This window comes from Heterocephalus glaber, unplaced genomic scaffold, assembly GCF_053883595.1.
Source record: "Heterocephalus glaber isolate CG9 unplaced genomic scaffold, H.glaber_assembly_v1.0 deba00000943, whole genome shotgun sequence".
Lineage (NCBI taxonomy): Eukaryota > Metazoa > Chordata > Mammalia > Rodentia > Bathyergidae > Heterocephalus > Heterocephalus glaber.
In genome coordinates this window covers 12,085,630-12,216,355 of record NW_028258175.1, presented here as the reverse complement: position 1 = coordinate 12,216,355, position 130,726 = coordinate 12,085,630, and the positions used below count along the sequence as shown (strand labels likewise).

Genomic DNA, 130,726 nt, shown 5'->3' with positions numbered 1-130,726 from the left:
TTGTCCTTTCGTCCAATATTTCTTGCAATTCTGCCTGACACAGTTCAAATGTCACCACTTCTGTAAAGCCTTCTTTGAATGTCCAAATTCTAAAATAGTTCGCAATGACCTTTCCTATAAGAGCTATCGTTTGTTGAGAACTTACTATGTAGCGGGCACTGGGCTGAGGACTTAACCTAAATTATACCATTTGATGTCTCAAGCACAACACCATGGCATAGGAATCACTATCCTCATCCTGCAGAGGGAAAACTGAGGCCCAGAGAGGTAAAAGGCCTCCCCAAACTCACTCAGCCAGAATTTAAAGCCAGGGTTGTCAGGCTCCACAGCCCATGTTTTTAATGCCTGGTCCCTTGCTAGTCAAAGAGGGCTCCTTGGTGCAGCAACATTAGCATTGCCTATAACCTTGTGAGAGGTACAGAATCTCAGGGCTTTTTTTCAGTTTTTATTTTGTATTAGTCCATGTTTGCAGTACATAATGATTATATTCCTTGGGTTGAGTTGCTATATGTACATAGTACATCTTTTTTATTTATTTATTTATTTTTTTGGTACCAGGGATCGAACTCGGGTCCTTGCGCTTGCGCAGCAGGCGGCAAAACCACTGAGCTAAATCCCTGGCCCTGTAGCACATCTTAATTTCTTTTTCATCTCCTTCCTCTCCCCCGTGCCCTCCCCTCTCCCTCCACCTCTTGGTCCTCTTCCCTTTTGCAAAACATCTATCTCCCCATTTCCTATTATCTATCTTTCATTTTTCTCTTTATGTTTTAGGTTTCTTATATAAATTAAGTCATGCAATGTTTAAGCTTGCACGACTGATTTATTTCACTTAACACTGTGGTCTTAAGGTGCATCCATTTTCCTACAAATGACTCAATTTTATCCTTCTGTATGTCAGAGTAGTACTCCATTGTATATAAATATTACTTTTTTTTATCCATTCATCTGTTGATGGAAATATAGGATGCTTTCAACATGTAAATATTATGAATTGTGCTGCTAAAAACATGGATATGCATGTGATACGATGTCTTTAACTCTTTCAGGAAGATACCTAAAAGGAGACTAGATGGGTTAAATAAATGGAATTTCTATTTTAAGTTTTTTGAGGAATCTCCATGTGATTTTACAGTGGTTATACTGGCTTATATTCCCACTAACAGTGTATAAGGGTTCCTTTTTCCCCACAGCCTTGTCAGCATTTATCATTGTTTGGTTTCTTGATAGAGTCATTTTTCCTTCAAAATCGAGCCAATGCTATGAAACAATGAAATGAACCTGTGTCATGGGATCTCCTGGAAATGAAAGCAACCCTCTCATTGGCCAAAGTGGAATCACATGACAAGCCCTTGCTACAAAGAAATCTGGGAAAGCAGGGAATGGAATCCTGCTATTCACTGGCTTTGTGACCAGGTATATGATTCATAGTCTAGGTAAGCCCACTCCTACCTGGAGCAAATTCAGAGTAGAAAAAGAAGTACAGAGGATAGGTAATTTGTAGGTAACATTATCCAACCCCGTGATTATGTCATGTTCATTTCACTAATGAAGAGCCTCCTATTAGAGAGCTAAAGTGATTTGCCTAAGGTCACAGTTAATTAACGATCAAATCACAAATTTGTTTGATTCCAGAGTCTGAGCTTTTAGCTGCAGTGGAATACCAATTTTCAGAGAGAAAACAAGTGTGGAACTTTTCAAGAATTTGAGGGGCTGGCAGTGTAGCTAAATTGTGAAGTGCCTGCCTAGCATGTGTGGGGCCCTGGATTCTATTCCCAGCACCACACATGTGCACACCCGCACACACACACACACTCACTCCAAATCATCAGAGTTACATGATACTTGAAATTTACACACATTTTTTATTCCAAGCAACAAAAGTCATTTTTTAATGTAACCGTGTAAGATCTTTCTTTCTCTACAACAGGAGCATATAGAACCAGCAAGTTGTAAACTTTCAGGAGGAACTGTTGGTATAGCAGCTTCCCCTTGAGTTGTGCAGTGTGCAACCTGCTCAGCCATAGACTTTCATTCATGTGAAGTTAAACCTGCTTGGTCTTCACTTTCCTTACCTCCAAATTGAGTTCACTGTTGTAGAGTGATTTTAAAGTCCCTGTGAGACCCTATTCGACACTGTCATACACCATGTGTATTCACACAGGATAATAATAAATAATCAAGAACGTTGAAGTATTTTATCCCTTCCAGGAAATCTTGTTGCTTTTTAGGGTACAAAGCAGAGATGGTTCTGGAATATGCCCTATTTTTCAAATTTTTTGGTTGTAAAATACCTTTGTCAATAATTCAGAACACTCTGCAGCTTGATTTCATCAAGAACAAATTTGTCCTTATAGTAGCACAAAAGTGTCCCCTCTGCCTCATCAGATTAATTACAAATAGGGTGCTGGTCCTTGAAGGACACTCTTTATGGGCAACATGCCTGCTGGGAGTTGGAATGACCTCCCCTATGTCCACTGGGTCCCTAGAGGGACAGGCCCTCTTATTACATTTTCCCAGCCTGGAGTCTTGCTCCACAGGCAACCTTCTGTCATTTGTTCCTCTGATGGCTATTATTTCTTCTAAGAATCTAATTAGGATCTTTTAAAGAGTTCAGCCTGGGAGCAAGGGAATTAACTATGACTCAGAGTGTGTGCTGACCAAAGCCAGGCGAAAAGTGAGAAGATCATTCATTGATTTATTCATCCATTTATTCAATACACAAGCCCTGACAATATTTCCTCCTTGTGCCAACCTGTGCTGGGAGAAGAAACAAATAGAAATGGAAGATCTCTCTGTATACTGGGGGAGCTCAGCCACACAGCACCCATAGGCTCCACTTAGTTAAGTATTTGGTACACAATGCCATGGCCACCAAGTCCCCTTTCATTTTCTTCTTTTTGGGTTCAAAGGAAGATTATATCCACAGCTCCTTTGCAACAAGGTGAGACCACATAACTAGTTCTAACCAATAGGCTGTAGCAGAAGTGGCCAGCATTAAAAACAGGATGCTCCCTTCACCTCCCTCTGGCCCTGCCATGGGGGTGAAGAAGGCAGAGGCTGGGGTACAGGAACATCTGTCCCCTGGTCCCTGACAGCGTGTAGAGCAGAGCCCCTCTACCCAACTCCTTACTGTCCTCAGACAAACAGAAAAAAGAAAAATACACCTATATTTTCCTAAATCCCTGAGATTCAGGGATTCATTCATTATCATATGTAATTTTTAGCCTTGTGTGACTAATTTAAAATCTTAACCTTCAAACCACTTAAATTGATGGCAGTAAACTAAAAGAGACCAATTATATACTTCATTTGTTTGGTAAAGGTTTGCAGAGCACAGGCTGAATGTCCATCATTGAGATGAGGTCTCAAAAATGAATATAGTCTCTGCCCTCAAGAGTGTATGACGTGACAGTAGTAACAACACGATGCTGGCACATGGTAACTGCTCAATAAACAATACTATACTAATTGTGCATGCCAGGAGACATGCACATGGACCATCTGCTGTCATCAACACATCTGGCTTGCAACAAAACCAAAACATGTAAGGAAGTAAAGTGGTCAGTGACTCAGACTGTGTTCTTCTTTTGGTTGTGCTTCTCCTATGAAAGTTTACTAGCGTGTGAAGACTTACAACAAACGTTAATGAAAGCTCAGACAGTTGCCCTTTTATAAGGAAAGGGAAAGAGACATGTCCAGAGTCACTTCCAAAAATATTGACCTTTAAAAGAAAGTCAAGGTCATTAAATGCAATGTGGGAACCTGGATCGGCTTCTGGAAAAGGAAAAGGACATCAGTGGAAAACGCAGCGAAAGCTAAATAAACTCTGGAGTTTAGTGAGGCAATCATATTGTACCACTGTGAATTTCTTAGTTTTGACAAATCACCGTGGCTTTGTAAAATGTTCACATCAAGATAACTGTGTGAAAGGTGTATTGGCATTTTTTGTACTTACTTTACAACTTTTCTGTAAATCTAAAATTATTGCAAAATAAAAAGTTGTTTAGAAGTCAGTGTTGGGATGGGGAATAGCTCAGAGGCAGAGCGTGCGCTTAGTGTGAGTGAACCCCTGCATTTCATCCTCAGCTCCAAACACAAACAACAAAATCTGTGTTGTTTTCCAGGTGTCTGCTCCTCAGGTATATAGTAAGGTGAGCCTGTGAATAGAATTGCCAGAAAAAAATACAGGACGCCTATTTAAATTTGAATGTCAAAAATCAATTTTTAAAGTATAAATCAGTTCCAAATATTTTATGGAATATACTGAAAAAATTTAAAAAGGCTAGGAATGTAGCTCAGTGGTAGGTAGCCTTGAGTTTGATATTCAGCACCACAACAATTGGAAAAAAAATAATTCATTGTTCATCTGAAACTCAAATGTACCTGACTGTTCCATATTTGTGTGTGCTAAGTTTGGCAAGGCCATGCTATCAGGTACCCCATTGACAAATTAGCATAAATAAACCTTATTTTATTACTTAAAATGATACTATATGTCAAATAGACTGTAGATTTTACCATGTTATGATTAATACGAAACATTGCTTATTTCACTTACCGGATATTAACTAATTATAATGATGAGGTGTCCTCTATGAGTGAGTGATTTAAAGAGTTAGTGAAAGAAGGAATGGATGAAAAAAAGAAAGGAAGGAAGGGAAACAAGAAAGAAGTGAGTGAATAAGTGAGTAATAAGTGAGTGAGGGAGAGGGTGATTGAATAGTATGTGTTCCCAAATGCCAAGCAAGAAAAGCATTAATACCTATAACCCACATCATAACTGGAGATACAATATGTGCTTTGCTTATGCTTATCCTACAATATTTTATTGCAACAGTATCTAAACATTCCAAAAAATTGAAAGAATGTTCATTGTTGACAAATACTCTGCTGTTAATACCTCAATCCATGTGCTTTGTCATGCATCTCTCCAACCCAGTTACCATCTGTGACGCCATCTTGGTTTCTGATACAATTCAGAAGTTGTTCACATGGGTTCACTCCATGCTGCACACCTCAGCAAGACTCCCCTTCCCTTAAGATCAATGTTTGCCTATAGACAGCAAGAAATCTATAGTGATCTGCACAGACCTGCAGTTCCCACCCTGTGCGTTCTCACTGAGCACCCAGCGTTGTAACCCAGACCTTACCAGTGCCCCGAAAGTGCCTTCACACTGAAGCTTTTTCACCGTGGGGAAAAGGAATGGCAAGTGCATATAATTCTAAAGAAGTAACTCAAAGTGCACCAGCTGTGGTGACCAGCCAGCAGGGGGAGGCGTGGCATGGATCCCATGGGTCCCAGAAGTTCTGAGGCTTAGGGAGTGCTCTGTGCTTCAAAAGCATCACATTCTCTTTTTCTCACGTTTAGGAGGGGATAGTAAACCTTTCCAGAGGACTGGGTGAATCCTGATTTGCAACAACATGAATGGAGCTGGAGCTCATTATGCGAAGTGAAGTAAGTCAGGCTCAGAAAGACAAGTACCCGTGATCTCACTTGTGTGGAAGCTAAGGAAATTGCTCTCAGAGGAGTTAAGAGTAGGATGGTGGTTATCAGACGCTGGAGACAGCAGAGGAGGAGGAACGGGGACAGACTGATCAGTGAATACTACACTACAGCTAGATAGGAGCAAGAAGCTCTGGTGAGCTATGGCACAGCAGGGTGACCACAGGTAGCAATAATGTATCATGGATTTCAAAAAGCTCATAGAAAGGCTTATGAATGCTTTCACCATCAGGCAATGAGAAATGTTTGAAGGGATAGATGTGTTTACCTTGATTTGAACATTACACAACAGACAACTTATAAATGTGAACACTTTTTATGTGTGACTTGAAAATAAAAAATTTTTCAAATTAAAAAAGGGGAGGAGAAAATTTCCTCTCCCCCTGTGTTCTAAGACGTGGCTACTTTGCTGTGAGTAAGTAACAAATGGCTCACAACTTTGTATCCCCCCGCAAGACCCTGTAACTCTCATATCCAAAGTGTCAGACTGTCAGCTCCCTTCTCCCAATAGTCATTAGTTGGCATCCCCTCCGGGCCAAAATTGGATAGACAAGGAGGCTGCAGCTGTGAATATGATGCCATCCTTGACACTTTATATGACTCAGATACTGGTGTCTCCAGTGACATCCCAGCCCCAACACTGTCTGAGCTCAGTTACTCTGTTGGTTAGATGTGGGGGTGCACAACCTCACTCATTCAAGATACACTTAGGAAGCACCGAGGGTGTGCAAGGCCCTGTTCTAGGCCCCTCAGGTGCAGAGCAGCAGTGAACAAAACAAAGATCCCTGCTCTTATTGTGCGTATACACTGGCTGGAGGGACAGGATAACAAACACAGAATTTAACAAATCCCTGGATTTCCAGGTATTCTGAGAAGTGCTACGGAGAAAAAAGAGGCAGAGAAGGGAACTCGGGGCTATCAGGCAAGCAGCATGGGGCTGCAGAGCTCAAGAGGGTGATCCGGGAAGCTTTGCTGGGCCACAGTGAAGCAAAGGCCTGCAGGAGGCAAGATACGTACAAATGTGTGCAGGGTGGAGCGAGTGTATTCATATCACAGCCTGGGTGGCTGCACCAACAGAAATCTACATCTCAGAGTTCCGGAGGCTGGAAGTTCCTGAGCAAGGTGTAGGCAGGTTTGACTTCTCCCCAGTGTCTTCTGGGATTGCAGATGGCTGCTGCCTTCCTGTGTCCTCACATGGTCACTCTCCTGTGTCATCCATGTCCTCGTCTCTTCTTCTGAGGACACGAGTCACAGCTGGTGTCACAGTCATTTCCTCTTAAAGTCCCCGTGTCTGAGTATACCCTGAGACACTGGAGGTTAAGGCTGCAACCTATGAATTCGGGAGGCCACGATACAGTCCATAGTGATGAAAGAATGCATGAAGAGTGAACAAATAAACTGGTCTACTGCTTTGCTTCTGGAAGAGCGTGCAAGGCAGTCAGCGAAACACAGGACTGGAGGAGCAGGGCACAAAGGATAAGTAGTCACATCAGGAGAAAAGCCAAGGGTGTGACATGTTTTGTTTTTCAATTCCCTCTCGGCCAATTCAAAATGTTTTCCCCAAATCTGGCCCTTAACTATTTCTGGAAACAGTTTTATTAACTGTTGGCCTGTGGCAGGATGCAGAAGAGAAAGCCCTCAGCTTGGAGCCAGAAGATCAGCCAAGTGATCTTGGGGAAGTCACAAACCCCTCGGAACCTCCTTTCCGTCATCTATAAAATAGGAAGGAGAATTTGTAGGCCATCACAGATCTGGCAGAGAAAATCAGTGTGGTCATTGGTGGCAGAAAAGAGCTTTGTACATAGAGAAACATCAGTAAAATATGGATATTATTGTGACGCTTACTGTGAAAACCACTGCAGACGATTCCACAGGTGAGGTCTTCCGGCCATTACCTAGGGAGCTTATTCATGAAACTCAGGGAAGCCAGGCATGGTGGTGCACACCTGTATTTCCAGCACTTTAGGAAGCTGAGGCAAGAGGATTGGAAATTTGACCAGGCCTCGGCGATTTTGCCAGACCTTGTCTCAAAACAAAAAATAAAAAGGGTTGGCCAAGTAGCTGAGTGTGAAGGCCCTGAGTTCAGTTCCTCAGTGGGGGTTTGGGTGGAACACACATGAAACCCTCAGTCCTGGCCTGACGGATTCCTTTCAGCCCCAGGGCAATCAGAGAGCTGCGGAGTGCAGGGCTGAGGAGAACAGCTTAAGGGGAGAAAGGAGAAAGGACAAAGATTCCGCCTAAGGCGCTACCGTTGCTGCCTCACCAAGGGTTCTTGAAGACTTTGACATTGCTGGGAACTTACTTCCCAGACGCCGTAAGCCCTCCCTAGACATCGGTTCACGGAATTCCCTCAACATCTTTTGAAATTGGGGCTCTCATTTCCCCATTTGCAGGTGAAGAAACTCAGAAGAGTTAAGTAATTGCCCAGAGTCATTTGACTACCAAAAGGCACCATGGAAGCTGGGGGTGTAGCTTAGTGGTAGAGCACTTTTCTGGCATGTGGGGGGAGGCCCTGAGTTTGATTTGTAGCATTGAAAAAACAACAGGCAGAATAGGGCCCTAATCTGACAGTGAATCTATTAAGCTTAACCCTTTATAACCCTAAAGTACTGCAGCACAGTGGCCGGGTGTGGTGGCACAGGCCTATAACGCCAGCACTGGGGGAGGCTAAGGCAAGAGATTTGCAAGTTCAAACCTGGTTTGGACACCTTACTGATCTACTGAAACCCTGTCTTATTATTTTTAAGACGTATTGGGGATGTAGCTGGGTACAAAGGCCCGGGTTCAATTGCCAGTGCTGCCAAAAAAATAAGTGTCCTAGTGTTTGCTTAGCACTTATGTTCTAAAAATATTTAACGTCTCTACATTCTCTAGTTTTAATTTCAGTTCTGGAACTTCCCAGCTCTTAGAATTCATTTGCCTTCTCAGAGAACAATAACCCCTGCCCTACCTGCTTATCAACTCCTCTGTCTGCCAAGTGTGAGTTAGGGTTTGTTACCCCGGTTCCTTTATCTGTAATAGGAGGGTGCAGTCCATAGTTAGGACACAGCCAGTACCGGCAGATAGTAAGTAGCCGGCAAGGTGTGTGTCACTCTGAGAGCCATATGTCACCCACACTCCAGCCAGGGCTGGCAAGAAGGCTGCAGACAGAAAAATGCAGACACTTAAACCTTTTCACATTCTGCTCCTATCAGATTTTAAGATCTAGGAAATAATGATCTCAGATAAGATACGCAGTTTCCCTTTGATTAGAAAACAAGAAATTGTGTGATGCATTATATTTCCCTTACTGCTCTGCCAGAAAGCTCAGAGCCAAATCTAATTCTTATTCACAATAATTGAATCTGAGTTTAGTCTTCCTTGATGGGATATGTATTTTTAACTTTCTGTTCTATTGACTTTATTGTTCTGATAACATGTAGAGTTAGCTTTAAAGAAATTGTTCATCCAACCACCAGAAAAATCAGCCAGATGAAAATGATCGATGCATACATACCATGCAGTTACCACATAAAGTAGTACACTTGGAGTCAAAGCATTACCTCAACTTGAATTTGAAACAAAGTCAAAAGGAACCAGAAATTTCAAAATGAAAGTCGTGCACATGAAACATTTAGGGAAAAAAAACCCTGCAAACGTTCCTCCTATTTGCAGGCAGGGGAGTTCAGGCCAGGTCCTCAGGGGCTCTCCCCAGGGACACTGCGCTTCTCCAAGTTCCAGCTCTCCAAGAAACAAGCTGGCCTTGCTTTCCCAGGCCAGGAGGCATTTCCTGTTTATCTTTCTAGCTCTTGCTCAGGCAGAAGCCAAAATGACAAGAACTACTTTTTCAAGCCAGTTCCATGTGAGACATGCAGGGAATGAAGGAAATTTACATTTAAATTACAGCTCCATCCTGTTCTCACTGTCTGCAGTCTCCAGAAAGAGTAACTCTGTGTGCATCTGTATCCCAATACGCTATCCTCTCCAAATAGACTGTTACCTGGTTTCTTTTGGTTGCTGGTGTAATGGCCAAAAGATCAGAACCGGTTAATCAATAGAGAGCACCCTGTGGCAGGAAAGGAAGCAGAAATGAACAAGGAACAAGGGCCTGGCCCTTTGGGGAAGTTGCTTGGCAGTAAAGCTGCACACACTCTTGGCTGGAGTCTCTCCACTACTCTTAGACTAAGCTCCGACTCCTTAGCCTGGACTCCAGCAGGGACTGTAAACCTCGACACTATTGATGTTGGGGGCTAGGCTGTCCTTTATTGGGGGCGCTGTCCTGTGCATTGTAGGGCGCTGAGCATCATCCCAGGCCTCCACTCACTGGACACCAGCAGCACACCGCTCCTAAAGTTGTGACAACCCCAAATGTCTCTACCCGTTACCAACATGTTACTGCATCCAACAGCTTGGACAAACTCACAAATAGAACGCTTAGCTAAAGAACACACACACTCACACACACACATTCACACACACACACACAATTCACCCCACAATGAGGACATTTTTTTTCCCTCAGTACCGGGGGACCAAACTCAAGGCCTTGTGCTAGTGAAGCAGACACGGCGCCACTGAGCTAAATCCCGGAGCCCTCGTGCAAATTATTTACATATTATTTGGTTGGGGGAAAGCGTCGAGGAGGAGCAGGGGCTTCTGGGGTGAGGATAATGGTCTGTCTCTGGATTAAGCAGTATTGTTCGAGAGTTTTTCACTCCGTGCTGTGCACTTTTCTATAATTTGTTGTAATTCAATAAAATGGTTAAAAATAAGGCATATCTAGATGGGTGGATATGGCAAGAGCTCTGCTACCTGTGGGTAAGTTGGAGAATATGCATAGTGTAAATATTCCGTTTGTGTTTATAAAGCACGTACAGCAGGGCCACACACTGCTTACCGTTGGGTTGGAAGGTAAGTTGTCCATCACTACAGAACACCCTCGGCCCTTATGAAAGACACTGGAGTTGGGCAGATCCGCTGACCCAGTGCCTCCAGGTCCTTAAGGATGCCCCCGAGGGAAGAGCCTCCCATTGCCTCGGGAGACACACAGGTGTGCTCCCTGCAGTGCTGCTGGAATAGCCTCTTGAGTGCTGATGTATAGTAAATGTTCCACCAACATGATTTTAGTCGCTCCGGGGACAGGTTCTGGACATAAGCTGACATGCTTCCTCCTAGAAATCCCAGTCAGGGACAAGTCCAGGCTCTGGGCCAAGTCTTCTCCAACAAGGCTGATGTCAGATCACTAAATTGGGAGTCCACATCCTGCCATTGTCCCCAGTACCACAGTCTTAAGGCAGAAAGAGCTGATGTCATGGAAATTGATGTTTTTGTCCTAAGGAGATGGACAAGGGTGGAGGGAGGGGCCTCACAGGCCAGCCCTTCCTCCCCACTCCTGGTTGCCAAATGGGGAAGTCTTGGCCTGAGGTTTTGAGGGGGTGTCCGAAGATCTTCATTTCCTGACCCTACACTTCTGCTTTATCTGAACTTGTTACAGTGAGCATATTACTTCTCTGATCACAAACAAACAAGATATTTCCATTTTGAAAAGCCCATCCAGGGCTGGCTCACATCTTCCTAGATTCCTGGAATCAGTTTCTGGCCCAACTGGGTCCGTGTCCCCTGGCCCGGCTCTCTGGAAACCATTTAACACAACCAGGAAGCTCGACTTCAGTTCCTTTATCTGCAGACTCTCTGACACTAAGGAGGAAATAACACTGGCTCCTCCTAGGCTCAAAGTAGCCACAGACTGTAAAGTACTTAGCATGGCGCTGAATACATAAGAAGCCCTCTAAGATGGCCCTTTCTTATTTATTAATTTTTAAATTTATTGCAGTACCGAGGGTTGAACCCATGGCCTTTGCACGGAGCTACCTCCCAAACCCCACCCCTCCCTCTTTATTTTGAGACAGGAACTCACTAAATTGATAATTGTGCAGGCTGTGCTCAGACTTGCCTGCCTCACCCTCCTAGAGTGCGGGGTTACAATTGTGTGACACCCTGTCTGGCTTCCTTCATTATGATGCGTGCTCATTATGTTCTGGGCCAGATACCTTACAAACTGTATTTAGTCCACACAACAACCCAAGAGAGAGAGATTCCATTCCCATTCCCATTTTACAGACGAGGAAACTGAGGCTGAGAAACAAAGGGATTTCCCAAGGTTCTCAAGTCAAACCAAATGGCATCTTCTGCCCGGCATGTTCTTTCTTTTCCAAATTCAGTTTTAAGTCACCAGCTTCATCTATCCACTCCTCCCCTGAGCCATTTCTTCCCCTCTTTTGCTCACTCTCTCTTCCCTGCTAAAAGCTCTTGGCCCTTGGCTGCACATTTGAATCCTCTGAGGAGCTTTAAGAATGCCTAGTGCCCCAGGTGCACCCCCAATCAATAACATTAGAATCTCTGGCACGTCATAGAACTTTGTGGGTGTGCCAAGGGTATATAATGCTGAGGATTCAGTAGTAGTGTTTATGAATGCTCCCTGGGTGCTTCCAGTGTGCAGCCCAGGTGGAGAACAGGTATGTTGTAGAGATGTTGTTGGTCTGTCATAGCTTTTTACAAGAGGGGCTGAAGTGGGGTGACCATCTGTCTGGTTTGAGGAAATGAGGGCTTCTAAGAATGTGGGACTTTCGGAGTTAAAACTTGGAACATTCCAGAAATCTTCACCACATCCTTACCTCCAGTCCAACAGTCATCTTGCTATACAGTAGGGTCACCTTAGCCCAGTGATCCTGGAGCCCAGATGCACATTAGAGCCAACTGAGACCTTTAACAAATCCTGATCCTCAGGCTTAGCCCAGACCAATCAAATCCTACCCTGATCCAGGCATCGGCATTTTTAGAAAGTCTTCCAGAGTGTCTTAGCCTGTGTCTTCACTGTACAAAACAAAAAACAAACAAACAATTAAAAAAAACTACCCAAGACAGGATGATTCATAAGGAACACCAAGTTACTCAGTTCCCTAGAGGCTGGGAAGTCCAAGAACATGGCACTAGCATCTGGTGAGGGCCTTCTTGCTGCATCATGGCATGGAAGACATCATGTGGTAACATAGTGCCAGCTCAGATCTCTCCTTTTATTTATTTATTTTTTGTGGTACTAGAGATTGAACCCAGGGCCTTTTGCACTTGGAGCTACATCTTCAGCCCTTTTTAAAATTTTTAAGACAGGTCTCACTAGGTTGCTAAGCTGCCCAGGCTGAGCTCAAACTTATAATCCTCCTGCCCCAGCCTCTCAAAGTGCTGGGATTACAGATGTGCTCCACCATGCCTGCCTTCTCTTCTTTTTCTAATCAAGCTGCCAGTGTCATCAGGACCCCACCTTTATGACTTCATCTAACCCTAATGGTCTCCCAAAGGCCCCACCTTTCCTTATGACTTCCAGGACTCAGTTTTCAACACATGGGCTTTGGGGGACACATTCAAGCTCTAGCACCAGGTCACTGTAGTGTCCCACTGAGGCTGAAAACAGCTGTAGCAGATGATGGGGAATGCTGGTGTCTCTTCTCTATATCTTGTGTGTGTCTCTGAGACCCTGGTGTTGACTCATCAGCTTTGGAGAACATTTTTATTCTTCCTATTTTCTAGATCCTCTAATAAACATTCATGTTGACTTGGTGCCTCCAGCTCCTTCAGTCACTGGGCCCCATGACCTCCTTGTGCCCAGCCCCTCAATGCTAGGAGGTTGGTGGACACCACCAAAGCAATGGCTGCTCTGCTATGTGACTTAGGCAATGTTCTCAACGTGGCTGGTACTCAGGGATTTCCTCCACATTTAACATCAATAAGGAAGCAAACATGGAGGCACCTGGGTGTCAAGTTCAACATCACGAGGAGCAGGACTGCCTGCCAAGCTTGGCCGATACACCACCGTGAGGTGGTGGTAGGCTTTAAACTGGTAAGTTTGGGGCATCTGATAAGGGCCTTCATTGTGCAGGAACAGGTAACTGATACCATGTAGAGCTTATAAGCACTTATAGCAGGGGTCAAGCAAGAACAGTATTCATCTTTTCTATAAAGACCCATATGGTAAATAAGTTTTGTGGGTCACAAGATCACAGTCACACTACTAACTCTGTCCTATCGTGCAAAAGCAGGCACATAAGGTTAAAGAATGAGCAGGATGCCATTCCAATAAAGCTTTGTTGACACAAGCAAGTAGCAAGATGGATCTGACCTCCCAGGCCACAGTCTTTCCTAGTCTCCAATGCTGCCTAGACCTTCTGTATGTGACCTCACTACAGTGAACATTCAGGATTCATAAATGTGTATGTCTCACACATGTGTGTGCACATATGTGTCTCCACGGGAAGCAGGTGTCTGGATGTGCACTGATGTGTCTGTGTATGGGTTCTGTTGGATCCTTCTGTAAAGACAAAGTAACAAGCCCATTCTAGCACCATTTCAACGCAGCTACCCCAGGACTTTTGGCTTCTATTCTGGGAGAAAGCATAGGACCAGAGGAAGCCCAGGGAAGAAAGTGTTAGTGTGTCCTTGTCTTTTGCAGCTTCAGTAAGTCTGGAGGGAAGCAGTCCTCAATGGCTGGACCACTGCGGGGCCAGCTGCCCACACCTCCTCCTCTGCAGGAAGGAAGATGAAGTCACTCTCTGGGTAGGGGTGGAGGCAGGACACTGTAAAAGTGAAAGAGGAACCCTACAGCTTTTAAGGAGGATCTGAGGGTAAGGAGAGAGCTGTGCCTCCCTCCTCCTGGGGCGGGTGCTTTCCCCTGCAACTTGCAAATGTCTTCCTGCTTGGTTCATTTTGATCTTCCCTCAGGGATTCATGAGGGCTACTTCCTGTGTGACTGGGAGCCTTGGCTGGATCTGTAAGGGCCAGAAATGCAGTGAGAGCAGAGTGTTCCTTTTAGAGCTGGCATCTGTGGGTTCAAATTCCTATTTACACTTCCTTTCTAAATGGCCTGGAAGCACATGACCCCACCCCAGTGAGCCTCATTTCTTCATCTGCAAAAGGAGCTCATATTAGTTCTGCCTCCTGGGACCATTACAATAATGAGAATGATGTGTGTCCAGCATTTGGACACAGAGCTTTGCGCTCAGGAAATACTCCCCAAGGCGACACTCTCAAACAGACCTCCACCAGCCAGTATTCTGGGCTTCCTCATTCTAGGGAGGCCCTTCCTAATCCTCAAGGCTGTGCTATGTCCCTTTCATTTACAGTGTCATAGAAGTCAGTTTCTTTGCCTCCCAGCATTCCCCTTTGGACATTCCTCAAACTCACAGGCATGCTTGTTTGATAAGATTGTCACCACAGGGCCAGAGACACATGGTTGACACTCAGTGATTATTTACTGGCTCCCCAAGGGGGGCATTATGAAAGGGGTCCTCTTCAGCATTAGGCTAGGCTATGCTGCATAACAGAGAACCCCGATGTCATCCTTCAGGGGGCAAATTCACAAATGTTAACTTCTTACAAATTCCAGAATGAATCAGGTGATGTGTGTGTGTGTGTGTGTGTGTGTGTGTGTGTGTGATGTATGTGTGTGTGGTACTGGGAATTGAACCCAGAGCCTTCTCACTGAGCTATATCCCTGGCTCCTTTTTTATTTTTTATTTTGAGACAAGGTATTGTAAGTCGCTAAGTTGCCCAGGCTGGCTTGAAGTTTTGGTCTTCCTGCCTCAGCCTCCCAGAGTGCTGGGATTACAGGATCCATGACCACATCTGGCTGAATCAGGTGACTCTTAAGACCACCCTTCTCGTTACAGTGACTTAATTGCATCTTATTATGCTGCCATTGTAACATGTGACCTTTATTGCCTCTGCAAAATCATGTGCACGTCCCTTCTGCTCCCTGCCCATGGAGCAGAGCCAGTCACTTGGCCCTACCTAAGTGAAGGGCAGCTGGAAGACAGAGGGTTACTCATGATATTCAGCCAGTAGGTGTCTGCCAGGTGTGGGAAGGGCTCAGACTCCATGGCTGATCTCATGTGTCTGGGTTTCAGGAGAGGAACCCTAAATGCACTTTAATGACTTAGAAAGTGGAGATTCCTACTAATTAGATCACTTTTGAAAATCAGGTATACTCACTCCTCAGTCTGCATGGGACACTGGCTTCAGGGACCTCCACGTATTCCAAAAATGTGGTTGCTCAATTCCTTTATATAAAATGGCATAGTATTTGTAGGTAACCTATGCACATCCTCACATATGCTTTGAATCATCTCTAGATTACTTAAAATACCTAATACAGTGTAAATGTTATATTAAATAGTTGTTAGACTATATTGTTTAGGGAATGATGACAAGAAAAAATCTGTACATGTTTGGTACAGTTTTTCTTACTGTTCTCCATCTGGAGTTGGTTGAACCCACAGATGCAAAATCCACGGATGTGGAAGGTTGACTGTATTAGTAAGAGAAAAAATAATAATCACACCTCCTTTGATTAAAATATAGGGCAGTGTTTTCAGTCTGTAGCTTCTTGCCTTGCAAGATCCTGAAGGTTGCTCATCAAATGCCACAGCCATTTGTCTCCATGGTTGAAATGTTTTAATGGTTTCATTTTGATAAGGATTGACAGTTGTCCATCAGAGGCATAACTCCTAATCGAGGAAACTGATGATTAAGTAAAGCATGAAGACAAAAATCTGTTGAGAGATAAGGTCCTTAAGAGCTTTTAGTTTCTGCCTGGCAGGCAGTGGGACTCCTAAGGCTTTTATTCCTGGCCTCATTGGAAGGTTTCAGGATGAACTTGAATTTTTCTTTAGTGCCTGCTCAGAGTCGCTACACCTACAGATGAGGGCGGGGAGGGAAACTGAGACAAAATGTGGGTGAAGCCATTGAATATTCATGAAAACCACCAGCATTTGGGGAAGGCAGGTTATACCTGCTGTTGTTTGAATCTTGACTATTCCTCCAAAAGCCATGTATTGAAGGTGTGGTCCCTAGCCTGTGCCACACTTGGGAGGTGATGGAACCTTTAGGAGGTGGGACCTACTGGGAGGAAGTTAGGTCATTGGGTGTGTGTCCTTGGAGGGGATATTGGGACCCTCCCCTCCTCTTTGTCTCTTTTTGCTTCCTGGCCACCATGAGGCCACCAGTTTTGTTCCACCATGTGCTTCCTGCCATGATGTTTTGCTTTGTAACAGGCCCCAAACAATTGGACCAACCATAGACTAAATCATTTAAAACCATGTACCTTAAAAGTTGATCACCTCAAGTATTTTGTCACAGTGATGAAAAGCTGACACAGTAGCTGGTGGATGTTCTCTCCAGGCACTGTCCCTGCAAATCTAGAGGAATTTTTTTTTTTTTCCTGTGGAAAAGTTTTAGGAAGACTCTGATGTCCTTTTTTTTGGTACTGGGGATAGAACTCGGGTCCTTGCGCTTGCACAGCAGGCAGTGAACCACTGAGCTAAATCTCCAGCCTGATGTCCTTTTTTCATTCTGGGGTTGGAGAAAGGGGACCTTCCAGCAGAATTAAACCCTGCTTAGCGATGATATTTTGCCTATGTCTTTCAGCTGATGAGTTCTATCCTAGAATTTTCTTCAGTCACCACCACCACGGCTGTCCCTTCACCTGTGTTTCTACCATGAAGCAAATGTCACACACATCAGATGGTGTCACAGCACCTGGTGCAGAGATCACAGGGACTATACTGGAAGTTTCTGGAAGGGCCATCTGACCTAAGTTGAGTTAGTTACAACCCCAGCTTCACTCTAAAATCATCCATAGAGTTGTTAAAAGTGCCCATGCTTGGCTTTCACCATCAAAAGTTCCTATCTCACTGGTGTAGTTTGGGGTCCAGAACTCAAATGTTTTACAAGCCCCCTCATGTCTTGTTATAAAGCCAGGACTGGAAACTACTAGTCTAAGATTTCTGCAGGGAACTCAGGCAATGAAAACAACTTGGAAACATCTCATAAAAAGATGCTACACTTTGGGAGAAAGAAAGGGGAGTGGCTGGTCCTCTCACTGAGTGGCCTCCCTTCTGGGGACATTTACAACAAAAAATCACGATGGCACTCATTCCTGAAACCATGAGGAAGGAAGCATGGTGGTAGGGAGACAGTGGCCAAGGTGCCTAACACCTCTTAAATGGGTTTCCTTTCCTCTTGTTCCCAAGATGCTGGTACACCCCTTTTAAGAAAGCATGGCTAACATTTATATAGCACGTGTCAATTTCACATGTGTTATTTTTGAATTTTTCCCAATGAACCTATAAAAGAAGGAATTACCACTCCCTTTTTATAAATGAAGGGACTGATGTTCAGATAAATTAACTGATTTAACCAAAAGAATATACCCAGTGAACAGTGGACATGAGACTTTCAAAACTAACATTTCTGGAGCATTTATTATATGTGCAAACTTTGACAAGTATCAACTTTATAATTATGAAATGATAAATTCCCTAATTCTCATTTCATTCGAGCAATCTTCTACCATTTGTTCCTAGCATTTCTGTGGCAGAAAGTGTGGCACACTTATTTATTAATTTATTCTTCACATTTTGTTTAGGGTTACTATAATCCACAAGCCATGCTCTTTTTCCTAGCAACTTTGAGCGGTCATGTGATGCCATTTCTGGCTAACAAAATATTTTGAAAAATCCATTGGTTTCCCTAAGCCACTTTCTTTCCTCTTTTTTTCAATTAAAATTTTATTTATATTGGTATGTGTTTGAAGTACATAATAATTACATTCCTCATGGACAGTTGGCACATGTACATAGCACAACTTAGTTTTTCACCCCCTTCCCTTTCTCTCTTTATACCCTTCCTCCATGTCTTGTTTGCCTTCCTTTTACAAAATATCCATCTATTTCCTATTATCTACCTTTTATTTTGCTCTTCATTTATATCTTAGATTTCTCATATGGAGAAACCATGAGCTATTTGAGCTTGTGTGTCTGATTTATTTCATTTAACATTATGGTCTCAAGGCACATCTGTTTTCTTTCTTTTTTTTTTTTTTTTGGTACCGGGAATCAAACTCGTATCCTTGCACTTGTGAGGCAGGCGCTGGAACCACTGAGCTAAATCCTGGGCCCCCTTGCATCTATTTTCTTACAAATGACTCAAGTTTATACTTATTTATGGCAGAGTAGTACTCCATTGCGTATAAATACCACATTTTCTTTTTCCATTCATCTGTTGGTGAACATAGGGTGTTTCTAACACTTAGAGACTATAAACATGAGTGTGAATGTATCACTGTGTTATAACTTGTATCCAGATGCCTTGTGTGCTCATAGGTAGGGCTTTTCAGAGGTGGCTGGTTCTAGGGTGTGTGATGGTGGAATTAAATTATGCAATACTGACATTAAGGGTATGTGACTACTAAATTAGTCCAGTGATTGGTTAAGCATAGTTCTGGGTGCTGATAATGGGAAGGGTCACCTTAGGTGTTGGAGGCACCACCAAAAAGGCAAGTATCCTAGAAGGGGTGAAAGGGAGAGGCTTCTGCCTTGCTGCTTGCTGCCTTCTGCCTGTCATGAACTGTTTCTCCTCTGTGATGGCCCTCTGCCGTGCCACCCTGCCTTGGAGTCAGCCAATTATGGACTGAAACCTCTACAAATTGTGAGCTACAATATATCTTTCCTCCTTTAACTTTGGGTGTCGAGTATTTTGGCTCAGCAATGAGAAAAGTAACTAAGACACACTGCAATACGATGCTTTTAATTTGGGGTGGAGAGATACCCAGAATGGGAATAAGTGGATCAAATGAAATTTTTATTTTTAGTTTTTGAGGAATCTCCATAGCACTTTCCATAGTGGTTGTATTAGTTTACATCCCCATCAACAGTGTAGAAGAGTTCAGTACAGCCACTCCAGCATTTGTTAGTATTTGATTTCTTGACAGTAGCCATTCTTTCTGGAGTAAGATGGAATCTCAGTGTTGTTTTAATTTGCATTTCCTTAATAGATAGAGATGTTGAACATTGTTAATGTAATTATTGACCATTTGTACTTATTCTTCTGAGAAGTGCCTATTCATTTCAGTTGACTGCTTTTTGGTTAGGTCTTTTATTTGGGGGTATTCTAATTTTTTTAGTTCTCTATATATTCTAGATATTAGCCCTCTGTACAAGATTTTTTCTCATTCTATAGGTTGTCTCTTCACTCTGTTAGTTTTCATTGCTGTGCAGAAACTTTTGATTTGGTGTGATCCCATTATTTGTCCTTGATGTTATTTCTTGTGCCACTGGGGTTCTGTTCAGAAAATCCTTGACTATGCCTATGTCTTCAAGAGTTTAACCTTTTCATCTACCAAGAGATTGTTTCTGTTTTAACATTTAGAACTTTTATTGATTTTAATTAGTTTAGTACATGGTAAGAGATATGGGTGCAGGTTCAATCTTCTGCATGTCGACAACTAGTTTTCCCATTTGTTAAGGAGGCTATCTTTCCTCCAGCCTATGTTTTTGGCCTCTTTGTAAAGATCAGATGGCTGAATGTATCTGGGTTTTTTTCATTGACCCACATATTTGTTTTTGTGCAAATATCATGCTTTTTAAAATTACTGTAGCTTTGTAAGGTAACTTGAAATCTAGGATTCTGATGCCTCCTGCTTTGCTCTTATTGCCCAGGATTGCTTTTGCTATTCTGGGTCTCTTCTGGTTCCATATGAATTTCAGGATTGTTTTCCCTAGTTCTGTGAGGAATGCTATTGGTATTTTGATTAGGATTGCATTAAATCTGTGTATCAGTTTTGAAAGTATGGCCATTTTGACAATATTAGTTCTGCCTATCCAGAAACAGGGGTATCTTGCCAGTTTTGTGTGTTTATTTTGTATCTTGCTACAAATCAGTAATTCTAGAAGTCTTTTGGTGAAATTTTTTGGGTCTTCTGTGCAGAGAATCATGTCATCTGCAAATAATAATAATTTGACTTCTTTCATTTCTTTTTCTTGCCTAATAGCTCTTGCTAATATTTCTAGTACTATGTTGAACAGGAGTGGTGATAGTGGACACCTTTCTTTTATACTTGATTTTAGAGGGAAAGTGTTTAGTTCAATATGATGTTGACAGTAGGTTTGTCATAAATAGCTTGAAACAGATTGAGATAAAGTCTTTCCATATCTATTTTCTTCAGAGTTTTTATCATGAATGGATGCTGGATTTTGTCAAAGGCTTTTTCTGGATCTATTGAGATAATCATGTTATTTTCATCCTTCCTTCTGTTTATGTGATATATTACATTTATTGACTTGCATATGTTGAACCATCCTTGCATTCATGGGAGGAAGTTTATTTAATCATTATGTATGAGCTTTTTGAAGATTTGTTACATTCTACTTGTCGATATCTGGTTGAGGATTTTTGTATCTATGTTCATTACAGAAATTGGTCTGTATTTTTTTTTTTTGGTTCAGTCCTTGGCTGGCTTTAGAAGCAGGGTAAAGCTGGATTCTAGGAATGACTTTTGGAGTTCTTCTTCCCTTTAAATTTCATTAAAGAGTTTCAGGAGTATTGGCTTTAGATCTTCCTTGAAATTCTTATGGAACTTAGCAGTGAATCCATCAGATCCTGGGCTTTTCTTAGTTGATAGGTTTTTCTCTTTTAATATTGCTTCAATTTCATTGCCTGTTATTGTATTATTCAGGGTTTTTATATCTTCTTGGTTCAGTTTTGGTAATTCATATGTATCTAGAAATCTACCCATCTCTTCTGAATTCTCCAATTTATAGTATTCCAGGTTCACAAAGTAGTTACTAATAATCTTCTGGATGTCAGTGATGTCCTCCTGATTTCACCTTTTTCATTTCTAATTGCATTGATTTGTGTCTTTCGCTTTTTGGTAAGATTGGATAAGAGTTTGCCTCTTTTGTTTATTTTTTAATAAATAACAGATTCATTGATTTTTAAAATAATTTTTCGGTCTCAATTTTATTAATTTCTTCTTGGATCATTATAATTTCCTTCCTTGTACTAGCTTTGGATTTGGACTGTTCTCATTTTTCTAGGACCTTGAGGTGCATCTTTTGGTTATCTGGATTCACTCTGTTTTCCTAATGTGGGTATCCAAAGTTATAAACTTCCTTCTTAGGACTCCTTTCATCACGTCACATAAATTCTGGTATGTTTTGCTAGCATTATCACTTGATTCTAGGATTAGTTCATTGATTTCTCCTGTGACCCATTGATTATTCAAGAGTGTATTGTTTAATTTCCACATTTTTGCATAATTTCTGTGATTTCTTTTGCCATTGATTTCTAGTTTCATTGTGCTATGATTAGGTGACATGCATGGGACAATTTCAATTCTTTTGCATTTACTTAAGCATGCTTTACTGTACTTTACTGGTTAGTATGTGATCTATTTTAAAGAAAGTCCCCATGTACTACTGAGAAGAATGTGTGCTCTGGTGTTGTTGGATGGAACTCTCTGAAGAAGTCTATTAATTTTATTTGATCAAAGGTTTGGCTCAGCTCTGATATTTCTTTCTTGTTTGGGTTTTGTTTGTTTTGTTTTGTCTAGCTGATCCATGTGTGACAGTGAGATATCGAGACACCTCAGTATAATTATGTTGATGTTTATGTGATCTTTCATGTTCAGTAGTGTTTGCTTTACAAATTTGGGTGCACCATTGTTTGGTGCATATATGTTTGTAATTATCTCTTCCTGTAGAATTCTTCCCTTAATCAACATGTCATGATCCTCTTTGCTTCTTTTGATCAATTTTGGCCTGAAGTACATTTTGTCTGAAAATACAATAGCTACTCCTGTTCATTTTCAGGTTCTCATTGTATGGAATATTGTTTTCTAGCCTTTGGATTTTTAGTCTATGAATTTCTTTTTGGATTGTATTTCTTGTATAAAGTATACCATTGGATTTTGTTTCTTGATCCATTCTATCAATTTGTCCCTTTTAATTGGGGCACTGAGACCATTCACATTGAGAGTTATTACTGAATGGTATTGACTTATTTCTGTTATTGCATTATTTTCTTATTGCTGATTACTTTTTTCCTTCTGACTAACTATTCACCCTGCCTGGCATATTCATTCCACTAGACTTTTTGGCATTTGTGGGTTCACTGTCCCTTTCTAGGATAACCTTGAGAATTTTTTGGAGTGCTAGTTTGGTGGTCATGAATTTCTTAAGGTGCTCTTTGTTATGGAAAGATCTTTCTCCATCGATTTTTGAAAGACAGTTTTCCAGGATATATAAGTCTGAGCTGGAAATTGTTTCCTTTTAGGGCCTGAAACACTTCACTCCAAGCTCTCCTGGCATTTAAGGTTTGTGTTGAGAAGTCTGCTATAATTCTAATGGGTTTACCTTTATGAGTGATTTGTTGCTTTTTTTAAGCTTTTAAGATTCTGTTCTTGTATTGGACTTCCGATTTTGACTATGATGCATCTTGAGGTTCTTTTCTGATTATGGCTATTTTGGGTTCCATATGCCTCACTTATCTGTATGTTAAATTCTTCCTCTATATTTGGAAAGTTTTCTGATATTATTTCTGTAATGAGAGTTTTTATGCCATCTGTGCTGTCTTCAGGTTTTTCACTAATCCAATTAATCTTAGATTAGTCTCCTTAGAGTTATCTAGCAACTGTTGGATCCATTTTTCATGTTCGCTTGTTTTTAAGGTATCTCCGAGTAACTGGTCACTGACATCAGCCCTGTCTTCTAGTAGTTCTGACACTCTGTCCTCACATTGGTCACTTCTGCTGCCCATAATTTCAGTAGATTTTTTAATTCCTGGATTTCTGCTTTGTACCTTTTCATGGCAATTGTCTAAACTGAGGCATGTCCTTGCTCACATTGGTAGGTGGGGAAAGCAACCAAACCACTGATCTCTATACTGGATATAGGGAGCAGGGTAGGAGTTCAGATGACTGCTAGACTTCATGCCAGACCTATCTGCCTCTGAAAGCCACACACACTGGGCCTGCATTCTCACCATGGAGGACAGGGTCCTGTATCCTTCCTTGCCTGAGCTTCAACTCCTAAGGTGGTCTATGTCTAGCCCATACTTTCTCTATGGCTGCGTCTCTTGGTTGACTCGAACCCAGTCACCATGGTAGGGTAACACCAAAAATCCTGAAGTGACATTGTTCTATGGTTCAGTCTTAAACAACTCGTTCCCCAAATGGCTCCTGATTAAACCCTCTTAAATATGGTGGATTCCTTTTCCAACTCAAGCCTGCTATGCAGAAGGAGTCACTTTCAGTGTAAAGCCCCAGGCTGTTTCTGCAGTCTACAATAGCTGTGGCCTTTGCCTGGGGCTAGCACTGCTGGCCTGGTTTGTTGTTTCTCCTTGGAGCTGCTGATCCCATCTCCTTCCCAATTCCCAGATATCTTCTTCTTCTTTCTCTCTTTACCAAGTTGTTTTTTCCCAGGTGTCTCAATTCCAGGTCCCAGAGAGGTTGTATTTTGCTGCTGATTGCTATTACATCATTTTTCTCTTCCTTTATAGATATAGTTTAAAAGTAGAATGAAAAATAATTGGAATGATTTCACGATAGGGGAGAATTGGCTTATTCCAAGATCTTTTGCTTGAACTAAACCTTTCCTTCTTTTTAAAAAAGTAGCAATGCGTACAACTATGGTAGCCACTGTGGGATTTTAACGTGTGACAAGCATGAAGATAAAAGCAAAAATACCTGCAACACAAACCAAAAAGATGCCTGAACCCTGATTCATCCCTGAATTGTTGGCCACTTAACCTCCATCAGTACAGTTTAGATCTTAAATGTCCCCCAAAGGCCTACATGCTAAAGGATTGGTCAGCCCATAGTACTATGGGGCAGTGGTGGAAACTTTAGGAGGTGGGGCCTCATAGAAGGAAGTTAGGTCATTGTGGGGCTCTCATTAGGTGAACAGTCTTCCTCTACCATGTGCTCCCCACTGCCACAGGTGCAAAGCAACTGAGCTAGTGACCCTGGACTGAAGCCTCTAAAACCATGAACTAAAATAAACCTTTCCCCCTTTAAAGGAGTAAATACCTGATTTTCTCAGGTATTTTGTCACAGCAATGGAAATCTCACACACCTTCTGCTTAACACCAGTGAGCATGTGAGTGAGGCCGCAGCTCGGCCACTTTGGACACACCGAATCACTGTCTCCACTGTGTTGAGAGCTGTGGCATCTGTCACCAAATCAGCACTCTTATTTTCCCAGATTCCATCTCTTCTTATGAGATAAGGGTAAATGCAGGAACATACTACACAGCTGTGTAAATAAACTTTGCACAGAGATGGTGGCAGTGCCGTGACTCAAGCATGAAATGGCAGACCCAGCACCCTAAGGCCTCTCAGCTGGTGCAGAACCTTTGCTCACCATGGGGAAGGTGACTGGGGCATCACTCAACTGCCTGTATGAAAGTCTGGCTGTTTGAAAGTCAAATGTACAGAAATGGAGGTCTACCTTTATCCATCCTGGTGGCAGCCTTTGTATGTCAGATTTTACTAAAAATCCTGTCTAGCCTATTTTATGCTGCTATAATGGAATACTTGAGAAAGAGCATATTTAGTTCTTATAGTTCTGGAGGCTGGGAAGTTCAAGCCTAAGAGACCCACATCTGGCAAGGGCTTTCCTGCTATATCATGTAGTGGAAGAAGACAGAAGGGCAAGAGGGCATTCAAGAGAGAGATGAAGGGAGCTGAACTCATCATTTAATCAGGAACCCACTCCCATGATAAGAGTATCAGTCCATTCTGGAGGGCAGAGCCCTCGTGATCACCTTGTAAGGTCTTATCTGTTATGGTTTAGATCTAAAAATGTCCCCTACAAGTCTCATGTGTTCAGAGGTGGAGCTTTTAGAAGGTGATTGGATCATGGGGGCACTTTACTCATCAGTGGATTCATCTACTCATGAGTTCATAGCTGAATGTGTTGTTAGGAAGTGGGGCCTGGTCAGCACAAGCGGTCACTTTTCTTGTTTCCAGCTTCCTGGCTGCCTCCCCCTTCTACCGTGCTGTTTTTGCTTTGTAGTCAATCATCCATGGCCTAAATCCTCTGAAACTGTGAACCAAAATAAAGCTCTCCTCCTGTTGGTTGTATGTGTCAGGTATTTTGCCTCAGTGACAGGAAAGTGACAGAGATACCATCTCTCAACTGTATTGCATTGAGGATTGAGTTTCCAACACGTGAACTTTGTGGGACACATCCAAATGAGTTAGTTATTGTTGAATGACAAGCCACCACAAATTCAGTGGCCTAACAAAAAGTTCCTGTCTCATTGCTCAGAGTCTGTGGTCAGCTGAAGGTCTCTGCTGATCCTGGCCAGGGTCAGCTGATCTTGGCTGGGGGTTTCCTTCAGTCGACTGTTAGGGCATTGTGGATGGCAGGGGCTGGTGAGCTGGTCTAGGGTGGCCTAACTCACACATCTCACAGTTAGCTGGCTGCCAGGTCCAGTAACAGGGTTGATTTAGCCATGTGGTGGCACATCCTCCCGCAGGCTGGTTGTTCACAGGGCGGCAGCAGCTTTCCAAGACAACAGCAGTGCACAGACAAGGCCTCTTAAGGCCTAGGCCTAGACCAGCACTGTGTCCCTTCTGCCACATTCTAGAGACTGAAAAAAGTCTCCGAGCAATTCCAGATTCAAGAGGTAGGTGAAATCTTGATAGAAAGACGCAAAGTCACTTTGTAAAGGGAATAGGTATAGGAAGGGTTGGGGACCAGGACCTAGAGAGCTGAAAAAAAGCTGAGTAGCAGGGAGATGGCTGGGGGTGGACAGGACAGTAGTGAAACAGACCCTGTAATGGGGAGGGAATGAGCAGCAAAAGGGGAAAAGGAAGAGACTGGCTACATGAAAACTCCACTGCAATAACTACTTCTGCAGTGAATTGTACTCGGTGCTTATTAATGTGCCAAGCAATATGCACACAGAATCTCATGTAACCCTCAATTGTGCCTGTGAGCAAGCTTCCATTACCAATCCCGTTTTACAGATGAGGCAATCGAGGCTCAGAGAGAATTAGGTAACGTGCAAAGAGACATACGATGGGAAGTACAGGATGCAAGATCTGAAGACAGGTTTTGGCATTAGAACATGCCACTGTTCCGTCACTGACTTGTCTCTCTGTCCCCATCACAGGCCTCCTGCCCAGGCTTGAACCACTGCAACAGCTGATTATTTCCAGTCTTGCTCCAGCAGTTGGCCATCTTTTAATATAAAGTGCCAGAAAGTAAATATTTTCAACTTTGTGCTCCATTTGATCTCTCTGTCAGTTACTCCACTCTGCTCATATAGCGCAGGAGCAGTAGTTATTGCAGTGCAGGCAGAGTCCCAGGTCCTGCTGAGTTCCTCCAGATGTACTGAGTTAGAACTTGCCTTCTCCCCAGCCAGCCAGGGGGGTCTGGAAGCCAGAGCTGTCTGTCCTGGTACCTTCTTCCCCCTCCCACCTCATCCTTTGCTGTTGAAGTCCCCTCTTTCCTGTCCACCACCACTTCAAGCAAAACCAGAGAATTTCTTTCACCTCAGTGTTAGAATCCTTCTTCCCCAGCCCAGCTTTTGCTTGGCTAATTCCTGTCACTGGAATGGATCTCAACTTGGGTGCTTCCTCCAAGCAGCCCTTCTGGGATGCCTGTGCCACACAGGTGTGTCTCTCCTGTTTTCATTACCTTCTCCTACCCAGGGCTGCCCACCCTATAGGGACCCCCCTCCCCCAAACACCTTTATCCGATACTGGGGATTGAACCCAGGGCCTTCTCACTGAGCTACATGCCAGCCTTTTTAAAACATTCCTTCCTTTGAGACAGGGTCTCACCAAGTTGCCCAGGCTGGGCTCAAACTTGAAATCTTTCTGCCTCAGCCTCCCAGAGTGCTGGCTTACAAGTGTAACACCAAGTTACCTCCCTCAGTTTGTGATCTCATGAAAGGGCGAGGCCAAGTCTGTTCCAGGCACCCGTGTCTGCCCTTAATGCCCAGGGACAGTATCACACATCAGAAACTTTGAACCCATCCACCAACTTCCCTACCAGGGATATATTCCACACAACTACTGTTTAATCAGCACGTGAAAGCAGGATTTCCTCAAGCTCTGCTTGGCTCTGAGCCTTCCTACCTGATCTCCAAGATTCCATCTCCAGCTAACCCTTGTTTTTCATATTAGCACATGTTTATCATTCCCAGAGTGCCCCAGGGCCTAAGACAGTTCTGGGCAAAATTAAGCTATGAATTAGCCACAGGCCAAGACTTGAATTGTGTCTGTGGAGGGTGTGAGTGTGTCGGGGCGGAGAGGAGAGGCAGCAAAGAACACTTAACAGGGCTGAAAATGAGTGTGTTTCCCCACCCGGGTATGGAGCCAGTTCTGTACCAACCACCACCCCCGCTTCACTCTGTGTGAAAGGACTTGCACAGCCGCCGTGGAGACTTCTGCGGAGAACCACAGGCCGGTGCACGCGCAGGCTACCCTCCAGGAGGATGACAGCCTTCCCCGAGGCTGAGAGTGAGTCCAGAGCTTTCCACAATTTTCTTTATTAATACAGCAAAATGTAAAAGAACAAGGTCCCCAAATGACCCACGAGATTGAAAGTGCAAATTTACTCCGACTTGGCACACAAAACTAACAGCAGACCTTGCTTGACCATTTGGGTCATGGAAATGTGGTGTGATTAAAATGCCTTTTAATCACAAAATCTTAGCAGCTGAACCATATGTGATTAACTCTTTGGTCTCTGTTGTTGGAAAAAACTTTTGACTTCCACTTCCAGATTGCATTACAATACACAATTTGGGGTCAGAAGACACATTACAATGACCATGAAACAGGAGGAGTGTTCTAAGTCAAGTGACTGAATCAAGGCACTTCTTTAAGGTGAAAGGTGCTAAAATATTCCTGAATATCTGATACATTATATAGGGTTTCGCGGCACATTTTCATCTATTTTCTCTGTACACGTGATTGCATATCGTCCGTCCTCTCCCAATTGGCACTTGCACCAGCCCCACCCCATCATCTGTTATGTAGATATAAAAAAACAAACATGTATCTAAGTCACAGACAAGTGATTTCAAAAAAAAATAACAAGCACCACATTGATAACACTGAACTTGTTTCCCTCCTGAGGACCACTGGAAATGTGAATGAGGTTCACTTTCTCTATCAGTGGGGGAAAAAAAATCTTCATAGGAGTAGAGATGAGAAGATTATCGTCGGCCAGGTCAGAGTCACATGCAAAAGAAAAAGGTATCCTACTCCAGGTTACCCGAGATGCCCTGGAAGCATGTTTGGTGGGTGCCTCCTGAGTTGTAGGATGTTCATTTTGGTGGGAGCCATCAAGCCAGAAAGGGATCCAAATCCTGGACAGTGGAATCTGACCAGAACTGGGTTCTCAGCATTAGGAATGGGGCAAATCTAAGCTTAGCCCAGAGCCCCAGCTCTGTTTTTGTAGCCACCAACCATCATCAGAAAGGCACGGGCTGGGATAGCATGAGCAAAAAAATAATTTTAATAAATACAAAAAACCAAGTTATTCTGCAATCCTTCCTGATTACTCATCTGCAGACTCCAATGGAGCGAAGGAGTTTAGCCCAAATTGCCAGGAAGGAAATGACAAGAACAGGCCCTGGGTAGGTTGATGGAGGATCTGACTCAAAAGAACGGCTCCAGAATTGAGGTTTTTCTGGCAGCTGTGAGTTTAGTGTTATCCGTGGCCGTGTTAATTTTTTTATGGGGGGGGTCCTACAATAAAACTTCAGTCTGAGAGATAAAGAATTGAAGTATCACACCCTCAACTATGTATAACACCATCATCTCTACTGCAAAGAATATAACGTCATACGTAGTTGGGGGTGTTAACTGTGTAAGGCAGTTGTCGCAAGTTGGTAGTCCCCAGGCTCAGCCAAATGTTTTGTCTGGCCTACTCAATGTTTTGGCCATTTTAAACGTATTTGTTTAAAAATCAGTTAATTTCACCTTTAAAAAAAAAAAAAAAAGTCCTGATTTCCAGCCCCTCCTTCCCTTTTCCTGCATGGAGCTGAGTAATTTTTATTCCCTTTTTTGGGCTCAGCTCCCACCACCTTCTCACCCCTTCCCTCCCCCTCCCTAGTTCCTGCAGGCTACTGAGTTTTTGACTCTTGGCACATACCTAAAAAATGTGTTTTCTAAACCCAAACCTCGCTCACATCCTCATAGGATTTCACCTAATCTCCCTTCTACCTTCTCTTCCTTCCACTTCCATCATAAGCCTTCCTTCCTGAATTCCTCCAATTTCTCTTAGCTCCCATGCATTCTTTCTTTCAGCTATAGTTCCATTTTGCAATACCCATCTCCTCTCAAGAGCATTCCAAGAAGGCTCCAAGCCCGGTCAGTGGGAGTTCCTGCCGGGTGTCTCACCCCAAAATGCCTGAGTCATCTTCCCCAGAACATTTTCTTTGGCCACTGGCTAAGCAATTAAAAACATTTTGGTATCACCTTCTTATATGAGAATATTTGCATACATGAATCTCCAGTACCAAGCATACACCAAAAATGTGTACATTTCAGATGAAGGATGTGATGAAGCCCCAATAAAATACAGAATTGAGCTTAACTTAAATGCCCCAGGCAAGGATCACACCTGGCTAAAATGCCATATTATTTCATTTGTACACAGTACATGTTTTGGATTACTAAACATTGATCAAAATTGATCGAAATCTCTAAGTTTTGGCTACCATGTACGGAGAACAATTGCTCGGCATGGCATTTAAATAAAACATTAATATTTTAAAACTACACAAATACAATGCTCATTAATTTAAAAAAATAAAATTTAAAAACCTTGAGGATGGATGAGGCACTAATTAACCTGAAAGCAATCATACCAGAATAAACTATAAGAATAGTATGTTACCAGATTTATACTTTAAAATATTATTACAATTTTTAAAAAGGAACCCATTATCTCAGCTAGACCTATTTGGAAAATTTAACTTTTAAAGCTTTATAATCCAAAAAATAAAAAAATAAAGCTTTATAATCCATCCAATAGCCCCCCCACCCCGAGTAGATTTAATGACTACTGGGGAAGTCAGGCTGAGTATGGAAATATTATATAATCTACTCTTGGCACTTAAAAGTAATTTTTAAAAACACTGTGCAGTTCATATCTTTGCAGGAAGCTGGTGGACTAATCCTTTTGCTCAATGCAGTACCGTATGATATAACATTAGCCTCCAAAGCTAAGAATGAACTTCGGAGCGTCAAGGGGAATGGTCCCCAGAACAACCTCACAACATCTGCAGCTGTTTCTCCTTCAGCCCACGGTTGCCAAGGATACAAGAAGCCCAGGCAGCTCTGATGACAAAGATTCCCTGTAAATCATTTATTCACAATGATTTCCCACAGCGGCCAAGCGGTCCCCTAAAGAAAAGAGGTTTATAGAAGTTCCTCAAAATAGCTCAGAAATGAAACAAAGGGTCTATTCGTGTAACTACTTCTGTCTTCCAAGTTTTGCTTTTGAGAATCTAAGGAAGCACATGTCTTTGTTGTTGTTTTTTAAAAAAAAAAAAAAATCTCCAAGTACCTTCAATGCTGAGACTGGCTGCACTTTTAGCCAGGCAAGCAGGTGATGGGCCATTTTAACCTTGAATTGTGAGCAAACGGGCTCCTCCGGGCTGCACAACAACATCCAACCCTGGGGTACTTCTCCCCCACCCCCAAAAAGAGATGACTTCTCTCAAAGACTGTTTCCTTTGCTCTTCCTCTAACTTAGTTCCTCTACCCTCTACCTCCTCTGCCCACTGCTTGGAAGTAAGTGACATCCAAGCACAGATCCTAAGATACTGAACTCTGTCTTTTGCAAGACACAGGCTAAATCAAGAGCCCCTCAAAGCTGGCCCCTTGGGACCACGGGCTGCCTGGACAAGTGAGAAGTCCCTTCCAACCACGAACCATCACTGTGCACTGGGAGCCATAACATGTCAGCCACCAAGAAGACCGTTCATTTCCTCTCCATTCTCTCCTTAAACTCAGAAAGAAACCTTTGCAGAGGAGTCTGCTAAAAACCCGTAAAGTCAGAAAAGGTTTCTGTGTCCAGCCAGCAGCAAACCCTTGCCAGACATTTTAATAGGCAAAGACCAAACTGTATCTTTTTCAAGACACAACACGTTTGATGGCTTCGCCAGCATGGTCTTAATTACGGATTTTGTTGCTCAGGCACTCGATGAACTGGTGCTGTGTGACTGGGACACAGCTCAGCTTGTGGCTGCTGGGTGGTAAGAGATCACGTCGGCTGCTTTTCGAAACTGCACATGACTTCATAACACATGTTCCTGGCCCCCTTTCAGATGCAACATAACAATCACCACAAAACAAGAAAACCAATCAATATAAAGTGCTATTTGCTCTGGAAACCTCTCCAACCAACTCTCAATTGCCTCTCAAGACACGTGACTTACTGACAATCCTATCAGGCACCTGTGATTACACCATTGAAGTACATTAATATTAATCTGAATGAAGGAATGATGTTCCACAGAATATTAACTGTGGAACATAACTTCGATTCCAGTTGTGGATTCAGAAAAAAAAAAAAATAAAAGGAATTGGCAACCCAGTACCTAGCAAATAGGTATGTCAGAAATACTCATGTTTAAAAACTTTAGGGCAGAGAGATCTATGTCTGAAAACCAGCAAAGGGACCTTTCTCTGCAATTGGTCCCGCCTCCTTTGCTAGCCTTCCCTACAAGCTGGATCTTTCTACCAGGCTGTGCACGGACATCAAGGGGACAAACTCTCAGTAGCTGCAGTCAGGGGTCATTCCCTGGTCTACCCAGGACACTCTAGCGGGTGTAAAGAAGATGCAGTAACTACACTGGGTTGTGGAGCCAGGGTGTGAAACATCTAAGCCACCGGAGCCTGTGGCATTCCCCAAGTTGGCCAACATCTCCCTCGGCCCACTGAGAGTGTAATCCCTCTCTCCATACCCCAGCCCCCACCCGTGGGAAAGGCTCTAGGAGCATTCAGCAGATGAGGGGGCTGTCAGTGTCTATGGTTCCTGTTCAGGGAACCCCTGAGTGCGCTGACTCCAAGAAGGGGGGCACCTGGCAAGATATCGAGGACCACCATAGGCCCGGAGAAGCTGAGGCAGCCTTCGCCAAGTGGACAGCAACCTCGCTGCTGCTAGCTCCCGGGTGTGCAGGTCGAAAGCGGCCAGGAGGTCCACGGGGGCAGCTTCTCGAAGTACCTTGGGCAGAGGCCCCACTTCTGCGGCCGCCCCACCCGGGCCCAGGACGCAGTGGAAGAGAGTCTGGCGTCCCAGCAGGCAGGCCTTGAGGAACTGCACCAGCTCCTCCAAGCATTCGCTCAGGTGTGCCTCATCCCAGCCTGGCCCTGCAGTCCCCTCGTGCAGCAACACCGTCAGCACCACGGTCTTGAGCACATATGAGGATAGCATGTGTCCCCACTGGGTGGCAGCCGTCGGGTCCAGCCCGCGGGCACCCAGATCTCGCAGAGCTTTCAGCAACTGCAGGCACTTGAGGTAGCAGGCGCCTGGAGCGGCCCGTTCCTGAAGCCAGCCCAGCAGCTTCTGCTCCTGGCGCGCTGTGTTCACACCCCACAGTGCCTCGGAGCGCAGGCCTCCCGGGAGCTCGGAGAGGGGCCCGATAGGGGAGGGCGGCGGAGGTGGTGCCACCAGGAAGACGCAGTCCCCGAGATGGACCGCAGGGATGAGACGTACGGCCATGGAAAGGCGGCAGCAGCCATAATCCGTGCGGCACGGCAGGATGTGTAGGGTAGGAGGCTGCTCCAGGCCACCAGGGGTCAGGCTGACCCGACAGCACTCTTCCAGTTTGTAGCGCACGGTGGCCAGGGAGCGCTGCAGGTGAGACTGGAACCAGCGCAGCACCAAAGTGGCAGAGAGGTGGCGCTGGCCATGGACATCCACGCAGAAGCTGTCTGCGAAGGGCTTGCAGTTCCGGAGCCAGTGGCCCCCTGAGGTTCCAGACGGCGAGGGCGGTGCCTTGAGGGCGCACACGAAGCAGCTGTGGAAGGCGGGGGCCAGAGCAGGCTCTGCGCCCAGGCTCCGCGGCTCCAGCGCCACCAGCGGCGGCAGGCGCAGGGGCACCAGCACGTCGAAGCTGTCCGGCCGGCGGATCTTGTGCTGCTCGTAGGCACTGCCCACCTGGATGAAGTCCCCGCGGAAGGCCAAAGCCAACGATCCCCCGGAGATTGGGCCTGGGGACCCCCGGATTCGGCCAGCCCGAACCAGCTCGCCCACGATCCGGCTCACGTGCGCCTTGCTGTGGCCCAGCACGTGAGGCGACAGGCGCACCTCGTGCTCGTAGTAACTCTCCAACAAGATGCCAAGGCCGGGCTCCGAGAGGTGTCTGGGGGAGAAGGCAGAGTGGCCCACCAGGCGGGAAGAGACTGGCAGGAAGCGCTGCCGGACAGCGTGGCGACAGCGCAGGAGGACATAGCCGAGCAGGAGCAGGATGGCCACCTTGAGCAGCGGGAAGCCACTGTCCGCGCCGTCGGGGGGCTCGGTCCTGGCCGCCCCGTCCCCCCGCAGGACATGGTAGAGGCACACGAGGGCGGTGCACAGGCCGGTCACCAGGGGCCAGAAGAGGCGCAGGTTGAGGGTGTAGTGCACCGACATGCCGGGCGCCCGGGGCTGCGGTGGCCGGGGAGCCCAGGGCGCGAGCCCGGGCGGCGCCCCCGGTCCCGCATGCGCGCAGCGCCCGGGCGGCCCCGCGGCCTCCGTCACCTCGGCCTCCGCGACGGCGCCCCCCTCGCAGGCCCCGGGGCAGCCGCCCTGCAGCCCGGCCTCCTCCTCCCGCGGCTCAAGTTCTCCTTCCAGCTGCGGCCTGCTCCGCGCGGGCCGCGCCCTGCGCCCGCCCCGCCGCGCTGCCCTCGGCCCGCTCCCGCCCAGCCCGGCTGTCCGCCTACCCCGCGCGGCCCTCGGAGCTCAGCCCGTTACTCGGCCCGCAGCTTCCTCTTCGGGGGAGAGGCGACGCCGCGCCAGCCCGCGGGAGGAAATGCCGAAGCCGGAGTCTGCGGCGAGCGAGCGCCAGACCGGCGGCGGGCGGGGTCGGCCCCTCCCCGGCCTGCGCCTCACGGCGACGCCAGGCGGGCGGGCGGGACTTTCTTCTCCGGCCGGCCGCCCGGTCCCGGGCAGAAGTGGAAGGCCGCAGCCCGGCGCAGGCTCCGTTCCTCCAGGAGGCTCTCCTGAAGTTACGCTGGGAAGTTGAAAAGGAGGAGGAAAGCGCTTCCAGCCGGACTGCCCAGCCCTCGCTCCACCCCAGCCCCACCCCCAGCCAGTCCTGGTGGCGGCGTGGCAGTCCCCGGACAGAAGGGGCCCCTGCCCTGTGCTGCTACTGAACTGATTGAGCACCTACTATGTGCCCGGCAGAAATGAGGTGCTGGGGAAATTAGCAGTTGGCCAAATAGAGTAGACTTCTGCCCTGCCTGAAGCATATAGCCTTGTAAATGGAGAGTATTTTTTTTTAAAAAAAGATCTAGCCAGAACCAGGTGGCTCACAGCTGTAATCCCAGCACTCTGGGAGGCTGAGGCAGGAGGATCCCAAGTTCCAGCTCAGCCTGGGCGACATAATGAGACCCTGTCTCAAAATAAAAATTAAAAAAGAGCTGGGGGATGTAGGCTTCACTGTGAAGGCCCTGGAATCACTCCCCAATGCTGCAAAAATAAATTAAAAGATCTCGTAGCAAGAAAATTATGAAAGAAACAAAATTATGTTGGAAGTGAGACGCAGGTGACTGGGGTAGCCTTTAGTCTGAGACATGAATAAGGAGGAGCCTAGGAATAATACAGTTTTCACAAAGGATTTATAGTGTGCTCTCGTCACATTGTACTCACTCACTGGCTGCTCACTTTAATGCTAAGAAATGTTATGATTTTCCCCATATATCAGAGGTGGAAACTGAGTCCCAGACAGGTCCAGCTTCTTCCTCAAAGTCACACATCCCTGGCAGAGCTGTTCCTTGAACTCAGGCATCCAGAAAAGCCAGGGGCCAGGATCCCCAGGGAAAGGGTCCAGAGGGTGCCCCTGCCCTGTCTGCTGGGACTTATCTGAGTCCTTTGTGAGGAGCTACACTGAAACCTCCATTCTGACAAACTTCTGTTTCATAACGGCAGGCACTCCCAGAAATAATCTGAATTTATTTGAACAATCATCTTTATTCACACTCATTGTACCTTTCTTACTCCTGTTGCTATCTAAGGAGAGCAAGGGTACATGCATTAAAGAATATGAGAACCCAGCTGCCATCTGGACCCAGAACTCAGAGGGTGGCTCTGGAATTACTCCCAGGAAACCCTGAATTGAGCTATTTAATGGTAAGCAAATTTACCTTCAGATCCCGTCTCCACTACTGTTAGTCTGTTCATCAGAATTCTTCAGGTTACAAGCAACAGAAACTCGGGTAGAACTACACTGTCATGTTAACTAAAAAGTCCCTAGGGCATATATTCAGGTACAGCTGGATCTAGGTGCTACAATGCTGTAAGTACCTGTTTGCCCTCCAGTACTTAGCTCTGTTTCCTTCTAAGTTGGTTGTTCTCCCGGACAGTTCCTCAGTATAAGGCCCAGCTTCTCTAGTCTCACATTTAGTGCACAGAAGAGAGCCTTATTCTCCTGAAAGCTGCAGCAAATGCCATGCCTTCGGATAGCTTTGGGTCATATGTGGAAAGTCTGGCAAGAAAATACAAGTCAGACATGATGGTGCATGCCTGTATCACCTCCAGTTTGAGGCTAGCTTGGGCTACATAGTGAGTTCAAGGCCAGTTTGAACTGTACAGTGAGACCCTGTCCCCCACCACCACACACACATACAAGAAAGAAAGAGAATACACTGATCTCCCTTACCTGGGTTATACCCTGCTTCAAATTTCTGTGTTGAAGCCCTAATCCCCAAGATGACTATATTTGGAGACAGAGCTTTCCTGAGTTAATTAAGGTTAATGTCATAAGGATGGGGTCCTTAGTGATAGGATTGGTGGTCTTATAAGGACAGACAGACAGCTCTCTCTGCACATGCACTCACTAGGGAAAGGCATGTGAGGACACAGCAAGAAAGTGGCCACCTAGTAGCCAGGAAGAGAGCCCTCACCAGAAGCCAAACCCTGCCAGGCCTTCATCTTAGGCTTTCCAGCCTCCAGACCCAGGAGATACAGTTTGCTGTTTAGGCCACTAAGCCTGTGGTGTCTGTCACAGCAACTCAAGCTGACTGGTACAGTTGAGTACCTGACCCTGGAACCAGAACACAGAGTCAGCGTCAACTGTGAGGATTGTACAGAGAGGTGCCCCTGCCCCCTCCAGCCTCCAAGGAAAGTAATGGTGTTGTGAGTAGAAGAATAGGGATGGGATATTTTGTCATGTGCAAAGGACAGATGGCCACCTCCTCTAATTAAGTCGTAACCTTGTTTTGATTCAATCTCCCAATCTGTACTGCTCAGCTTTTCTGTTGCTGGGACCATACACCTGATACCTGCAACTTACAGGAGGGTAGGTTTATTTTTGCCTCACAGGTTCAGAGGTTTCAGTACATGGTTAGCTGACTCCAAGGTAGAAATATAGTAGAAAGGTATGGCTGGGGAAAGCTGCTCAACTCATGGCATCCAGGAAGTAGAGAGAACAGGAAGAGCAGAGCAAAAGAAGCTAAAGTCATGCCTGCAGGGCCCACTTCCTCCAAGAAGGCCTCACCTCCTGATAGCCCATTCGGCTATGAGGTTAGTGCCCTCATGGTCCAATAATCTCTCCAGCAGTCTTTTAATTCAGCCAATTTGCCAATCATGATTAAGCAACATAGCATCTATAAAATGAGGGCAATGCTAACAGGTGGGTAGTTTTTTTCTTTTGTAGATGTCTTAGCATGCTACCTCCTGCCATACAAACTAAGCCAATACTCTAGATCAGAGGTAAAGAGCCACAGAGAAAATACTGTAGGCTTGTGGGCCATACAATGTCTACAATTACTCAGGTTTGCTCATGAGGCACCAAAGCAGTCCTATCTGGTTTCTTGGACCACCATAACAAAGTACTGCAAGCTGGGTGGCTCAAAACAACAGAAATGCTCTTTCTCACAGTTCTGGAGCCTGGAAGGCCAAAACCAAATTGTCAGCAGGGCCGTGCTCCCTCTGAAGGCCCCAGATCAGAGCCACACCTTGCTTCATCTTGGGTCCTGTGATTGCTGGCAATCCTTGGGCTTCCTTGTCTTGTGGATGTGACATTCTGAGCTCTATGCCATCTTTTCACGGTCTTCCCTGTGAGTGTACTGGGGCCTCTGTATTCCAATCTCCCTGTCCACCTTTTATGATGACACCAATCATTGATTGTAAGGCCTACTCTAACCAACATGACTTCATTTTAACTTGGTTACCTCTACACAGACCCTATTTCCAAACAAGGTCATGTGCACAGAAATCAGGAGTTGGAATTTGAACATGCTTTGCAGGGACATGATTCAACCCTCTTCAGTGGCTACAGATAACATGTCTAAGGATAGATGGGGCAGGACACTGAAGTTTGAATTTCATAAATTTTTCATGTGCCATGAAATAGAATTCTTCTGATTTTTTTGAAACATTCAAAAATGAAAAAAAAGTTCTCAGCTTGAGGGTCGTACAAAAGATGCTATAGTTTGTCTATAGTCCATAGTTTACCAACCCCTGCCCTAGAACATGGCAGAGTAATGGTGTGGTTTAGATCAAGAATGACTCCTACTCATTTAAAAAAAAAACAAACCATTTTCTCCTCCTGACCAAGAATGTAAGCTCCACTCTCAGAGCTGGGATTAGGTCATTGGGGGTGTTATAGCTGAATGTGATATTACAAAGTTGGATCTGGTCAGAAGACGCAGGTCATTGGAGGCATGGCCTGCAAGGGTTTATCTCCCTCCTCAGCTCCTCCCTTCACTCTCTCTGCTTCCTGGACACCATGATATATGCAGCTTTTCTCTACCTCCGGCCCTTCCGCCATGCTGTTTCTGAGTTTGAGCCTGCCAACTCGGACTGAAACTTCTGGAATGTGAGCCAAAATAAACCTCCCTCCTTTCAGAGTGATGAGTGTTGGATATTCTATCTTAGTGATGCACAAGTGACCAAGACAAGCAATAGTGTAGAAGGAACACAGGTCCTCAGGACTGCCAAGCTGGAAAGTTGAAGTGGATGGACCACCTGCCCAACTGTGGATGTGAGAAGTAAACTTCTGTTTTGAGAACCTTGTTTGAAAGTTCTAGAAAGGAAGCAGTATGGGAGGCCGGTCAATCCTCCAACTGCCCAGCAAGGTGGACAGCGAGGGCTAAAGAAAAAAAGACAACAGAGACTTGCGTAATTTAAAAGTATATGGGGGCTGGGAGGTCAGTGCCTCAGAGTGGCACAGACCGAGACTCTACCTACTAGCCATTGTTTATTGGGTACACACAATTATTGGAGGGAGTATCGCGTGACTTAGGGAGGCAGCCCTGATCCTATGTTGATGAAACTCTCATGCCGACGAGGGCCACCATTCCCAGGACAGTAGGAGGAATGCGTTAGGCTGGTAAGGAACTTGTCCCTCCCAGGTGAAACCTTCCTCTTTTGTATTACTACTAGGTTCTCAAGGAACTCTCTTGTCTTCAGCTGATGTAATCTTGCCTTTGAGCGCCACAGCATCACGGATCATTGAGGCCTCAGCTGTGACCAGAGGCAAAATGGAGTTATGTTTCCACAGGCCGTAGCCAGCTTATGGGCAAGGCAACCCTGGGCTTTCGGCTTTAGACAGCTGTAGTCATACTTGAATCATGAAATGATTTTCCCCCAAATTTACGTAGAAATGCTCTCGACACAGCACAGCTACTCATATACTCTTTTTTTTGAGACAAGGTCTCCCTTTGTGTTCAGGCTGGCCCTGAACTCACTTTGTAGCCCGGGCTGGCCTTGGACTCATGTCAGTCCTCCTGCCTCTGCCTCCCGAGTGCTGGGATTACTCGTGTACTCTTGACCGAGGAAACGATCCTTCGCTATGGAGGAAGGTTGGCAGCCAAGCGTCAGGAGGGACGCCCGGCTTCGTCTCGCACCTGGACTATTGTAACAGCCTCCTACCTGTCTCTCTCTTTCCGCTCTTGATCCCCACAGTCTCTTCTTTACCCAGCAACTAGCGTGATCTTTCTGACACTTGTGCCAGGTTGCACAGCCTGTCTGTTCAAAACCCCAGAACACTTCCTGTCAGCACTGAGCAAAGTGCACACTCCTCCCCTTGGCCCACAGGGTCCTCCTCCTGCACTCTGCCCCTCACTCGCCTCGCACCACCTCCCTGCTGCTCCAACAGCCCGAGCACACACCTGCCCTTGCTCCTGCTGCTCCTCTGTCTGAGGCTCTGTCCCCTGCTGCACTCACGGCCCAGCCCCTCTCTCCCTCACATCTCAGTTCAGGGTCACTCTGTCGGTGAGACCTTTCTTACCCCACTCTGCTGCAAGACAGCAGCTCCCATTACTCTCTCTTCCTATACCGATTTTAGTTTTCTTCTAAACATTTTCCAACTGCTGGCACGTTAGGGTTGGGCCTCCATATCCATAGGTTCAATGAACTGGATATTGAAAATATTTGAAAACAATTTCGTGTGCACTGAATATGCACAGAGCTTTTTCCTTGTCTACATTCCCTAAGCAATGCAGTCGAACAACTCTTTGCACTGTGTTTGCAGTGTAGCAGGTATTATAAGTCATCTGGAGATGATTCACAGTATTGTAGGAGGATTTATGGAGGGTCTATGCAAAGTTCATCTCGCACAAGGGACTTGAGCATCCCCAGAATTGGCATCCACAGGAGGGTCCTGAGACCAATCCCCCTTGAATACTGAAGGATGACTATTTGTTTGTTTTCTGTACATTTATCCATTTGTTGTCCTTTTCTAGATATAAATGCCATAAAAGAAAGCAGAGATTTTTTTTGTGTGCCTATTTTCATGTTCTCCAATGAACATCCGGTTCCTAAAACGGTGTCCAGGACAGACAGGGAAATAGACGCGTCCTTTTGCTTAATGACAGGTTTGGTTTCTGAGCCACACCTTGTTAAGCAGTTTCGTTGCATGAGCACCACAGAGTGTACTTCCACAAACCAGGGGCCGTGGCATCACTAGACTGTGGGCTCTCACGGGACCACTGTCGTGTAGGATCCGTGGTTAAGCAAATGTCATGCAGGGAGTGGCTGTGCCCACTGCATATATTAACTATCTGTGTGGGCCGGGGATTTAGCTCAGTGGTTTCGCCGCCTGCTGCGCAAGCGCAAGGACCCGAGTTCGATCCCCAGTACCAAAAACAAAACAAAACAAAACAAAAACTGTGGCTGCCATAACAAGTGACCATGAAGTGGGGGTCTTCAAAAGACAGAAGTGAATCCATTTACAGTTCTCAGGAACAGGAATCTGAAATGAAGGTTCGGGCAGAGCTGTGGCCTCTCTGAAGGCTCTGGGAGAGGATCCTTCCTTTCTTCCTTCTACCTCACTCCAGCCTTGCCTGCATCCTCATGTGGACTTCTCTGGGGCTCTGTCTCCTTTTCTGTTTCTTAGAAAGACTCCTGTCACCAAATTGAGGGTCAGCTTGGGTAATCCTATGATCTCATCTGATGATCCTTAATTTAAGGAGTCTTAACTCAAAGGTCCCTAATCCAATAATGCCTGTAATTCTGTTTCCATATAAGGCCACACTCACAGGTTGTCGGGATTAGGACGTGGACAGATCTTTTCTTTTTTCAGGGACACGCAGTCCATCCCACTTGGCTACATCCCTGACATGTCACTGACTATTGCTGCCTGTAATCAATTTCCATAGCTCGTTTCCTCTAAAGGGGTCAAGGTACAAGCCTGAGAACTTTGCACTTGGAAAATCTCCTATATGTGTCAAAGCACATTCAAGTTCATTTATTCATGCACTTTTTACCCATATTAGTGGGTTCTTCCCAAGTGCCAAGCAGAGGGGAGTGTGAAGGGAAACAGGGTGCTCCAAGCTTACAGAATAAAGAGGTACATAGGGCTGGGGATTTAGCTCAGTGGTTTCGCTGCCTGCTGCACAAGTGCAAGGACCCAAGTTCAATCCCCAGTACCAAAAAAAAAAAAAAAAAAAAAAAAGAAGTACATAGTATGTGGGTGGATTAAGTGTATCTTACAGTGGGTGCCCACTATATCTTAGACTGTTAACAATTACTTTATTGAAAATATCATTTCATGTTTAATATTTGATAGAGGCCACTTCTGTTGTTTTTAATAGTTCTGCAAATATATACACACACCCCTCCCAATGTGTCTGACATCCTGGAAGTGTGTCCCAAGGGAGGAGAATGGGGATACTTATGAAAGGAAAAGAGAAAGGAGTGACCAGCCAGGGATTTAGCTCAGTGGCACCGTGCCTGCCTTACAAGAGCAAGACCCTGTGTTTGATCCCTGGTACCGAAGAGAAAGAAGTGACCCTTTTCCATGGGAGGACAAAGGGGAGCTCATGAGGAGGAGGCTTTACGGACAGGAAAGGACCGTCTATTAGATGTGTGTCACGTGCCTCCCGCAGGCCTTCCCAGGCGGCATCTCGTGGGATGCTCAGAACAGGCCAATGAGGCAGGTGCTGTCGTTGAAACCATTTCAAATTTGGGGAAAGTGAGGCTGGAAGAGTTCATAATCATACTCAAAGTCACACAGCTGGGGCTGGGTCCTGAATCCCTGTGTTCACTTGGCTTCACATTGGCAAGGGTTTTAGAAGAGAAGAGGGGAGCACCTGGGAAGGTAAGAGAATTTCTGTTCGTGTCCATCTCCCTCATTAGGGGATGAGGTTCTTAACGGCAGCAGCTTGGCCACATTCATCTTGGTCTCCTGGGTAACCTGTGCTATGCCTGCTATTTTATAGGGTTATTGAATGAGTGATCGATCAGGAGTTTGGCCAGCAGAAATTTAGGGAAGTCACTGCAGGCAACAGAAACAAAATGTGCAAGAGCTTATGGTCAAGGAGCCAGTGAGTGTCGTGGGGAGTAGGATGTAGGTGCTGCTGTTGTGAAGTCTGAAGTCTATAACTGGACCCTGTGGCTGCACCGGCCAACTGTTCACTCCATCCTTCTCCCAGGAGCATGTCTAGCAGGGGCTAGATGGCACAACGCAGTCATCCACATTCGGGGACACCACCCACCCAGGACACTGCTTTGCTACGCGGGCTGGCAGTGGGGTAAGGGGCAGGGGAGTCCTGACTCCTAGCATGGCTCCAGATGGCCCAGCCCTGTCTCGTGGCTTAGCAGTCCTTTCTGCAAGTTCAACTCAGCTTCCTTTCCTACACTTCCCAGTGTTTTTCTAATGAGCTGTGATAAATGATCTGCTGCTGTTTACTTGTGTTTTTAATTTCCTGTTGCTTCTACTATGCAGGACTATTCTGCAGTTCAGGTCGTGTGCAACTCTCAGACACCCATGCTAGCCTGCTCCCACTCAGGGACATGAGCCCATCAACCACATTTTTATGGATATCTCAGCAACCATAAAACATCCATTAAGTTGATGCAGATATTTCAAACTACTCTCAAGTGACTGGACTCTCAGTACCAAGAGGGCCTGACCCTTAACTTTACCAAGAGTGGCCCAAGTCAGCCTTCTCTCTTGGGAGTCTGAATAGGGCAGAATTTGGAATAAAGCAGAAGTCAGCAGAAGGTATGACATGGCAAAGGCCTCGATGCCATAGAAACCATGGTAGGTCAGGAGAGAGGAGGAAGCAACTAGGAGAGTGTTGTAGTCAGGGTTTGTAAGGGAAATAGAGTTAATACAGGATATATAATTTGTAGGATTATTTTATAATAGTCACCCAAAAAGTCAATTGCAGAGGAGTGTAAGAGATCTAGCCATGCACTAGAGATCCAAAAGAATCCAGCCGAGGTCTGGCTCTCACAGCAGTGTCCCACACATGTCCACCTGAAGGCCTAGAGCCCAAGGCAATGCCCTCCATGGGTCCAGCCAGAGGCCTAGAGCCCACGGCAATGTCTCATGCTTGTCCATATCAAGGATCTACACTGGGAAGGCCTGAAGGCCAGTGGTGGAAGCCAGAAAGCCTGCTCCAGTATGGTGAAGGATTTGTGCCACCAGGCTGAGGGATCTGCACTGGAGCCAGGAAGTGATGCTCACAGTGAAGATCAGAGCTCCCCTGATGAGAATAGCAGCCATTCCCAGCAACAGAAAGGACTGAGCTCCTCCTACAGTGAGAGAACAGCCAAGATCACATCAGGAAAACCAACCACAAGCTTCTCCAAGAAAATCAACAGCCATTGACCTTCCCTTTCAGGTCTCTTAAACCACTGGCATCAATCCTCAGATGGGTCTTCCATGCCTAGACCATGCTGATTCAGTTCAGCTGGGCGTTCCCAAGTTAACTATTAGTTAATCCACCACAGAGAGTGAGAGGTTGACTCCAAAAATGGTGTGGAGACAGGAAAGCTTCTGTGTGACATGATGATCTTTCCATCTCCTTCCAGTTTGAGAGAGCAGCTGGTGCCCACGGCCTTTATAATTACCCGCTGGGTCTGAGGTCATGTGAATGTGTTTCTTCCTCGAAACTTAGTCTTGGGGGCTGGGGTGACGTGAACTGGGGAAATATTTCCAGTTCCCTAGAAAACAGAACCCAAGGTCCAGCTTGCCTGTGAATGTATTTTTGCCTAAAGAAGATTTGCAGTGACCAGGGTGGTTCCTCAGGCTCCAAAGAGGCTGCGCTGAGCCTCTTCCAATCGAAGCAGTCAGGAAGAGAAAGAAAAAACCACTTAACTGATGGCTCTTGCCCATCGCCTGGTCAAATAATTCCCACAGGGCACTGTGGAGAAGCCAGAGTCCCTGCAAGTCCAGCCTAGTCTGTGCACACATGGGCAGATTCTCCTGATCAGCTGGCGCTTTGCAAAGGAAGTCATTGGTCTGTGACAGGGTGGTAGCTGCTGGGTCTTTGCAGCAGGGCTATGGAGCAAGCCATCAACTATGGTGTCCTGGTGGAGAAAAAAGATGAAAAGCCAAGGCCCAGGAGTGCAGATGGGTTCAAATGAATCTGGGGTGGCATCTGAACTGGTCTTGTATCAAAGGTTTCCTGGAGCAGGTGGTGTCGGCTAAGCTGGCCTTGGAGGATGGACTGATATCTGCCAGATAAAAGGCACAGTGAAGGAAAGTGCAGCAGTCCCTTTGTGCATTGCATGTGTAGTCCTGCAGAAATGAGGGAGCATGGTTTGGATTTCAGTAGGTCTGAAGCATGGGAAGAAATGTCAAGGGATGCAACTGGAGAGCTTATGCATGTATCATGCTGCCTGATTAGGACGTGTTTGCCTGGACATGTGACTACCTGACATAGCAGGAGTCTGGGAGTGGGGTCGCTCCAGGCTGGTTTAATTCACTGGCTTCACAATGCTGTCAGAATCCTTCCATCTTTCTGTTCCATCATCTACAAACTTGCTCTCCTCCTGGCTACACATTGGCTGCCATGGTTCCAACATATCCAGGTACTGCAACATCCATCAGAAAATGTCCCTAGCACCATACTTGGTACTATAGAGAGGTGGTTGTGTTTCCCTCCGGCCTGTATTTAAGAAGAAGGAAACCTTTGCAGAAATTCCATAACTGTGTCACATGACTACAAGTAACAGCAAAGGAAGCTGGGAAATAATACGATTACCCTAAATTTCATATAACTTGATAAAATATGTTTTATTATTATGAAAAAGAAGCAGTGTAAATATTGGAGGATAATCATTAGTGTTCACCACACTAGGCAACTAATAGTATCTGCTCCATGGGCTGCTGTTGCATCAGTATAATCCTAGTTGTCATTATTATTATCCAATTACTAATTAAATGTTTGTGTTTCCAAATATATTGTAGGTTTGTTTTGAGAACAGTGACCATGTCTGTCCTATAGGGACTTAATTACTAATCATCAAATGCCTGATTGAATGATAGAATGAATGAATTTTATTTCAGAAGTCCAGCAAAGTAGCCCTACTTTGAGAAAGAACTTTTCCTTAGAAAATGCTCTTTGCTGATCTCCATTTTAGAGGTCACTGTTTTTATGAGTCATGAATAATGAACTCAACATCTGTCAAAGAAAGACTTTGGTCTGGCAGAGATAAAGGAGCAAAAGAAAGCTAATGAGTCTGTAATGAAATCTGGTGTCAATAAAATGGTGTGCTATTAAATTCAAGGCCATGAAATTTCCAGTAGAAACCTCAACACAATTAGACTAAGAACTCGATCCCCCACCTGCTCCAGCTCTCCTAGTTTAAGTCATTTTACAGACACTGACGTCCTGCTGACACTGTCTGGTGATGTCACAGGGAGATTTTTGACAGTCTCTAAATAAATATCTGGCTGGAGGACCAGCAGGGCCAGCAGGGCCAAAGAGACTCAGAAGTGAGTGGAACATAAAATCAGGGGCTCCAGAAAGTCACTGTCTAAGAAGCTAGCACGTGTGTCGGCACAAGGTCCCTCTTCGCTGTCTCCTGGGACAAAGGCGCCTTTGTCTAGGCTACAGCCAAGGAAATCTTGAGCATTTCCTAGGTGACAGGAAATGTTCTCACTAGTCACTTCAAGTGATTTGACACAGAACAATCCTATGAGGTAGGTTCTGGTTTTATCCCTATTTTATAGGTGGGGAAACTGAGGCACAGATAAGCTCTGTTCATTCCCCAAGATTACACAGCCAGAAAATGGCAAAGCTGGGATTCGAACCCATGCCTCCCATGCTGATAGCTTTAATCACCTCAAGTCAGTCGTTTCTCATTTCCTGGGCTCCTCTGGTCTGCAGCAAAAGGGCCAAATAAGTATGAAGAGAATCTTTCATAAAGCTCAATTTACAATGGAGTCTTATCTCACAGGGCAGAAACATTTCAAAGCCAGCACTTAGAAAAAGAGAATTGCATTTAGTTCAGAATACGCTTGCTGTATCAGCGTAGGACTTTGTGTCACACATTCATTAAAACTCACTGAATGCTCTACATCCCAGTTTGTGCATTTCACTGGATCTAAATTTTACCTCAAAAAAACCGTAAACACATATTGGATTCTAGCAAGTTATATGCAGGCTGAGGAATTTAGGCGTGAAGTGTGCTAACCTCAGGAATTGATTTGGAAATGTATCAAAAAGTAAGAGGGACTGGTGAAGGGAGAAAAGGAAGGTCAGAAGGAGAGACAGCAGAGAAAGTCGATCAAATTGAACATTAATGGTAGAATCCAGGTGGTGCGTATATGACTATTCAATGTACAATTCTCTAAATTTCTCTTTGTGTTTGGAGAAAACTAAATATATGGTCAAAAAGGGGAAAAAACCACTTAAATTCTCTTAAGCACTCGCTATGCTCTTAAAGCACTGTGTTTTCTCTCTCACCAACTAGGGCAGTCAGATTTTTCTCCACTATTAAAACCAAAGTATCGGGAGCATCTGAGCTAAGCTGTGTGAACAACATTCACCTGCTATGATGTGCACATGGTGAGAGCGTCCTCGGTGTGGCCATGCTCGGGTGGTAGGACCCTTAAGAGTTGGGGCCTCATGGAAGAGGATTCCATCAGGGCCGTCTGTCACTTTCTCCTTGCTGGGACACAATACCCAGCACCCACCACTTAAAGGAAGAGGGGTTTGTGTTGGCTCACAGTTCTTACAGGATTCAGCCCATACTCAGCTGGCTCCAAGGCAGAAAGCGGACCACAGAGGGTTGTAGAGGAAGAGCACAGTGGAAAGGCCTGGGTGGGGGACAGTTGTTCTCATCATGGCTGCCAGAAAGCAGGGAGAGAAGGGAGAAACCAGGAGGGAAGATGCTGCCGTCCACGTCACACTCCCGGTGACCTGCCTTTACGGCTCACATCGCACCCCTAATATCTCACACGGCTCTGAAATCTTCCGCGGATGAATCCACCGATGAGCAGAGCATCTCCGTGATCCAATCGCCTTCCAAAAGCCCGATTTCTGAACACATGAGCCTTTTGGGGAACATTCTAGGTGCAAACAATAACGGGTTCCAGCCTTGGGAATGGATTACTGTTGGAATGGGGCAGGCTTAGCAGGAAAGGATGAATCCCCTTGAGAGTCGGCCAGCTGGCCCTCCCCAGACTCTTGCTTCCTGTCTTGCCATGTGACCTCTCTCTCCCTCTTCTTCACACACTCCTACCTTATGATGCTGTCCCTCAACAGCCCTCCCTAGAGCAGAACAGATGCTGGTGCCATGCTCTTGGACCTCCAGAATGTTAAGCTAAGTAAACCTCTTTCCTTCATACATTACTCAGCACCAGGTACTTTATTACAATAACATGAAACACTAACACAGTATTTTAAGTGCGCGGTGTAGCAAAAGCCTCACAGTGAGACACAATGTAGAGGGATGCACAAGATGACCCACACCATTTACAGCATTCTTTCTCCATGCCAGTGCATTTATTTGTATGTGGCTGAGTTCTAACCCAGTCACGTGTAACATAACAACATTGTGCTCAACAATGGACTGCAGCCATGACAGTGGTTCATATTGCCTGTTGGCATCACAGCCGCCTCAGGCTGTGTAAGTGTCCTTTGATGGCCACAAAATGACAAAGTCACCTAAAGATGTATTTTTTCAGAACATACTCCCATTGTGAAGCCACGAATAACTAAAGTAAATTTGTGGGGCTGAGGATGAAGCTGCATGGTTGGGTGTTGGGTTAGAGTGTACGAGGCCCTGGGTTTAATTCCAAGCACAGGAAAAGAAAATAATAAATTAATTTGCATATAATGTGGTTTCAATATAAGCATTTAAAATGGGTTCTTTTGGATATGTTGTTCTGAGAGAAGCCAGCTGCCACGTTCCACGGACCTCACAGAGCCCAATGGAGAGCCTCACATGGTGGTGGACTGAGGCTTCCCGCCAACTACCAGCAGGGACTTGTTGCACATATGGCGAGCCACACCGGAAGTGGCTGCTCACACTGGTGGAGCCTGCAGAACACCACGGCCCTCCTTTCTCCTGGGCTCCTTTCTCAGAGCCCCAAAGCATCCCAAAGCCCTGCCACCCAGAAGCCATTCTCCATCATTGGATGTTGTCCTTGGAATGTTACTGAACTCCTAGCCCATCTTGTGTTATCCTCCTACTGAAATCAATGATTTCCCTAGAGATGGGAGATGGGAGTAAGGAGTGGGTAAGTGAAAAAGACAGCTCTGACTCTGGGCTTCACACATAGATGGCCTATGGCTGCCGAGCTTTCAGAATAGACACCAGGAAAGGAGTTACACACTGATTTAATAATGAACAGGTTGGGCTGAGGTGTAGCTCTGGTAGAGCACTTGCCGAGCATGCTTGAGCCCTTGGATTCAATCCCCAGCACCACAAAATAACAACAGCAAGTGGAGTCTTAATCTCTCTATGGGCATGCAACTCTCTACCATTTGCTGTTTTCCCATTAGGATCAAACCTCAATGTTCACAGATTGGCGATTTGTACATATGAACCCTTCCAGAAGATTGGAAGGGTTGCAAATGAAAACAGAGGGCATGGAAATGGATGGAGACTGCTGAGGTCTAGAATACAAATGCTCCTCTACTCACAGTGGGTCACACCCCATAATAAAGCCATCTTAAGTTGAAAATATTGGAAGTCAAATGTACTTATTGCACCTGACCTAAAGAACATCACAGCTTTGACTGGCCTTCATTAAAGATGCTAAGCACTTATGTTGGTCTACACTTGGGCAAAGTCATCTAACACAAAGCCCATTTTATGATAAAGTGCCGAATATCTCTTGTAGTTCATTGAATCTCTTCATGGTACACTGCAGAATCCCAGCTGTCCACCCTCATGATTATGGGACTGGCTGGGAGCTTCAGCTCTCTGCCCAGCATGAGAAAGAATATTCTACTGCTACAGCTTCTACTGAATGCATGTCACTTCTGCACTTGAAGTTGAACAACTGTAGGTTGAACCATTGTAAGTTGCCAATGGTCTGCATAGGACTGTCACTCCAGGAGCACTTTTAATGTATGTGAATCCAAGTACAAGCACAGAGCAGGAAGGAAAAAAGAGAGCTTGAGAGGAGATAAGAGAGTCACAACACAAACATCCCCAGGGAGCCTATCTACCACTGATGCCAGAGAGCACATGCCTCACAGTGAGTGTGACAGGTATTCATGAAGTTCCTAAGGTGCTCTTTGTCATGAAAGTATCTTATTTCTCCATCAATTTTGAAAGATAGTTTTGCAGGGTACATCAATCTGAGTTGGAGGCTGTTTGCCTTTAGGGTTTGGAATACATCACTCCACACTCTTCTTGCCTTGAGGGTTTGGGTTGAGAAGTCTGCTGTGATTCTGATGGGCTTTCCTTTGTATGTGATTTGTTTCTTTTTTCTAACTGCTTGTAGAATTTTGTTCTTCTGTTGGGTTTCTGGAATCTTAACTATTATATGCCTATGTGTAGATATTTTTTGATCAAGGCTAGTTGGAGTCCTATATGGCTCCCTTATCTGTATGTCAAGTTCTTTTCCCCTGCTTGGGAAGTTTTCTGCCATCACTTCTGTGAACATTTTTTTTATGTCATCTGCATTCTCTCCTGTTTCTTCATTGACTCCAATCAGTCTTATGTTATTCTTCTTTGCATCATCTAGCAGCTGCTGGATTTATTTCTCGCGGTCCCTTACAATTTTAAAGAATTTTTTTTCCTGGTCGCTAATTGCAATCTTATTTTCCATATCTGAAATTCTGTCCTCACATTGTTTCATTCTGCTGCATAAACTTTCAATGGAGTTTTTAATCTCCTGGAAATCTGTATCTGTTTTATGGATTCCATTTGTTTCCTATGTTGGGATTCCGTCATGTTCCTCAGCTCCTCTATTTTTTAATCTGTGTCCTCTCTAGATTTATTAATCATGTCTTGCACTATGGGCACAATCTCTGCTGCTATCTGAGAAATTATTTCTGAGTTCATTTTTTCCAGATCCTCTTTTGTTGCCAGTTCAGGGAGTTCAGGTGGTTGAGTATCAGAGTGTTCCATCTTGTTTCCCTTTGGGGTTGTCTTAGGTGATCCAGAAGACTGGTTTTGAGGCTTGTTTGCATGTCTTCTCATTTTGAGGGTGGGTTGCTACTGGCACCCACATGGCTCACCTCCTCTGCGCTGGGGGAGGTGGGTACGGCAGCCGGGAAGCCTCCTCCTGAGTGCTAGAAGCAGCTCACCTCCTCTGTTCTGGGGGGTGGGGGGTGGCACAGTGGCCCAGAAGCCTCCACCTGGGTGGGGGGAGTAGCTCACCTCCTCTGCGTTGCGGGGGCGGGGGGTAAGGCAGCCTGGAAGCCTCCTCCTGGGCCCTGGGAGTGGCTCACCTCCTCCGATTGTGATCAGGAAGCTGGTATTTGCTGATGTCCTCAGTCTATCCCAAATCCCACCTGATGGGTGTCTGACTCCTCTAGTTGAGTCTGCAGTGACCCCCAAAGGTCCATGTGTTAAAGGCTTGGCCCCCAGCTTGGAGCTATTCAGATCTGGCACAAGTTTTAGGAGATGATGGTGGTGGTGGTAATGAGTGTGTGTGTGTGTGTGTGTGTGTGTGTACTTCCCATCTGTGAGGTGAGTGGATTTGCTCTACCACACACCCCTACTGTGATGCCAACACAGGCCCAAAGCAATGGGGCCAACAGGTCCTGGTCTGAAATCTCTAAAAGTGTTAGCCAGCCAGGCCTTGTGGTGCATGCCTGTAATCCCAGCACTCAGGAGGCTGAGGCAGGAGGATAGCTGTGAGTTCAAGGCCAACATGAGCTACATAGTGAGTTGGAGCCCAGCCTAAACTGCCAGACTCTGTCTCAAAAAAACAATAAATAAATTGTTAGCCAAAATAAGCCCTTTCTAAGTTGCTTATCTCAAATATTTGTTACTGACACCATAGCTAATGTTTAAAGATTCTATTTTCCTTCAAAATGGTCCTTGGAAATAACTTTTCACTGAGCTCAACAGGAGAAGCGGTTTGTGTTCCAGCCTGGAGACAAGTAAGCCAGGTGTCTGGGAGGCAGTACGATCTCTTTCTAGGGAAACTAAGGGTTGTTTCAAGGGTACTGTAACAATGCATGCTTTTTGCCGTGCTTGGTGACTGCCAGCCTCCCCCACCCCATCCCTGTGCCGGAAGCCAGGAGGAACAGGTCTCTTACTTTCTCTGAAACCTCTGCCTTCCTTAGGAATGTGTGAGTCAATTGCACTTTCAAACCCTGTCGCTGGACAGTACAGCACCCTTTATCTGTTGGAATCCATCACACATGTAGCTGTGATTTCTAAATCCTCCAGCGCTAACATCAGCTGTGACCCTGGACTCCTCACTCTCAGTGCTCATAACCTTTCGAGACCTCCTCCCAGCTGCCTGATTGCACTGCAGGGCTGGTGTGAACGAGATGTCCCTCTCTGCCCACCCCCACAGCGCCAGGTTCCCGTTGGCCACATAAGGCTGCCCTGAGGCTAATCATGATGGTGCTGGGCCCATCAGCTTGACAAACCGAGCTGCCTTTGTGTACCTTGCACTGAACACAAAGGCCCTTCTTCTTTCCTCCTTTGTCAAGGGGAAGCCACACTGTGAGGAGAGAAGGAGTGAATTCACTGTCTTTTTATAGCCTTCTGTAAAGGTCAGGCTTTCTTTTGCAGCTGGAAGTGGCCCACAACATACTGTGTGCATAAAAGGGATGGATCAGCAGCCCTGCCCTCATGTCAAGACTGTGCTGAGCACATAATCTACCTCTTTTCTCTTGGGCAAAGCCTCCTGGAGTTCAATTTGATATTTTTCATTTGTGACCCTGATTGAAGGACCCAACACCAGCTTCCTTTGGGAGGCACTGTTAGTCCATTTTCCACACTCTTACAAAATACCTGAGGTGAGCAACTCAAAAGGAAAATGGTTTATTTTACCTCACAGGTTTGGAGGTTTCAGTCTATGGTCAGTTGGCCTTGTTGCTTTTAGGTCTGCAGAAGCAGCATATCATGGCACAGAGCACATGGGGAGCAAAACCCCTCGCCTGGTGAGGAAGCAAAGGAGAAGAAGAGGGAGGAGCTAGGATTCCACTGTCCCCTTTGAGGGCACACGCACAATAACCCAAAGACCTCCCGCTAAGCTCTTCCTCTTAAAGGTTCCACCACCTCCCAATGTGCCATAGCCTGGGGACCAAGTCTTCAACACGGGGGCCCTTGGGGGCAAGTGCAAACCTAAACTCTATCAGGGGCTTTGAACAATCCCCACCTTATCATTCCTCTGGGAAGTGGCCATGCCCAGCCTGTACCATGCCCAGTACGAAACATGCAGAAGTAACAACACAAAATCTAAACCAGGCACGGCCGGCTGTAACCACACTGAGGAATAGGGCAGGTGAGCAGGCACCCCTGTGTGTTCAGAGTTGTTTTAACAGAACAATCCTCCTCACACTGTGTGGCTTTTCTTCACCTGGCTGAGGTCGGTGTGTTACAGAAAATTCATGCAACATGCACTGACTCAGCAAATACAGACTGATTGCCCACTGTTCTAGGGGGTTTGAATACACTTGGAATAAACAAAGATCTCTGCTCTTAGTGAGCTGACTTGGGCAGCTTTGTAAACTGTAGTTGAGGAGCCATAAAATGTGTTGTCCAAACTCAGATGCTCAAGAAAGTGGTTGCCAAGAATAATCACATCGGGAAAATAGGCATAGACCAGGACTGTGAGGTGCAAACATGGGTGTGTGTGTGCATGTATTGGTCCAAGATTTGGTGGACAGAGGCCAGTGGGGGCTTGTAAAGCGGAAGGAGCATTTGCTTTGAAGTTGAACAGGGCTGGTTTTGAATTTCAACTCAGACTATTCATTCATCCAATCTCCAGGTTGTCCAGGTGATAAGGATTAAGCAAAGTAACGTCGGAAAACTTTTCTTCCCACACATGGCAAGTAGTAGAGGCCTAACAAATAGCAGTATGATTTCTACCCACTACCCACCCAGGTTTATTAGATTTGAAAGCTACCTTTTACTATTTTTAAATTTTTATTTATTTTTAATGTTGAGACAGGGTTTGCTAAGTCGTAAGTTGCCCGGGCTGGGCTGAAACTTGAGATCCTCCTGCCTCTGCCTCCCAAAGTGCAGAGATTACAGATGTGTCCCCACCACACCTACTTTACTTGGATTTCCAAGAAACTTACATCAGTTGAACAACTACAGGAAAGTCTCCACCGAAGGAAAAGGATAAGATGGATGGAGAAATCCAAATAATTACTATAACTGCCCATAATCCTCACACTCTGTGAATCAAGTTGTGTTCTGTTGACACATTGTAGAGATAAGGCCTAGATCAGGTTGGTAAACAATTTTTTGTATAGGGTCAGAAAATAAATATTTGATGTTTTGTACTCATATGGACTCTGCCACAGCTATTCCACCATTGTAATGGGAAAACAATCATAGACACCTAAATGAATGAGCACAGCTATGTTCCAATAAAACTTTATTTACAAAAGCAAGCCAGCTGTACTTGGCCCATGGCCATAATTTGCTGTTGCCCAGAGATATAAATTCAAACCCTGGCACATCAATGGTGGAGCTGTAGTCTGAGCAACTCTATACACACTGCCCTGCATCTTCATTTCCCCTATTACTATATTTCTTGGAGAAATTTCCCTATTATAACAAAGAGAGCCACTGCAGTCTTCTTAATGGCTGCAGAGCAATCCCTGGTGTGGCCCCATCTTAATTTTTTAACTGGTCTCTTCCTGGCATGTACTGGGGTCCCTTATAATCTTTTGCTATTGCAAAGAATCCTGCAGCAAATATTCCCATGTGTACGCTATTTTGCACATGTTGAGTGATGAATGTCCTAAATACATTTTAGAAGGGGACTCCCTGGGATATCCAGCATGTAAGGAAAGTGGGAGAAAACTAGACTTTCCCGAGGAGGCTGCATGAGGCCATGTGAGGCAAGGACCCTGAAAGCCTCCTTCACCCCACGCTCAGCTCTGGCCACCCATGCACCTGGGTGCTGAACACACACGGCTAAAAGAGGGAACTTGGAGGCAGCGCATGAGCGAGCTGCCACCCTGGACAGCTGTGCTTTCTCAGTTCCGCCCTCTTGATCTCAGAATCATTTCTGCATGTCTAAAGCAGAAATCTGAATTTGGAGCTTCCTGGCACCGGAGGTTGACTTAGTTAACCTGGGTCCGGTCATGGCATCAGCAGGTTTCTAGATATCAAGCACTCACATGTGTCATAAGCTGGGGCTACAGCAATAACCAGGAGAGGCCAGGTCCACTGTCTCAGGAGGCCACAGGCTGGCGAGACCTGGTAATTACCATGCAATATGGTGAAGCCTATGACACGGAATCGGCAAGGAAATTCAGAGGGGAGTGGGACATCACAGAACGTGTCCTAGGGAAAATGGGGTCCACCAGAGACTTGAAGCCATTAGCTAAATGTATACCTTTTGACTTCCAGTAACAAATACCAAAATAACAGCATCTTAAATAAGCCCAGGGTTGGTACAGTGGTGCTATGGATGCCAGGGACCTGGAACCTTTCTATCAGCCTTTATCACCGTCAGCAGAAGCCTCTCGTCTTCAAAGATGCCTCATGGTACATAATGATTTCTGGAGCTCCAGCCATCATATCCCTATCTCAGGCTGGAAGCAACTGTGAGGAGAAGGCAAGAAAGGCCTGTGCCGTGTGCCTGCCCCATTTCTAAAGAGCTGTCCTGGAAGTTCCACCTAGGAACGACCGCTTGTATTTCACTGACCAGAATGGGTCACATGGGCACAACCAGTTTCAGTTGTGAAAGGGACAACACTGGCTGCCTGGACCCCGGCTTGGAGACTGCGGCATCAGGAAAAAGACAGCCGTGGCCAGTACTTGGGTGGCAATGGGACTGCGGAGAAAATGGCAGGGTTCGAGTTTTTTTAACTGGACCAAACTTCAAATGACAAAGTTGTGTGTTGGTTCCCCTTCTCAAAGTACAAAAACAAGGGAATGGGAAGGGAGGGAAAGATTTCCTGTCCCTGGATTCTAGCCCTGGAGAACGGAAGCCTCCCAGGGGTGGGCGAGCAGCCTGCGCCCCTCTCCTGCTCCCGAGGAAACGGCGTGTAAGTACCGTGCTGCGTGGGACTGCGCAGTGCAGGAGGGCCCGAGCTGTTCCTCCCTGGCGTGGGCTCCTCCCAGCCCCTCCGATGAAGATGTTTAAAGAAGGACGCCCGATGCTTTGGCTTGCTTGGGTCACGGAAGATGAAGAGGAATTAACTGTCTTGCTCCACATATAAAATATACAATGTAGTTAATGGGTGGGGTACGGTCAAAAACCACAGTGGATATTTAATTTCTTACAGCTTACTACAATAAAAGGCACATGATGGCGAATCGCCCTCAAAATACCCTCACTTTGAGCACACTCAGCCCATCACGCGTCCCCCTGTCGGAAACAGCTCTGCAAGTCCTCTTTCGTGAGTTCTTTAGTTCTGCACTGTCACGGCTGCCTGGATGTCCTGAATCAATCCAACATGTTTCCCTTTTCGTGGTCCCTTGACGCTGAGGAAGAGCCGGAAGTCGCCCAGTGCCAGAGCTGGTGAAGAAGGTGGGTGAGGACATGGGCATGTTTTACCAGCCTGCTCTTCTGCTGGATGGCCCTCGGCGGCAGCATTCATCATATTTCTGATCACATCCCGTAAAGACACTCACGAAAGAGGACTTCCAGAACTGCTTCCGAAACTCCTGACAACGATGGGATGAGTGTGTTCAAAGTGAGAGGGGGAGGGTTTTGAGGGGGGCTAATGGCATTGTATCTTTTGCTGTAACAAATTTTTAAAATGTAAACATTCACTGTATGTTTTGATCATATCTCATAAGTAACAAAACTTGTGGGTTTTGCGGGGAAACAGTGTTGAGACAGAGTCTCACTATGTAGTTCAGGCTGGCCTTGAACTAGGGGCAATCCTCCTGCTTCAGCCCCCGAGCACTGGGATTACAGGCATGTCCCACCATGCCCAGCCAAAACTTGTTTTTATATATTTTAATTTAAGCTGTTCTGACTTCAGCTTTAATCATTTAACAAGAAAACTCACAAGTCTGCTTAATAACAATAAGCACCTGTCTTCACAGGCACACACACGCTGCTGTGGATCATCACTGCGCTTCACTTGCCAGGTCACTGTGCCAGCACAAGTAACACCTGCTACACACGGTTTCTACTGGGCTTGTGTGGCAGCCCTGGGAGGCAGCCAGCTCTGCACCGTGCCAGCCCTCCTCAGCCCTTCATTGCCACCTATGCAGTCTGGCTCGAGCACCACGAAATGGAGTCATGAAGATCAGACAATAATGTGAAGGGCTCTGATCTGTGGCGCCACACGACCGGCTGTCCTGGGCCTCGGTGTGGCCACAGGCTGCAGGTCAGATGTGCCTGCGAAGCAGAAAGGGACTCCCAGGAGATGGAACCTTTGGCCTTAGCTTCACCCACTTTGGGTATCTTTTCTCTCTGCCTCTTCCTCCACCTCTCATCTTTCCTCTACCCTAGGTCTGGTTTGGCTAACGAGCTTTCATAGAAAAACAGCAGATGGAGCCAGGCGTGGTGGCCCATGCCTGTACTCCCAGCACTCTGGTGGGCTGAGGCAGGAAGATTGCAAGTTCAAGCAACTTATCGAGACCTTGTCTCAAAAACGGGTAGGGACTGGGGATGTAGCTCGGTGTGTAGGCCCTGGATCCAATCTGGAGCACAGCAAAACCAAAAGTCACTGCAGATTGTTTTCCTCTGGACAATGTCTCATCTCCCAACAAACACTTAACACGGTTAGCAGCACCCTTCCTCGCCCCCTGCAGTAACGTGGAGATGTGAACTATATTTGACGTTCATACACTTGGACCAATACCAGTGCAATATAACACCCACCTAATTCAGATATATCTATGAGCCGTCGGATGCGTCAGTTAAGTCATAACAAAATGGCGCACACACGAAAAGGAGGAGGGATGGTGATTTCCATGATCCCTGGATGGTCCTTCAAAGCCCTCTCTCCCTGCCAAGTAAATGTACTTGACAGCAACTTGGGGAAATAAAATTATAAGTTTTAAGATCAATTCACAAGCTAGGTACAGTGATGTACACCTGTAATCCCAGCTACTTGCGAGGCTGAGATAGAAGGAGCTCAAGTTCAAGGCCACCATGGGCAACTTAGCAAAATCCTCTCAAAATGAAAAAAAAAAAAAAAAAGATCTGGTGAGGTATTTCAGGGGTAGAATGCTTGCCCAGCATGTGTGAAGCCCTGGGTTCCTTCCAGTGCTGAAGGAAAGACTAATTCATGTTGAAGGTAAAGCTGAAGAGAGAGTCAAAGATGAATTTGGACTTCACATTTGGGCAAATGGGTGGCTCTTTTAATCCCAAGTGGCTGAAATGCTTTGGGGGTGGGGAATGGAGTCTCCCTATGTTCCCCAGACTGGTCTTGAACTCCCTGAGCTCAGCCAATCCCCCTGCCTCATGTGTGGCTTAGCGGCCAGACTCTCTGGCACAGGGCAGATGTTAAATGCCTGTGTGTCCAGTAAATACATACATACATACATAGAAATATTAGATAAATAGATGACTAGACAGACAGGTTTATTATAAGGAACTGTCTCATGCCATCGTGGAGGACGGGAGGGCCCCAACTCCGAAATCAGCAGGCTGGAGACCCAGGAGAGGCCTCATGGAGATCCAGTCCAAATCCACAGGCCTGGGCAGAGGGAGAGCCCGAGATGTGGCAGCAGAAGCCATACACACTTGTGGGAACTGCACTGGGAACTGTGAATCAGACAGGTGCTACCATCCTCTCCTGTGGAGCTCAGCTCCCAGCCAGCCTCTCAATCACAAAGGGGAGCAACCAGCTCACTGCAGCATGTTGTAGTGCTAAGCCAGGATGCTTGGTAAGTTAGATGGACTAGTGCATTTCAATACGTGATATTTTCAGTTTATAGTGGATTTATCATGACTCATTTCTACTGTATGTCAAAGAGCAGCTGTGGCTCATGTCTGAAAGCCTGTGGTTTGAAACCCAACACAAGCCAATGTTTTACTTTGAGTCCAAAGGCCAGAAAAGACTGTTGTCCCAGCTTACAGGCAGCCAGGCAAGAGGAGCTCCCTTTATTTGGCCTTTTTTTTTTTCCTAATTCAGGTCTTCAACTGATTAGTTGAGGTCCACCACATTAGGAGAGAAAATCTGCTTTAATCTATTCACCAATTCAAAAGTTAAACTTTGTGCAGAAACAACCACCCAGGCATGTGCAGAATGTTTAACCGAATATCTGGGGACCCTGTGGCCCAGTCAAGGTGACACAAATTAATCATTATAATCTTTTCCAATCAGTCAATAAGCTCTGCTCTTTTTTAAAATTTTATTTTATTGGTACATCTTAGGTATACAATATAATGACATTCATCATTGGAAATTTGCACCTTTACATAGTCTTTCTTGGTTCTTATTTTTCACCCTTGCCCAGCCCTCCCTTCAACCCCTCCACCCCTCCCTATTTACAAAGACTTTGCTTCAATTTTTTTCATTTTCTCACATTAATTCCATTCCCTTCTTTCCTTTCCCCTACCCCTCTCACTTTCCCTTTGGCCCTTTTCTTCCTATTTCACATTATCTACTATACCTTTTAGTCCTTATTTACACTTTCAGTTTCTCACACCAGAGAAACTATTTGGTATTTACACATGTGTGTCCTATTTATTTCACTTAAGAGGATCATCTCAATGTGCATCCACTTAGCTATAAATGTCTCTAATTTTCATTTTTATGGCTGAGTAGTACTCCATTTTATTTTTTTAAAAAACCCCACATTTTCTTTATCCAGTCGCCAGCTGATGGGCATTTGGGCTGTTTCCAAGTTTTAGCTATCATAAACTGTGCTGCTATGAACATGGGTGCACGTATATCACTGTGGCATGATTCTTTTAATTCTTTGGGGAAGATACCCAGCAGGGGAATAGCTGGGTCAACTGAGCTCTGCTTTTCTTGAGAATTGTTTTCTTTACAGCCAGGAAAGACAAGCACACGCCAGGATCCCTGAGCACATTTAATGCTGGGACTCTTGAGAAAGGCAGGGGCAGGATGGAGAGACTCAAGTTTAAGGAATGAAGTCCTCAAGCACATTGCTTTCGAGGGTCATCTCTGACAACCAGACGCTGTCATTTTGTAAGTAGGGAAATGAAGGCAGAGGGGGCTCGGTGACATCTGGCATGCTGCCTCCCAGCTGCCACAGTCCCATCCAGTTTTCATCCACTCTGGAGAGAGTGTGGCAATTCCCTAAGGGCTCCTGTCCTTCTATCTCCAGTCCATCCTGACTCACTGCATTTCACATCCAATTTACATTGACTCCTGTGCTGATTCTATCACCTCCTGGACTCAGGGGACATCAAGCCTTTTTACCCATCCTGCCAACATCCGTTCTCCCTCTTCCCGGTGGCAGGACTCTGGGTCATCTTCAGGAATGCCCAACCCCATTATCAGCCCACATGGAAGCAACCACATGACCAGACCTGGCCAATGAGAGCACCACAGTCCCTCTGACCACAGTGATTGGTGAAGGGTTTAGGATTGAAACCTGATTGGAGAAATGAAACTAGAGGTGGGGGAGAGGCGTATTTGGAGGATTCTGGGAAAGCCATGTTTTCTGTCTGCGCCACACTGGAGAAAGAGACCTTCAGCCTCCTTGTGGATGGAAAGGTGTTAGGAGGTCACATATGGAAGTACTATGGCCATTGTGCTGCCATACATGAGGGCCACAGAGAGGGGGTGTTGTGAGCCTAGTACCTACACTGTTGAACAGAGACAAGAGGAGCCAATGTTGGCTTTGAGATCCTGTATCCAGTGAAACCTGAAGAGAGAGACTTCTAAATTCTTCATTTAATAGAGCTAATAACTTTTATCAGAAGCCAAGTTCAATTTTTTGTGTCCCTTCTAAATGATGTAAGCGAGGTGTATGTATTTCATGTTTTAAAATTATTTTATTCCACAGCACTTAGAACAAGTTGTACCCTTAAAGTAGTCAAATGAATATTCTTTTAATGCTCATGTAGGCTTATTTAAACACACACACACACACTCTCTCTCTCTGTCTCTCACACACACACACACACACACACAGCGCATCAGCAAATAAGCACAACAGATGGCATTTCCACACAATTTTTTATTGTTGCAATAAAGTCACTTGGAAGCTAGGCATGGAAAATACCACACAAAAGCTGCTTCTCCGGGAGAAAGGGAGATGGTGTTTGCCATTGTCTCCACTCAGCAAAGACAGCTTGGTCTGGCATGTGTTTCCAGCTGTTGTGGTGCTGAACTGGCTGAGAAAATCGGAAAGGCAGGTCCCATCTTAGCAGAAAACAGTGCTGGGGGAAAAGGGAGACAGGGTGGAAATTCTGAGTCAACACAAGAAGCTAGGATGTAAAGGGGAGGAAATGCATCCATGGGGGTAGATTTAGAACTGAGGCTTTTGTGGAATCAAAGTATTGCTTCGTAACCAGGGCTTCAGCCAGAGCTCCTGGGTGGATTTTTAAAAATATGTTCATGGCTGAGGCCCAGCCTTGTGGCTGCTGGCTCATAGGTGGAGCAGTAGCATCTGTAGATTTTTCTAAATCTCAAGAGCTTATTCCGATCTGCATGCCTAGTTAAAAAACAAAACCCAGGATTAAGCATTTGAAAATTCTATCTAAACTTGGACAAGTAATTAAATTGTTTTAAAGGAAGAGTATCGTGAAGCATTGAGGAATTCTGCAGATCAAAACATAGCAGTAATAAATAAAAAGCATTTGGGGGGAGAAAGGTTGAGCATGGTTAGAGGTTAAATATGAGTGATCAAAATATACAGTGGTTGTTTACATTTTAAAAGTTTATTACACTAAAGATGAATTCCCATGAACCCACCTCAAAATCCTCCCCCTTACTTCAAGCATTCATATCCCATGGTTCTTGCCACTTTCTGAAGCAGTTCTGGAAGTGTTCTTTTGTGTCTTTATGACGTGTGATAAAAGATACACTGAATGCTGCTTCCAAGTGGCATCTAACGGAAAGGCAGCCTTGTGAAAACAGGATGGCGTGTCCTCATCCATCTTATTCACCAGACCTGGCACCATGTGACTGCTGGCTCTTCCCCAAAGTCAAAGTGACCATGAAAGGTAACAGTTTTGAGTCAATTCAGGACATAGAGGCAGCCACAACAGAGCAACTAAAGACACAAGAGTACTTTCAAAATCGCTTCAGAAAGAGGGCGGAACAATCAGATTGGTGTGTTTGAAGAGAGGGGGAGTATTTTGAGGGGAATTAATGGTAATGTGTCTTTTACTGTAATACTTTTTTTTTTTTTAATGTAAACATTCACCATGTTTTCCATCACACCACGTACTGGGCTTGGTCCTGCAGGGCTGGGTTTGGGTCCAGATAGACGAAAAGATCAAGGACCACACAAGGCTGGCCCTTTCCCACCGCACACTCGTGGAGAAGTTGCTAGGCGCGTTGATCCCAGAGCAGAGGGTCCTTTGTTATGACTTGTAACCACTGTGTCATTTTTTTGCTCCACTCTGCCAGTCCGCTTGCTTTTCTTTTTACCTTGGATTCGTTTATCAAACATGGGTTGAGCGCCTGCTGAGCTGCAGGTACCAGGACACCCTTGACGTAGGCAGGCCCACTGCCAGGTCGATGGAGACGGCGGAGAAAGCAAGGGATGATCACACAGGGAGAGAAGGCAATGCCGAGGCGAGAGACCAAGGACTGGGGGTGACAGGGGGCTGGTATGGCAAAGGCTGAGCGGGAGGACGGGGCGGAACATGGACATGAGCAAGACCTGCGGGGGGGGGGGGGACTTGAAAACGTAATTGCCCTGCTGTTCCCAAGGTGTCCGGTCGATCGATGCCCGAAGCTGTGGCTCGGGCGGTGCCCCTAAGCAGACTGACCGGCTTCCCCTGTAGTTCCCCCTCCCCCTCCCCCTCGCCCCAGTCCTTCTATTTCTCTCTCCCCCTTTCCTGAAAAGCAAATGTATCCACCTGGATAAGGACACGGGTGTTGGGCAGCACAGGCTGGAACAGCCCCTGAGCCCGCCGCCTCCGGCCACGCGCACGGTTAACCTTCGCGGTCAAGCGGCCGGACGGCGAGGCGGGGTTACGCAGCGCCCTCTCGCCAGGCGTGGCCGGCTGCTGTGCTGGCCGCGGTCCCGCCTCGGACTCGGCTCGCTGGGCGCGGGCGCCCTCTGGTGGCCACCGGCGTCGCAGTCCCTCCGCAGACTGCCCTCGTCCTCGGAGCGCCCCAGCCCCAGCTCGCCTTCCAAGGCCAAGGGGATCCAAAGGGCGGTCGCACTCAGGCAAGGCTCGCAGTCGGCCAAGCTGGGCGCAGGACGGGGAGGAGGCAGATCCCGGGGGAAGGAGGCGCCTTTCAACTGCGAGCGCGATCTTAGCGGGAAAGGACTCTGCGCCCAGGGACGGACGTTCCTGGGCGCGTCAGAGCTAAAAATGAGCGGGACAGAGGCCAAAGCCCCACTTTGAAAGGTTTCTTTGGCTTCAGGGGTCTTCAGGAAGCCTTTAAGGAAGTCTTGGGATAAAGCCCAGGGTTTTCAGGTCCTCTCAAAGAGGTGTGGGGTCTCCAGAGGGACCAGAGTTCACACATTACCCTGGAGTATTGAGACACATTTCAGGGGTGGGGGCGTACGCCTGTGACCCTAGCACTACGGAAGGGGGAGGCGGGAGGATCCCCCGGTTTGAGCCCATCCCGAGCAACTCGGCGACTTGGCGAGACCCTGTCTCAAAATTAAAAAACAAAAACAGTGTTGAGGATGTAGCTCAGTTTGAAGGCCCTGGATTTGAACCTCCGTACAAAAACAACAAAAACCTCTGGTCTCTCGAAGTATATCAGATACAACTCTCAAGTCCACCAATAGGATGGGAGACCAAATGCAGGTGCAGAGTGACCTCGTCGAGAAGTTTGCAGCCCCTGGCACCAGGTGACCAAGGCTTCCCGCCCGGGGAGCCCCTGCCCCAGAGGGTTAGAGAACTCAGGGAATGAGCCCTTACCGTTAGAACAGTACTGGCCCTGCAGGGTAGGTAGAGGATGGGCCAGTATGCCTGGATGCGGCGGGGGAAAAACAAAGGACAGCGATGGAGCTGTATGTAATTAGGGGAGCACACACTGCCTAAAAAGCACGAATTGCAGGTCAGGACGCATATATGGTTCCAGGTGGGAAATGCAAACCCAAACGTGTAAATATATGTGTAAAAGATTTTTAAACTGAGTCTAGAAAGAAACACATTGAATTATTAATGGTGTACACTGCTAGAGAGTATGTTTGGAAGTGTGGGGTTTTAAAATTTTTGTTGTTTTATTTTTTACTTATATGCAGTTTATATTTGATTCTGAGGCAAATATATACGACTCTTGGAAGTGAAAAAAAAAAAAAAGGAAAAAATGTAACTCCCACGTGGCAGGCTGTTGTAAGCAAATCACAAAGAAAGGAAACCCGCCACAGAGTCTGAATCAAGCAGTCCACAGGGAGATTTTCTCATCCCTGTAAAGAACCTTTAAAACTGCTCGAATATCTTAACCATTTGCCCACATGCATTTTTATTACAAAAAGAGCTTAACAAACTTAAGAACAGGGGAATTTAACTTTGTATTTAGCCCAGCAAAAATGTATTGTGTCAGGCACTGCATTAAACTGTGAAGACTTGAAAATGACCAAGATCTCTGCCCTCTGGGAGTTTGTTACTGGTTAATGCTTTCCAAACTTTCACATCCTTTCAAATTACTTGGAGGCATTGTGCATTGGCTATCTACTGCTGTATAAAAAATTATCCCAAAGAACAAACATTTATTATCTAACGGTTGCCGAGAGCCAGGAATTCAGGAGTAGTAGACTTCGTGGCTCAGGGCCTTTCAGGAAGTTACAGTCCAGATGTTGGAGGCTGCTGTCATCGAAATCCCCACAGAGCTGGAAGACTCACAGGCTGCTGGCTGGAGGCCTCTCTCCTTGGTCATGTGAGCATCTCCACAGATTAACTAACTGCTTGAAGGACTTCGTGACCTGCCAGCTGGCTTCCCCCAGAGCAAGTGACCTTAGGGAGCACAGTGGACTCCAGTGTCTTTCATAACCTTGTGTTGTGCTATGGTTTGGACGTGTTTGTCCCTCGACAGTTCCTGTGCAGGAAGCTGCTGCCCACTACTGAGATGGTAAGAGGTGGTGGAAGTTTTAAGAGGCAGGACCTAGTGGGAAGGGATTAGGGTTGGGTCCCAACTGCCCGATTGGAGGGATTAATGCAGGCCTCTCAGGAGTGGGTCAGTTCCTGCAGAGCAGGTTGTGAGGAGGGAGTGAGCCTGGCCCCCGCTCCCTCTCCTGCTTCCTCTCCCCAGCTGAGAGGTTAAGTGCTCCTGCCACCCGCTGTGCTGTGACCAGCCAGGGGCCTCTCACCGGATGCTGCTACCAAGCTATTTGGACCCTCCACCCAGCAGAAGTTGTGACTCACATAAACCTCTTTTGGTGTGGGGTATCCAGTCTCAGGTACTGTCGTGACCACACAAAACAGACGCAGGCACCTTGGAAGCCGCACTCCCCCAGTTCTGCCATGTTGTTCGCTGGCCAAGAATCACAGAGCACAGCCCATACTCAAGGCAAGGGAAATTAAGCTCCGTCAGATAGAGGGATATCAAGGAATTTGTGGACATAGTCTAAAATGCAGATTCCAACTGAGAAGGTCCAGGGAGGACCTCAAAATTCTGCATTTCTGACATGCTCCCAAGTGACACTACTGCCACTGGGCTGTGGATCACATTTTAAATAGGAGATCGAAGACATGCAGAGAACTACGGCTTAGATTGCCTCTTTGGAACTACACTGTTTGCAAGAATAACATCCTTTGTCACCCTAGCATCATCTTTGGATCATATCCAATTCTAAATCACATTTCACCTGAAAGGTCAGAGCAGTGAAGTAAGAGAAAAACAAGATTACCTTGTTAATACGCAAGGACAAGCTGAAATGGAATTAAAAACAATCAAAAGGGGATTCAGAAAATCTCTCCAGCCTTGTTCTGGAAGCTTTCAGAAGCATAAAAGAGTAGCCATCAATTTTGAAGGGGAGGCTAAACAAACAGCCGCCAATCTGGGCTTTTAATAAAGATTGTACACAATGCCTTCCTATGACTGAGACTCCTGCCTGCAGCAGTTACAAAATTAGCTTTAAAACAGGAAGGCAAGGACTAGCACCAAATCCCTGATCAAGCAAGGCTCCTACATGCTCTGTCCGCCTGAGGATTGGTAAATTAAAAACAGTTTCCCCATTTAACATCCTGGATTGAAATTTGTTTAAATACAGCATAAATCTATACATTCTGTGCCTTGTTTTGTTATAATTCACATCCCAGAAAATCCACAATTTTAAAGGGGGCATCTGCAGGCTTAACTGTGTACCCAAGGTTGTACAAGGACTCTAACTCAAGAACATTTTCATCACTGCATTAGTAGTTACTCCTCATTTCCTCCCAACACCCCAGCCCAACTTAGCAACCACTAATCTCCCTTTGGTCTCTATGGATTGGCCTAGTCTGGACATTTTATATAAGTAGACGATAAGTGGTCTTTTGTATCTGGTTTCTTTCATTTTGTGTTTTTAAAATTGTGGTAAGAAATACACATAATGCAAATGTGCCTTAACCACTTTCAAGTATGCAGTTACGCAATCACTACCATCTATCTCCAGAACTATTTCATCTTCTCAAATTGAAACTCTAGGGCCAGGAATTTAGCTCAGTGGTTCAGGCACCTGCCTGGCAAGCACAAGGTCCCGAGTTCGATCCCCAGTACCAAAAAACAAAACAAAACAAAAACTGAAACTCTACTCCCAAGCATGTTTGTGGGTTCATCCACTTTATAGCATGTGTATAGGTCAGCTTTTCCATAGCTGTGATAAAATGCCCAATACCTCCAACTCAGAATAGATTTATTTTTGCTCAGTTTCAGCAGTTTTAGTCCAGAGCTGGCTGGCTGCAAAGCAGAAACATCATGGTGGACGGGTGTGGTAGTGCAAAGCACACACAGGGGAAGAGGACTAGAGATGCATGCTCCAAGCTACACCTAAAGTGACCACCTCCTTCAACTGGGCTCCACATCCTAATTCAGCTATGGACATCAGCGGGTTAATCCACTGATGAGCACAGCTCCCCCATGATCCAATCTCTTCTCCAGGAGTCTCTTCATCCAGTCAAGTTGACAATCAATACTAATTGGCACATTGTGTATTCATGATTTATTCCTTCTGATGCCTGAATAATATTCCACTGTAAGAACAGACCACATTTTGTTCTTCAGTTCATCAGTTAATGGGGCATTTGTATGCTTTTCACTTTGTGTTGTTATGAATAATATTGCCATGAACATTTGTGTACAGATATTTGTTTGAACATAGTTTCATTTGTTTGGTTTATACCTAGGAGAAGAGCTGTTATATCACCTGAACCCTGTCTAACTGAGGAATTATGAGACGTTTTCCACAGTGGCTGCACCATTTCACATTTCCACTAGAGGACTGCAGCTTCCCCACATCATGGCCAACAACTGTCATTTTCTGTCTTTCCGGTTGCAGCCACCCTACTACCACCCGCTACGTGGCATCTCATTGTTTCGCCTAATGACTTACAATGGTGAGTTTCTTTTTCTATGCTCATTAGCCATTTGTATATGTTCTCTGGAGAAATGACAATCCAAATCCTTGGCCTAGTTTTAAAGGTGGGCTATTTGCCTTTTCGTGGTTAAGTGTTCCTTATATAGTGTAGATACAAGTCCCTTACCAAAAATATGATTTGCAAATATTTTCTCTCATTCCATGGGTTGGGTTGTCTTTTCATTTTGAGTGTTTTTCTAAGTACAAAAGCTTTAACTGTGATGAAGTGCAATGACCTGGTTTTTCTTTTGTTGCTCGTGCTTTTAGGTGCTGATGAAATGTAAGTTGTGGGGGAGTCCGTGGGGGAGCCAGATACCTACAAGACAGTTCTTTACAAGCAATTTACAGTCTATCCTGGGGGCCCTAGCCCTAAACACACTAGAACCAACTGAGCCCTAACCCATTTAAATCAGAATATATGGTCTATGAACTAAAAATTTTTTTTAAGATATAAGGACTCGCTACATTGCCCAGGCTGACCTCCAACTCCTAGACCCGAGTGATCATCCTACCTCAGCCTACCCAGTAACTGGGACGACAGGTGTACACCACTGTGCCTGACCAAACCGAAAGTTCTTAAAAGATCCAAAATCATTCTAACAATGTGTAGCTAGAGAGGAGAATCATTGATCTAGGTTTTTATAAATTAAGATGTGAAAATCAGAAAATGTTTCACCAAAGTTTGAAGAGTTTAGTCAGTTTTGGTTCATTCGAGAAATGAATGTAATTCAACTTTGCAAAATACCATCCCCCCACCTTAGTCTACTCTGGCTGCTATAACAAAATGCCACAGACTAGGTAGCTTATAACCAACAAAAACTGACTGCTCACAGTTCGGAGGCTGTGAAGTCCAAGGCCAAGGTGCTGGCAGATTCGTGTCTGGGGAGGGTTCACGTTCTCAGAGCCAGCAGCCTTCCGTGGCACAGGGTGGAGGGGTGAGGGTCTTCCGCAGGCCTCTTACAAAGGCAGTGATGCCATTCCTGAGAGCTCCACCTCCACGGCCGGTCACTTCCACAGGTCCCACCATCAGCTTTGGTGTGCAGATCTCAACACATGAACTTGGGGGGCACAAACATTCAAGCCACAGCACCTTCTCACCCACGCCACACACAATTCAAACTGGAAACAATGACCACCTGCCTTTACCTGATGGACTTTAGGGTTACTCTGGCTTAGTAAGCTTAAACATCCTCATATTCTAAATTCCCTTTTGTTATCAGTAAACTCAACTTTTTTTCCTCTTAGAGTCCAGCTGCTGGGGGTATGAATGGCACAGTGGTAGAGCACTTGCCTAGCATGTGCAAGGAAAGGTCCTGAGTTCAAACCCCACAACCAAAAAAGAAAAGAAAAGAAAAACCCTGCTGCCAACTTACTAATGATTCATTCTTAATATTTCAGGACAAAATTAACTAGGAGACCAACCAAATAAGAAACAACTTTGAACACAGCTGGTGAACTGTCAGTCTTATGGCATAAGACAACAACAACAAGAACAACAAAACCAACACTGAAGTTTTATTAATGAAAAAAATACTCCTGTAATTAATTAACAAAATGCACACAGTAATAACTGTACAATTCCTTCTCTGTAAATGTCACTTGTTAACTACCATCTTTCACAGACAAGGGCAGGGAAACATACTTCACAGTCTTTCCGATAAATATATTGCAGCGCGGCATCCGGCCTGGATAACACTCTTCAAGATGGCATACGCTGGGGCCTGTTAAAAACAACAAGAGGCTGTGGATGTAGCCCAGGGGGAGAGCGCTTGTCTAGCACGCCGAGGTTCTGGGTTCGATCCTTAGGATTGGGCCAGCGCATGCACACACACATGCACATACTCAGAAGGCAACCAAAGAAACATGCTGTGTGTTCCGTCTTGGTTGTAAATGGAACATACAACTTCTCTGGATAAAAAATGAGATCTGACAAGCAGTTTCTTTTCATTTAGGTGAGAAAGCTATTCAAAAGATCCAAACGTGTCTGCTACTGCCAGAACACCGGGCAACCGGTTTCTCACAGAGAAGGGGAAAGCGGCTCCTGGGAAAAGGATGAGGGATGGAGCAAGAAACAGGACACCCACCTGGTCTGCTTTGCACCATGTGGCCAGTTTGCTTGCTTCTGTCTATCGCTTGACAATTTATGTTTGTGGGAAATTTTACGTTTGGCCCCCAAACGCACCAAATAAGGATCCCCAAGTACCACGCGTCATAGCAGGTCCCTACCAATTCCGCATCATGGGAAAGGCCTGTGTCATGGTGCTCGAGCTCTTCATCTCGAAACTTCTTTATCAGCTGGTTCAATAAAAAGAAATCAAAGCAAGTCATTATCCCGTAGTCTAAGGCCGGGGTAGGCGTGCTACTCCTACTACTCCTGTGCAGGGCCAGAGAGTAAAAACTTCACACACACACACACACACGTACATTTTGATCATATCCATCCCCCTTATCACTCTCCCTTATGTTTTTTTTTTTTGGTACCGGAGATCGAACTCGGGACCTTGTGCTTGCGAGGCAGGCGCCAGAACCACCGAGCTAAATCCCCGCCCTCACTCTCCCTTATTAAAGTCTCTGATTCCCACCCCCCCCTTTCCTCTTGTCTAATAACAGTCAGAGGGGATACACTTCAAGCCCCGCAGGCTATATAATCTCCGAATACCCCTCTTGGCCACTGTACCGGAAAAGCAGCCCAGACTTGCAATGATGGGTGTGGCCAGGTTCCAATATAACTTTATTTACAGAAACAGGTGTGGTTGCAGGCCACAGTTTGCCAACATCTGACTTAGACCTTCAAAATTAAATAGTTCCTTTGGAGCCAGGGGTGTTCTTATATGCCTGGAATCCCAGCTACTCAAGAGGCTGAGGCAGGAGCTTCACGTGAATCCAAGATTTTGAGGCCAGCCTGGGTAACATTATGAGATCCAGTCTCAAAAAACAAAACAAAACTCAACTAAAACTCAACTAAAAATTAAAGCTCCTTATTTGCTGTGAAGACACCCAAGGCTATTACCTCATCCATTTAATCTAAATCATTGTGCTCACAGCATTTGCTCAGAATCCACCAGCAATGCAGAAGTGGAGAGAAACGGGCAGGCCTGGGCTCAGGATGTACAGGTTCTAGTCCTCACTCCCTGAGCTGTGTGACCAGGGCAGACAGCTCCACCTCTGTCTCTGTCCCTTAGTTTGTCCACAAGTGAGTCACTAACCTCGAAGTCTAAGACCCTCTCATCCTCTAAAATTGTATTTTTTCTTTTTAGCAACTGCCCATCTGCCCTTTCTCCCCTCACACAGCCCTTTCACAGTGCAGGCAGCCAATCACCTGCAGAAGTTCCTCATATTTCTCAGGGTCCTCCTCCATCAGCGTCCTGATCTGGTTGTTATAGTGATGGGCTATGGTCTCTTCCACTGCCACAGTGCAGGCCATTGCACCTTCCTTCCCGAGCAAGGCGGTTCCTGCTCCTGGAATTGTCAAACCCAGCAGTAAAGTACGGGACAGATACCACTGGGAAAACAGAGCGACCAGGCCGGGCTTTCTCAGCCTCAGTACTGCTGTGCACTGCTGGGTATTTCACAGCTTCCTTGATATCTACCAGCTAGATCCCGGTACCACTCCCTCAATTGTGACCCATTGGAAATGTCTTCAGATACTGCCACATGTCCTCAGGGGGCAAAGTCACCCTGGGGTGAGGAGCACTGCTGGAGGTGGTACCAGGGCCAGTTAAACCTCCAGGCACACAATAAGAAAGCTCTTTGCTTTCAGTACATTTTCAGTCTTCATGTACATCAAGAGAAAGTACATTTGGGCTAAGTATATCTTTGATCTTCTACACTGCTTTTCTTTAGACTCCCTTTTGAAAAGCCCCAGTAGATCTCAGGTTTAGAATCTGTGTCAGAGAACAGTACAGGGCCGCAAGTGAATTATGCCAGCTTATTCCCTGTGTTATGTTTTACTGTACTTTCTATTTATAAAAGAACTGAGTCTATCTGAAAGAGATTTAAGCACAAAGAGAAAGGGAGAAAGAAATTCAATCAATTTAACTTTAGGGAAATAGTAAATTAAACAGGTTGTCCAAGGACAGGACGAGAACCTGGATGAGGAAGCAGGATGACTCATCCGTCACCCAGGCCCCTGGGCCCCATCGGCACCTCTGCACAAACACATACCCAGCGCAAAGCCCGTGACATTCCAAAGAGGCATCAGGACTGTTGGCCGGACCCTGAATGCAACCATCAGCTCACTGAACTTTTTCAAGTGGGCCTTTTCTTGATCCCACATTTTCTGTAAGAAACAAAAATGAAGATAGGCAAGCATTCAAGAGGCCTCCTGTTGTACCCGAGGCAGGCTATGGGGCCTCTTGGTGGAAGCAAAATGTAAACGGAACAGATGCTGAGGACGGCTACCGCCTCCATTTCTCTAAAACATCAGATGAAAAAGAATTTCTGCAGCAATTTTGGAAGTCCTCCTATGTGAGTGTCTTTACGAGGCATGATAAAAAAAGATGGTGACTGCTGCTGCCAGTTGCCCACCAATGGAAAGGCGGGCTCACAAAACACTACGGCCTGTCCTCCTCCACCTTATGTACCAGATCTAACACCACAGGACCGCTGGTTCTTCCCCCAGGGCAAGACGAGCGGGAAAGGTAAACATTTCGACATTGAGACAGCCGCAGCAGGGTACCTAAAAACTTCCACAGCTTCCTCAGAAAGTGGCAAGAATGATAATTGTATTCAGGGGGATTAATGGCAATCTGTCTTTTATTGCAGTAATTTTTACAATTTTAAATGTTCAGCGTATGTTTTTACTGTGCCTTGTGTATCTATCTGTGTTTTGTCCATAAAAACAGCAACATGTTTTCTGCTTGTCATTTCCCCCTAAGAACCCATGTTCACTCTTGAGGACAACAGCACCTCCTCTGGGAAGGCCTGACCTAATGTGATTATTGCGAGCCTTCAGGTCCACTTATTCGGGAGACCACACTGCGGAGATAAAGAAGTGCCCACCTGAATGACCGGTCCAACACTTGTCCGGCCCAGGACAGCCATCTGCCCTGCAAGGATTCGATTTGCTCCATATTCACCTGCATGATCCACCCGGATTATTCGATCCATGGCTGCCCAATTGATGTTGTCTAAGGTCATTCCTGAACTGCAAAATCTGAGGCCGATTTTTTTTCCATAAGCTGCAATGCAAGTGCAAGTTCTTCATTACTCTCAGGAAAAATTGAGCTGTTTTCTTTTACAGACAGAAGAAAGGGGCACTTTAGAACAAAGGTCCCGAATGAGCTTCCTGAGGGCTGGGAGTGCCCACTGTATTCTGTTTTGCCTGCGTGTTAACATAGGGAAGATTTTACCCAAAGGTTGGGTTTCTGGCATCACTTGAAATGTATGGGGATCTGGAAATGTTAAGCCTGTGTTCTAGAAGGTCACGATGTCTACCTCCCCCAGCCCTCCCACTGCTTTCCTCAATCCAGACCACTGATGGTCAGAAAAAGCACTGTACAGATCTCTGCAGCCAAGGTTGAGAGCCTCAAATCTATGTTCTCTTAAAATGCCAGACCCTGGAGGCATTTGAGAGCTCAGCCTTAGAATTTAAGTCTTTTCTTATTGTGTCTTCATGTATGCCCTCCTCATCTTCAAAACGGACATTCTTCACCACAGACTGAATTTAATATTTTTAAAAATATGAAATGGTTAACACCTGAATTATATATTTTTGAGCCCTAATTTTTTTTCTCCAAGAGAAGGATTTTGTAGTATGCTTAGGTAAGGCATGTTTGTCTACACATACAAAAATGGAGACCAGAGGTCCTTTAACCGTAATGTCAACTCTGACCTGCACTAGCATCCCTTTGAGATATGTTTCAGTGCTCTTAAGCTGTGGCTGCCATGTCTGTTTTTAGATCTCTTCTTTTTCACTCAGGCTAACTTCACCAGCCAGAGAATGTGAGGGAAAAATCACCTTGAGTACGTCTATGATCCTTTCATTAAAAAGGCTTGAGGGACACAAGGTCCCAAGGTAGGTTTGGAGGAATCTGTGGTGGTTGTGAACCGGAAATTTTCTACCAAATGGAGTTTACATGCTACACCTTAAAGGAGCATGGACGTGGGGCTCTGAGCATCGCCACCCAGCTTTGGCCCACTCCTCAGAACGACCTGCTCCATCTCACTGAGCACATCTGACTCAAGAAATCAGGTGGAGTCCAGGAACCAGACATCAAGAAGCAGATGGGGTCCAAGTGTTGGCAAGTGTGATGTACCCATCAGGACTGCGCCACCAGACAGCAGGCCACTGTGGTTCATGACCACATGGTTGTGGCTGAGACCTCAGACAAAGTCAAGATGGCCTTCACAACTTTTTGCCTCTAAGTCCAAGGGATAGTACTTCCAGTAGACTGATCTCCTTGTAGAAAGATGGAGTTTAGCAATGGAAGCTGATGAGCTGGCTCTGTTTCTCAAAATAATCTTGTTTGTTTATTCTTTCACTTGTTATCACCAGCCAAAAACATGTTAAGAGATAGCCCAGTACTCTTAAAAAACAAAACAAAACTATTTACTGAGAAGGAGCAAGAGAAAGAGGATGTAGGATGAGTTCAAAGGCACAACCTGTTTATTAGAGGTAAAGGGAGGATGTTTGCATCCAAAATTCACTGCACTATTTCCTCACACTACATCACACTTCCAAATTTAGGGAGTCAATAAGTGATTTTTTTGGGGGGGGGTTGGGGTGAGGGGCTTGGGTATCACAGTATTTGACATTTCTATCTTCTGCAGTCTCTTGTGAAAGGCCCAGACCTACAGTTAGAAGATATACGTCCTTGGGCCTGCAGAGGAATCACTTTGGCTGCAAAGAATAAAAGGACTGTGTGCAACCAGAAAAAGGAAAAAAGGAAAATGTATGTCCAGTCTTTAACATGAATCTTGAACAAATCAGAATAGATATTTTTTACATATAAAATTCCCAGTATCAGACTATTTTCTTAAGGGAAAGCATACAATAAAACTTTTCTTACTGAGTTATCGTGAGGATGAAATGAGATGCAGAAAATAAAGTAACTTTGTAAATAAAACTGAATGATTATTCTTTGGTTATGCTCACTGACTTAGGGGAGTACTGAACATTCAACAACTCTCTGAGTTCTGACTGGATTGGTACATGCTTTAAAATAAAATTGAGGTAGGGGTGAGGATTTAGCTCAGTGGTGCCCATGCCTTCCTTGCAAACGCAAGGTCCTGAGTTCGATCCCCAGTACCAAAAAATAATAATAATAATAAATAACAAATAAAATAGAGGCCTGGTACTAGAAGTTCTCAGATTTATCACTTTATATCTATGTTTTCCCAACATGTGGAACATGCTAATGGTAGCACCTAGGAGATTTTAAAGTAGAATACTGAAGACTTTAAGTGGCTGTGGCTATGCATTAAATAACACCTACGTAGTTGTGAGTTACTCTTTCAAATTCTCTCCTAATCCTTTTGATTCATCAAGGAAAATAGCCCCATGTACATATGGTATATCCTACATCCTTTCCTAGTTCTTACTAATTGAACCTAACCCTTTTTCTTAACAGAAAAATGGTCTTGAGTTCAAGCCTTGGAAGGTAACAGTATCTAATACAATTTATAAGTTTTTTCTTTCAGTATACTTCTTTTCTATGATTATTCATGCATTTGGGGCACAGAATACTGGCTCTCCCTTTACCATAAGGATTTAGTTTCCATGAAATTACTTAATGTTAAAGTGAGTCACTGTTATACAAAGAACACATAGAAGAATCAAAAGTACAAGCGATCGCTAATAAGGGAAAACTCTTGAAGGCGGTACACAAAGATTTAGCTTTGAGTACCAAATCGACCTCACAATTTTCTGAGGCAGCTAGGACGAAAAAAGGAAACAGAATCCAAACCCATGTCTCTCTACTCCAAACTCAATTCTTTCCACTACACTGATGGTTCTCAAACTTTACCGTGAACATCTGAAAGTACTGATAAAACACAGACACCTACTAAGTAGGTCCTGGGTGGGATCTGAGACTATCCATTTCTAACAAGTTCCCAAGGGAAGCCGGTGATGGCAGGACTACACTTCAGCTGAAAACACCGCGAGCAAAGACTACGGATGACACCTGGGTCCCTGGACTTCCAAGGTCGCAAACTGTCACCGGCCTGGAACGCTGACCACACCGGGAGTGACGTTACGGCACAAGTATGTAGTTATGTCACTCCCCAACTCGTCAACAGCGTCACAGGCGAATCCCAGCCCCAGCCCACCGTCACCCTCTCGGGGTACTACGAGCCCAGCCCGAGGCCAACGTCACGCACTAGCACTGCGTCGCACGCCTGTGACGTATACGACTGGCTTCCCACCCGACCTCTCCGACCCAAGGCTCAAGAAAAAATTCCAAACTCGCCAGCCCAGCATAGGATTCCAGCCGCGGGTCCCCCTTTACCTGACAGGGGCCACTGGGCACTCGTGCACAGCCGCCATAAGGAAGGCGAGGCTGCCGCCCCGGCGCAAGTCATTGCCCGACCAACGAAAGCAGCTACTCGGCTGAATGCGGTAGGCCAATCGTACTCTTGGAGCAGGCTGCTGGCGCAAGCAGACGTAAGGAAAACGCTAATTGCTCTGGGGCTAGCGAAATGCTTGGGCAACGCTTCGATTGGTTGGAAATGGTAAGTGAACCCATTCTATTGGATGCATTGCGACCAATGGTGGTAAAGGAATCTTAGGTTGCTATAGAGAGGACAACGCTAAATTGCTTTTTCAAAAATCCAGACAGAATCAAGCTCACTCACCTAAATTCCTAGGACAGAGGACCCAGAGTTGACAGAGCCATTACATTTTGTTTTACATGGAGTTTTTTTTTAAAAAATCTATTCGTACCCCACATCCATATAAAAACAGTAAGAATTACATACTGAAACTCATCATTGTTACTGCTAGGTGGACTAACAACTGACTTTAGACTTCTTCCTAGTCCTTTTCTCAATTTTCCCATTTTCTACTGGGAAAATTATATATGTTCCACTTTACTGTATTTGTTCCTGTCCGTGTATACTGGTGTAAACTTGTTTTGTAAGGGAAAAGGAAATTTAGCAACATATACTTTTAAAAGCGCATATCCATTAATATTGTAGGCTTACTTCTAGGGGCCTGCCCAACAGAAGTAATTTTTCAAACGAGAAATTTTTGTGAAGGTAGAAAAAAATCAAAAGATGCCTGTCTGGCCAGGTGTAGTGGCACATGCCAATCATCCCAGCACTAAGGAGACTGAGGCATGAGGATCGGCAAGGTCAAGGCTAGCCTGAACTATATATCGAGACCCTGTCTCAAAAAAAAAATCAAAATGCATGTCTGTAAGGATACACAACAAAAGTTAATACTGTATTGGTTAATATCAGAAGGTTGGGATGTTCCAATGGGAGCTCTCAATTTACATTCTTGGATTATTTGTTTCTCAAGCTATTTCTGGTGCTGGAGATTGAAACACAAGACTACATCCCTATCCCTTTAAAAAAAATTTTGACACGGGGCATCAGTAAGTTCTAGGTTACCCAGGCTGAGCCAAAATTAGTATCCTCCTCCCTCAGCCTCCCCCAGTGCTGGAATTATAGACATGCACCACTACACCTGGCTTATTAAATTGCTGATTTTATATAATTCTACAATGTAATTGACACAGTATAATAATTTAAAATTATGATGAACTCAAATACTTAATACTTAGTGACAGTGAAGGCGATGTAACATTTTAATGTAAAGCTGCTGAAAGTATAAATTCATCTTTGGGGTTGGGCATGTAGCTCAGTGGTAGAGCACTTGCCTAACATGTGCAAGGCCCTGAGTTCAATTCCCAGCAACACTAAAATAAAAGAATAAAGTAAAATAAATACAACTGACTCTCAAAAAGTTTTAACATGCTCAAAACCCTTCTTCTAATCCCATTTCTAAGTCTCTGTCCCTAAGGAGAAAAATTGTTGACAGAGATTCATGATATCTCAGTTATTGCTGGGAAATTTTGAAATTAAAGTGTTGAGCAGCAAGGGAATGTTGAAAAGTATGATTTGTGTATGTGCTATTATACTAGCTAGCCCATTGAAATATTTATAAAGAACTTTTGATAACAAAAGAACACAAGTACAAAAGAAGTGAGAATACTAATTTTTTCCTTTCCTTCTTCCAATCTTTCTTGCCTCTCTGTACTTTCTATCTCAAAAGCAGTTTGGGGGCGTCGGGAACTATGGTGCTCCAGAACATCCTGATCACTGGTTAGCATGCTTCTGGGCGGGCGGGGCTGCCCAGTGCTGTAGGGCCTCAGCCGCCGAGGTACACCAGGAGTTGGAAAAATCACAGTAAGCAAAGAACTTGCATCCAGATCAGGACTAAAGTACATTAATGTGGGTGATGTAGCTCGGAAGGGGCATTATACAGTGGCTACAATGAAGAGTATGAGTGTCCCGTTTTAGATGAAGAAAAAGTGGTTGATGAGTTAGAGAACCAAACGGCAGAAGGTGGAGTTATTGTTGACTACCGTGGTTGTGATTTCTTTCCTGAACGATGGTTTCGTGCAGTTTTTGTGTTGAGAACAGATAACAGTATATTGTTCAAAAGACTTGAAACGGGGGTATAATGAGAAGAAACTAGGAGACAGTATCGAGTGTGAGATTTTTCAAGTTCTTTATGAAGAGGCCATGTTATCATACAAGGAAGATATTGTGCACCAGCTGCCCAGCAATACGCCTGAAGAGCTAGAGGACAACAGAAACCAGATCTTGAGATGGACTGAGCAGTGGGTCAAAGGGCACAACCCGTGACTGGTCACTTGGTGGTGGCTCTTTGCTCACCTTGTAGACAGGGCCTCCAAATATCTGTAAAAACCAAAACTATGTGGAAGGCCCAGCAGGTATTTTTATGCCTGGGTTTCTTTTTCTCCATAAGAAAGTTAAACAATCACAAATATAATGAATACAATTATTATTAAGCATTTAAAATATGCATCAGTTGCTAAACAATAAATCTGATCAAACGGGGAAAAAAAGCAGTTTTGTCAAAATTAACAGCACATGTACCTACACGGTGCTTATGAGTGATTTTAATTTTCTCTGTAGCTTTCATTGTTCTCCATATTTTCTATGATAAACAAATATTTTTCTGAGAAAACAAAATTTCAAAAAGAAAAAGCATACTATTCCCTAATTCAACCTTCAAGTATAAAAGCAAATTTACATGTTATTCTTCTATTTTAAAGATGAGAGAACTTTACCTCCAAGAGGTGGAGACATTTGTACAAAATCAACCATTAAGCAAGCAGAAAGCTGTTGCATGTCTTGAGCACATGCCATGCACCGGGCAGGAAATACACCATGTGGACTTACTAGTAAAGCCATGCACTATATAAAGAAGAGACATTCAGAAGTTCTCACCTCCCTTAAGTCAGACTTTGTAGGGGCACCTGGAAAAATTAATTCCTTTGTTCTGCAACACTTAACAAAAGTGATTTGCTGTAATCAGATTTGTAGCTGCAGGAATCTATTTTGCAAACTAAAGACTTGCCTAACTGGATTCTTCCTTCGGTGGGAATGAGAACATTTTGTGATTACAAGAACCTGCAAGTTTTCCTTTAAGATGAACAAGGGCCTGCAGCAGAATGAAGCAAAACAGAACTGTTCGCAGAGGAATGCTTAAAAGTCCATCTTTCAGTGCTTAAAGAGGGGAAGTGGGGCAAAAACAATCCAAGTTGTCATTTGTGGTCACATACATCGTGCGATGGAATGCAATGCAGCCATTAAAAAGAATGAAGTAGCTGCTTACATGCAAAGATCTTCAAGATATTATTAAGAGGGGAAGGAAGAAGCTCAGAAATATATATTTCACAACACACTCCCAAGCATATATATCTGTTTGAATACGTATTAAAGCTTTCTGGAAGAATAAAGTAAATATTAGCAGTGGTTTTCTCTGGGAGTAGGATCAGGAATGCTTGAAATAATTGTGTTTTTTTAAGTTTAAAGCATACACATACACTTGGCCTGACTTCAGTAGAGCCAAGGAGTTTTAAAAGCACTCATCTGATAATTGCATTAAACACTTGTTCGTCTCTCTAATTTTAGGAAAAGATGAAGAGCAACTTTCCAAACTATTACAGGTTTCCATGATCGCGTGATTGCAGACAAGACGCATGTGTGGGTTCAAATATACATAATCAAATTTTAAAACCATCAAGACAGGGGCCAGGGATTTCGCTCCGTGGTTTCACTGCCTGCTGCGCAAGCGCCAGGACCTGAGTTTGATCCCTGGTACCAAAAAAACCCCCAAACCATCAAGACATTATTTAATCAGTAGTTTTAATACACATTAGACAGCTGCACTTTAAAAATTATACAGACATCACTTGAAGTTATTAGTTATCAAAACATATAAAAATTCAAGTATAAGGTATGCAAATTAGCAGCACTTAAGTAAAACTAATATGCTAGTTAGCATATTTCACTATCAATTTTATGATGCAAAGAAAACATGGCAATATACTTTTATTTTATACAACACACAAACACACAAACAGAAACCTGGACTCTCCTCAGGAGCATGGTGAAGGCAACCACATTACAAAAGTGCTAGGCAGAAATGCCAAAATTTGTTTTTTAAGTGAGAATGAAATGGACTTTGGATTACTCAAATTTTATGATACCAGTTATTAAATCATTTAGAAATTCATAAACCTTAACCAGACAGGAAAAGATTGTAAAGTACATCAGTCTGACGGGTACAGATATATCCCATGTTAATAGTACTTCATACAAGAGCGAGAAAATGGTTGTGTTGAGGTCAGGGAGTAGCCCAGTGGTACAAAAGCATATACTGAAGACGTGGGTTCCATCCCCAGCACCGCCTTCCTACATACACGCACACGCGCACACATGCACGCACGCACACATGCACGCACGCACAAACGCACATGTGCATGTTTGTGACAAAAGATCAGGAATCTAGAAATGTATAAGATGACAAGCTTCTTTGCTTCCCAGGGCAAGGAGCAAATCATGTTAAGAGTAATGGGGCAGTGCGGGAGGGTGGGTCAGAACTGTTCTTAGCAGTAGCTTTCTAAAGCTGCATCCAACTTTAAATTCCACCAAAGGTTTGGAGCCAGTGAAAGGAAGAAAAACAATGAAAAAAACTTGACAAAATACTTTGACAAAGATTTTAAAGATATTAAAATGAAAATGGATTGCATTAAGCAATAACTTAGGCTTCAATGAAAAGGTTCATGCTGTCAAATTTAGGTATGCTTATCATGAGGTATTTATTGCATTTATTTTTTACTCTTAACGGAAATCTTAGATATTGTGCTTTTGTAATGTTTTGCAAAATAAAGGCATGTGCACTTAAAATTTTAAGTACAGGAAAACAAACAACAGCCTTTGAAAATACAGAAATGTATATTTAAGAAACCAGCAACCAATCTAACTTGGTGTATGTGACAGGCTGGTATAATGAAAAGGCTGAGCTGTAACCCATACCACTAAACACTTATGCACATAACCCATAGCTCCAATACTAAACAGCCCTCGAAGCCTGGCTCTGAAATGCTGTGTGTGTCCTTCAGAAACGGACATCTCAATGCAGGAAGGGAAACAGCATCTGGAAGACTGAGAGACTGCCTCCTAATTTCAACAGTGCAGGGTTCTCTGCCAAGTCTCAGAACTGAAGACCAGACAGAAACTGAAGGCTTATGGGTAATTAAAGGCAGCTTTCCCCTGAGTAATAAATAAAGCTATGGCAAAATGCCTACAAAGCTAAGAAGTCAAGGCCGCCAACCTGCTGCAGCCCCCCTCTTTGTGAAGGTTAATCAAGGTATTGAGGGACTGCTTCTTCACAGCAGGAACCGACTTTTTTCCCCTACTACTACCATGTAAGCTAAAATTACATGACAATCTGCTTCATGTTCTTACCACCTGTTCCAGACATCATGATTCAAGAATGCTCTTAATTTAAAAAATTCAGGTTTCATTTTAAGTCACTAGAGTTATTCAGGAGAGCCACAGCTTTTAAGGAAAACTCCTCAGACTAAACTCTTAGAACCAGGTTCAAAAAAAGAACCCAGTTTTGAGAACAGATGACCTAGGGTTAACTTTGAAAGACAACATAAAACAAGCTTTTAAAAACATATAAAAGCCTCTCCTTGATTTTTGTTGTAAAACCCTGAACAGCTACTGTTTTGGTAGAGTTATCACTGAGTTATTAGTCTACAGGTAAAGGCCTGGGTTTCAACCTGCACTTCTAAGTCACTAAAAGGTGGATATGCAAACATGGCCACCACAGCTATGCACAGGAAATTCATCTCACGAAAGCTTAAACTCCAGAAAAATACATTTTAAAATTTCCACTCAGAACCCAGGCAGACTTTGTAGGCTCAGCAGTCAGGAGGCCAACTGAGAAGCAGACAGCAGCACCTCCATGCCCGATCTATTGGTCCCTCAGATCCTGCTGGGCTTCTGTTAGTTTCTGGATTAGATAGCGCTTGTCACGACTTTCCTAAAAAGAGAAATGAGTCTGAAGGTCATGTCATATATTTGGCCACAAATATCATAATTCCTGTCTAGTGAATTACCTCTCATTCTCTGGGCTAAGCAGTCCAACCACTGGCCTATTGCAATGGCATATGATCTGGTCTCTTTCACTTAGATCCTTCTACAGCTCCTTGTCCACAGAGCAACCAGTGACCTTTTAAACATCTACATCACCAGCCAGGCATAGTGGTAAATGCCTGTAATCCCCGCACTCAGGAGATCAAGGCAAGTGGATTGTGCTAAGTTTGAGGCCAGCCTGGGCTACATACAGTAAGTTCAAGGCCAGCCTGAACCACATAGCAAGACAATCTTGAAAACAATATATATATATATGTGTGTGTGTACACACACACACAGTGGTACCCTGGTCCACGAACTTAATTCATCCCCTGATTCTAGGGAAGATGGCTGCATTTGTGTTCATGTGGGAAAGATGGCCATGGTAGTGGTCATCACTTGATGCAGAGTTTGCAAACAGAAGCAAAATTGTGCTGAACACTTCTGTTTGCAAACCAAATTATGTGTTTGTGAAGAGAAGTGTTTGTGAACTGACGTATTACTGTGTGTATGTATACATATACACACACATACACACCACCTTCTACTTAACACACTCCAGTGGTTTGCCGTCACACTCAGAAAAAAACCAAACTTTTACCAGATCCCCCAGACTATACTATGACCCTAATCGATGGCACAATAGCCTCTTGCCCCCCATCTCCAATTCATAACCAACCCTCAGCCATGCCAACCCCTTAGGCTTGTCCTCATTCCCCCATACCCTGGATCTCACTCTCATCCCTAACTGCAACTTCCAGTAATCAATCCCTCCTGTCGTTCAGGCCTCAGCTCCAATGTCACCTCCTCAAACAGGCCTTCACACCCACCAGCAACAGCAGTGATGGCCCACTCATCCCTCTAATACTTTGTTTTTGTTATCCTCATAGCAGTTATAGTTATCAGAATTTTTCTTATTTAAGTATTTAGCAGTTCTGTCTCTCTTGGTGAAGAAGTGGTTGAGTCAAACGAATAAATGAAGCTGGAGCAGGCCGGGCCTGAAGGCAGGGTTTTGGGCAGTGGTAGTGAGTAGAGGCCGTAGCAATTCCACTCCCTCCCTGGGGAAAGCGCCATTTTCTGTACACTGTCCTGATTTACTGTCACCAACCATGATCCTGGGTGGCCTGTGCCTGCTTACCAGAGACAGCTGCTCTCGGAGCTGGATGACCACTTGCTTGTGTGCTCCGGCCAGGGCAATGAAGTAGAACATGATGAGGCTGCAAGACAAGACGGACAGGCCAGGAGGGCTCTAGATCATCTGAGGGCCACTAGAAAAGTAACCCAGCACACTTCCAGAACAGATTTTCTTTTGTTGGAGAGGAAAAGGTAAGGGAAAAAAGGGAAGGGAAGAAAGGAAGGAGAACCTCACTTCCCCCATATAGAAGGGGCGAGAACCAACCAGTGGAGTGTTTTTATTAAGCAGTGCAGTGGTATCTGTTTTATCCCTTTTTAAGTTAATATGAAGGTTGTTGGGGTCTCCTGAGCACATGCAGAATAGCAGGGAGAAAGAAAGATGGTCCAGAAAGTCAGCTCTGTATGTTATTAACTGGCTGTGGGTAACCACTGAGCTGCCTCTCTGGCCTCAGTTTCTTCATTTTTGAAATGGAATATAGTAAAACCCAGTGATAGCAAGCCTGGGATAAGACAGTTTTGATTAAAAACAGGGAACAACTGGCTCCCATCTTCTGTGCGGCTCCAGATCTCAAATGGGATGTTTGGAGTTACCTTCAGTGATGGGCTCATGGAAGGCAAGTCCCCAGGAAAACAGCAGATACTCTCATTTAAAGAAAGGAAATCAGTTTCCTACTCCCAGATAAGACTGATGAAACACAGGTCAGGTAACCAGGAAATCCTCGAATCGCTGATCTCAATAACACCCTCTGGAATGTCCTTGCAAACCACAGGCCAGTAATGACTTCCAAAGACCCGAAATCAGATCAGCTAACTGGTTTAAGGGGTGCTGGCCAAACCATAGCTGTAGTGAACTGAAGAGAATGGATCAGCTAGAACCTTGGATCTCGGGAATTCCAGCCTGCCAAGCTGCATGGCTCCCCCAAGTCATTGTATTAATCTCAGCAAGGAATCCTGCACCCTTTCACAAGTAAAAAAAAAATTTTTTTTACCTACTTTTTGAATCATAGGTGTGTTTTACTCAACAAACATCTGCCTCATAGCATAACCGTGATGATTTCATGAGATAGTATTTGTTTTTTGTTGTTGTTGTTTTTTTTGATACCAGGGATTGAACTCAGGTCCTTGTGCTTGCGCAGCAGGTGAAACCACTGAGCTAAATCCTTGGCCCTAACGAGATAGTATTTGTAAGGTACAATCAATTCCAGTTATTCACTGTTTATAAATGGTAGGGCTGAAGTTTAAATGCATGCTCTTAATCTGGTGCTCTTCTCTCTGCCTACTAATCTACTCCTTTTACAAAGAGCAACAATTTTGGAGAATCATCAATAATATTAAGAATAGGCAGGAAAGGCGTTGAAGGGAGGGGAAGGGAATGGGGAAAAAAAGAAGAATCAAAATACATTATGTACAGGCACAAATTCCCTATGATGAATATGCTTATTATATACATTAAAAGAGCACCAATAAAATTAATTTTTAAAAAGAATGGGTTTTTACAAATCAGACATGGGATGAAGTGACTTCCATATGTGATCCTTCTACTTGATGACCCTCTGGAAGAGGGGCCACTATTATGCCCACTTCTGAGAAGGGAAAATGAGGTTCAGAGTAGCTCAGTCACTTGCCACATTTAGCAGGTAACCTTGTCATCTTTTGGATCTGGAATGTCCCCTAAAGGCCCATGTGTTGAAGGCTTGGTCCCTAGCCCATGGCACTATTAGGAGGTAATGGAACCTTTTAAGAAGTGGGGTCTAGTAGAAGGATGTTATGTCATTGGTGGGAGGGAGTGGCATTGAAAGAGATATTGGGACCCTGGTCTTCTTTCTCTTTCACTTCCAAGTCACTATAAGGAGAACAGATTTCCACCACATGCTCCTAACACAACGTTTTGTGTTGCCACAGGACCAAAGCAACAGGGCCAAGCAACCATGGACTGAACCTCTGAAACTGTGACCCAAATAAACCTCTCCTCTTTTTAAGGTGATTATCTCAGGTATTTTGTGACAATGACAGAAAGCTGACTGACACACTCCATTTGCCTCAGTGGGAATTACACACTAGGGTCCAAGTAGTTCTTGGTGTCTTACCAGATGATCATGAAGAAAGGCACAGCAAACGCTTCTGACGTGATGCCATGAATCACAGACTGCAGTGAGCTGGGGAAGGTGGTCACAGTCTTGGGGATGACCTCCCAGGTAGTGTTGTAGTTGGTGAATGGCCCACAGGCTTTTGAGGAAGGGATGCTGCCAGGACATGGAACAAGGGACTCAGGGCCAGCATGCAGCACAGGATGAGGGTCCCACTTATGCACACCCAGAACATCTTGTTAACAGAGGCCTATGGGGAACCACCTGACTCCTGGGCCTTCTGGGATATTCTGGTCCAAAATACCCTAACATTTCATCAAGTCTCTAGGCCTAACTTCCAGTTTACAGGGCATTCAGGACAGAAGATCAAGTTAAATGAGATTGTTAGAAAACAATTAGGTAAGACTGGAATCCAGGGATTCTACAAAAGTGAGGGAAAATGGCCTGGATTCTTCAGAGGATCAAAGACTAAAAGAGACTAAAGAGACATAATTGCTGAAAGTTCAAAGACTGTTATTTTTAAAATAAAGCTAGAAAAGACTATTTGGGGACAACTGGAGAACTCTGAATATGGCAGGAATATGATGTTAATATTAAGTTTCTTAGTTGTGATAATGTTATTATGGAGGTGCATGAAGAGTGTCCTCTTATTGGGAGCTGCCTGCTGAAGTGTTTAGGGGTAAACACGGTGCCTACAATTTAATCTCACATAGTTCAGGGCTGGGGATGCAGCTCAGTGGTGGAGCATGTTCCTGCCATGCTCAAAGCCCTAGATTCAGTTCCCAGTACTGCAAAACACAACATACAAACAAAACTCCCAGAAAAACACACAATCAAATGGTCCATTACCCCCCCAAAAAGAAGATACTGCCAAATGTTAGTAACTGAGACATGTAGTTGAAGAGCATATGCATTTGTTGCTATTTGTTTCAACGTTTCCATACATTTTCTAAATAAAATAGCAGAGAAAATAAATTACAACAGAAAAACATTAAAAGTTAAGACTTCTAAAGGCCTGCCTAAGTTTAAGGAAATGAATGAACAACTGTGGTCCATTCATACCAAGGGGTTAGAGAACTACTGTGACAGAAAAGAGACATAAGGACATGAGGAGCTGACTGTGTCCCAAAAGGAAACTAAGTACTTGGAAAATGGAGTTAGAAAATGAGCTTCTTACACTTTTTAAAATATTGTCCCATGTGAATACATTTCTTTCTTTCTTTTTCTTTTTTTTGGTACCAGGGATTGAACTCATGACCTTGCGCTTTTGAGGCAGGCACAGTGCCACTGAGCTAAATCCCTGGCCCTGCATTTCTTAATTTAAAAATCAAAGCCAGGGCTCGGGATTTAGCTCAGTGGTTCTGCCACCTGCCTCGCAAGTGCAAAGATCCGAGTTTGATCCCCGGTACCAAAAGAAATGAATAAGGTCTAAAAATCAAAGCCAAAAGTATATTTAAAAGAATGAGAGTTTTGTATGTGCTGGCAACCTTTTTTCTTAGTTGTATCCTTCTATACTATCTGAATTTTTTATATAACAGCCAGGCAAGGTAGCACATGCCTATAATCCTAGCACTCTGGGAAGCTGAGCCAGGAGGATCATAGGTTTAAGCTTGGCCTGGGTAACTTACTGACTTGGCAAAATTCTGTCTCAAAATCAAAAAAAAAATTTTTTTAAGGGGAGAGGGGGCTGAGGATGTAGCTCAGTGTGAAGGTCCTAGGTTTATTTCTTACTACAAAAATAAATTATTATAATATAAAAAAATCAATTTGAAAAACCCACATAGAATCAAACTTTAAATTTTTTTTAAAAACTGAGGGATTTAAACATTCAAACTTGAGATTTTAACACAAAGTTTGGCAAACTGTGTACCCTATAAGCCAAATCTGGCCTACCACCTGTTTCTTATAAATAAAGTTTTATTCAAAAACAGGGCTGGGGATTTAGCTCAGTGGTTCTGCCGCTTGCCTGGCAAGCACAAGGTCCTGAGTTCTATCCCTGGTACCAAAAAAAAAAAAAAAAAAAAAACCAAACAAACAGTCATACCTCCTCCTTTATATACTGTCTTTGCTGTTCTCATGATACAGCAGAAGGAGTGGCTGCAGAATGAGCATCTTGGAAAGGTTAAATTATTTACTCTCTGGCCCTTATAGAGTTTGCTGGGTCCTTGGTGCAAGGAATTTATGCCCCAGGAAGTGGTATCCTCAAGGTTTCAACTCCCAACTTCTGATCCTTAAGTCTAGAGCATTTCTGCTCTCCCCTGAGTCCACACTCACTAGGCTCCACAGCCCTTGTGCCACATCTTCATTGTCTTCATGTCCCTAGCACCTAGCACAGTGCCTGGCACATACAAGTAAATGTTCCTCAACCGAACTGGCCAGAGTAAGGACAACTTCCTACCTCTTTCTGCTTTTTCCCTCAGTCTAAGTCTTCTACAATGACCATGTATCATTTTGATAATAAGAAATAAAGAATCAACCCAAAAGGAGACTAGAATGAAAGGTCCTCAGAAAAAGGGAATGAGGCTGGAAAGTCTCATCTGGTCCCCACTAAGACTACGACCTGCAGTCCCAAGTTCCCAAAGTGGACCAGGACACTCCAGCTCCTAGAGGGAAGCGCTGAGGGAAGGTGGGCCTGGCTAAGTCAAGAGGGACTCTGGGACCTCTGTGGGTGGGTGCAACATCAGGAGAAAAGCCAGAGAAGAATGTAACGGACCCGGACCCTTTAACACAAAAGAGGCACATGTCACAAAGCAACTAGACGTTCTAGAAAACACAAGTCATGTTTACCGGGACATGCTGATTGTCAGAGGTATAATTGCCAAGCACAGCCCGATCAGTAGCACCAGCAGGAAGAAGAAATTAGAATTGGACGCTCTGAACTGCCGTGGGGAAGGTCTGCAGGTATAAAGAAGACTCAACTAGGGAGAAAAGAAGAAAAAGGTTGAGAACTACGAGCACAGCTTGCAGCAGAGTAAATGAGCATAAGTATGCCTGACAATGGGAATGTCAATTGGTCTCATCTTTCTGGAGTATAGTCTAAGATATAGATCAAATGAATAATGTTTAATCCAGACTCCAGAAATGTATACTGGTGACATAATAAGAAAAATGGGCCGAGACACATGCAGGTAGATATCCGCTGTTGTAGCGGTTGTTTACAGGCAACAGCTGAAAGCAGTCTAAGTACCGTTGAGGGCTTCTTAAAGGTTAAAGGACACTCACACAATGGAATAGCAAACATCTCTTAAAAAGGACAAGGCAGGGCTGGGGATTTAGCTCAGTGGTTTAGCTGCCTGCTGCGCAAGCGCAAGGACCCGAGTTCAATGCCCAGTACCAAAAAAAAAAAGGACAAGTCAGTATTACTTACCCAAGTGGCACTGTGAGATGAACCTGGTAGATTTCAGAACTCTGTACACTGTGAACTCATTTAAATTTTTTAAAAAGTATTTGTTCTTTATAGGGCTTTAAATATATATACATGGTTCTATGACAATATATATCACATTAAGAGGTGTTCTGCTTGAAGTTTTTACAAGCATGCATTATTTTCCATATATGAAAAATAAATATTGCTATCAAAGGAAACAGAGACAAAGGAAATATAAGTGGAGAGGGAGAGAGGGGAAAGTAACAGCCTAAAGTTTCTCAATATTTTAAAAAGCTGCATTACTGGTTGGCATCAAGCTCTTCTGTATCCCACAGGAGCCAGAACAACTTGTGAGCTGGAGGGCTCTCGGAGCCCTGCCTGGGGGCTGCTGCAGGCTGGGCGGGAGTGAGTGTCCCGAGTGAGGCCAGTATCCACGACTCACTTCCCCCACACTGCCTTTCCCATGCTGTGTACTGGGAAATCACTGGCTGCCAGTATGTTCCGGAAAGGAGAAAATGAAGTTCCTACGAGCTCCCTCACATCAATCTGTCCTGTGATGATTCAGCCAACTGAAATTTCCAGATGAAGGCCTAAGAACATTCCAAGGCCAAAGTCTCCAGGTAGAAAGTTTCGCTCCAGTCAAGGCCCTGCTTACCAAGCTAGAGAGAAGGCTCTGGAGTGAGATCAACCTGTGTTCAACTCTCAGAGGTCGCCTGTGAGCTGCGTGGCCTGAAGCAGCCACTTAACATCTCTGAACTTCAGCTCTCTCCTTTATAAAATATGGTGCCTGTTCCAAGGCTGGGTATAAGCACCACATGATAATCTAGATAAAGCAGGACCTATCGTGTTATTATTACTGGCTCTTATTACCATTATTCTTTTTAATACTATCATTTCCGTTTTTGAACCACCAAGGCTTGACATAATAATAATAATAAATGTGGAGCTTGTTACCAAAGGCTCTCTGGAAGCAGGAAGGACATCACCGTGAGCATATCTGTATCCCTAAGTGCTTCACAATGAGCATATACTGGCTTTGCAACAAAGAAGACAGGTAAGTCCAGATGAACCAGGCATCTGCAGGCTGCTTCTCCCACACACTACTTAGTTTGGCACAACGGCTTGGCACTGGGAGCTGTTCAAGGGCCTGGAGCCTAGACAAATCACTGAGACCCAAAAATAACTGCATTGGCTCCAAAATCCAAAAGGAAAGTTACATAATAGAAAAGAGTAAATGTTTTGCCAGGTGCAGTGGTACACACCTAAAATTCTAGCTACCTAGCAGGCTGAGGCAAGAGGATCACAAGTTCAAGCCCAGTTTGAGATAATATAGTGAGACCCTATCTTCAGATAAAAAACAAAAAGGGCTCGGGGTTGGTGGTAGAGCATTGCCTATCTTGCACAAGCTCTGGATTTAATCCCCAGTACCACACAGAAAGAAAGGGAGGGAAGGATGGAAGGAAGGAAGGAGAGAAAAAGAAAAGAGAGAGAAAAAGGAGAAGAGGGAAGAAAGAAGCAAAAGTTTTGTAAAATATCAATAAAATACATGTCAGTTGAACTGAGACCCAGTTCTTAAGTTATAAAGATAAAAACATTAAAGTCACAGGAGCAAAATAATTCTTAACAAGGTCCTTAAATTAAGAAAAGAAAGCCAGGTGTGGTGGTGCATGCCTGTAATCCCAGCCCTCAGGATGCTGAGGCAGGAGGATTGCTGCAAGTTCGAGGCCAGCCTGGACTACATAGTGAGCTCAAGGATAGCCTGAACTACAGACCAAGACCCTGTCTCCAATAAAAAAAAAAAAAGAAAGAAAGAAAAAGAAAAGAAAACTTGAGCCCAGTTTGGGCAATTTAGTGGCTTAATGAGGCCCTGTTTCAAAATCGTAAAAAATTTTAAAAAATGAAAACAGAACTGGAGATGTAGCTCAGTATAAAGGCCTTAGGTTCTATCTCTTTTTTTTTTTTTTTTTGGTACCGGGGATCGAACTCGGGACCTTGCGCTTGCAAGGCAGGTGCCGGAACCACTGAGCTAAATCCTCGGCCCGGGTTCAATCTCTAGTACAAAACAAAAGGTGACCATCCATTCTGTTTTTTCCAGAATAAATATGTGTTAAATGAGGGACGTCATTTGAGGGACCTCATGGAGGTGGGAGGGGCTCTGACACATGACTGTCTCGGGAGAAGGGGGGTCCAGGGATGTGCTCCCACTCTCCCCTCTGCTTACCTCCTTCACATAAAAGATGATAATGAACTTCAAGGTCGCAATTGCCGGGAGCAGGGGTGAGAAAAAGGCTCCGATCCAGCAAATGGTTTGCCCATACACTATCCCCAGCACGTTATCTGGGATGGCAAACTCCTGTTGTCCCCAGCACTGGATCAGCTTCCAGGAGGAGCAGTAGGTCACCAGGAGCCTGAAAACAAACCAGACCATTCTTACCTGGTTACAGATGTCTGCCAAGGCTGCAGAACTTCCCCACCATGTAAGGCCATATCCAGGGAAACTGGTTAGTCCTGTTTATAGTCTTACACAGAATATAGTGGACTCTGGAATCCTTAAGACCAGGATTTGAGCCTCAGATCCACAACGTGACATCCAAATCTATAAGCTCTTTGATTTCTCTGAGCCCTGTTTTTCTCATCTGGGGAACGGGGAGGGGGGTTATAATATAACCCACTTCAGAGTGGTGATGACCATAAATGATGCCGGAGGTCTCTGTATATTGGTTTGCCACTAGGCACAAAAAGTACTGTGCATCCACACAGAATAGAGCTTGCAACCACAATGGATGTACCATGATCCCACTGAAGGCAAAGAACACGTCTAACAAGACAGTGTGTCTACTTACATGTGTACTTGTGTAGATGTGTGTGTATATAGTTTTTGTTTGTTTTGCAGTACTGGTGATTCAACCCAGGGCCTTCACAGAGCTACATCCCCAAGTTTCAGAAGTTACCTGGGCTGGGCTGGAACTTGTAATCCTCCTGCCTCAGCCTCCCGGAGTGCATTTTTATACAGTATTGAAAGATGGTATGAACTGTCCCAAAGTGTCAGCACTGCTTACCTCTGAGGAATGGCATGGGACTAGACAGTCAGGGGGCACTGTAATGAAGAGAACTCCCACCAATATCCAGACTTGTACATTTGTTTAAATTCTACAGATTTGAAAATTTTAAATAGCACCTATTCATATCACATATGTGTATTTTTTGTTTCTTTTTTGATGTTTGTTTTTAACATTAATAATATTAAATCCAGGCCTATGCCTGGATTATCTGCATGTGTGCGTAAAAACAGTCAAGGAGATGGGAGAATATCTAAACAACACAGTCACGACAGTCGAGATGGGAACAGTCAGTGTGTTGTTGAGTTGTGCACCATGGAATGTTCTTAGTGCTTTTATCTGTAGTAGCTCATTTAATTCTCACAAAGCTGCAAGATGGGTCATACGAGCATGAGCTACGCAGCTTGCCTAAGGTCACAGGACTAGCGAGGGGCAGTGCTGGGGCTTGAACCCAGACCAGGAAACAGCCTCCACTGCAGCCTGGTGGTCCACACCGACAGGGCATGGCTGTGCAGATGGCAGCTTCATGGGAAGCAGCACCGTTCTGCTCGTCATACCATCTTCAGAGGGGGCGTCAGTGGCTCGCTGGTTAGCGTGCTTTCCTGGGGCCTGAGGAATCCCCTAGCACTTGCTGGGGGTGGCAGTGATAGGAGCCCCCAGTCGGGAGCTGGGAAGTGAGAGGGAGAACCCTATACTTACTTTCTGGGGAAATCCACAAAGAGCGTCACAGCCAAGATGATGATGAAGTCGAAGATCATCAGCTTGTACATTTCCTGCCCAACCTGGGTCTCCCAGCACTGAAACCAAAGAGGGTGAGAGGCAACAAGACCCTTCCTTTTGGGCAAAGGAAGCCAGGCTCCTAGATCCCTTCCTATGCCCTTGCCATCTCTGCATCTGCTGCCTGAGCTCCAGCACAGACCAGCATTCAGGCTGAGGCCCACCTCCTAGCTAGAGCTAGAAAGAGCTCCCAGTGGGCCGGGGATTTAGCTCAGTGGTTCTGGTGCCTGCCTCGTAAGTGCAAGGTCCCGAGTTCGATCGTCGGTACCAAAAAAAAAAAGAAAGAGGTGCCAGTGAGAATCCCACGCTGTCTTGACCACGACACTGTCACCAGATGCGCCCCTCCACCCCAGCGGCTTACCGGGTAGAGCTTCTGGTTGTAGCCACAGAGTTCACATGTGTTGTCATCACAGGATGTGATCTCGGAGCCCAACGTGAATACCAGCACACAGATGGTGGCCAGCCGCATAAATACGCACCTTCAGGGAAGAGAGGAAAAGGGAGAAGGAGAGGAAGCTGTCAGTGCTGGCCAGCCCCTCCCAGCACCTAGAGCTTCCGTTAAGGACGATGAGACAGTCCTGGAGACAATGGTGGTGATGGTTGCATATCAGTGATAATGACCTCAATGCCACTGAAATGCACTTCCAAATGATTAAATTGCCAGGTGTGGTGAGGCACACCTGTAATCCCAGCACTCAGGAGGCTGAGGCAGGAGGACTGCACAAGTTCAAGTCCAGCCTGAACTACACAGGAAGACACTGTCTCAAAACAACAACAACAACAAAGATTAAAATAATAATTTTAGGTTACGTATCAAAATTTATGGTGAATGTTTACATTTTTAAAATTTTATAAAAGACATCACCATTAATCCTTCTCAAAATAGCCCTCCCCCCATTTTGAACACACTTATCCCATCATTCTTGCAACTTTCTGAAGCAGTTTTGGAAGTCTTTCCTCTTTCATCAATGTCTTTACGAAGTATGACCAAAAATACTGTGAACACTGCTGCCATGTGCCATCCAATAGAAAGGCAGCCTTGTAAAGACTTCAGTGTGTCCTCATCCACCTTATTCATCACAGTGTATGGCCTGGTGCAACTTCTGGCTCTTCCCCAGTCAAAAGTGACCATAACAGGTAAACATTTTGAATCTATTCAAGACACTGAGATAGCCACGACAGAGCAACTGAGGACACTCACAAACGAGGACTTCCGGAGGGGGGAACAATGGGATCAGTGTATTTGAAGCAGGGGAGTACTATGAGGGAGCAATGATCATGTGTCATGTACTGTGATAAACTGTTTAAACTTTCACCATCGTCTTCAATTACACTTCATGTTTTAGTTTTTTTGAAAGCAGAAAGGATCAGAAAGCTGGGATTCTTAATGCTGTGACAATGCAATCTGCGCACTTTTCTCCTTCCTACGCACACACCACCTGACACAGTGTGCCTCCTGACGGGGGGACAACAGGTGGGAACACAGCGCACTACTGACGAGGTTTCCACAGCAAAAAACTGAAATGGAACCTAACCAGAACTCTGAATCCACATGGTAGTTTACAGTGACTGTGGCTACAGATAAAACAAACACACCATGAACAAACAACAGACTGAGTCCAGAATAGGGGACATGCTACAGAACAAAGGACCCAGTTACTGCTACAGTGACCTAACAAAAGGGAAAGAAGGAATTCTTTAAAAAACAAACGGAGGGAGGAGGTGGGAGGGAGGTGAGGAAACGGGATGAAAGAAGAATGCAGATGTGTTATATCCACATGCCAGCTCCCCTGGAGGAATGCAACCATTAGGTACTGCCAATGTGCATTAATAAGTAAAAAGGGAAAACAGGACAGCCTGTAGATGATAAAGTAAATGCAATATGCTAAAGAAAAACCCAGAATTTTAACATGGAAAAAGAAAGAATAAAAGGGGCTTTTGTAACACACCAATGCAGCATGTGGACCTCATGTGGATCCCAATTTGAACAAGCCATCTGCCACTCTATCAGGGAGACTGACGCCACCTCAGGAGGTGTCATATGTTCATGTTAAAACAAGTCCTCGTTACCTGGAAAGAGGGTGACGGGAGAAATGACATGTTGTCTGGGATTTGCTTAAAATAATCTAGCAGAAGTGAGAGGAATGGATGAAACAAGATGGGCAAGCCAGATACGGTGGTTCACACCTGGCAGGCTGAGGCAGGAGGATGGCAAGTTTGAGCCCAGCCCGGGCAACTTAGTGACTTAGCAAGACCGTTTTAAAATTTAAAAAAAAATTTAACAAGCTATGGTGCAGCTCAGTGCCAAGGCCCTGTATTCAATCCCTATTATCAAAGGGGGGGGGGGGTTATGTTTGGAATGGTTGAAATCAAATGATGAACACGTGAAGATTCACCAGATCATTCATTCTGTTTGAACATTTCTGAAACACAAAGTTTTTTGGTTTTTTTGTATCTCAGGTGGAAACACAATCTCAGGTACTGGAGAAGCACAGTGAAAATTCTCCCATTCCACATAGCCCACTCCTGGCCCTCTTCACTCATTTGTATGAACTCACTGGGCTCCACCTTACACCTGTCAATTCTGACATCTTCACAGCAACACCTCCTCCTAGAATCCAACCCTAGCCTTAGCTACTACAGGAACTAAAAGTGTGACATGCACGAGAGGACTCTGAAGTCAAAGAGATTACACTGCATGTACAAATTCTGATTCCTTCTCCAATGGTGAAGGAGGAGTCTCAACCGAGCAGGAAAATGCGCACAACTGATTAGCAATGACTTGGGCCATGGGCAGGTGGTGATCTGCAGTTAGGCCTCACCTAAGAATTGTCAGCCGGATCTCAAAGCCTGGCGAGTAATCCTCATAGTGGATGATCTTGGCAAAGATGATCGGGGTGATAAAATTGGCCAATGTGATCACAATGGACGGGAGGTACAGTATCAACAGGTTCTCTCCAAAAACCATCTTGTCAATTTCCTAGGGAAATGGCAACACAAACTGAACTGAAAAAAGAATTCAACAATGCATATTTGGCAAACAAAATATGTTTGTCATTCAACATAGCCTATAAACATAAAGCCATTTCCTTCCTTACATGAGCAAACAGATACCTAGAATCTTGCTGAAAGAAAAATGAACTCTTAAGGCAAAGCATTAAAAAAAATCCCACACATTCCCATGTATGAATGAGAAAATTACTTTCAAGGATGTACTGGTGATGATTTGTAATAGCTTTTCTCTCCTTCTTTCAAAGTAACAGGTCACGCAGCTATGATATAGCTAGGATAAAAAAATTTCTTAGGGGCCGGGGATTTAGCTCAGTGGTTTCGCCACCTGCTGCACAAGCATAAGGATGGGTACCAAAAAAAAAAAAAAAAGTCTTAGCCTTCTTGTAGGAAGGTAGAGTCGTGTAACTAAATTCTGGCCAAGGGGAGATGAGTAGAAGTTTTAAGTACAGGTCATGTTCTTTAAAGGGAGGAGAGGTGTTCTACTCAAACCTTTCATCTTCCCTTTGGCTAGAATGTAGATGTGGCAGTGAGCTATTTTGTACCACACAGAGAAGAGCCACACCCTATGAGTGGCAGAGCCACAAGACAGATGGAACCTGGGCCCTGATGATTAAATTCATGAAACAAACCCACTAGATTAACTTGGATTTTTAAAATCACTGCTATTTTAGGTAAACTAAGACATTGGCTAGAAAGTAGAGGAGTCAGGGATAAAAATGCAGTCTAGCCTCAATTTGAATATTGTACATTCCAGTAAGAATACATATTTCAAAAGCTTTCTAAAATTTCTCTTAAAAGTGGAAATTTGATCACCTCTGATTTTTAGTTCTGTCATATCAGTCAAACTTATACCCCCACATATATTCAAAAATGATGACAATATCTATTATCACTCTATTTTACAATACATTTAACATAACAACCAACCAGAGTCCAAGTTGAATTTGCTGTCAAGGCATACTTACTTTTTTCATGTGTCCTTGTGAGAAGGTGGTTGCTAAATAGATTGCATAAAAGCATGCAGCTAAAACAGCTAAAACAATGCAGTTCAAAAACAGTCTCAGAGAATAAATCCGTATTGTTTCCTCTGAGGTCCTTTGTGCTATTTTCTGCCGTATTCTCTCTTCTTCCAGATCTGCCTGAGGATCAAAGAAAATACATTTGTGAGCACTGAAATGGAGTTTTGAGGGATAAAACCTATGCTACCCTCCGCATCCATCTTTAAGACCTCCTTTAAATATTCCTGTCACCCAAGACACCTTCCCACACTAAGCCCAACAGTTTTTATGTCTACTAAGGGCACTAAAGCATTGATTTATTCATACAAATAGATAGTTTCTTGAAACAGCATGTAAGGAGATGTTATTTTTTAACCCCAGCTGGTAGTCTCTGCTTTTTCATGGGGAGATATGATCTGTTCATATTCAGTGCAAGAAACAGCACATTTATTTGATTCCGCCCCCTCTTACCTTATTAAGCTTTCCATTTACTTGTTCCTGTCCCCTTCTTCCTTTTTTTCGGGGGGGGGGGTGCTGACCAAGATGCTACTTATTACTCCTTTCCTCCTTATTAATTTAGAGATTTTCTTGTACTTTTTTATGTTCTTTCCACTTTATCGTATAATAGCATTCCCTCTTTAGTCCAATTTCTCCAGTACAAGCAATGTCTATGACAGTTCTTATCAAGTGAGAACATGACAGTGCAAGACAGAACCAGGTGGAGAAAAGACACTATCTTCTCCCATCCACCTGTGTCCCCACCTTGGGTTCAAGGTCATCAACTCAAATAAACCCCACAAAGGTCTTAAAAACAACATAGGAGATGCTTGCTGAGCACAAGCAAGCCTGCACAAGCTGTGTACCTGGCTTCCCGAAGCATGACCCGGCTGGGAGAACCCCACAGGAAAACCCAGCTGCACTCACTCGGAGCTCGTACCGCAAGCTGCTGTGCTTCAGGTCAGCCATGCTGCGGCTGGTAATGCAGAAGTCCCAGCCAGCAAAGATCTTGTTGCAGTAACTCTGGAAGTGCTCCTCACTCCGAATCAGGTTGACTTTAAACCCTTCCACTGACCTGGCCCCAAAACACAAGAATCCTTCTGGTATCAGCAACAGCAAAATACACCTCCATGACCTGGCTTCATCTAAAATCTGAGACGATGCTCAGATGTATGTATGGCACATTCTGGCATGATCAAATTTTGGACCATTCTATGTATGTGGCAGTTAGCCAGGTATCTCATTGTTGAAAATCACTTCTGTTTATCTAATCATTTCTATCCTAACTGGAATAAAACCAAGACTATTTTAATATAAAGTGAGATACCACATGATCTAGCTCTGTCCAATCTCCTCCCATATAGCCACTCTGCTATAACTGTAAAAGCTTCCACGCCTTTCCATAAACCTACAAATCCCTGCTTCTGCCTTAGGGGCTTTGTACTTGACTGTTTTCACTACTCTCTCCAGGTACGGTTCTCCCCCTGACTCTCCTCATGGCTGGCTCCTTGCCTTCTGCTACAGGAGTCTCCCCTCAAAAGCCCATGGGTTGAAGGCTTGGTCCCCAGCCAAGGCACGTTGGAATGTGATGGACACTTAAAAAGGTGGGGCCTAGTAGAAGGAAGTTAGGTCAATGGGGGCATGCTCTTGAAAGGGATATTGAGGATCTGGCCTCTTCCTCTTGTTCTCTGTTTCCTGGCTGCCATGAGGCAAGCAGTGCCTCTGCCATGCACTCCTACCATGATTTACTATACTGCCACAGCCCCAGAGTCACAGGGCCCAGGGACCATGAACTGAAACCTCTAACAACATAAGCCCAATAAACCTTTCCTCTTTTTAAGTAAACTATCTTATGTATTTTGTCACAGTAACAGAATTAATACACCATCCTTCAGATTTCAGCTCCAGGATCTCTAGGATTCCTCATCTCCCCATCTAAAGTTGTAACCCCTACTTCAAATCAGTCCCTTTACTTTGACAGTGATGAACCTACTCTGAAATCATCTCATTTATCCATTTATTGCTTCGAGCCTCTCACTCTGACTATAGTATAAATTCCTTGAGGCTGACAGGTTCCCACCTTGGTTATCTTGCCACTTTTATATGCACAATGCCTGGAACACACTTTGCTCAACCAGTGGATAAATGCATGAATAAATGACTGAAATAGTAAATGAAACAAACGTTTAGTGAGCACCTGTTCAGGCAAGATGCAACTCCTGCATATTTCACAATTTTTATCCAATCAACTGCATTCATGGAAAATACACCCTGGCATTGATGATATAAAAACATCAAATGTCACACCCGGGCCTCTAGATGAAACAGGTTATTTTTGGAATTTGCTAGGGAGGGATGAGGACAGTAGAAGGGAAAGGAATACTGTGATCCACCTATTCTGTCAGAGGATCACAGCAAATAATGTACATCAAAACCACTTGAGATGCTTTCCAAAAAGTGTACATTCCTAAATGATTTCACACCCTAAGCTGTTTAATTCAGTCAGTCTCATGTGGGGTACAGAAATACAAGTTTTACTATGTTTGGGTCATCTTACTTTGTGTGATAGTTGTTCATCAATGTTATTAAAGGAACTAATGTTTCTGTCTGTATTAACTTTCCATTGCTCTGACAACATCCCTGAGATAATCAATTTAAAAGGAGGAAAGATTTATTGAGGCCCAGGGCCTGAAATTTACACCCCCCCCCCCCTTGCTTTGGATCTGGGGTGAGGTAGACTATGATGAGGAAAGCTGCTCACCTCATGGCAGCCAGCAAGCAGAAAGAGAGAGGGTCAGGAACATATTCCCTTCAGGACACATCCCCACTAGGCCCCACCTCCCAACAGTGCTACAGGCTGGTGACCGAGCCTTTAGCACATGGCCTTTGGGGTACATTTCAGGTCCAAACCATAAATCTCTCTTTTTCTTGGAAACTGCCCTCTCTCACCAAACTACTTGGAAAATTCCAGGTTGTCCTATGACCCTAACCCCCTGGCTATAGATGATGAGCCCGAGGACTGGGCACTCAAATCAACAGGGCTTATCACAGACAGTCTGCTGCCCATGGCCACCGCTGAAGGGCCCAGACTGGGCCCCTGAATGAACAAGTCTCTTCAAAGCATTTCTGTACCTGTCACCCAGGGAGTCATGGGTTGATGGCAACTTCTCAAGATGCCTTATTTCTCACCACTTAAGAAAGCTGCCAGCACACTAGAAACTCAAAGATATAGGAGCCCTTGCTTTTGCTATTATTCCTAACCCATAGCTATTTCTCTGTCCTTCTGTAACTGATTTTCCTCCTTTCCTTTGTTCCATGCTCCACTCAGTTCCCCTTTGTTGCAGTTACCAAGAGTTGATTTTCTGCCACTTGCAATCCAATGGATAACTAATTAACATACACACCGAAGCAAAGATAAGGGTGTTAGACAAAATGGCCGCGGGAAGGTCTGTTACTCAAAATGGCCCCCGCTTTTTGGAAACAGGTCATTTCCTCTCTGAGAAAGCAGAACTGAACACGCCACCCCACCTCACTATTCATCCACCAATAGTTTAAACTCCATTACCTGCCCCAGGAATACAATCAATCCTCAACCCCCATGATGCTCTCCCACCACACAACCCTTTATAAACCTCACCCAGTTAGTCAGTCTCTCTCTCTCTCTCTCTCTCTCTCTCTCTCTCTCTCTCTCTCTCTCTCTCTCCATTGTTTGAGACAGCCCAGCAGCTCCTGCCCCCAATAAAGCCCTGCCTCGGGTGCTCCTGTTTCAGCTCAATTTCTTTCAAAGGGGTGCTGAGGAAGGGTGTGGAATTGCCAGACATGTTCAACAACAATTGACTGAAGAACTCCAGGGGCTACTCCAGCTCCCAACCCTGACTTCAGTACCCTCCAGGTCTTTTCAGTTGCCAATGCACTCAATAAACCTTTTCCTCACTAAGCCCACCCAGGCTTATCCTTTGGGCAATGGTTTCAGACCCAACACAGTTCCAAGAGACTCGAGGCATCAGGAGTAAGTCAAGGAGTACGCAATGACAAGATACACTTACCTTTTCACTATCCAAAGGAGGCTCAGGACCAGATAGGCAATTGTGCTTATCAAATAAGCCAGGGGTAGATCATAGGTGAAGTTCTGAAATTTTATGCCATCAATGGTGTAATGTCCATAAAAGAGACTGGTCTCCTCCAGGAAGCCCTGAAACAAATCATGGGCATGAACTTAGTGAGGTCAGCTCAGTGCAGGTAACTAGAAGAGTAGTTTCTGCCTCAAGAAACTCACATAGCAATAACTCTATTCATCACTGTATCCCTAGATACCAGAATAGCCCCAGAGAAACGGGCTATACCTGAGCATTAAAATACTCAGGTGAATCATCCAAAATTGAAATTAGGGAAATAGTTCCATGTGCCATCACATCAAAAATAATAAGACTTGGGAATAAATTTAACACAAGAAGTGTAAATCTTATACTTGGAAAACTAACAGGAAAATATCCCATGTCCATGGATAAGGAGCTCCGTGGCCACACTCCCCACAAGGACCTACAGATTCAGCACAGTCCTTACCATCCCAGCTGGCTTCTTTGTAGAAACTGAAAAGCTGATCTTAAAGTCTCTTGGAATTTCAAGGGGCCCAGAATAGCCAAAATGACTGTATAAAAGAACAAAGTTGGACGACTCACATGTTCCAAAGTCAAAATTTACTATAAAAGCAACAGTAATCAAGACAATGTATTCGCAAAATAATAGACATATACAAAGATGGTATAGAACTGAGAGTCCAGAAATGAACCAATGTATCATCTATGGTCAGTTAATATTTAATATAGGGAAAGAATACTGTTTTCAATAAATCATATTCAGACAACCAGATGGCCACATGCAAAAGAATGAGTTGAACTTCAGCCTCACAACATATATAAATATTAGCTTAAAATGGATCAAAGACTTACATATATAACCCAAAACAATAAAATGCTTAGAAGAAAAGAAGGCTAAATCTTCAAAATCTGAACAAAATGTGGAATACACATAGAATCAAATATAACTCAGACTTAAAAAGGAAGGGATTCTGGTCACACATTATAGCATGAATAAAAACCCCATCTGCTTTCAGTGAGACCTTGGGTGAGCCACTGACTTTTGCATAACTTCCATTTTCTTATTTGCACACCAACAATTCCTCTGAGTTGTTCTGAAGAAAATATGAGCTTAGAGATATAAAAATACTTTTTCAAAATCAAATGCAGTGGACAAATTCAAGGCTTTCTACTTATCTATCAGAAAAATCTAAGTTCAATAGCATGCTATGTTATATTAGTAACTTTCAGAAATGTAGTCTTATATACAGGTTGAATACCACTTATGTGAAATCGAGACCAGAAAAATTTCCGAATTCAGAGTTTTTCAGAATTCGAAATATTTGCATAGACTTCACCAGTCAAGCAGCCCTAATGTGAAAATCCAAAATGCTCCCAAATCAGATTCTAGATTTTCAGATTAGATATGCCCAGTGTTCACATGTATGTATGAAATAGCTAGAGTGGTAGTTCTCAACCAGGGGCACTTTTATCCCCCGGGGAACATTTGGCACTGTCTGAAGACATTTTTCGAAGTCTTAACTGGGGGGCCTACTACTGGCATCCAGACTGTAGGGACCAGGGATGCTGCTCAGCCTCCTGGAATGCAGAGGACAGCACCCACCATAAACAATGCCCTGGACCACAATATAATAGTGCTCAAGTTGGTAAATTTTTATGGGACTGTAGTGACGGTAGGTTTTCGTAACTGTAATCTATTATTTTCTGGGGGAAAAAAAGAGGATTAAAAAACACACAGAGAGGCAGGCACCCATTGTAATCCCAGAACTCTGGAAGGATCACAAATTTGATTCCAGCCTAGTCAATTTAGCAACTTAACAAGACCCTGTCTCAAAATAAATAAAAGGATTGGGAATATAGTTCAGTGCAAATGCCAAGTTCCATCCCCAGAATGGAAAAAAAAAAAAGTGCACACACACAGAACTATTTTTATTTTTATTTTTATTTTTTTGGTACCGGGGATCAAACTCAGGACCTTGCACTTTCAAGGCAGGTGCAGCACTGCTGAGCTAAATCCCCAGCCTACACAGAACTATTTTTAGATGAAGATTAAAAAACCATTTAGAATAACTGTAAGAATAACAATTATTCCACTTTGAAGCAGAGGGTGTTAACCTGAGATTAGCAGATCTGGGAAGGATTTCAAGGAACCTGTATATGTCTAGGTACATGTGTGGTGTGCACATGAGCACGGGCATACATATGTGAGCACGTGTACGATGACTCTGTGCATCACGGGGGTCTCCATGTGTAATCTCTGCCTAGAGGAGCCAGTCTTCATCCATGTGGCCTAGGGTTTTCAGTAAGAGAGAGAAGGACACTAATTCTGTCCTAGCTCATCCTCACTGACACTTCTTTCTGTGGGACCCTCGGTATTGTGTTGCACGCCAATATGCAGTTGGCAGGGACCAGGCAAAGCCCCATGGCGGAAGGCGGCAAAGCCTGTTTCCTGCACATGCCTGTGGGAGGAGAGGGGCAGCCTTCTCCTTGCTGATGAGTAAGCGCCAATCTTTTTGGTTTTCCTGGTTCGCATGTCAGCACTTGCGTTTAGCTCTCACTGCAGACACTCATGGCACTGATCTTTAAACGAACCAACTTTCAGTATTTTGCAGGTCCAAACAAAGAATTAGATTAAATACTTACACTGCCAGAAAGCAGGTCTATGATATAACTGTAAAAGTAGATGAGTCCAGAAGTGCTTACTGGATGTATTGTACATTGCATATCTGCAAGAAACACAGTAAGACATCTGTTGGAAACAGTCTAATAGTTTCTGTAACTTGTCTCACAGTTTTGTATATAGGCATACAACTATATTCATTTAAATATGTCTCATATATTTGCATATTTGTACATGGAAGTGTCTGTGTATTTGTGATTTTCTATTTTTCTATTTCTAAGCCCCAGTGTGTTTAAGTACCGAGGTATTTCCTTCACTATTCTCCCTGAGCACTTGGGGATATGTATCCTCTCTGTACATTTTGTGGGTGGGGCCTTATTTTTGGCTTGTATATGTGCCTTAGGGTTCATGTTTGCATACGATTTGAGGTCTGTGATTGTTGTACTAATTGTTATTGTCCCATTTTTAAATTTTTTATTTTGAGACGAGATCTTGTGAAGTTTCTAAGTTGCCCAAGCTGGGCTCAAATTGTGATCCACTTGCCTCAGCCTCCCAGAATGCTGGAATTACAAGCATGCACTACACACCTGGCTTATTATCCCACTTTTAATATAGATGGATCTCTACATGTGTGCAAATAACCACTGAATTTCATTTAGAAATACATGTTTACATATGTATAACTATTTAAAAAAATTTAAACACTAACTTTAGTGATGCTACTTTAATCTTGGATTACTGACTTTTGATCTTTATCAGTCAGCTACTACTGTGCAACAAACAATCTCCAAGCCTCAGGGACTGAAAAGACCAGACGCTATTTTCTCACTCCTGGGCCTGAAGCTTGATCAGTCTGAGCCATGAGAGAGCCTGGGATTCCAACTGGACGCAGGTCTGTCCCACACGGTCTCAGTCTGGTCTAGGCTGCATGGGCAGTGGTCACCTAGGCCACACTCTTCTCATGGCGGACACAGGGGCACAACAGATGAGCCAATCACAAACAGGCATTTCACACAAACACTTCACCGGACAAAACAAGCCACATAGCCAAGCTCAATGTCAATGGGACAGGAAGTATCCTCCGTCCACAGTGGGAGTCACTGTAAAGTCACAATTCCAGGGAATTGATAAAGTGAGTAAAATAACCTAACCTATTCCCCTCCTTTGGGCTTTTATTTCCCTATTTAAATAAAGCATTGAAGCCAGCTGTGGTGGTGCACACCTGTAATGCCAGCACTTGGGAGGCTGAGGTAGGAGGATCACCAGGAGTTTGAGGCCAGCCTGGGCTACATAGTGAGTTCAAAGCCAGTCTGAACTACATAGCGAGACCCTGTCTCCAAAATAAATTAAAAAATAAATAGATAGACAGACAGTTGAATCAGTTGCCCCAAGGCAAATTCTAGTTCTGCTATTTTATAATTCTATTCGTTTATTTATTCAACAAACATTTCTTTGTCACTATGTACCAGATAGATGTTGGGAATTAAAAAGCGAATGAGTCATTTCTTGTCCTTGAAAAGCAAGTGACATCAAGTGGCAGATGAAGGACAGTGTCACTTAAGTTTATATAAAGTGTTCAAATGGTTGCACATTTGTAGTGTAATGATGTAGTAAAGCAGTAATGCAGACAAAGCAGAGAGAGACAACCGTTCTCATCTGAGAGCAACCAGGAAGATGGACTGAGATCCCTGCCACCCTTCCTCTTACTCTGCTGCAGCCTAGAGGTCAGTAGACGATGAAGCATGGGCCAAATCTGGTGAACTCCTAGCCTGGGATTCAGAGGTACTCAACAGATGTCTGTAGAATGACTGAAACTCTTCCTGGCTAGCAAAGAGGATCCCCAAAACACCTGACCTGTGTTGAGAATTCAGTAAGAAAACACATCCAGCACTTGCCATAGTATCCAGCATGTGACTGGTGTTGAATAAGTAGCTTTGAACTTCATCCTTGTCAGTGAAAAAAACCTCAAAATGAAGTTACAGGGTAGACTGTTATGTTTGCTCCTCCCAAATGAATGAACACAAGAGTGGCCAAGTATCTTGCTTTGGCTAACAAGATGTGGCAGAAATAGGGCTGTGTGTCACCTCTAGGCAGAAGGGTCAGAAGGCAGCACACACTGGCCATGGTTCTTTTTTGTGCAGGTCACAATGACTATCAAGAGTCCAGCTAGCGGCTGCCCCACAAGCTTTGGCTCCAGAGTGAAGACCACTAGCTCATGATGAATATGGACCGGGAGTAACAAATAAACCTTTGCAGTTATTAGACACTGAGGGTTGTGGGATCATTCATTTCTGCAGCATAACCTAGCTCATCCTGACTAATACAGTAACCTGACACTTAGAACGAAGATGCTTAGCAAAGAAAGCATTGTAGTGAGGAACAGAGTGAAAAGAACATGCAGCAAGTAAACAAGGCCATAAACGTACCCATGTCTTTCAGTGGAATGAGCACAAAGGTGCTGTTGGTGAATTTGTAGCTGGTGAGCAAAACTGGGAGCAAAACCAACACAAAGATGATCAGAAATATCACCAAATTCAGCAACACCAGGAACCTCAAGAAGGAGAAATAGGACTGGATCCCAGTGCCAAATTTCCCTAGAAAAAAGAAATTTGGACATCACTGACCAGGAGTATTTACCTACTACACACTGTACATTCAGCCATAGAAAGCTGAAACATTTTTTTTCTACTGTTGGCTATAAAGCTCTATTTGCTAATGGTTTAACATTTCATATGTAGATCCACAATCAATTCTGAACTAATCAATTGAGAATGGTCCTGGGGGCTCCATATATATTAATTTCCATATAAATATTCAACTGTCTCAACACCATTCATTGATTTCCATCCTCCCCTCCTCCCCTTTATCAGGAAAAAAATATATGTATGTATTCATAATTGAGATCCTGTTCCCTGGGTCTACTTGTCTCTCCTTACACCAACACTAAACTGTTATGATTATTGCATATTTATAACAAGATTTGATATACGTTACTATACATCTCTCTGATTGGGATTATAGGTCAATTTGAGAAGTGACATCTATATAATAGTCTTCCAAGCCATGAACATGATATATTTAGGTCTTCTTTTGCATCAATAATATTTTAGTTTTCTGTGCGTAATTGTTATATATTTTCCTTTAGGTAAATTCTTGGTATGTGATTTTTAAAATTATATTATAAATTATATTATGAAATTTTCATTTTTTTACATTTGTCACTGTTATAGAAATAACTCTAATATTTCATCTTTTTATTTCTTACATACTTACCATGTCATCTCCAAAAGAGAGGACATTTTATTTCTTGCTTTCCAATTCTTGTCCCTTTTTACCTCATCATACTGTACTGGCCAAGACTTCCAGGATGACGCTGAGTAGAATCTGTGATGTTAACATCTTTTCCTCATTCTCGATCTCAGAGGAAAAGTTTTCAATATTTCTATTAAATATGTTTGGTACAGAATTTTTATGGATTTTAAAGATTAAATCAAGAAAGGTCCCACCTATTTCTTGTTGGCTAAGAATGAGAACTATAGTTTATTGATGCTTTTTCTGCCTCTTGTCGGATGAGCAGTTTTTCTCCTTTATTCTGATCATGTGGTAAATTACATTGATTTTCAAATAGAAAACCAGCCTTCTACCGGGTAATGGTAAAATTGCTGAGGACAGTCAGAAAGCATTCTAAGTGGTACTTGTTCCTGGCAGGGCAAAGAATTGATCTTCTGAAGATGAAGATACCCACAATCTTTGCCTCTAACACTCCACAACCCTTCCAGAGACAGTGAACTTGATTATCACACCTTTACTTCCTGCCAGAAGACTAACCATCTTGCCAAGAAATCACAGAGGTAGAATAACAAAAGAGGAAATCAAAGTCTCTGTTGCCCAGGGAGAACCTATCCTCTACCGTACAGACCATTTTCTGATGAAAATCTCCAGAAAGCTGCCAATTAACCAGAGAGGATGCTGGGCAGTGACCAAAACTTTGGCCAGGAAGCTTGACTGCCTGGGTTCATTTTGGGTAAGTGAATTTGGACAAATAACTTCGCTCAGCCAGGCAAACAATACACATCTATATAAAAGGTTATTGTGAAGACTAAGATCGTAGGAGTAAAACTCTTGACACAATGGCTGGTTCGTAGATGTATAATGAAGATTATTAATGTTTATTACTTTACTCCAAACACGCTATGCTTAAATTTCATACCGAAAAGTATGGGTGTGTGGTTAAAGTTTTAAGTGAGCCTGTGAAATCCTTAGAAATTTTTTTACATTCTGCATATAAAACACTAAAAAGCTAGTGGATTGAACAGATTACTGGTGGTAGTTTATATTTTTAAATAGTATTAATGAAGATAATAATTTCTTCCACTTATCACGCCACATTACTTAAAAACTTTACAAATCATTTCAATTTTAGCAATTTTGAGGCAGTGCTTATAAACTTTTTTTGCTTTACAGGAGAAAATGTGTAATTCTAGGAGGTATCTCCCCACTGACTCTGTTGTATCTCCCAAATATTTAATATTTCTATTTCTATAATTTCACACAACTTCCAATTTCTGTGGACTGAAAGCCCTTCCCCCCCAGCTCTGTTGAAGCCATAACCCCAAATGTGATGGCATTCGGAGAGGGGACTTGGGGAGCTGATTAGGTAGACGGGGTCATGAGGACAGGGTCCCCATGATGGGGTTAGTGTCCTCATAAGAGGACTCACAGAGGCCCTGTGTTCCTCCTCTCCCTTTCTTTCCCTGTTTGCAGCACTGGGGATCAAACCCAGGGCCTCAGGCAGTCTAAGCAAGCACTTTACCACAGAGCTACACCCGCAGCCCCCAAATCTATTTCCTAGGCCACCCAGACGATGGTGCTTAGTTGTGGCAGCCCGAGCTGACCAATTCTGTATCCCAAATTCATGCCATTATGGGAAAACAGAGATTCTCAGTATTTTCATAGCCATGGGCACCTTTGACAGTCTGATGCAGTCTGATGTGAGCTGTGACCCCAGCTCATAATAATGTTGTATGTAAGGAAATATATAATAACATAATATATGAAATATAAGCAGAGGTTTAATTACAATATTAAAAACAGAGCTGTAATGGAATAACATAGAAATATCTTTGTTAACAATTTAATAAATAAGATCTATTGGCAGGGTCTAAAAACTGAAAACTATATAAATGTCATGGTTCCAAGACAACAATACCAAGCACAGGAACAATCTGACTTTTCCTGGTGACAAAGACACAGGTTCTGCTAAGCCTAAGTGTGGGCTGCTGCTCAATTTCACCAACAAAAGAAATGGTCGATCTCAGCTAGTGCTCGGGGGAAATGAGACTGCGCAGTCCCCACGTCCAGAGGCGTCAGCCCAGGGACAGCACAGTGCAGGCTGTGCTACCTTCTATGCTGCGAATGTCCTCCCTCCACAGCTCCAGATGCCTGGTCACCTCACGAGCCTTCTCCGAGAACCTCTTCCACGACTTGCTGCTGTACTGTTTCCACTGGTCCCACTCCGATAAATACTTCATTTGGGTCTCTTGAATGGCCCTGCATTTAAAAAGAACCATGACAATGACAACAGGATCATCATTCAAACTCACCATCAAATAAAACTCAAGCCATGAGCCCTCAGACATGGGTGCCAGGATGCAAACTGGTGCAGCCACTGTGGAAAACGCGTGGGCAGAAGGTTTAACATGGAATTGCCATATGACACAGCCATGCCACTTTCAGGTGTGAGCCCAGAAGAACTGAAAACATGGTTCTCACACAAATAAACTCGCCACCTACGTCCACAATAGTATTATTCACAGTAGCCCAAAGATGTAAACAACCCAAATACCCCATCAATGGAAAAACTGATACACAAAATATGCTCTATATATACAATGGAATATTATTCGACCATAAAAAGGAACGAAGGACTGACACAAGCTACAACTTGAATGAAGCCTGAAAACATTACACTAAGTGAAAAAACAAGCAGACACAAAAGGTCACACATCCTATACGTCTTCATTTGTACAGAATGTCTGGAATTGGCAAGTCTACAGAGACAGAGCAGGTGAGCGGCCACCTGGGGCTGGGGTGGGAAAACAGCAAGCAGCTGCTCAATGGCACCCAGTAAAATCACTCTAAAGAGCCACAACTGTCCTATTTCCCCACCCCTAGAGTTGATTAAGTCCCCCCATCCTTTCCCCCAGGAGACCCCTACTTTTTAAACCATATCCTCTTCGACTGTGCAATAGTTTGACTGATGTCTGTCTGTCTCTCCAGATATACTGCAGGATATTTAAAGGCCAAGGACGTGTGGGATTTGCTGTGCTGTGCTTTCCCATGTCTGACACAGAGGCAGGAGATTCTGTGACAGTCCTGACCCCATCTGTGCTGCCCACCTCTCCATCCCTAGCCCCGAACCCAGCACCAGGTGTGAGGTAGGTTCTCAGGAAATAGCCACGGCCTAATGAACAGTCACCTGATTAAAAACACACACTGCTCCCGTATTCATGGGAAGTGAACTGCCTTTCCCTGAGCATGGATGACAGCTAAGTAGATAGATAAGATAACCAGCCAGAGGACAGACAGATAAACAAACAGTTACGCAAACAGATATATTTTAGCTCTATGGCCCACCCTTGTTTCCAGAATAGAAAGAGCATCCTTTGGGCTGGAATTTCCTGTCCCTCTCAGTCTCGGGGAGCCCCTGGCTTCCAGGCCCCTCCCACATGGATCTCACTATTTCCTGCCCTTGGGGTCCTCACACTGGCCCCTTACTACCCTCTTAACAACCATATATTTTTTCTCCCTTCCCCCTGCTGTGAAAGCCCCTCACACCTCCATCCCTCTGACCTCCTACTATTCTTATAAAGTTGTTTTCATGCGTTTATGAGCCAGGCACTGAAACTGCTTTTTATTTCTCTGGTGCTGAGGACTGAACCCAAGGCCTTTCCACTGATCTATGTACTCAGCCTTTTTTATTTGGAGATAGGGTCTCACTAAATTTCCAGGTGGGACTCAAACTTGAAATCCTCCCACCTTAGCCTCCCGAGTGCCAGGATTACAGGTGTGCACCACCTTCTCGATCCCAAACAACTGACACTTGGGACTGGACAATCCTTTCCTGGGGGGATCTCCTGGACACTGCAGGATGTCTGGCAGCATTCCTGCTCCAGACTGTCAGTTCTGACAATCAAGTGTAACTCCAGACATCGTCAAATACTCAGATTCCCCTCGGGCAAGAACTGCTGGCCTTCTGGAACACAAATTCTAGCGGTCCAGCCTGAGAGAGCTGACGTCTAGGCAGGGATTGGCAGTTAACGACCCATGGACCAGATCCTCCAGTCTGCACTTTTCATGACGTAATGAAAAATCACACCAAATTCAATCTGTCTGTAATGAAGGGGGATTGGTGCGGAGCCAGGTGAGGTTCATTATGAATCGTCCATACTGCTCTCCTGCTAGAGAAGCAGAGCCCAGCCACTGCCACAGAGACTTCGTGGCCTGTGGAGCCTGAAACATTTATGCCTGGCCCTTCATGATAGTCTGGACCTCCTGACATCCTACTACTGCAGCTGTCTGGGAGAACAGCTGCAAGAGAGGTCAGGGGCTCTGGGGCAGGGGAGGGAGCAGGGCATGACAGGAGCTGTAGGTGAGAGAGGAGAGGAGAGAAGCACCCAAGGCAGCTGGAGGGCAGCGCAGGGATGGGCTGTGTTCAGTCTCCACTTCAGGTGCCCAGCCAGTGACTTGTCCCCCGCCTGCATGGGGCTCTTCCAGCATGTGACCCAGCCTCCAGTCTCCCTCCCACCAGCACATCCTCCTGGAGAACAGGGAGCCCCCATCAAGAGAAGGGCTTGAGCCTTTCCTTAAACAACACAACGGGGTAAATAAAGTACTTACCTTTTAACCAGTGGTTCCCAACTGGGGGCAATTTTCCACCACCCTCCCCAAGGACAGTGGGAAACAGCTAGGGCCATTTTAAATTTTTTTAGTTGTCAAAACTGTGAGAGGAAGATGCTATTGACCTCTTGTTCTTAGAGGTCAGGAATTTGGGAAACATCCCTCAATGCACAGACAGTACCCCAAAACGCTGAAGTACCTGGCCCCGAAAGTCCAAGAGCTTAGAACAGCCCAGCTGCACCAAGTGCTCGCTATCAGCCATCAGTGTCACTGCTCTGGGCCACATTCCAGGAGTTTGTGGAGAACCAGACAGACATGGTCCCTGCCCTCCTGTGTCTTCCAACTTCCTTCACCAATTAGGCCAGAAGCCCCTGAGTAGAAGAAAAAAATGTCTCCCTCTGGGTTTGGCAAATTTTGGGCCCAGAGCAGTGCTATTTTACAAGAATTCAAAATGTGCAAATCTTAATTAAGATTAAGGGGGGCTACATTCATAAAGCCTGACTTTATTTGCAAAATTTTTTGAACCTACAAGTACTCTTCCCCAAGTTAAAAATAAAAATCGCCAAGGTTTCCTATAATCCCGGCACTCGAGAGTCTGAGGCAGGAGGAGGATCGCTGCAAGTTCAAGGCCAGCCTGGGCTACACAGTGAGTCCAAGAGCAGACTGAACTGCATAGCAAGACCCTGCCTCAAAAAACAAAAAAAAATCACCGAGGTTCATATGCTTTCAAAGCTACAAAGTAGAGGACATCCCCCAAAGTACTTATGCCACTGTCTCTGGGTGGCTCTAACGAGGGTTAAGCAGATATACCTACCTCTGACGTCACCGTATCAGGTCAAGAAGGAAAACTAGGTTTTGAATTCTGTAGGAATAGAGGAGATGGCAAGCTACCATCAAAAGCCACTTCTCCCCTTCTTAAGCACTAGTGAGGACATTTCCTAGCCCCCCTGGCAGTCAGATATGACTACATTACTAACCACTCTCTGGTAGAAATATAAGTAGAAGTGATATGTGCAACTTCCAGACCTGGTTCATAATCTCTCCCGAGATTCCCTGATTCACATGTACATGCTCCACTGAATCTAGACTGGCTTTGAGATCACAGAATGCAGCAGAAGTGATGCTCTCCCTCCAGCCTCAGGAGGCTTACACGCTTCTGTTTCTCTTTTGGACTCCAGCTGCCACCAAGTGAACAAGCCTGTGCTGACCTGGCAGAGGCTGGGACTGTGTGATTACCCTAGCTGGAGCCTTCCCCACAGGCCTGAAGCCTGCCGACCCCCAGCATGGATCAATCCCAGCATGGATCATGGAGCCACCTGCCCAACACCAGTAACCGCAGATACACATAGAGGCCAACTGAAACTGGAAATGCTCAGCTGACTTGTAGCCTTGTGAAATGGTTGTTTAAACTGTGGGGTGATTTGTTACACAGTGTAGCTAACTGATGCATGCTTCCATATCAATCCCTTTCCACTAGCTGGATCCAGAACATAAAGTTTTGAGAGAGGAGGGTACAGGGTCACAAGACAGAGGAGCCTGCCTCCCTGAATGGCTACAAAGTCCCCACAGACCTGACCCTCCAACTTTATGCCACCAGATATAAATTTATAACTTGTTGAGCTATTACATGTGTGGGTATCTGTCACAGTGGCTTAGTGTACCCTGAAGAATAAAGCTCCAATTGGGTGCACTCTTGAGGAAACGCATTCCATGCAGGGAATCCACCCCTGCCCATAACACGCCACCTAACAAACCTTAGTCTCCGCTTCTCAGAAATGTTCAGCGCATACTTCCGAATGGATTGGCTGTTGAAGTTTTCAGTGATTTCTCCCTCCAGATGGGAGCTGGAAGAGTCTGCCGGGTTCAGCAATGTGCCACTTTGCTTGTCTCGGGAAAGGAGGGTCGTTCTCCTTCGAGCGATGGACCGATAGCTTGGCAGTTCTTGGAGGAAGTTCACAGTGGGAGAGGAGAAGCAGCTGGAGTCCAGAGAGAGGTTCTCTGGGCAAGAGAAGAAAAGCATCCTTCAGTCCAGAGAGTTTGGGAGCCAAAAGGAATGCCTGTACAGGAAACCCGGATCTGGAGACCGTAACTAAACCCTGCAGAGTCTCTAGCCTGGGCCATTGATGAAAGCATTTGGATCTTATTTTATTTCCCACGATGGTGCTCAGGACCATGAAATCAACTCCAAATGGGCCTACCTTCTGCAGATGGGTCTGCAAACATGCTCTGAGTTGCAGGACAGATCTGAGTTCAAGTGTTTGGCCACAGTCATAGCTCAATGTGTAGCCCATTTGCCAAATGGGCTAGAAATATTTGCTGCAACTGTCCTCACACAGTGCAGGTATGATAACACATAGACAAAACCCAAATACACAATGCACTATGCAAACGCATGTCAATAACAACTTCAACAACAGGAGCACTGATGCACATTTCCCACGAGCCAGCCACATTAGGAGTCACACGAACTCCTGGGACTCTGCTTAGACAAACAGAACGCAGTGGGAGAGATGCTGTGCGCTCTGCCTGGAACAAACCTGTTCTACATTCCCACTCCTACTCAAATGTCACTTCCCCAGGGAAGGCGCCTCATCAGACACTCCCAGGAAGTCCTTGACAGCATTAACCACAGTCTGCAGGTACCTATGTATTCTGTGATCACACGTGTGGGTAATGGCTGCCTCCCGTCAGACTGGTGTTCCCAGCGGGCAGGGACCGTGCTGATGCCCTCACCATCGTGGCCCAGGACCTACCACTGCCCTTGGCACAGAGCAAGTACTGAGACAGACAAGCCCAGGCCCAGGAGGTCAGAGAGAGCCATAATTACCTAAGAAGTTACCCCCATGGGCAGCAAAGCTCCTCTGACTTTATGTCAGGTGCGGAACCGCTTGGGTCTGAATCCTGCTCTGTCGATTATGAGCTGTGTGTCTTTGGGGAAGTTACTTAAGTTTCCTCGAATCAAATATTAATTCAACAAATGCATCTACCATGTGTCCTATCTGGGGCCTGGGTTACTACGGTGAACAAAGCAAAGACCCCACTCATGGGACACTTAGAGTCTGAGAGGGGAGAGAGGGAGGTCAGACAATAAGCAGGCAGTAAATATGCCCAGAAGTGAGAAGCGCCATGAAAACAACCAGATGGGGTAGGGAGAGAGAGGCGATGGGGGAGAGGTCAGGTACTGTCTATGACAGTGACATTCAGCTAAAGTTGAAGGAAAGGAAGATGCAAGACCCATGGATGTTTGGAGAACATCCTCCCCGTGCAGAGGGAGACAAGTGCAAAGTCCCGGGGCGGGCATGTCCGTGGCATGTCCGTGGCATGTCCGTGGGCGGGCACGCAGGCGTGTGATGCAGGAGAGTGAATGGACAAGAGCCCTGGAAGACTACCAAGACCCTCAAAGACTCACAGCAACACTTCTCTGGACTCCCGCCCTCAAATCTGAGCAGGACCCATGACTTGCTTTAACCGGAGAGTGTAACGGAAGTGGTGCTCAGCCAGGTCTAGCACCAGTCCAGCCCTTCTGTGCTGTGCTGCCGGGTGAGAGGTCCAGCTGTGCTGGGCCCACATAGAGAGGAAGAGGCCTGAAGCCACAAGAGACAAACTCGGGGCCAGGCTTCTGACCCAGCCCGGGGAAGGAGCCACCTGGGAGGCTGCAGCCGGGGCAGCCTGCGTCACATGCAGCGGTGCGGGCCATCTCCTCTGCACCCTGCTGAATTTCTGGAGCACAGAATCAGCAGAAATCACACACAGTTTAAGCTACCACGTGCGGAGAAGTTCATTCAGTGACAAGAGGTCTCTGGGACAGGACAGTGGAAAAGCAGAGCTCGAGCAGTGATTGGGCCTGCAGGCTAGAGAGACCCTCAGGTTCGACTGAGCGGAGCTGGAAGCCGGAGAATGTCATAGTCTGACCATGTCTGTTGCTTGTTTGTGGTGCTGAGGACCAAACCCAAGGCCTTTACACTGAGCTACAGCTCCAGTCTTTTTATTTCTTATTTTGAGACAGGGCCTCGCTAGGTGACTAAACTGCCCCGGCTGGGCTCCAACTTTCCGTCCTCCGGCCCCAGCTGGAGGATTACAGTGCTGGGATTACAGACATGCACCACCGTGCCCACGTGACCATCATTTAAACTGAGATGCTAAGGACAGGCCTGGGCACACCAGCTGTTTACAGAAGAAACGGTGATCACAAGGGTAGGTCTCAGGGCAGTGCCTGGCACACAGCTGGCTCCTCATGTGCTGTAGCAGGATGAGGAAGGGCTCGGAGGACTGGCGGCACCAGTCAAGGGCCGGCGATGACGCTCAAGTCTGTGCTCTCCGCCTCTCTGCGGGGCACGTTCAGACACAGCAGAAGGGGCTGCGGGTGAATGACACACAGACTCAGGCGCCCTGACCAGCCTCTCACTTCCGGCCCAGCACACCCTGAGGATGTGACACACGCCCACCCTGAGGGCACCCAAGGGCTGCCAGGAGCCATTCCTCTCTCTGGGCAGAAACAAGGACCGATTATTAACCAGGAACAAAGGTCTCTGAACACAGAACGGCAGCGACCTACTGAATATTCAGCAACTGCAGGGTCCGGGACCCAGGGCGGAGTCGAAGCCTGGCTTGTCACCCACAGGCAGTCACCCCGGGAGAGACACCCGCTGTCCTGGAGTTGCATTTTCCCCATTTCAGGAAGTGGGGATAGAACACTATGGACCTCATCAGAGTTACAAATGGCCACTGGCGGAGGGCCAGGCCCTTCCGAGTACTTGCTAAAGCATCATCACTCCGAATAATCCCAGCTACTCCTGGGACAGAATTATCCCTATTTTACAGATGAAGAAACTGAGGTAGTCATCCACTCACACAACTAAGAAGCACTGGTCCTAGAGTGTTAACAAAAAGACCCCCAAACTGTAGCATTCACCCATGAAATGGTTCAATGGGCCATGGATGTGAAGGTGCCTCATAAATGCTGAAATGCTGTCCAAACAAACTAGGTAATAACCTGGTCTTCCACCCTCCCACCCCAGTAAGCAGGCTCTGCTGCCATCACAAAAAGGGAATCCGCCACAGAAAACTGTTTTCAAATGGTTGTCATCCAAAACAAATGAGTGTGCCTTTTTAGTCACTCTGGGCAAGTTCCTTATCTTTAAATAAAAAATACCTGACCAGCCAGGTGGAGTAGCGCACACCTGTAATCCCAGCACTTGGGAGGCTGAGGCAGGAGGATCAAAGAGAGTTTGAGGCCAACCTGAGCTGCACAGCAAGACCCTGTCTCAAAAACAACAACAAAATCTGACCAGCACACACACCTATACTCTGGAAGCCCGAAGCAGAAGGATCACAAGTTTAAACCCAGCCTGGGCAACTTAGAGACTCAATGAGACTTTGTCTTAACATTTTTAAGAAAGGCTGGAGGAGCCAGGGATTTAGCTCAGTGCCACAGCACCTGCCTGGCAAGCTCCAGGTCCTGAGTTTAATCACTGGTACCAAAACAAAAAACAAAACAAAACAAAGAATAACAAAAAAAGGCCGGAGATTTAGCTCAGTGGCACCTCACCTGCCTCGAAAGAGCAAGGTCCTGAGTTCAATCCCCAGTACAGCAAATAAATAAATAAATTAAATTAAATTTTAAAAGACTGTTTTTGCCACCTGCTGCACAAGCACAAGGACCAGAGTTCGATCCCCAGTACCAATAAATAAATAAATAAATAAATAAATAGGCTGAGAATGTTGCTCAGTATGAAGGCCCTGGGTTCAATCCCCAGTACAGAAAAAGAGAACGAAATAAAAATCTGAGCATTCCTTAATAAAGGCATCATTGTTTTTATAATTAGCATCTATCTGCTCTCATTTGCATACTGGAGCACAGACCACATGCTTTTTAAAGTATGACACCACCTGGTTTCTCACGCCCACCTGCACAGGTATGCCCAGGAGGCTGCACTGCCCTGGCTTCCAACAGGGAAACTGAAGCCCAGAGACGCCATGACATGTTCACTCCTTTGATGTCAAGACAAGACCCCATTACTGCTTCCTAGAGAGGCAGGCCGCCTTGCCTGGCTGGGCCTCGGCTCACTCAGTTTTAAAAGAGAACAGGAACAACTCCTACCAGGTCTGTCAGATGTCCCACTGAGCTGGCCCAGCCAGCCACGGGTGTGCATGGCCAGTGTACCGGCCATTTGATCACCTTTACACACAGGGTTGGGGGAGCAATTTCAGATATCAGGCGCCTCCATCCAGGAATGCCTAGAACTGCATGGCCACTGAAGCTGAATTTCAGCAATTACGAGGCTGTCATTGAGGTGGAAGGATGACTGGGTCATTACAGGAGTCAGGGACACGGCCAAGCATAACTGCTTCTGCTCACATCTAGTACTGCTGCAGGTGAGAGACAAAGGGTGTTTCTCTGAGGCTCAGAACAGTGTCATTCCTAGAAAACCCTCACCAGAAAGAAGGAAGGAAAGGAAGGAAGGGAGGGAGGGAAGGGGCACCTTAAAGCATCCTTGGCTCCTGATGTTCCTGGCAGCTCTTTCCACAGGGCATCAAATCCTACCAAAGTTCACGATCTCTCCCAGGATGTGGGCCAAGTATGATCTAAATGGCACTAACGCCACCACCAGCTCTCTAGTACACTCCCAAGAGGCCAGCCCAACCGTATTTGGCCCTGAGTTCACCACAGGGTTTTGCTTCCCACTCACGGGGTCATGGAAACTCTGAGTAAGAAGGGACCTTGTGTGTCACGGGAGCCAGGCCTCCACCTCTGCTGTGAGAATCCTCAAAGGCTCCTCTCATCCTGGGGGGCGGGGGGGGGGGGTTACACTCCAGGGCCCCCATGGATGCTGGATGCCAAGGACAGTACTGAACTCTACAGATGCTTTTCCACATCCACACATCGCCCTGTAGCATATATACAGACGCAGATCGGATGTCTCTTCTACCTGAAGCAAGCACTTAGCCTGCATCATGGCTGTAGCTTTGCATGCTGAGGTGTAACAGCAAAACCACCATGGATTTATCTTTCTTCATGATTCAAGGACAGCAGATGAGTTTTTACTGTAGATCTTAACAGCCTCAGCCCCAGGAGCCACCTCTGTCTGCCCCCACTTCAGAACGGTGTGAGTCATGGCAGCAGGCACCTGGGTGGGGCCTGGCACGACGGCCTCTCACACCTTACAACCCTGTGAGCAAACAGCACCAGCAGCAGACCGACTCCCCAGTCAGAGCCGGCGCTGGATGAAAATGCAGGTCTGCTGGTCTCCAACCCACCCCTGCATCCCCAGGCTGTCTGGCAGGGAAGGTGACAAGGCGCAGGGCAGACAGCCCCGCCCCCAAAGACACCAACCCCAGCTCCGCTCGGCACTGTGTGTGACTTCCAAGTTTCCTGATGATTCTGTACCTGTTTTCCCATCTGTAAAGTGGGGACATTCCACTCCTCACACAGCTGTCCTGAGGCTTCAGGGGCTCATATGTAAAGTGCTCAGAGAAAAGTTCCATATGTGCCATTCGGTCTCTCCCAGCTATTCAGCTCTGCTGTTTTAGCAAGAAAAAAAAGCCAAGGGTGACCTAAAAATGAATTCCATGGCTGTGTTTTAATGAAATTTTATTTACAAAAGTAGGTGGCAGACTGGATCGGCCACAGACTGTGGTCTGCAGGGGCCTGGCATAGCACAAAGCCTCCAGTATTGTACTAGACGCACACAGGCTATATCGGGTTGTTTACTGATAAACATAACGTGTGTTGATTCCAGATTCACAGTGGGGATCTTCTGGCTGTGGACCAAGCTTCTCCCTTTGTGGAGGGCTTTTCTCCATCACCAATACCCCTCCGAGAGAGAGCTCTGCTGTTCCTGCAAGCAGTGATGCCAAGGGCCCTTCACCAAACACTTTCCATGTACTATGACTATGCAAAAGCCATTCCTGCTACGGCCTCAGGGCCACCTCATCAAACGGGTTCACCAGATGTAACAGGAGTGTGGAGACCTTTGCCCCGGCGGCTCAGCCAAGCCCTGAACTGTGACAGCAAAGACCTCCATGTGCCCGCTGCTCCGCCTCTCCCCCACTGTGCTGGGAATTGAACCCAGGGCCTCTGCACTGAGCTATATCTTCAGCCCTTTTTGTATTTTTTAAGACAGGGCCTCACTAAGTTGCCGAGTTGCCCAGGCTGGGCTCAAACTTGTGATCCTCCTGTCTCAGCCTTCCAGAGTACTGGGATCACAGGTGTGCGCTGCCAAGCCCAGCTCCCCTCTGTTTTGCTGTGGTACATTTCCTTCCTAGCAGACAGGGAAGCTCTTAATTATCATCCTGTCCTTCTTCCACCTGCTTGCTGTGCCGCCCTGGACCTGGAGCCCCTCGTGCTCCAAGGGGCCCCGCCTGCCCCTCCACCACCAGCTTCGAGGGGCTGGCACTGGGTCGGGGCTCAGGGCTGGCTCTCCACCCTCCCTCCTCCTCCGGGAGGGTGAGCCTTCGGGAAGGCTCAGCAAAAGGTCTGGGTGGTCCCAGACTCAAACAATGCTCCTTGAAAAAGCAACCAGACTGCAGCAAAGTTCACAGCACTGAAAAGTTATTTCCCCCTTTTATCCCTCTGAAGTCTTCACTTCCGGAAAAAGCAAACAAAAAGTCACCAGGGGCCTTTAGGCCTAATCTAGGCTCCAGTTGCTGGGCAAAGCTTAGGCTCCTCCAGACAGAGAGGAAAAAATAGCCTAGGCCAGGATGCATTGCTAGAGAAGAAATCCAGCCTGAAAATGGGCTGCATAGCTGCAGAAACATCCCACCCTCCCGAAACACCCAGGGTAACAGATCACTGATGCATGGGTTTAGCAGGTGAAGGGGGAAAATAAATAGCACAGCTCAAATGGTCATAGAAACGGGAATGTCTCTTCCCTAAGAGGGTCATAAGAACTAGAATTGGAATAGGATAGAAGAAATAAAGAAAGGAGAAAAGGAAAATTGTACGTTTTTTGTTTTGGTACCGGGGATCAAACTCAGGACCTTGCGCTTGCAAGGCAGGGGACGGGACCACTGAGCTAAATCCCCAGCCCAGAAAATTGTACTTTTAAGAAAGCAACCTCAGGACACAAAGTTGCCCCCAGTTATCTATATCTGCACCCTTTAGTTGTTGATAAATGAGTTTATTTGATAAGGTATAGGGCAGAAAACTGACCTTAGAGAAACCTAATCAAAGGGTCCAAAAAATGTTTTAGGCTAAACATCTTAGATCATTCATCAAAACATTCAAACAAACAAGCCAACAACAAAAAAATCCTTTTATCAAATTAAAAAGCTTCTGTCCAGCAAAAGAAACAACCAACACAGTGAAGACACAACCTACAGGACGGGGAAAAAATGTTGCCACCTATTCTTCAGGTCGAGGACTAATATCTAGAATACAAAAAGAACTAAAAAATATTACACTCCCCCAAATAAAAGATTCAATCGAAAAATGGACGGTTGAAATGAATAGATACTTTTCAGAAGTACCAATGGCCAATAAGTACATTAAAAAAATGTTCAGCTTCTTTGGCCATCAGAGAAGTGTAAGTTAAAACAACACTGAGATTCCATCTTACTCCAGAAAGAATGGCTATCATCAAGAACTCAAGAAAGAAAAAACTGCTGGCAGGGCTATGGGGATAAAGCCACCCTTCTACATTCTTGGTAGGAACAAATATAAATATCCACTATGGAAATCATTATGGAGATTTCTCAAAAAACTAAAAATAGAAATTCCATTTGACCCAACTATTCTCCTTTTAGGTATCTTCCCCAAAGAGTTAAAGACATCATACTGCAGTGATACATGTATGCCCATGTTTATAGCAGCACAATTCATAATGGCTAAATCTTGGAAGTGGCCTGTAAATCCATCAATAGATGAATAGATAAAGAAAATGTGGTATATGTACACAATGGAGTACTATTTGGCCATAAAGAAGGATAAACCTGAGTCATTTGTAGAAAAACGGGTGCACCTTCAAACCTTAATGCTAAGCAAAATAAATCAGACACAGGAGGTTAAATATTGCAGTTTCTCTTATATGAGAAACTCAAAGTACACATAATTCAAAGAGCAAAATAAGAGACAATAGGAAATGGGGGTAGACCTTTTATAGACAGAAGAGGATATAGGGGTGGGGGAGAGGGGAGGAAAGGGGAAATAAAAAAGACAAAGATACAATATGTGTGTGTACCAACTCCCCAAGATGATGGATATATTTATTATGGTTACAAACATGTACTGATACAAAAGGGGGGCTTTGTACGTTAAAAAATAAAAAAGAACAGATTAAAAAATACCCATGCCTTTCTCCTATAAAAATGAGCCATCCTTTCACCTGTGAGGAGCCATTATCCTTCTACCTGTGGGTGGCCCACTGCTTTCCTCCTGCAGTAAACCAAAGCCAAGGTTTACAGATTCACACATCCCGCAGATTTCCCCTGCCAGAACCCCGCAAACATTCCCAGCTCCAGACTATGGCATGCCCCTCTCGAAGGCCTGTGTTCTACTTTGTTTGAGTGTGTACTTTAAATTCTGCCGAGTAAGCCTCTGTGCCTCTCACTGACACAGCTTGAAAATTCTTTATCAGTGACGAAGATGGTGAACCTGCAGCCTACCCCATGGGCTGGGGTCAGTCAAGGTTCCTCACTGCACCTTGGGGATGTGACAGATTTGGGGATGTGCCCAGTGACAAGATCCTCTTTCCCCAAAGTGGGGGAGATAAAACTCGGCACCCACAACTGTACAAGGGGCACCATTCAACCTGAAAACGGAAGAAGCACCAGGCATGCCAACAATGAGAGGAAATGTCCATAGTGGACAAAGCCCAGCCCACAGAGAGGAGAGCGGGGGGCTGGCTGCTGAGGCTGGGGTGGGTGTGGGCCAGGACTGTGCCGTGGGTATGCAGTCTCCTTTCCGGGTGGTGGGAATGTTCGAGAAACAGATGGCTAGAGGTGGAGGCTGCACAACCTTGTGAATGGCCTAAGTGACGCTGAACTGCACACTTTAAAAGGGTTCGTTCTATCTCAGTAAAGAAAGAGAAGGAGGGAGTGAGAGAGGGAATGATGGATAGGAGAGAGAGAGGGAGAAGGGAGGGGGACAGAGGAAGAAAAGAGAAAGCAAGGAAAGAACAGAGGGAGGAAGAAAAGCCCTGCATGCACACTGGCTACAGTGACCTGGAATCAGTACTTTGTGAGTGGAATTTTCGTGAACAGAGGCAGGCATGGCGGTGGACACCTGCAGTCTCAGCACTCCGGGGGTCTGAGGCAGGAGGATCGCAAGTTCAAGCCCAGCCTGGGCAACTTATTGACTTCAGGAGACCCTGTCTCAAAATAAAAAATAAAAGGATGAGAATGTAGCTTAGTTGGAAGGCCCTGGGCTCGATCTGCAGTAGTAGGGAAGGGGAAAAAAGGAACTTCGGTGAGTGGAATGTTATAAACATCTGACAGAAGGAAGAAGTTGGTTTAGATTCATCCCTGTCAGCTATGTACAAAACATGGCAGGCGCCTGGAGGCCAGGATAGAGGGTCTTTCCAGGGGGCACTTTAGAAAGGGTGAGGTTCTGGCTCCTCTGATCAGGGGACAGGCCACCTGAGACCAGAAGCAGGGAACTTGGCCTTGGGCAGGGTGTGCGAAAAGGGCACAGCAAACGCTGAGGCCTGAGAAGAGATTCTCTGGCAGGGAGGCGGGGATGGCGGTGGTCAGGCCCTGTGGAGAGAGGGAAACAGCAGGGGTGGCAGTGAGGTGACAGGGCCCGGCTCAGCTTGGAGCAGCCCCCACCCCCCGACCATGGAGCAACAGCTCCTAAACAATCAAACCAGATGAATGACGTCAGATGGAAGCGCTTGGAAGGAACAGCCAGGAAACCAGTCAGAGGAGGAGAGATGAGGACATTCCTTAAAACAGATGCAAGACATATAAAGAGAAGGGCAGATGCAAAGGTCCTGAGGCAGAAATGAGCCAGGTAACTGGCAGGCATGGGAGCAGCACAGGTCAAGGGAAGGCCATAGATGATGAGGGCCTGGGCGGGTAGTCTGGCTTCAGATCATCAGGCCGTGGTGGCTGCTACAGAAGAGCCTAGAGTCTACTGTGGGAGCAGTGGGAAGCTACTGGAAAGTCGTGATGAAGCAGGGGAGTGGTCCATTTTACCTAGGAAGCCTGCTTCCCAACCCTTAACCAGACCCTCCAGTCTCTGGCCATATTTCGATAAACGTCCCCAAAGATCCCCCATGTGGTGCCACAGGAGGCGGGGCCCAGCGGGAAATCTTGGGAGCCTCGCTCTGGGCTCTGGAAGGAGACAGGGGCCCCCAATCCACTGCTCTGCATTCTTCCCTTCCACTATCTTGGCCCCCAACATGAGGGTTCTGCTCTGACACGTGTTTCCACCACAGTATTCGGCCTCATTTTAGCCCAAAGTAACAGAACCGGCACGTACTGGAACCGCCAAAGCTGAGCCGAAATAAACTTCTTTTCCCAAGTTGTTTAGTTAGCTCTGGTTTTGCTGTGGTGACGGGCAGCGGCCTAATAGCCCCACCCGACTGTCTCCCAGTCCATACAGCTGGTCACTGTTTATAAAGTGCTGCAAGCTTACAAAGACAGTTCTTTCCAGTCTCCCATCCAGGCTCAAAAAACATCTGCCCAGGAGCAGGGGAGGACTTGCAGTTGCAGTGCCAGTTATGACCCTCATAAACAGCCACTCGCAGTCCCCTAAACTCGGGGCAAAGACTGAAGAAGGGTGAATCTCAAACTCTCCACCTAGGAAACGGGAGGCGTGTTCAATGCACCGTACTAAAATCAGAGGGCAACAAATAGAAGCCAAATAGAAAAACATTTGGGTGGCTTTCTTGTTTTTCTTTTTGTCAGTGCTGGGGATCGAACCCAGGGCCTTGTGCGTGCTACGCAGGTGCTGTACCACTGCAGCGCACCCCCAGCCCTTGGCTGTTTATTAAAAGGCTGAATCTGAACTGATGCCAGCAGAAGAAATATTGAGCTAGAAAATAATTAACACTGAACATCTCCTGATTTTCTTAGATTCCTGAGCACTTTTCCAGGGTTTGGGTATCGTCTAGATTGTTCTTCTGGTTTTTGAGAACAATCCAACTGGAAGTATGCAAAGCCCAAATCTAGGCTCATGGTTTACTGTGAATCAAGCATGTCCAACTCACAGCCCACCACTCTGCATGGCCCTGGACAGTTAGCAATGTGGCCCCACAAGATCATAAACTTTCAACAGTATGGGATTTTTTTTCATGACTTAATCGTGTAGTGTGACACTGAGGCAAGGATCATATAGAGGACAATGGAATGCAAGGGGGGAAGGGGCAGTGCACCTGCCGCACACAATCAGTGAATCAAAACCCTGTGGTTAGTGGGGTGTGGTGATGCCCATCTGTGATCTCAGCATTCTGGGAGGCTGAGGCAGGAGGATCACAGGTATGAGACCAGCCTGGGCAACTTAGCAACTTAACGAGATCCTGTCTCAAAAAGGGCTGAGGAGGGCCGGAGATTTAGCTCAGTGGTTTCGCCGCATGCTGTGCAAGCGCAAGGACCCGAGTTCGATCCCTGATACCAAAAAAAAAAAAAAAAGGGCTGGGGATGTAGCGCAGTGCAAAGGTCCTGAGTTCAATCCCCAATATGACACCAAAACAGCACTTGTGCAACCTGGTATATATTACAACTAAAATATTTCAACCCACCTACACACACCGTGTGTTCCTGTGAAACGGGTGTTCATAGTTATTAAGCAGACTCATAAGTTTCCTCTCTTACTTATTAAACTTGGGCTTCTTGGGTTTTAATGTTACAGTAAAAATATTTTTAAGCACAGGAAGTTGGTTATTGATATTCATTTACTATATTAGATATTTTATATATGGCCCAAGGCAATTCCTCTTTGCTCAATGCAACTCAGGCAAGACAAAAGGTTGGACACCCATGCTCTGAATCCTTGGTTTTGTGAAATCCTTGTTCTCAAACTGAAATAGAGAAAATATCGCAGATAAAATTCATGCAGAGTCTTGTCTTGTTCAACACACAAATAAGATAGAAAAGGTACAAGGAAGCTGTAGCTGGCAACTTTTAACTGGGCGGCACCTTTATTTATTTATGTAAAAATTTATGTCTGTGTATTATGTTGTACATTTTACCCCCCCAAAAAAAGAAAAAAGCCAGGAGTGGTGGCACACCCGTAATCCCAGCACTCAGGAGGCTGAGGAAGGAGGATGCCTACAGGTGGAGAGCGGCCTGGGATACACAGTTCAAGGCCAGCCTGACCTGCGGTCGCCAGATCTTTTTTTTGGTACTGGGGATCGAACGCGGGTCCTTGCGCTTGCACAGCAGGCGGCAAAACCACTGAGCTAAATCTCCGGCCCTCCAGATCTTGTCTCAGAAAAACAAAGAAGAAAAAGAAAAAAAGTATTACTTAGCTGGCCACCGTTTATTGTGCCTTTCTATGTGACGCAGGACTGGGCTAGGCACATCACGCGTTTCTCAGCTAATGCCACCACCACCCTATTCCCATTTTACTGCTGAAGAGTCAGACTCTGAGAAGGCAAGCCACTCACCGAAAGTTACACGGCAATGAAGAGCCCAGGCAGAATTCGGTCTGTAGTTGATCTAACAGTCAAGTCTAAAAAGTCGGGGCACAGGCAACACCTCCCAGAACCCCGGGTCTGGAGGGGCTCTTTCTTGTGCCTTTCATTTAGCGGATGAGACCGTGATTTGGAGAGCCGGCCCCTCGGAGACCCATCACGGCGCGGACGGCCATCAGAGCCCTCCGTGGGCACGGGGCCTCTGCCGTGGGGCGAACCGGGGCGCGCGACCGGGACCCCTCTTCCCACCTGCGCCCGCCCGCGGAGCCGCCTACCTTGGAGGGGGAGCTGCTGCCCGCTGGGCCCGCCCGACGGGGGCCCGCTGCCTCTCGACTCGCTCATGGCACGGGCGCCGCCGGGAGCGCTCGAGACTCTCTCGGCCGCCGCCGCCGCCGCCGGGATTCCAGGTTCCGGAGCCCACGTCACAGAGGCCGGGGCGGGGCGCCAGGGAGGCCCCGCCCACGTCTCGGGGGCGGGGCCCTGGGGTCGCCCCCTGTCCCGGTTTACTGGATGGAAAACAATGACGGTAGCTTATTGCAACTATATTCTATAAATCCTAGAGTGTCCAAGAAGCTGGCCATCAGTAGTGGGAGGGGAGCCTGGAGGAAGGATTTTCACAATATACAACGTCCGTCTGTCAAAATTTGCTTTACGTCCACGTTTCATCTCCACCACTACCCATCTGTCCGTGTGCAATGTAAAACATGAAAGGAATTATACAGGTGGCGCACACCTGGAGTCCCAGCCACTCAGGAAGCCAAGAGAGGCATACCACTTAGCCCAGCAGCCTGGGTATTATAGCAAAATTCCGTCTTATAACGAACTAAAAGTAATTACCAACTATTAAAGAAGTGATTCAATAAAATAAAAATATACCTGGGAGAATGTGGATAATTCTGTGCAGAATTCTAAATCACTTATGTAGATACTTCAAGGAGAGGGCAGTGACTCTTCTCACCTTAAACGTAGCTCTGTACAGAATACGGGGCTTCCAACGTGCTAGGCCTGGGAGGGAGGCGGCAATGGACGACATACTTTCTGGAACAGGTGATGCCGAGAATGGCAGTTCACCACTGTGGTCATCCCTTCCCCCAGACCCAGAATCCCAGTCTACTCATAAAAATAAAATAAAAAGCAATTGAGCTCCAATGGAGGATCATTCTACATAACACCTCACCAGTACTCCTCAAAACCGTCAAGGTCGTTAGGCACGGTGGCCCATTCCTGGAATCTCAGCACTCTGGGAGGCTGACCCAGGAGGATTGCAAATTCAAATCCAGCCTGGGCAATTTGGGACATTAGCGAGACCCTGTGACAAAAATTTGAAAAATAATAAGAAAATGTAGCTTAGTGCAAAGGTTCTACTTCAATCCCCCACGGTGGTGGCGGTGGCGGGGTGGGTGGGTGGGGACCCAAGGTAATAACAAGTAAAAAAAATCTGAGAAACTTCCAACCAAGGGGAACATGAGGAGAATGGTGATACTGTATCGGAGATAGGATTCTGAAAGAGAAATTAAAATAAATTAAGTAAAAACTACAGAAATCTAAAAATATAGTTAGAAATCATTTATTAATAATGATTCATTAATTGTGAGAAATATGGGGAAGATGTTAATAGAGGAAATGGGTTTGAGGTGTGGAAAAAACTGTAGCATCCTCAACATTTTTCTCTAAATTTAAAACTGTCTGAAATAGAAAATGGTTTTGTTTATTTAGTAATTGCCTGTCTCAAAATAAAGGCTGTTGTTGTTATGATAAAGGGTAAGATCATCGAGTGGAAGCTAGTTTCTAATTCCTTCCTGTGTGAGCTGGGCCCGGGCCATGTGCCACAACCTCTCTCTACCTCTGTCTTCTCACCTGTAAACTGTGGATGTCAAACCAAAACTTAGGTCTCAGATCTGTGATGACAGCAATTCCCTGAAGTGCCTGGCAGAGGATGGGAGCATTCCACACTAACCTGGATGTCAAGGTCACACACAAAAGAAAACTCAAGCAAAAAAATACTAAAAGAAAAGCTGGGAATTTTTTTCTTTAATTACCAGATAGGTAAGGGTTTATCAAGTTCCACCTAAAGCCAGAAACTAATAAAAGCATGATAAATTCAACTATAGAAAAACGTTGAGTTCTGCAACACAAGCAATGAGGTTTGTACAAGGATATTCTTTGCAACATTGCTTATAATAGCAATGTTTGGAAGCAGCCCAGATTCCCATTGCTAGAAGACTAGCTAAGTAAATTCTGACATATGTATGTAGCTATTACATAGCTTCCTATGCAGACACATGGGAAATTATGTGTACAGCTGGTATATTATTAAGTGAAAGAAGCTCATCGGGTAAGTTACCATGTGATTCAGAAGCATATGTACATATTTTTGTAAATATGTCAAATATCTCAGGACAAGGGGAGATTTTAACTGGTTATCCCCCCTTTTTGTACTTCATAAATATATTACCTTTAGATGCTGAAAAATTTTTAATTGCTTTGAAAGCCTGTGGCAGCGAGGAAATGTCAAGAAACTGACGGCTATTTCTATTGCAAGACAATCTCTCCCTCTTCTCTTCCTCCCCAGAGGCTACACTCCCAGCCACTAATCCCAGCCTCAGGTCTGGACTGGGATGGATGGAACCCAGTTCCTTTACAATGGAAGATGCAACAGGATGGAAGCATGTGTTGGCAGTGTAGTGACCCTCCAGAAAAAATCTGGATGTCCAGGCGCTCTTCCTACTGGCCTCCTCTGGCCTCTGGCTCCTGGAACTGGCACTGGCCAGGATTACTGACTGAACCCTTTGAAACTGTAAGCCAAAATAAATTTTTCCTGGTTTTCCCCCTCCAGTACTGTGGATTGAACCAGGGGTGCTCTATCACTAAGCTACATCCTCAGCACTCCTTATTTTTTATTTAGAGACAGAGTCTTCCTAAAGATAGTCTTGCTCAGGCTGCATCAAACAATAAATGGATAAAGAAGATGTGGTTTTTTATACAATGAAATACTACTCTTCCATAAAGAAAGACAGACTTGAGACACTTCTAGGTAAATGGATGCACCTTGAGACTATACGCTTAAATGAAATAAATCAGACACATGTTTAAATATTGCATAGTTTCTCTGGTGTGAGAAACCAAAAAGGTAAATAAGGACCAAAATATATAATAGATATTGAGAAATAGGAAGAAAATGCTCAAATGGGAAAGGGAACAAAGTGGGGGAGAAAGGAAGGGAAAATTTTAAAAGAGAATAGAGGGATGCCCTACTGAGGTCACGAGTCGCATGGAACACACCAAATCGGCCCGCTGCAGACAGACAGCCACCTGGCTCCACACTTCAAAGACGCAGAGGACACCAGACCACCAGACCACTGTCCTGGGTAAGTTGGAGTCATCTTCACCTTCCATCAGGTCCGGGTCTATCCTCAGGGGAAGGGCAGCTGGAACCTGCAGTACAACTCTGCAGAGTTCAACCCTCCGGGAGGACAGGGAGCTCAACTTGGGACTTGAAGCTGGAAATCTGCCTGAATCTCATGGGTCTGCGACTGGCTTGCTGAGACCCATTGACTTATATCCGCACATTGCAACCCACGTTGTCTATTGTGACAGCAGAGACATGCCCTGAAAGAGGCCCTACATCTTCATTGTTTTTTTATTCCCAAAATTAGTTTTATTAGTTTGGGGGTTTTTTCCTCTTTTCTTTTCTTTTGCTCCTCTTATCTTTAATTTATTTCCTACTCTTTGCAAATATTTGTTTTTCTCTCCTTTTTTCTTTTCTTTTCTTCTTTCTTTTCTCTTTCCTTTCTCTCTCTCTTACACTCACTCTCTTGCTCTCCCACATTGTTCATCTCCCTTTTTGTCCATTTTGGTCCTCAGTCAGAGTTCTTTATTTTCCTATTATTCTCTTTTTCCTTCTCACCTGTGTCCTCTGGCCTCACTGCTAACCTTCCCCTATCCTTCTTCCCATCTCTCCCTCCCTCCCCAACCCCTTCTAACTCCCCATCCCAAAGGGTAAAGTTGTGATATTGAAGAGTTTATTCACTGTATGTTGGGTTGGTCCTCGATCTTGATTTAATTCACACAGCTAAAGGTGATAGATTAATAACTACCACAAGGGCCGGGGATTTAGCTCAGTGGTTCCGCCACCTGACTCACAAGTGCAAGGTCCTGAGTTCGATCCCCAGTACCAAAAAAATAAAATAAAATAACTACCACAAAATGTCATTTTCGAAGATGTACTCGATGCAGTGGTGTTGCTGATTGTATCACTTGGGCTAAGGTGTTGTTATTGATCTAGTCAATGAACCTTCCTAGTATAAGGAAAATGAGACAGCTTCAGGGTCATTAGAGACTCAAAACTTAAAGACCAGCTATATCTGGAAGACACCCCTGAGAAACAATAATTCCATAAGGGTTCTGATTACAAGCAACAAAGATACCTACAATAAGCAATTTCAAACTATCAACCCAGGAGTTAAACCAAGGACAGTACCAAAAACAAAAATGAGAAGACATTTAAGCAAGGGACAAACTCAGACTTCCAACCCATCAAGGGTAAATCCTGAGGGAAATGAGATGGAAAAGTCCCATAACCAACCACCTGGATACCCTGAACTGATAGCACAGGAAGTAACAAAACATATGAATGAGGCTCTAGAAAAATTCACAGCAGAAATAATCTCCCAGATATCTACAGAGATGGTGAGCAGAATGAAAGACATGATTAGAGGATCTAGAACAGAAACAGATAAAAAAAAATACATGAGCTCAGAAACATGCTGGAAGCCATGAATACCCAGCATAAGAAAGAAATGGAATCCATGAAACAGATTCAAACAGATATTCAGGAGATCAAAAACTCCACTGAAAGTATCCACAGCCGATTAAGGGAATCTGAAGATAGAATATCAGATATAGAGGACAGAATCATGGTTAGAGACCATGAAAATAGAGATTTCTTAAAAATAGTAAGGGATCACGAGAAATCAATCCAACAACTGCTAGACGATACAAAGAAGAATAACATAAGACTGATAGGAGTCCATGAAAAAACAGGAGAAAGCACAATTGACATGAAAAAACTGTTCACAGAAGTAATAGTGGAAAACTTCCCAGACAGAGGTAGAGAATTGGACATACAGAGAAGTGAGGCATATAGAACTCCAACTAGCCATGATTAAAAAGAGAATAGAAGGAAAAAATGGAAGCAAAGCATTTGTAAATAAGGAGGGAGGGGATTGGAGGAAAAAGAGGAATCAAGATATATTATGTACAGATACAGATTCCCTATGGTGAATGTGATCATTATATATATCTAAAAGGTACCAGTAAAATCAATTAAAGAAAAAGTTGCCCAGACTGGACTGGGAACTTGTAATTCTCCTGCCTCAGCTTCCCACATAGCTGGAGTTACTGATGTACACCACCATGCTCACCTTTAATCTTTCCTCCTTATAAGTTCTCAGGTATTTGTTACAGCAACAGAAAACTGACTAATACACACAGCAACCAATTTTCTAACCATCCTGACACCAACTGG

The 130,726-nt window shown here is 45.1% G+C and overlaps 3 protein-coding genes, 2 long non-coding RNA genes and 1 pseudogene across 10 annotated transcripts; 2 read left to right on the top strand and 4 right to left on the bottom strand.

The window, feature by feature from the left end:
* Positions 1-27,855: 27,855 nt before the first annotated feature.
* Itpripl2 (ITPRIP like 2) lies at positions 27,856-34,586 on the bottom strand. Its single transcript, XM_004855800.3, has one exon. It carries the CDS (start codon positions 33,973-33,975, stop codon positions 32,368-32,370), a length of 1,608 nt encoding a protein of 535 aa, XP_004855857.2. The 5' UTR covers positions 33,976-34,586; the 3' UTR covers positions 27,856-32,367.
* Positions 34,587-60,426: 25,840 nt separating this feature from the next.
* LOC110344238 (uncharacterized) lies at positions 60,427-62,258 on the bottom strand. Its single transcript, XR_015450492.1, has 2 exons — positions 61,660-62,258; positions 60,427-60,646 (listed from the first exon to the last, which is right to left on the bottom strand). It is a non-coding gene; the product is annotated as an uncharacterized LOC110344238 (long non-coding RNA).
* On the top strand, positions 61,293-68,537 carry LOC101700952 (uncharacterized). 2 transcript variants are annotated; one of them, XR_015450491.1, is made up of 3 exons: positions 61,293-61,432; positions 66,725-66,934; positions 68,353-68,537. It is a non-coding gene; the product is annotated as an uncharacterized LOC101700952 (long non-coding RNA). The 2 variants fall into 2 exon arrangements; XR_015450490.1 differs by lacking the exon at positions 61,293-61,432 and adding an exon at positions 62,490-62,610.
* Positions 68,453-75,602, bottom strand: Coq7 (coenzyme Q7, hydroxylase). 3 transcript variants are annotated; one of them, XM_013076453.3, is made up of 6 exons: positions 75,405-75,602; positions 71,956-72,134; positions 71,119-71,233; positions 70,274-70,413; positions 69,039-69,249; positions 68,453-68,675 (listed from the first exon to the last, which is right to left on the bottom strand). In XM_013076453.3, the coding sequence occupies exons 1-6, from the start codon at positions 75,475-75,477 to the stop codon at positions 68,557-68,559; spliced, it is 837 nt and encodes a 278-aa protein (XP_012931907.1). In that variant the 5' UTR covers positions 75,478-75,602; the 3' UTR covers positions 68,453-68,556. The 3 variants fall into 3 exon arrangements, with proteins under 3 accessions (XP_012931907.1, XP_004855859.1, XP_021093011.1); XM_004855802.4 differs by having other exon boundaries at positions 69,181-69,249; XM_021237352.2 differs by lacking the exon at positions 75,405-75,602 and adding an exon at positions 75,081-75,102.
* On the top strand, positions 75,595-79,200 carry LOC101699968 (adenylate kinase isoenzyme 6 pseudogene; annotated as a pseudogene).
* A 2,104-nt stretch (positions 79,201-81,304) lies between these two features.
* On the bottom strand, positions 81,305-125,626 carry Tmc7 (transmembrane channel like 7). Of its 3 annotated transcripts, none has more exons than XM_004855803.3 (16): positions 125,475-125,626; positions 112,381-112,624; positions 108,129-108,277; positions 105,154-105,321; positions 102,751-102,833; positions 100,057-100,202; positions 96,938-97,085; positions 95,981-96,154; positions 94,826-94,983; positions 92,365-92,482; positions 91,926-92,023; positions 90,389-90,575; positions 87,588-87,718; positions 84,801-84,956; positions 82,718-82,796; positions 81,305-81,487 (listed from the first exon to the last, which is right to left on the bottom strand). In XM_004855803.3, the coding sequence occupies exons 1-16, from the start codon at positions 125,539-125,541 to the stop codon at positions 81,419-81,421; spliced, it is 2,175 nt and encodes a 724-aa protein (XP_004855860.2). In that variant the 5' UTR covers positions 125,542-125,626; the 3' UTR covers positions 81,305-81,418. The 3 variants fall into 3 exon arrangements, with proteins under 3 accessions (XP_004855860.2, XP_021093010.1, XP_087065291.1); XM_021237351.2 differs by lacking the exon at positions 125,475-125,626 and adding an exon at positions 125,173-125,451; XM_087209165.1 differs by lacking the exon at positions 87,588-87,718.
* Positions 125,627-130,726: the final 5,100 nt, after the last annotated feature.

What these genes read in the sequence shown, in the direction of transcription:
- Coq7 (XM_013076453.3), bottom strand. Translation starts at nt 75,477, where the DNA reads ATGACTTGCGCCGGGGCGGCAGCCTCGCCTTCCTTATGGCGGCTGTGC. An exon ending in TGTCACGGGCTTTGCGCTGG is followed by an intron (nt 70,414 to 71,118) that starts GTATGTGTTTGT and finishes TGACAATTCCAG; the next exon opens with GAGCAGGAACCGCCTTGCTC. An exon ending in CATGGTGCAAAGCAGACCAG is followed by an intron (nt 68,676 to 69,038) that starts GTGGGTGTCCTG and finishes TGTTTTTAACAG; the next exon opens with GCCCCAGCGTATGCCATCTT.
- Itpripl2 (XM_004855800.3), bottom strand. Translation starts at nt 33,975, where the DNA reads ATGTCGGTGCACTACACCCTCAACCTGCGCCTCTTCTGGCCCCTGGTG.
- Tmc7 (XM_004855803.3), bottom strand. Translation starts at nt 125,541, where the DNA reads ATGAGCGAGTCGAGAGGCAGCGGGCCCCCGTCGGGCGGGCCCAGCGGG. An exon ending in CATTCCACTGAAAGACATGG is followed by an intron (nt 102,834 to 105,153) that starts GTACGTTTATGG and finishes TGTTTCTTGCAG; the next exon opens with ATATGCAATGTACAATACAT. An exon ending in TCATCTTTTATGTGAAGGAG is followed by an intron (nt 87,719 to 90,388) that starts GTAAGCAGAGGG and finishes TTTTCTCCCTAG; the next exon opens with TTGAGTCTTCTTTATACCTG.